Genomic DNA, 144179 nt, shown 5'->3' with positions numbered 1-144179 from the left:
CTTTCTCTGTCTTTTTCTTCCTTCCTTCTTTCTCCTCCCCTTTTCTCTCTTTCTCTCTCTCTCTCTTTTTTTTTTGTCAGTGGTGGGGCTTGAACTCAGGGCCTGGGCGCTGTCCCTGAGCTTGTTTGTTCAAGTCTAGTACTCTACTACTCTCAGCCTCGGCTCCACTTCCAGTTTTCTTGTGGTTAATTGGAGATAAGAGTCTGTTTACAGACTTTCCTGTCTGGCTTTGAACCAAGATCCTCAGATCTCTGCCTCCAGAGTAGATAGGATTACAGGTATGAGCCACCACCACCTGGCTTCTCTTTCTTTTTCTTCCTCTTCTCCTTCCTCTACCCAACCCCCATTCCCTATTTCTTCTTCTTCCTCCTCCTCCTCCTCCTCTTCCTGCTCCTGCTCCTCCTCCTCCTGCTCCTGCTCCTGCTCCTCCTCTTTTTCAGGATTCTGCAGTTTATTTTTAAACTGCAGCTAAGAGGTAAGCAGGCACCTTCACCCAGGTGGGAAGATAAAAGATTGTGAGTCTAGAGGAGAGATGATCATTTTGGGCAGAAGCAGAGCTGAGGGAAGAGGCTTCCTTACAGAGGATGTAAAGACAGACTGATAGAAGTCCTCATGGAAATTTCTCTCTCTTTTCAGTTATCCTTAAGTCCAATGCTATCCCTGCCCTACCTAAGGCTTGGTTAGTTGAGCCAATATATTTTCTCCTCTTTTTCTTTTCTTTTGTTTCCTTCCTTCTTTTCTTCCTTCCTTCCTTCCTTCCTTTTTTCTTCCTTTCTTCTTTCCTTCCCTTCCTCCTTCCCTCTCCTCTCCTTCCTTCCTTCCTTCCCTTCCTTTCTTTCTCTTCCTTCCTTTCTTTCTTTCTTTCTTTTTCTTTCTTTCTTTCTTTCTTTCTTTCTTTCTTTCTTTCTTTCTTTCTTTCTTTCTTTCTCTTTCTTTCTTTCCTTCCTTCCTTCCTTCCTTCCTTCCTTCCTTCCTTCCTTCCTTCCTTCCTTCTTTCCTCCCTCCCTCCCTCCTTCCTTCTTTCTTTTCTTTCTTCTTCCTGCCTGTTTGTCTGTCTCCCAAATGCTGGGACTATAGAGGTGTTCCACCATGCCTGGCCTGTGTTTCTTCAATTTACTTGACAATTGGACCATTTTTGTTTTTCAAACCCTAGTAAACATTATAGCCCTATCAGGGGAATGCCAAAAGTCCATATGTTCTGGACTTCATGCACTGAAGTGTGTCCTAGGTTCCATTGAACAGCCTCCACAATTTGCAGATGGAGCACCGTGGAGAGCTCGGTGATTAGCTTGAATTGAAGGGAATCTTGTAGAAGCAACTTGATCTATACAGTGATATGAGTTAGTAGAAAAGCAGGCAATCAAGGAATTGCGGCCTAAAAGCTGAGGAGCCAAAACCTGCCTGACAACAACAGCGGGGCAGAAGGAAGGAAGGACAAAGTAATGAGGAAATAAGGACAGAGCACTAAATCTTTGGCATCATGACCTTATAGCAAACAGAAGTCTCATCAGACTCCAATCAAGGACTCATCAAGGACTCCAATGCTCCCTATTTAACCCAAGGTCGGCTTCTGTAATAAGGGAGGCTGCAGGATGGCGGGGACGGGCTCCGTGCTGTCTTCCTGTTCAACGTCCCTGCCACGTGTTCCCTCTCGCTCTGTCCTATTTCTTTCTAATAAACCTTCCTATCACCTTTACTACATTTTCATTTTGCATGAATTCTCTTGCCAGATGCAAAGACCCTGGTCAACTTAGCTAAACTAAACTTCCTGTAGCATATTTGGTACTTTGGCTGGGGACGTTGGGATTATGTGTTTTTCTGACTTGGATTCACCAAAAGTCTGCAGTTACAATTGAATAACTGATAGAAATTGAGTTCTCCTTGTTAATGTCCTTTTGAGAACTGTTCATTCCTGATCACTGGGCATTTTTACAGGCCAATTGCCTTAAGGTGTTCTAGAAGACATCTCTGAGATGCTTCTTTGTCAAGTAAGTATTTGTGAGCATCTTTTCTGCACTGACATATCTGAAGTTAAAGGAGGATTTTTTTCTTGCATATGACCAACATATCCAAACTAAAAGACTAATGAATTCAGAGACTTTCTCTGACTGTCTAAGTGAGAAATTATTCTGGTGTTTAGTCATCCTCAGTATATAGAACTCTAGATTAAAAATCAACATTAATTTAAATACTGGATTCTAATTCCAGCTCTGTTCTCCAAACATCCCACTGGGTTTGTGTGTGTGTGTGTGTGTGTGTGTGTGTGTGTGTGTGTGTGTGTGTGTGTGTGTGTGTGTGTGTGTGTGTGTGTGTGTGTGTGTGTGTGTGTGTGTGTGTGTGTGTGTGTGTGTGTGTGTGTGTGCACTGCTACTGGGGTTTGAGCTCAGGGCTAGAGCACTGTCCCTTAAATTTTTCATTGAAGGTTAGCACTCTACCAATTGAACCATGCTCTACTTCCAGCTTTTTGGTGGTCAATTGGAAATCAGAGTCTCACAGACTTTCTTACCAGGGCTAGTTTTGAACTGTACTCTTCACATCTCAGCCTCCTGAGTAGCTAAAATTACAGGTGTGAGCAAGTCCCTAGCCCTGTTGGATCTTTAGGACCTTTTCTGAGTGCCAACGACCCTTATTAAAAGCAGGAGAGTTGGATTTAAGAATGTGATGATCTGGCTGGAAAGGTGGCTCAGTGGTAGAGTATTTGCCTTGCATGCATGAGGCCCTGGGTTCCTCAGTACTATATAAGCAGAAAAGTCGGAAGTGGCACTGTGGCTCAAGTGGTAGAGCACTACCCTTGAGCTGAAGAGCTGAGGGACAGCACCCAGGCCCAGAGTTCTAGGCCCCAAGTCCAGGCCCCACAACTGACTGAAAAAAAAAAGAATGTGATGATCTTTCTGGCTCAGATAGCTGTGGTGCTTACCTATGTCACAGTTAGTGTCTAAAAATGGCCTATGTTGTGAAATGAAGAGCTGATGAATACGTGCATTACTGTGGTTGGTAGTCTTAGAGACTGTTACAGGGAAGTGGATGCTAAAATACAAAGTTCAGATTTCATGAACTGAAATCATGATTGTTCTTTAGCTGAGCCATTGAGAAGACAGAATTGTCAAGGAACCTGGGTGTATTGAAGTTCTGGCTGAAAAGGAAAGTGAAATGTAATGTAAAATACACTGAAATGAATTTGCCACAGACCCCTGCTTATGTGCAGATCTGTAGCAGGACCCCTAAAATGGCTGTCTTTGTGCTATGACCTTACATCTTGAGTTTCTAGCACAGTTTTCCCTTCAGACACCTTTTCTCTGCACTGCTTATCTTGTAAAATTAACTACTGTGTAACAGATGTAGAGCCAAACCTAATTTTATAAGCAACTTGAGTGAGAGGAAATCAGTCTTTCAAGGTCCCCAGAATGCTGAGATCACAAAGAAATAGTTTCTGGCTTTATGTTTTTGATTTCCTTCTTAGTTTCAGTTATCTTTTTTTTTTTTTTCTGAATCTCTCTCTCTCTCTCGAACTTGCATGGCATATACTGATGCTCATAAACAAAACCAAGACAATACTAGGCTGTTTGAAAGGTCACAGCCAAGCTGAGGACAGCACAGGCAGGCTGCCTTGGCAGTGGAAATTTACAAATGATAATGGGCTCAGACAGCTTTAAGAGCTACTCCCATTTGGGGACCCGAAACTGTGTAGTCAACCACACAGCAAAAAGTGGGGACTCTTTGATTTACTGGAAGAAGCCCTATTTATCAAGTTCATTTAAGGTTATTATTAGTTCATTCTACACATTATTACACCTTACTTTGGGCAATCAAGACATTTAAGTATTTACAAGTAGAGCTAATAATTCTTGTTGAGTTACAAAACTGTGGGTAAGCCCAATCTTAACCCCAGTGCAAGTTTAAAATCCTAAGAATTGTTCTTAGTTCTTCTGGTTAAGAGATATTGTGTGTGTGTGTGTGTGTGTGTTGTGTTATGGAAAATGCAAATCTAATGACTGTTTTGAAAAGATCTAGGCAAAGGGTCATGACAACAATTGAGCTATTTAGCACAAGTCTGTAAACAAATCACCAGAGAAAGGCTTAAAGTGTGGTAATAATTCCAAATCATTGTCAGTGAATAAACACTAGGCAGCTACAGACATGTTTAATTAATTCCTGCACTGTCTTCAAATATAAATTAATACAAAGTCACACTTTGTGACTTGGAGGTAATTGCCCACATGGCTGGTGGGGAATCTCCAGGAGCTGTATAATTTAAGAATGGTTTATGTGTGGAACATAGGAAACTGAATAAACATTTTGAAAGGAACATTTATTTCACAGAAAAGGCAAATAATGTGGAGAGTAAATGCTGGCAAGGGAGGCAGACACAAGGAACAGCAATACAGGCCAACATGTGCTCTTAGAGGTCTAAACAAACCACCTTCCCAGCCCTAAGGAGAGACAAGGGCAGGGGAGGGAAGAAGAGCAGAGAGGGAAGGGGGCAATTTAATCCAGATGGGGGGAGGCTGCTTCCAGAAGCAACTAGGGGTCCTGGGAAGGGAGCTGTTTTGATTAATGGTGGAGGAAGAGGGGAAGCCTACTAGTTACAGAACAGCAGAGGGAAGGCAGCGGAGGTACTAGCTGGGGCTGGAACTGTGGGGAGCTGACCTGTAAGGTGTGTGTGATCCTTCAAAGAAAGACAATCACAATGATCTCTGTCATCATTTTTTCTACTCCAAAACACATGTAGAAGCAGGGCGCTGGGCACCCGTGGCTCACGCATGCAAAGATACAATTATAAACTTTTAAATACTATGAAAAGTAGTAAATTACAGTGAGAAGTAAAAAGTTAATTTTTTAAAATAATTTTACAGCCCCAGAAATAACTATTATTAGAGCAAACTCTTTTCCTTAATTCTTCATTTTTTTTTCTTAACTCCCATTACCTCCACCTCTTCTGTTTTCCTTTCTTTGTTTCTTTTTGTGCCAGTACTGGAGCTTGAACTCAGGGCCTGGGTCTGTTCCTTACCTTTTTTGTTTATGGCTGGTACTATACCACTTGAACCATGCCTCCATTTCTGGCTTTTTGCTGGTTAATTAGAGACACTATTCTCTTGATTTGTGTGTCATTGCTGGCTTTGAACCAAATCTTAATTCTCAAAGAGCAGCTTCCTGAGTACCTAGGATTATTAGGGGGGAGCCACCATGCTGGGCATGTTTTCTTTTCTATTGCCTGGAATGTAGCATATATGATTCCTTCTCTACCTTGCCCTTATTTTCCATTTAGTCCTTCCTACTCAGACTAACTAGATTTTCATCATGAAGACCTAAAATGCACAGTAAATTATTAGCTGTCTACTTTAGCTAGTTCACTGTTTTCTTAAGTGTGTTCTTTTTTTTTTTTTTGGGGGGGGGGAGGGGGGTCCGGTCGTGGGGCCTGAACTCTGGGCCTGGGCGCTGTCCCTAGTGCTCTACCACTTGAGCCACAACGCCACTTCCGGCATTTTTTTCTGCTTATGTGGTGCTGAGGAATCAAACCCAGGGCCTCATGCATGCAAGGCAAGTGCTCTACCACTGAGCCACCTCCCCAGCCCTCTTAAGTGTGTTCAATGGAACGGAAAAAAATACACACACACACACACACACACACACACATATAAATGTTGTATGTATGTTTGTATGCATATAATACATGTTATATAAAAAAGACTTGAGGTATCTGTAATCACAGACTTCAGAAACATTAAGGTAAATAATGGACTTATCTATGGCATAATTTCTTTTTCTTTTTTTCTTCTAGTTCTGGGGCTTGAACTCAGGGCCTGGACACTGCCCCTAAGCCTCTTTGTGTTCAAGGCTAGTGCTCTACTACTTGAGCCACAGCACCACTTCTGGCTTTTTCTGAGTAGTTTATTGGAAATAAGAGTGTCACAGACTTTTCTTCCTTGGCTGGCCTTGAATCACTTTCCTCAGATCTCAGCCTCTAGAGTAGCTAGGATTATAGGCATAAACTTTTCCATTGAATTCTAACATTGGTACAATAGGTACAATGAATTGTAGTGATGGGAAAATTCATACTTCATCAGGAACGGATCACTGAAGATAGGAGAGGTGAATAGCATGGTTGATGTGGGTTAATTCCTCTTTCCAAACAGAGGCGTTGAAATGCTGGTAAATCACCTGAATCACCCACACTCCTAAACAGGCTGAAGCCGGGCTGGCTTGCAACCTTCAGAAAGCAGGTTCTATGGCATTTACTGTGTGATCAGATACTGATTGTTTTGTTTTGTTTTGTTTTGTCGGTCGTGGGGCTTGGGCGCCGTCCCTGCGCTCTTCAGCTCAAGGTGAGCGCTCTACTGCTTGAGCTACAATGCCACTTCCGGTTTTCTGGTGGTTAATTGGAGATAAGAGTCTCGTGGACTTTTCTGCCGGGACTGGCCTTGAACCACTATCCTAAGATCTCAGCCTCCTGCGTAGCTAGGATTACAGTGTGAGCCACTGGCGCCCAGCATGTCTTTTTTTTTTTTTAGGTATTGGAGATTGAACCCAGCAAACACAACCACTGACCTAATATCCTGACCCCCTTTTTATTTTATTTTGAGATATGTTCTAAATTGCCTAGTTTGAACTTGAACTTTGATCATCTTGCCTCAGCCTCTTAACTCGATTGTATTCTAGGCCTTTACCACCACACCTAGCACATGTTGAATATTAACGCAAGGAAGATATCTAATGTTTCTGGGAAGAAATAGGATATCCAAAACAGTCTTAAATATTCTAAGTCCAAAACTTACCAGCAATAGGACCTTAAAGCCATCAACCTAATAGAAATTAGTATTCAATGATGTTGAGGGGCTGGGAAGGTGGCTCAGTGGTAGAGCCCTTGCCTTACATGCCTGAGGCCCTGGGTTCAATTCCTCAGCACCACATAAGCAAAAAGAAAAAAGTCAGAAGTGGTGCTGTGGCTCAAGTGGTAGAGCGCTAACCTTGAGCTGAAGAGCTGAGGGACAGCGCCCAGGCCCAGAGTTCAGGCCCCACGACCGGATCCCCCCCCCAAAAAAAAAAATCAATGATGTTGAATAGCTGAGAATGGGAAGACCATGTTTGAAGCCAGCCCTGGCAGAAAAAAATCTCCTTCTGGGAAGAGTGGCACATTTCTGTTATTCCATGCTACATGGAAGGCTAAAATTCAGAAAATGGTAGTGCCAGGCCAGCCTGAGCACAAAAGTCCGTAAGACTCCCTCTCCATAGAGGAAAGTTGGATGTGGGTTAAAAGTATATCTCAAAGTAATTAAAGCCTAACATGCACAAGAACTTGAATTCAAACTCTAATGCTGTCTCTCTCCCTCCAAAAACAATAATATTGAATAGAAGTAGTAAAATTGATTGTTGTCATGTTATTCCTGGTTGTAGAGAGAAAGCATTTAGTCTTTTACCATTAAGTAGTCTATTAGATGCCAGATAACTTTATCAGACTAAGGGTGTTCCCTTATATTCATATGTTTAGTGTTTTAATCATAAAACTTCATTAGATTCTATCAAATGATATTTCTGTTTATTGAGATGATAATGATAATGTGATTAAACATTTTTTTTTTATCCTATGGTTTAGCACATGTTTTTCAGATGCTGAGCCAATTTTGCATTCCTGGGATTAATCTAGTTTGGTCACCGCATACAATTCTTTTTATATGTTGCTCAGCTGTTCACTTCACTTGTGCTGATCCCCCCGGGCAGGGTAAGGTAGGAGGACCTCTGTATGCTTTCTGTGTGGACCACTAACGTGGCAGGGATGAGGCAAGTGCAGTATTTGGCTTCAGTCTGCAGGTACTATCCTGACTCTCCACAGTGGTAGCGGGGGAGAGTTGAGGTCCTTCACAGTCTGGCTAAGCTCCATATCTGCAACTGCTGATGTGGGTGGGTGGGACCAAAGCCTTCCTCTTTCCTGTTTGGCTGGTGTATGGAGGTTATTGTTTACAGATTTTCTGTCTTGCTAGGCTACTCTATTTTAGGTCTTTTAGCTAAAGAGAGTGGGTTCCAAGTGGTGGTGGTGGGGGGGGGGTGCTTTTCTTTATCTTTACAGTTGCTGGCTTCTTCAGCTCCAAGTCCAGAATTAACCAGACAGTGGAACCACTTCTGGTCCTTGGGCTCTGAATTGTTTAGCCAGCATGCTGTCTTTTCTCTACATTTCAAAATCTTCTTTATGCCATGACTTATGCCTGTAATCCTAGCTACTTGAGAGGTAGACATCAGTAGGATTATGATTTAAGAACAGCTAGCCAGAAAAGTTCAAGAGAGGGCTGGGAAGGTGGCTCAGTGGCAGAGCGCTTGCCTTGCATGCCTGAGGCCCTGGGTTCGATTCCTCAGCACCACATAAGCAAAAAGAAAAAAGCCGGAAAGTGGCACTGTGGCTCAAATGGAAGAGCGCTAGCCTTGGGCTGAAGAGCTGAGGGACAGCGCCCAGGCCCAGAATTCAGGCCCCACGACCGGACCCAAAAAGAAAAGAAAAAAGAAAGAAAGAAAGAAAAGTTCAAGAGACATCCCTAACCCTCATGTCAACCAATGATTGAGCTGGGCACATGCCAGTGATCTCAGCTATGCGGAAGGTTGAGGTCTAGAAGATCACAGTTGAAAGTAAGCAATGAGATCTTAAAAGAAAAAGCTGCTCATGATGGTATATGCCTGCCATCCTTGCCACTATGAGAAAGGTAAATAGGAAGATTACAGTTAAAGCCAGTCAGGCAAAAAAGGAGACCCTATCTCAAAAACAACCAAAACAGCCAGGTGCTGGTGACTCACTCACACTTGTAATCCTAGCTACTCAGGAGACTGAGATCTAAGGATCACAGTTTGAAGCCAGCCTTGGCAGGAAAGTCCATGAGATTCTGGTCTCCAATTAACCACCAAAAAACTGGAAGTGGAGCTGTGACTCAAGTGATAGAGCATTAGCACTGTTAAAAAGCTCAGAGATAGTGTCTAGGCCCTGAGATGGAGCCCTAGGACTGGCACAAAAAAGTATGGCTAGAAGGTATGGCTAAATTGGTAGAGTCCTTGCCTAGGAGTGTGAGGAACTGAGTTCAAACTTACTTCATGGAGAGAGAGAAAAAGACGGGGAGGAGAGATGGGGGGGTCAGGGGGGCGGGGGGAACGTTATTTCTATAAGGCCAAACTACATTATTGGTATGAATGAAAACAGAACAAAATCTGATGAAATCGTTTTAGGAAGGGGAAGGGGACAAAGGACAGTGATGGGCAGAGAAGGTTATATGGAATATATTGTATATGTATAAAAATGTCTCAAGAAATTCCCCCTGTCTAGCTAATGTATACCAATTTTTAATAAAGAATTACAAAATTTAAAAACTTCCTTTTTAGACCTTTAACTTTTTTCTCCCTCTTGTGCCAGTCCTGGGGCTTGAAATCAAGTCCTGGCACTGTTCCCGAGCTTTTTGGCACAAAAATAGTACTCTAGCCAGGTGCCAGTGGCTCATGCCTGTAACCCTTGCTACTCAGAAGGCTGAGCTTTGAGGACTGCGATTCAAAGCCAGCCTGGTCAGGAAAGTCCATGAGACTCTCATCTCCAACTAACCACCAGAAAACTGGAAGTGGCACTGTGGCTCAAGCCCCCTGGTTATGGGGCTTGAACTCTGGGCCTGGGCGCTGTCCCTCACCTCTTCAGCTCAAAGCAAGCACTCTACCACTTGAGCCACAGTGCCACTTCTGGCTTTTGTTGGTGGTGGGGGAGTGTTGACAGTTAGTTGGAGATAAATGTCTCACAAGACTTTCCTACCCAGACTGGAATTAAACTACGATCCTCAGATCTCAGTCTCCTGAGTAGCTAGGATTACAGGCCTGAGCCACCAGCAACTAGCTCAGACCATTTTCTTTCTTTCTCTTTCTCTTTCTTTCTTTCTTTTTTTCTTTCTAGCTCTTCTTGTCTATCTGTCTGTCTGTCTGTCTCTCTCTCTCTCTCTCTCTCTCTCTCCCTTCCTTTCTTTCTTTCTTTCTATTTTATTTTTTGGTCGGTCGTGGGGCTTGAACTCTAGGCCTGGGTACTGTCCCTGTGCTCTTCAGCTCAAGGTGAACGCTCTACCGCTTGAGCCACAGCACCACTTCCTCTTTCTTTCTTTCTTTTTTGAAATTTACTTTATTGTTATTACAAAACTGTTGTACAGAGAGGTTATCTTTCCTACCCCACCTCCTAGTCCGGGGGCTTGAACTCAGGGCCTGGGTGCTGTCCTTGAGCTCTTCAGCTCACTGCCAGCACTGTACCATTTGAGCCACAGTGCCACTTCCAGCTTTCTGGTGGTTAATTAGAGATAAGAGCCTCACAGACTTTCCTGTCCAGGCTGGCTTTGAACCACTACCTTCAGATCTCAGTCTCCTGAGAAGCTAGGATTACAGGTGTGAGCCACCAGCACCTGGCCTGAGCTTCTATTTTTGCTCAAGGCTAGCCCTCCACCACTTTGAGCCACAGTACCACTTCCGGGTTTTTCTGTTAACATGGTACTGAGGAATCAAACCTAGGGCTTCCTGCACGTTGGCAAGCACTCTACCACTTAGCCACATTCCCAGCCCTCAAGTTAATATTAATGGAAACTTTTTTGTCCAGAGCTTTAGATTTAGGGACAAATTTAACATCATATATTTTTTCTTGAGGATAAATTTCACTGTAAAGTAAACTTGGAATAATTTCTTCTTCATAAGTTTAAGTTAAAAAAAACTTTTCAGTTTCTTTTTCTTTTGAGGTAGGGGCTTCCTAAGTAGCCTAGCTGGCCTTGAAGTTGAGAGCCTTCTGATTCATCTCCCAAGTGCTGGGATTATAGATCTGAGCCACCATTCCATAGCTGGTGAAATAAAAAATTTTGAAATAAAAAGTTTGTGAGCATCTACTTTATGTAAAACATAGTGCCAGTATACTTTGTAAAACAGGCTAGTTTGCCAACTCAATGACATGAAGGTTTATTTTTAATTAAAGATCAATTTATTGCCTTGATGTTCCTTTTTTTACAGAACTTGATGCTTTGTTTAATAATTTTCTACCAGCATGCCTTTCTTGTTTTAAAACTTTCATTAATACAACTACCAGAGGAAGATGCTTATTTAATTACAAAATTTAAATAGTGATTAACAAAAACGTATTCTGGAAAAAAAGACAGACTCTTCAATTCTTGGTACTGGGAAAACTGGGCATCAATATGTAGAAGACTAAAATTGGATCCCTCTCTCATTTTGAACCAGTATCAACTCAAAATAGGTTAAAAGAAAAACCAACCTCAATATCAGTCCTGAAAGTTTGACATTACTACAAGACACTTCAGGTAGGAGAAACATTAAAAATTATTGACATAGGCAGGAACTTTTAGAACAGAGTCCCAGAGGCTTAGCAAATAGGAGAGAGATTTGACAAGTAGGATTGCATCAAAAAGTTTCTTAGATACATCTAAAAAGTTTCTGCACAGCAGAGTATATAGTTTCTAAACTAAAAAGGCTGCCAACAATCTAGGAGAAGATCTTTACCACTATATACCCACTAATATCCAAAAAATTCAAGGAGCTCAGAAACTCCCCCTTATCCCAAATTAATAGCCCAATCAATAAATGGATAAAGGAACTAAACAGAAACTTCTCAGAAGAAGTGAAAATGGCCAATAAGCTGGGTGCTGGTGTCTCATGCCTGTAATCCTAGCTATTTAGGAGGCTGAGATCTGAGGATCATGGCTTCAAAGCCAGCCCCAGCAGGAAAAGTCCATGAGACTCTTATCTCCAATAAACCACTCAGAAAACCAGAAGTGGTGCTGTGGCTCAAGTGGTAGAGCACTAGTCTTGCTTGAGAGCTCAGGGGCAGCGCTCAGGCCCAGAGTTCAAGCTCCACAATCAACCAACCAACCAATCAACAACAACAACAAAACACTAATAAACACATGAGGAAATGCTCAACTGCCAATAAAGGAAATGCAAATCAAAACAACCTTCAGATTCCATCTCATCCCAGTAAGTTTAGAACTTGAACAGTAACAAATGCTGACTGTGATGTGGGGAAAGGAGCCCTATTGCACTGTTGAGAGGAATGTAAACTAGTACAACCACACATTAGAAGGCGGTTTGGAGATTCCTCCAAAAACTAGCTGGGCACTGGTGGCTCACAGCTGCAATCCTAGCTATTCAGGAGGCTGAGATCTGAGGATCACAGTTTGAAGCCAGCCTGGGAGACTCTATCTCCAATTAACCACTTAAAAACTGGAGGTGGGGCTGTGGTTCAAAGTGGTAGAGCACTAGCCTAAAGCAAAAGAGCTTGGGGACAGTGCCCAGGCCCTGACTTCAAGCCCCATGACTAACAAACCAAAAAACTCTAACCCTCTGACTCAGCCATACCATTCCAAGCCAGGATACAGTAAAGATACTTGTACATCCATGTTCATTGCTGTACCATTTATAATAGCCAAGTTACAACCCAGATGTCCTACAACAGATGAGTGGATCAAGAAAATGAGTTATATAAACACAATGGAATTTTACTCATCTATCAGAAAAAATAATGTCATTTTCAGGGAAGTAGATGGACTTAGAACAAATGATATTGAATTATATAAACCAAGCTCAGAGAGACAAATGGTACATGTTTTTTTCTCATATGTGGAAGCTAGATCCAAATACAACTAAGCATGATAACATATACAGAGCTTAATGCATTTATATACAAACAAACTCACTAAAGGGGGCTATACTTATGGGAAGATTACAAAGATATAACTCCTCTGAACAACTAATGTGCTGTTATCAAAATGAATACCAGCAAGTGGAAACATGTTTTGGAGGGTGGGCCAGAAGGGGACATAGGAATGGGGAGAGGAAGGGCAAGCAGTATAGTCATTATATTCAATGGACATTATATATAAAAAAAATGAGCTATGTATCTTGAAAGTGAGGCTGGAGGGGGAAAATGAGGGAGAATGAAGGAAGGGGTGACATAGACCAAGAACCTAACACGGAATTATGACCCCTTTGTACAACTACATAATAATAGTAATAATAATAATAATAACAACAAGCAGTAGTAATAGTAGTAGTCGTTGTAGTAGTAGTGGTCAACTAGGTGAGTTTTCCAAGAGGATTTTCTAAATTGCTTTCATAGCTATGCTATGAAAAGCAGCATATGCTATGTTCCAACCCTAATTTTCTTTTCTTTTCTTGCTCATCTTGGGGCTTAACTTCAGGGCACAGGCACTTTCCCTAGCCTCTTTGTGCTCCAGGCTAGTGCCTGGAGCCACAGTGCTACTTCCAGTTTTCCAGTGGTTTATTGGAGGTAAGAGTCTCTCAGACTTTTCTGCCCAAGCTGGCTTCCAATCCAACCACAATTCTCAGATCTCAGCTTCCTGAGTAGCTAGGATTACAGGTGTGAGCCACCAATGCCCAGCCCAAACACTTTTTTCAATTCTAACTATGAGTAGATATGAAATATTATTTCATCTGTCACAATTCTATAGTATGAGTAATTAGCAATTCATTCTCCTAACTGCAAGTTAAGGTCTTGAAATGGATGAACGAAGTAGCATCTTTCAGTTGTTAGTGAAATGAGGTTAGTCCTCTCTCTTTTTCCTTCTTACAAAGGTGATGCTTGTACATTATAGAACACAATCTTTACAAGCAAAAAGGTCCTGAAAAACACTTAAAATTCTAACACTAGTGACTTCATCATGCGATATATAGCTTTCTAGACCTTTTCCTAGGACATATTCAAATACATATGTATGGGAATGATTTACTTGCTAAAAGCCTTCAGTTCTGCCACGGCTACAAGAATATTTGTAGAGCACAGTTCTTGGGCTCTTTGACTTTTTGCAAAGATGGAAAAGTATCATTAAACACAAAATCTAGGCTTGGGGCATGGCTCAATGGTAGGGCAAATGCCTAACAAATGTGAGACCCTGAGTTAAAACCTCAGAACCACAATAAATAAATGAATAATACAGTATTCATCATTTTCCTGGTTAGTAAAAAATGCTGGGCTGAAGATGTAGCATGGTGGTGGAACACTTTGTCTAGTATGCATGAGATCCTAGCTTCAATTCCTAGTACTGCAAATGACAAAACACAAATTTAGCAGGGTGCCGGTGGCTCACGCTGCCGGCTCATGCCTGTAATCCTAGCTACTCAGAAGGCTGAGATCTGAGGATTTGGTTCAAAGCCAGCTTGGGCTGGAAAGTCCCTGGGACTCTTTTCTCCATTTAACCACCAGAAAACCAGAAGTGGCACTGTGGCGCAAGTGGTAGAGCGCTTGCCTTGAGCTGAAGAGCTCAGGGACAGCTAGCTCCCAGGCCCTGAGTTCAAGCCCCATAACCGACAAAAAACAGACAAACCCAAAACAACAACAACAAAAACACAAAGCCCACAAATGTACATTAAATACATTTGTTTTCACTGAAGAGCTTAATGCACTTAGATGAATTCATATGCTTGCATTCAACAGGACTTTTAATTTAGAGCGATGGTGGCCTGAGTTCAATCCTAAACTGCTAAATGAATAGCCTTGTTACCTTGGCCAAGTTACCTTAATTTCTTCAACCCTTTTTCTTTCCTTCTTTCCTTCTTCCTTCTTTTCTTTCTTTCTTTCCTTCCTTCCTTCTTTCTTTCTTTTTCTTTCTTTCTTTCTTTCTTCCTGTCTTCCCTTCCTTCCATTCCTTCCCTCCCTCCCTTCCTTTCTTCTTCTTCTTCTTCTTCTTCTTCTTCTTCTTCTTCTTCTTCTTCTTCTTCTTCTTCTTCTTCTTCTTCTTCTTCTTCTTCTTCTTCTCCTTCTTCCTCTTTTTCTCTTTCTTTCTTTCTTTCCTTCCTTCCTTCTTTCTTTCTTCTTTCTTTTTTTCCTCTGTATAATGATGATAAAGGACACTTCCTGGTGTTGTGATGATTTAATAGATGGCATGTGTCCAGCATACAGCCTGTTTATAATTCACCTTTTATTACTGGGTAGAATAAAAATAAACGTCCTATTTCTAAATTTTTCACCAAGGCTTCTCAAATAGAAACCTATCAACTCTTCCCTTATTATATTTCTTCCACTACTTGTCTTATCAGAGGCTGAAGGAATAGGGAAGAAATACAATCATATACCTTATTTTTCAACAACTCAGAATTTTCACTACATGAGCAGCATGGGAAGCATACTCTTCAATCTAACCAACTACTGCTGAATTTTTTTTATTTTTAAATCATTTTTATTGAGATTAAGTGATTACATAAATTTCACAATATTGTGAGATAGTGACACTCAAAGTCACAAACACATTTTAAACTTCACAAGGCAAATTGTCATGATCATACTGAATAATTTTTAAAAGGCAGTTTCATTAGCCAATGGCTCTAGTTATGAAGTCTCACAATTACACATTTCCCTTAGGCAAAAATCACAGAAGCTGATGGATAGCTTCCTTAGATTCTAGAACAATGCTAAGCATTTGAAGCAAATAGATTCCCTCATGCCCCTTCCTTTTCAAGAACAGTGCTGGCAAAGCTCTCCAGCTCCAGAGAACATGGGCCAACAACTGTGTATGCTGTCATGTGGCTGCATTTGATCACAAGAGCTAACACCAGCCAATGAACACTTGCAGTAAATACAATCTGCTGTCAGACATGAAGAAATCCAGATAACAATGGCTTCATGTCATTTTTAATGAGAGAAATAATATTGAGGTATAATAATTGATATAATATTGAGATATAATAAAATAATAACAATATGATTGAGAATATCGGTTGGCCTTTTGCACTATTTTTCAGATACCTAAAGAGAACCCCGAAAACACCTCCTGCCGTTTTCCTGCATCAGCGACTCTCTGAATGTTGCTGGCTGAACTGCCTGCAGCTATTAGAACGTGTCTACTGTAACGAGCAGGCGTCCTGGAGACGGTTATTTTGAAACAGTTAGAAATCAGTGGCACTTAGATAGTGATGCACTCAGGAACCTTTAGTACTCTCACGTCCTGCTCCCCAGGGCACCCTTATCCCTTCCCCTGGGTCTGGCTGATGAGACAGGAGACAGAAACATCCAAACGGATCTTCGGGGTCTACCATCTCCACTGGTGTTTTGCAGAGAAAAGGAAGGCAACTCACTTCCCAGAGCGCTGCCTCCAGCCCAGCCCGCCCTCCACGCCCCCTGGGGGAGGAGGAAGGTGAGGAAGAGGCGGGGCCGCGCCGGCCGGGCGGGGGGCGTGGTCTTGGGTGGTTGAACTGGAGGGCAGGGCCTGGCGGGGAGGAGCCTTCCAGGGTGGAGCACAAGGGGTGGGGCCGTGGGGAGTGAAACTCCCTCCCCCCACGGGAGAGGCCCCCCTCCCCGCCCACAAGAAATCCTCCATCAAACAAAGCAAAACAAACAAAAAGTCATTAGCTAGCCACCCCCTGACCGGCCCGCTGGGCTCGTGTGCGCGGACGGCCCTGCGGAGGCCATCGCGATAGCTTCTGCTCCCACCTTCACCTTCCTACCTCGCTGCCGAGGGGGAGGGAGGCACCTGGCTGCGGAAGGCTGCGCCGCCACACACCGCCCTCCCCTTCCCTTCCCCCCCTCCCCTCCCCTCCCCTCCCCACGTCGGCTCCCCGTCTCTAGGCGCCCCGGGGGGTCTGAGAGCTTCACCCTCCACAGTGAAGCAGTCTAGGACAGAAGGCAGATACTTTGAGGTTATGATGAATAATTTGTTCTCTACTCTCCATCTCTCTCTGTCTCTCTCTCTATTTATATATATGTATATATTATAGTATTTTTCATTCTTCTGATCTCTATATATCAGAAGAATAATTGATGTACCTATAAATATAGAAAACTAGATACATCTGGAATGTGGCAGGCAGACAGGCTAGTGTGTAAGTAACAGGACATTGAACACTTGGGGAGACAAGATTCTGCCTTTCAAGTTATATGACATGACTCCGCACTCACCATCTCTTCACAAATGATTATGTTTTTCAGAGAGGCCATATGGTTTTTCTAGTTTTGTAGCATCTTAGTGGAATTTCTGCACTTTAGAGGTATGGGTTTTTTGTTTGCCTTCCTGTAGTTTGAACTTAGGGCCTCATACTTGCTAGGCAGGAGTTCTACCACTTGAGCCACATCCTGAGTATTCACCTAATCTTGATTATATGACATTCTACCCAAATATTAGAACAGAGCTAAAGGACCAAAAGAAAGTAAACTGTTTAAGGAAAGAAAAAACAACACAAACTCTATAATTGCCTATGCTAAATATACTCCAACTTCCATAATTGCAAAATATATTCAGATTAATCAACCAATTTATGTGTCAACCCTGTGAAACAAAGATAAATATTAGGGAAGGAGGAGAGTGGAAGAAGAGAATTAGGAGTGGTGGTGAATTTGGCTGAAGTACTTTATATACATATATGAAAATTGTTAAAATTGTTTTGAGGGGGGGATATAGGAGGAATGAGAAAGAGTAACAAGGGGATGGATTTGATTAAAATACACTGCATGCATATATGGAAATACCACAGTGAAACCTCTTTATATGATACATTCTAATAATTTTTTTCAAGAAAATATATGCCATAGACACTACAGGGAGGATGAATAGGAAAACAACTACAATTTGATATTGTAAGTTTAATAACAAAAGCAAATATTAGACATAAAGGCAGCACAAGTGAAGGTGTGAGGAACGGGAAATTAAGATTTCACTCAGTATAGCTGGAGGTGTGGTTCAAGTCACAGAGCACCTGCAGAGCAAGGGAGAGACCTTGAGTTCAAGCCCCAGTACTGCCAGAAAAAATAAAAGAAGAAACTATTCATACAGAACTGATAACCATCAGGATACTTGAAGAATAATAGGAAAGAAGGTAGAAAGAGACAGAGAGCCCCTGATATAGACATAATTAAATTTCCACAGAATGATTTATTAACAACACAGAAAAAAGTAAAATATAAAGAGATACAGAATTCCCTTAATTTTAAATTATAAGGAAAGAGCATCAAAAGATGAAGTGAAAAGAAAGGTATTTTCATTCAAATCACAAACATTATAGAAGAAAAAAGTGTCTTGTATAATTCCTATTCTAAGAAAGATTGGTGTTATACTGGTATATATTCTTCCAAGGTATATTTGTAACATTTTCTTTTCATTTGTGGGGGGAGCTGAAGATGAAATCCAAGGTCTTGAAAGTACTAAGTGCCCACTCTATATCAATCACCCAGCTACACCTCCAGTCCCACTGACAGTGATTTTCTGTAGAAATGGAATCTCCTCATATTGAAGGTGGTACAAGAAAGTGGTTAAGTGTGCTGGCTTTGGCCATCTGGTGTTTACTGGACTGGAATGAAGGATTTACCATCTTAGTTCTAAGTTCTGTCATTCTGGGGAGTTATTTTTCTTTTTCTGAATTTCCTCTGCAAAACAGAAGTATGCCTGATCAATTGTCAGCTAAGATTTTAAGTGTGAGAGGGCTTTTTTTATGCATGGGAAGGAATTCGTAAAACTGCTCCTATTTTAATTTATTATGACTGTAAATTTTAGGCCTAGTTGTTATTAAACTTTAATCACATTTCCCAAATTTATTTATAAATCTATCAATTGTGTGTCAAAGTAAAATACTTTCACTTGAGCTTTGATTAATGTTCATTGAGCTTATTAATTTGCCATAATATATTTTCACATTTAAACACTTTATGAATATAATATAATTTTCTAAAACCTTGCATATTAAAGTCACAAAAACATACATATTAAACAAATCAAAATTTTATAGTTAAAAACTGTACAGAAGCTTTATTTATTCAATTTCTTGAATGCATAAAAATTTTACATAGCTGTATCTGCTGGCCTCGGGCACTTCACACCCTAACAAGGCAGATTTCTACTCTGTTAATAAACCCTGTCCCAGACTTATCCCAGTTCTATGCACTTAGCATATCCTTGGAGGAGTCATCCAGAAAACCAAAAGGCTTTGGTTTGGAGTATGGATATGTTACTCTGCTTTCTGTTACTGGGACAAATATCTGGGGTAATCAGAAAGGAGGAAAGGCTCACTTTGAATCATGATTTCAGAGGTTTCAGTCCAGGGCTGCTTAGCCATCTTGCTTTGGGCCTGTGCTGGCACAGTATGTCATGGCAGGAGCATGTGGTGAGGGAACATACTCTCTTCATTGTGGCCAGGAAGCAAAGAGAGAGCAACAAAGCAGGTGAAGAGTACTCATCTTCAGAGTATTCCCCAGCAACTGGGTGCTGGTGGCTCATGCCTGTAATCCTAGCTACTCAAGAGGCTGAGATCTGAGGCTACCAGTTCAAAGCCAGCCAGGGCAGAAAGTCTGTGAGACTTGTATCTCCAATAAACCACCAGAAAACCGGAAATGGTGCTGTGGATCAAGTGTTAGAGTGCTTGCCTTGAGCTGAAGAGCTGAGGGACAGCACCCAGACCCAGAGAGTTCAAGCCCCACCACCACCACCACCAAAAAAAAAGAAAAGAGTATTTCCTGGGGCTGGGTAGGTAGCTCAGTGGTAGAGTGCTTGCTTTGCATGCATGAAGGCCTGGGTTTGATTCCTCAGTACCACATAAACAGAAAAAGCTGGAAGTGGTGCTGTGGCTCTAGTGGTAGAGTGTTAGCCTTGAGAAAAAAAAAAGAAGCAGCAGCTCAGGGACAGTGCTCAGGCCCTGGGTTCAAACCCAGGACTGGAAAAATAGAAGGCGGGGGAGTATGCATTCCAACACAGGAATAGAAGAAGGGTGAGCAAATGCAGTTGTGTATTCAATATACCCTATGCATGCAATGAATTAGGTAATTTGTGAATAGTGATGGGAAGGAGTAAATGAGGGAAAGCAAAAGAAGTGATGACATTGCCCAAGAAGCACTGTACTCAGAACTTGATTTAGGGAATTGTAACTCTTTATACAACCTCTTAATAATAGTAATAAAAAAAAAGAATAGAATATAGGGCTGGGAAGGTGGCTCAGTGGTAGAGTGCTTGCTTTGCATGCATGGGGCCCTGAATTCAATTCCTCAGCACCACATAAGCAGAAAAAGCTGATGGCACTGTGGCTCAAGTGGTAGAACGCTAGCCTTGAGCTGAAGAGCTGAGGGACAGCGCTCAGGCCCAGAGTTCAGGCCCCATGACAAAAAAATAAAAACAAAACAAAACAAAAAAAGAATATGCCCCTAGTGACCTTGTTTCTACTAAGCCCTGCCTTTTAAAGGTTGTAACAACTCCCCAAAGCACCAAGCTAAAGACTAAGTCTATACCATATGGGCCTTTGGAGAACATTCCAGACTCAAGCTATGGGTGGCAGTTTGCTACTAGCCAGACTGCTAAGATTTGAATTCTGCTCTGCCACTAATTGGCTGAGTGATTTTGAGTAACTCATGTGATGTTTGGTGCTTGTTTTTATCATCTGCAAATGGGGATAGCAATAGTAAACACCTTAAAGCCATTGTATAATTATAAAGCTGATGTAAGAAGGAAGGAAAGAAGGCACAAAGAAAAAAGAAAAAATGAGATATATGCACTGTTAATTGAAAAAGCAAGCTGCAAAATATTAACGTGCAGTTTTACAGAATGCTATGCCTAGAGCTCTTGTTAGTATATTTGTAGGAAAAAGCTGAAAGCCAGTGATTCTTGACAATGTTTACTGATGAATACTGTTATCTCTGAATAATATTTCTCATACTTTTCTCTAGGAATATTCACTTTCAACATTAACTCTTTCTTAATATTTGGAATGTTATAATTCCTATGTGTATTTTCATAATCTGAGAAGAATTTTAAAATAAAATCTACAGCTGGTGGCTCATGTCTGTAATCCTAGCTACATAGGAGGCTGAGATTTCCTCAAATCCCAGCTATTCAAAGCCAGCCCAGGCAGGAAAGTCTATGAGACTCTTATCTCCAGGAAACCAGAAGTGGCCCTGTGGTTCAAGTGGTGAAGTGCTTTCCTTGAGCTAAAGAGCTCAGGGACAGCTCCCAGGTTCAATTCCCATGACTGACCAAAATAAATAAATAAATAAATAAATAGTTCTTCAGGAACTGTTACCAGGAGGATGGTAACTGTGTCTAACTCCCATATCATCTGCTGATGTATGACCTGTAGCTGTAGATCGTATGATTTTACTAAGTCCCTGGCCCATGTTCAACTCAGATCACTATCCAATTTGTAGGTATGAACAGGGATAGATGATTTCCCCAAACCGAATGTATGTATACAGCCTGAGTCCTGAGACAGCCCCCTATGTCCTTGTGAGGAATTCTGTTCCCCACTCAGCACCTCTGTTACACTGTTGAGGGTAGGGTGCATTAGTAAATTGGCGGATTATTAGCAATCTTTGTCAAATGTTGTGATCTACCAAAGGCTTATCACAATCTCATGTCATCATTCTGTTCATTAGATAAATGAGAAAATAAAATATAAAGGCGGTGAAGAATTCAATTAACTTTAAATAAACAAAGAGATTAGTTGAACTCCCCAGGGGAAGATGCAGAATTCCATCCTCTCAAATCAAGTAAGAAAAAAATGCAAGTGACTATAACTATTAGGTAAAGCTAAAATTTGTAGGACTCCTATAGGACTGGCAATGTCTTCAGTTGTGAGTACAAATCCTAGCTGAACTATATAGGTTTTGAGCTCTTACTAACAATCCCAGGCAGATCCCAGCTGTTAAAAGGGCTCAGCTAATAAACTAGCGGTCAAAGAGCAATTCCCAGGATGTGGGCCACTTCCCTTTTTCCTTGCTACCCCCAATAGAAATCTTTGCCCATAACTCTAAATCCACAATGCTAATGCCAAGTCCTTGACTGGGAACCCTGAATGTGAGACACCAGATTAACAGACAGACCCAAAATAAATCTATTCCTTTTCATTGGAAAATGACTACAACCTCAAACAACAATGATAAGGAAATTAATATAATTTTAGTAAGACTTCAAGTTACTTGTATTTATCAAGATGTAATGATGTTTACCTGACTGTGTGGATGTATATTTGAAGTGGCACACTTCTTAGTTTGATATGTATGAAATGTGACTTCACATGTGTGTATTTTATAAATTCACATACACATATACACAGACACAGGATTGAAGTTTCATTTTCTTGCCCTTCCCACTGTCCAAAGGCCACCTGCTTTCTTTGGCTTATGGTCTTCTTCTGCAGTAATAGTTATCAAACTGACCCTACTTCAGTTGTCACATGACCTCTGACTCTTCTGCCTCCTCCTTTACTTACAAGAGCTGTTGTGATTACACTGACCGCATCTGGATGATCTAAGAGAATCTCCCCATTTCAAGTTCCTTAATTTAATCACTTGTACAAAGTTCCTTTTGCCATGTCTGGCACCATAGTCACAGATTTCAGAAAGTTAAGCATGGACATCTTTCTGCCCATCAATGATATAATTATTAAAATTTCTGACAATGAAACCAGATCTGGCATTATACATCAGCAAAGGAATGCAGAAAGGATCCATTATTTCACTGCCTTTTCTTTTTTGGTTGTGGAACTTGAACTCTGGGCCTGGGCACCATCCCTCAGCTTTTCAGCTCAAGGCAAGCACTCTACCACTTGAACCACAGCAGACACCTCCGGTTTTCTGGTGGTTTATTGGAAATAAGAGTTTCACGCTTGCCGGGCGCTGGTGGCTCACGCCTGTAATCCTAGCTACTCAGGAGGCTGAGATCTGAGGATCGCGGTACAAAGCCAGCCCGGGCAGGAGAGACCGTGAGACTCCTATCTCCAATAAACCACCAGAAAACCGGAAGTGGCGCTGTAGCTCAAGTGGTAGAGCACTTGCCTTGAGCTGAAGAGCTGAGGGACAGCGCCCAGGCCCAGAGTTCAAGCCCCACGACCGACAAAAAAAAAAAAAAAAAAAAAAATGAGTTTCACGCTTTACTGCCCGGGGCTGTCTTTGAACCGTGATCCTCAGATCTCAGCCTCCTGAGTAGCTAGGATTACAGGCGTAAGCCACCAGCGCCCAGCTTCACTGCTTTTTTTTGTTCATTTACTTGTTTTATTGTGGTGCTCCAACCCAAGGTTCAAGCATGCTGGGCAAGTTCTATCCACCATTGAGCTATGGCCCAGCTCCTCAGTGTCCTCTAAATAGACTTTGCCAGCCAAGCATGGTGTCACATACCTGTAATCCCAACATCTGGGAGGCAAAGGCAGAAGGATTACAAGTTCAAGGCCAGTTTAGAACTGTCTCATAAAAACAAACAAGCCTTTGGAGAAATATTAACAGCATTGGAAGACAAACCTTTTGGCTATTTGTTTTCTTAGATTACTTCTTTTGTTGGTGGTGGTGGTAGTTGTAGGACTTGAACTCAGGCCCTAAGCACTATCCCTGAGTTTTTTGCTCTACCACTTTGAGCCACAGCACCCTTTCCAGGCTACTTGTTTTTAAATATAAACAATTTTGAATATCTTCTAAGATTTCAATACATATATGATATATAGTGATCATCTCAATATAATCTCATCTATCCAGAACATCCAGAACAGTAGTATCCAGGTAAACTTCCAAAGCTTGGGAAGTTAGCGCTAACATATGTACACACACACACACACACACACACACACACACACACACACACACACACACACACACACACACCACACACACACACACACACACACAGAGAAGCTGTTTTGAGTAGCCAAAATAGCACCAGTGGCTCATGTCTGTAATTTGAGGATTTGAGGATCACAGTTCAAAGCCATCCTGGGTGGGAACCAGTGAGATTCTTATCTTCAATAAATTAGTCAGAAAAAGTTGAAAGTGGCACTGTGGTTCCAGGGCTAGAGTGCTAGCTTTGAGCAAAAGAAGCTTAGGGACAGAACTCAGGCCCAGAGTTCAAGCCCCAGGACCAGCAAAAATATAAATAAAGGATATTCAAACTCTTGTGTTTCACTCATAGGAAAACCTTAGATGCCCACTTCAGTCCTACCATTTGACATATAGTTCTAATAATGTTTGCCTTGACATGCAGTTCTAATAAGCTTGCTTATCTCATTTCCAGTCCTTGGCTGTCTTGAAGCAGAAAATTAGAAAGGCAAGAAGAAAAGCTCTAGGCAGGTAAATTGAAGGAATTAGAAAGACTTGGGGAAATGCAAGGTGCCTCATTTATATGCTACAAGCAAGTGAAATAAAGAAATTATACCAACTGTGCATTTATGTAAAAAAAAGAAGGGAAAAAAGAGGTGATTTAAGTAGAATCTTCAGTTCTCAACTCTGGCTGATCACTGCTTCTCTAGACATTCAGTTTTTCATATAAACACATGAGAATATTGACGTTCAGTGTTCTATGTACTCTGCAATTCTATGATTTTAGTGACAACCAAGAGCTTGCCACCAAGTAGACAATAAGAAGTGCTTTGTAGTTTGGTATGTTCTATTCATTATTGTTGTTGTTATATTCACTATTACCACAACTCTACAGAATCTAACTTTACCAGCACTTAAATACCTCAGATGTCTAGAACACTTAAAAATGACATAGTTGGGTCTAACAGCACAAGCTTGTTATCCCAGAACTTGGGAGGCTGAGAGAGGAGGATTAGGAGTTTGAGGCCAGCCATAGCAAGACCATCTCAAAATCAAGAACAGGAAGTAGACTAGACAATATCTTTGATGGAATCAGAGGCATCCCCCGTTCACAACCAGAATAATAAATAATAATATTTATGACAATCTAACAAGCAATTAATAAATATCTACTAGGAGCCAGACTGTGATAGGTACTAATTTTTCATGGGAAATTAATTTTGTTTTATATTTTTCAAGAGATGGGTAGGAAGGAATTTAGCAATAACTAAATTAAGACTTTTTTTGTTGTTTCTAAGACGTGAACTGAGTGCTTCATACTCTCTCACTGTTGGTATTATACTACTTGAGCCACCTTTCTAGCCTGGATTTTTGCCAGCTGTTTGGAGATGGAGTCTCTCAGACTTTTCTGCCTGGGCTGGCATCAAACCTCAAACCTCCAGGCATCAGCCTCCTGAGTAGCGAGGATTACAGGTGTAAACCATCAGCACATACCTAAAATTGCATAAAGAAGTCAATGTATTGGTATAGAATCTTTTTCTCAGAGTTAACAAAAACTTTTATGGAAGTGCCAAAAGGTATCTTTTGAAAATGCTTGCGTCTGCATTCTTTGCAATAGTAAAACATGGGGAACGATCCAAATGTCTGTCAATAGAACCAGAGGTACCTATGTGCTCCACCACAAGCACGAGATGAAAACAGAAAATTATGTCAAGCATTATTTTTGTTGATATGTCATAAGCATATACATATGCTATCTGAATTGTTAATAAAGGAGAGGCTATGAGTTTTTTCCTTTCATATATTTTTATAATGTTCAGTTAAAAATAACCACAGTAACCAGGTGCTGGTGGCTCATGCCTGTAATCCTAGCTACTTAGAAGGCTGAAATGTGAGGATTGCAGTTCAAAGTCAGCCTTGGGCAGGAAAGTCTGTGAGGCTCTTATCTCCAATAAACCACCAGAAAACCAGAAGTGGCACTGTGGCTCAAGTGGTAAAGTGCTAGCCTTGAGCTGAAGAGCTAATGGACAGCACCCAGGCCCAGAGTTCAAGCCCCATGACCCACCAAAAAAAGAAAGAAAAAACACTATAGAGGGAAAATAAAGGTAAAACAAAATATAATACAAGAGATGAAACAATGTTTTAGTGATTTTTCATGGGGTAGCATTGAAACTATCTAAAACCACACATTTTCCTGGAATTTGGAATAGATAAATTGTTCCACCTTTGTTTTTCTGACTAAGAACTCTCTGTCAGTTTCCTCCAAATTCTCCTGGTTGGACTTGAACTTTCAACAGAGCTTCTCACCTGACCCAGAATAAGAGAAAGTGTGTGTGTGTGTGTGTGTGTGTGTGTGTGTGTGTGTGTGTGTGTATGTGTGTGTGTGTGTGTGTGTGTGTGTGTGTGTGTGCTGATTTGTTTACCTCGAGTCTCAGAGAAAATCATGTGCATCTGTCTGTTTACTTTTCCATGGAATCTAGAAGGTCACCTCTAAAAATAGTCTTGCTTGGTGTCAGAGCTTCTGCGACACAGAGGTACATACCTCACATGCTCTCCACAGTTAGTGCCGTAATCCAGGCATATCCAGTTCCCCACAGTCCTCAGAGCAGAGAAGGAGGGGGCTGCAGCTGCCAGCTCAACTTGTCCACTTACTGATTTCATCTAATAATGCACAAAGAAAGCCCTTTAAAAAATACCTCACCGGGGGCTGGGAAGGTGGCTCAGTGGTAGAGCGCTTACCTTGCATGCCTGAGGCCCTGGGTTTGATTCCTCAGCCCCACATAAGAAGAAAGCCAGAAGTGGTGCTGTGGCTCAAGTGGTAGAGCACTAGCCTTGAGCTGAAGAGCTGAGGGACAGTGTTCAGGCCCCACAACCGGACCAAAAAAAAAAAAAAAATTGTGAAATTTTGCCGGGCGCCGGTGGCTCACGCCTGTAATCCTAGCTACTCAGGAGGCTGAGATCTGAGGATCGCGGTTCAAAGCCAGCCCGGGCAGGAGAGACCGTGAGACTCCTATCTCCAATAAACCACTAGAAAACCGGAAGTGATGCTGTGGCTCAAGTGGTAGCATGCTCTCCTTGAGCTGAAGAGCTGAGGGACAAGCGCCCAGGCCCAGAGTTCAAGCCCCACAACCACCAAAAAAAAAAAAACCTCACCGCTTTTCTCATGGCTGCCATTGGACACAAGTGATGTGATTTTTTTTTCTTTTGTGATGTTTTCCCCCCCAAACAAAATAGTAAGAGCTTTTCTGAGGCAGAGTGCAGGCTGTGGTCCCCTGACACATTTAAGGATCCTAAGTATCCTGGTCTCCTGTGGAAGGGCCCCGATGCTCTGTTGAATGGTGAGCCTGAGGAATTAACATTTGCTCTGAGGAAGACCTTCTTTTTTGCTCTTCCTTAACCAAACTTTTCATTATCTCACGCTATGCCAGATCATTATCTAATGCTCCTCATGTGAGAGGCCTTGGAAGCTAGACTGGGTTCTGAGCAAGGGAGTAAGATGATCACTGCTTTGCCTGGGGAAGATTAGCCTAACATCCGTGTGAGATAGACAGGTGGGAAAAGTGAGCCCGGGAGATCAGTTACAAGCCTATTATCCAAGTCAGAAGTAATGAAAACCCAAACTCACGTCAGGAACAGGAGGAAAAACAATAGCAGGATGGCATTTTGTAGCTGATTGGATTCAAGGTGGGAAGGAGGCTTTCTGTGGGTTCCAGAAGATTCCAGAATTTGTGCTAAGAAATTGGTGGTGCCATTAATGGGATGTCCTTCAGTGGGCTCAGAATTCATTATCTTCTGCCTCCACAGAAACTTCATGCCAACAGCTGTTTTGACCTTTATCTTCAACAATTCATGTTCATTGATTCTTTTCCATGGAAGTCTATTCATGAGTCTTCTGCATTATAAACCAAACAATGGCCAGGGGTGGTGGCACATGCTTGTAATCCCAGCTACTCCAGAGTGGAGGTAGGAGGATCTGTTCAAGACCAACCCACACTTTGTGACTGGTACGGTAACAGATAGCATATCTCAAAAACAAGCTAGATGTGATAGTCCACAACTCTAATCCCAGCTATTCAGCAGGCAGAGGAGGATTGTAGTATAAGGCTGGTCCCTTATCTGAAAGATAATAAACTAAAAGCAAAATGACTGAGGATGTGGCTCAAGAGGTAGACTACTTGCCTATAGAAAGCTCAAGTTTCTAAATTCAATTCCCAATACCATCAATCAAGTAACAACCAAAAATAAGACATCCCCCCTGGAGAAGTGGTAAGAAGAGAGACCTACTAATATCTTCATCTTGAGAACAGGGAATAAAGAGATACTCTCTCTGAATCTAGGCACTGATGGCCCATGCCTGTAATCCTAGTTACTTGAGAGGCTAAGAACAAAAGAATTAGCATTCAAGACATGCATCTAGGTAGGAAGTAAGACCCATCTCCAAAGTAACCATCCCCCCCCCCCCCCCCGTATGGCTGAGGTTTGACACAGCAGTAGAGTACCTACCTGGCAAGTGTGAGGCCCTGAGTTCAAATCTCAATACTGAAAAAATGAGGGGAGGGGTATTCTCTACTAAAAGAATGAAAACTAGGGTTTAAGTTGCTTGCAAAGGTGGACAGTGAAGAAGTGGAATAGTGAATATAAGTGCATTGGAAGAGAGGTAACTAAATTTTCAGCAGCTTGGGAAAATAGTAGATAATTAATATCTAAGGCTGATAAATCTAGACCTGGTCATATTAGAAGGTTAATTAGCCATATGGAGGTTAACTGTTCTGTGTTCCAACACAGAATAGTTCAAAGTAGTGCATTCCAGCTGAGAAAGGATGGCCTAAAGGACTGTTGCTTTCCTAAATCATTTGCATGCATTCCTTTGATGAAGTGTTGACATTTTCTTTCTTTCCTTCTTGGTTTTTAATATGATGGGAAAAGAAGCTTTAATATAGTCTAGGCAAAAAAGTTCACCAGACTTCTTTTGGTGGTGGTGGTTGTCAGGCTTGAACTCAGGGCTAAGCTCTTCAGCTCAAGGTTAACGCTCTACCACTTTGAGCCTCAGCTCCACTTCTGGTTTTCTGGTGGTTAGGTGAAGATATGAATCTCACAGACTTTCCTGCTCAGGCTGGCTTTGAACTGTTATCTTTAGATCCCAGCCTCCTGAGTAGCTAGGATGACAGGCATAAGCCACCAGTGCCTGGCTCATGAGACCACTTGTGTGTGCTTGTCATTCCAGCTACAGTGGGAAGTTTAAACAGGAGGAAATAGTTCAGCCCATGCAAAAAGTGAGACTATAGCTCAAAAGAAGAAGGGGTTGGAGGTGTGGTTCAGTGGTAGAGCACCTGCTGAGCAATCTCCAAGTCCTGAGTTAAAAAGAAAAATACCCTGTAGATTCACATTTATTTTCTTCCTTGAATGCGCTTCTTAGCATAATAATAATAGCTAACAGTTCCTGAATTATTGATATATGCTATGCATTTTGCTAAAATTGCTTTATATTCACCTCATTCAACCTTCACAGTGAACTTATTGCAACTAGACATCCTGAATGGACCGTCTACCTCACCAACCTTTCCATCCAGTCTCTGCTCAACTCACCGAAGACTGGCTTTTGCTGCCCCACACTCCACTTAGACTGTTCTTTGAATGGACATCAATAACCTCCCTCGTGTCCAGTAGACTACACTTGTTTTTTTTCTCCTACCTCTCTGGCTTCCTCTTCTCAGTAGCCTTACAGATTTTTTGTTTTTCTTCTTCTGTTTGCTGCTGTTGTCATCATTTTTTAAAATTTTATTTTGTTGGTCATGGGCTTGAACTCAGGGCCTGGGTACTGTCTGTGAGCTCTTTTGCTCAAGGACTAGTGCTCTACCTCTTGAGCCACAGATCCATTTTTGGTTTTCTGGTATTTAATTAGAGATAAGAGTATCATGGCTGGGCGCTGGTGGCTCACACCTGTAATCCTAGCTACTCAGGAGGCTGAGATCTGAGGATCACGGTTCAAAGCCAGCCTGGGCAGGAGAGACCGTGAGACTCCTATCTCCAATAAACCACCAGAAAACTGGAAGTGGTACTGTAGCTCAAGTGGTAGAGCGCTCGCCTTGAGCTGAAGAGCTGAGGGACAGCGCCCAGGCCCAGAGTTCAAGCCCCACGACCGACAAAAAAAAAAAAAAAAAAAAAAGAGTATCATGGACTTTCCTGCCCAGGCTGGCTTTGAACCTAGATCCTTAGATGTCAGCTTCCTGAATAGCTAGGATTACATGCATGCACTACCAGTGCCCCGCTATCCTTTTTTTAAATGGAACTGGGGTTTGAACTCAAGTTCTCACACTAGCTAAGTAGGTGCTCTTCTACTTGACCTACACCTCTTAACTCTTTCTTTGGCACTAGTTATTTTTATGTCAGGTCTCATTTTTGTCAAAGGCTACCCTCAGACCTTAATTCTTTCTTTCCTTCTTTTTTTCTTTTTGGTCTGTTGTGGGGCTTGAACTCAGGGCCTGGGCATCTTTGTGCTCAAGGCTAGCACTTGACCACTTGAGCCACAATATCACCTCCAGTTTTTGAGTGGTTAATTGGAGATAAGAGTCTCATGGGGACTTTTCTGTTTGGGTTGGCTTGGAACCATCAGATCTCAGCCTCCTGAATAGCTAGGATTACAGGCTTGAATCACTGGGACCTGGTTGGACCTTAATTCTTTTACCTACAGCCTTTTGGTAATTCAGGACACATTCAAATACCACCCTGTTCATCTTATTGAGATAGGGTCATGTTAACTTTTTGCTCAGTCTAGCCTTGAGCCTCAATTCTCACAATCTTTGCCTCCCCAGTAGCTGAGATTACAGGTATGAGCCACTGAACCCAGCCTTGCACACCTCTTAACTGTCAGACTTCCTCCGTTATTTCTTCTTTAGCTTGCTTTTTCTTCCCTAACTTAACACTTCTTTGGATTATTTATATTCCCCCATTGCTGAAGTTATCATTGATAACACTCAAATTTCAATTTCTATCCCAAGTATTTCTTTCTCCTTAGCTACAAATCCAGAAACTCTTGATCTAGCTTCCTGTAGTCACTCAACTCTACATGCTCCCAAGTGAAATGCACACCCATCCTCCATACCTGCCCTTCCTCCTAAGTCCCTCTCCGTATTTCTACCATCATGCATACTGCTGCCTAGCATCCAAATGTGAACATTAGCCTTGAGTCCTTCACTGCTCTCCACATCTACCATAGCCCAAGTCCTGTGCAATCTTTCCACTCTCTTCATCAGGGGGTCCCTAATTTAGCTTGCACCCTCATCATCTCTCACCTGGACTATGGCTGTGACTTGCTAATTGGTCTTTTTAATCCCAATTGAACACCCTGAGTCCATTTTCTCCACAGCCAAAGTGATTCTTCCTCATATGCAAATTGGAGCCTGCCCCTCCATTGCTTAAAATCATTTAGTGGTTTCGTGTAACCTCACTGTACATTCTCACTGGCCTCTGCTTACCTCTATCTCAGGTTATTCTGCTTTGGCTCCTACCACATGGATTGCTTGTAGCCTCCAGTTCTCAGGCACTGGGGCATTTGCACATGCTGTACACCTCTCCACTGCCTGGGGTTACCTTTCCTGCCTGTGTAATCCCAAGTCCTTCAGGGGCACTTTTCCTGTTCCCCAAACCTTATTATAACACTTTTCAAACTAATTTGTTACTATGTCTTCTCTGTGCTTTAATTGAGCTGCAATCCTTGAGAGGGCAAATGATACATAATCCACCATGCAGAGGAGTCTAGCGAACTGACTGAATTATTGGAAAACTATGGATTGGAAAGAGCATGGAGACTGGAATAGACAGATTGGACTTGGGGTTTCTTTTCCTTCTGAGTGTCCCGACCCACAGGACTTCAACGAGGGCAGTGAACCTAAGTGAGAACGAATGAAGGGACAAGAGACACAAAGAAGGACAGCAAGACAAGGATTCTGATCAAGCTGCCAAATTTTATTTTTCACACAGGGGTATTTATATGCTTGGAATAAGGAAGCTTTTTCATTGGCTGTAGCAGCTGCAGGATGTTTGCTTAGGGCAATGTGAAAAGGTGGTCAATAGCAGCTACCTGGTCTTTGTTTGGGGCAGGATGCGGAAGACCAGATTCTGTAAATAGCGAGATAGTCAAGCTTATCATGCAGAGAGACTCCCTGCAGGGCTCTCGACATCTCCCCCTTTCTTATTTAGAAAATTGACCATCAATTGTTGGCTGCTCTTTTTAAGGGGGTGACAGAGGCTCTGTTCCTCTAAGGGCCCAGGGTTTTTCTCTGCTCCGAGCGAGCGTCCTCACTCGGGGAGGGGAGTTTTACAGGCCTTGGCATGTTTTTTGAGGAGACGGCTTGTGGGTATGCATGCCAACCGTCATGCACCAGAGCTCGCCACTCAGGGGTCTTGAGTTTTGGGATCTCGCGGATCCACCCCCCTGCAGTCTTACCTGCACCCTTGATTTGAGCATTTTTTCTTCCTCCCATAGGTGCATCCTCCCCCAAGCGGAGGGGCCTATAGGAGGAGGGGCGAACCTATCCCTTATGGCAATAGGTCTTGCCCGTTGAATGGTCAGGAGTTATGAATAAGAGGAAGGATTTTCTAAATAAGAAAAAGAAGGCAGGCTCTTTCCCACTGGAACAAGCTCATGGCAAAAACACTAATTTCTAGATCTCAATGCTGCGGTCTGCCATATCAAGGCGATGGTGATGAACCTGTATGGGCTTAGAAACCAAGAGATTAATCTGTTATTTAATAAATTCAAACAAGGATGGCCCATGTCTGGAGTTCTAGCTGCATCTGCAAGAGAAAATGAATCATCCTCAGGGGGAAGGTTTCCCCTGGGTTGTGGTAAGCCATTAACCTGTTTTCAAGCATTCTGGCAGCCACCTTGGGGCTGCTTGTTCTTGATCTAAAAGACAAAGAGTGGCAGGGAGTGGTCTACCTGTAGCTTGAGAGGGCATTGCCCCTTGGCTTTGCTGGGGACTGAACCCTGAAATGCCTTGGTAAAGGCAGCACCTATGGCGAGTCCCATGGCGTGAGCGGTTCCTACTCCAGCACAAAGCCTGAGGAACTCAAGAGAGGTCACCCTTGATTTTATGTGGCTGGAGGACATCTTGACATGCCGGATTAGCATTTTCAAAGGCAAGTTGTTTAACAAAGGCACTTTCACTTTCACTAGGCCCAAGAAGCCTTTCTGCAGCCAAGTTAAGCCGCGAGCCAAAGTCACTGTAGGGTTCATCTGGACCCTGTCTAACCTTTGCCAGGGAAGTAGTAGCCGATCCCTTTTGAGGGAGATGCTTCCAAGCATGAAGGCCAGTGTTTTGAATTTGTGCCAAAAGTCCGGTAGGAAAGCGCGCCTGTTTAGCATTGGTATCAAAGGGTGCATTACCCAAAAGTTTAGTATAGGTCCAGGTTTTTGAAGATGTTTTAGCCAAAATTTTTTGCACGGTCTCTCTACATTGTTCCTTAAAGTCCGCATTTCATAAAACAAAATCATTCCCACTAAGGGTGGCGCGGGCCAGAAACTTCCAATCATTAGGGGTGAGCCAGCGTGCACTTTGGTTTTCTAACAGGCTAACGTATAAGGGGCAGTCGGGCCATATTGGGCACATGCATTTTTAAGCTTTTCAACAAACCAGAGGCTAAGCCTCTTATACTCTTGTTGGCCTTTTCCCTGGGTGGGTTGTTCCTCTTCATCCCCAGTATCCTGCTCTTCATCCTCCTTTTCCTCCTCTTCTGATTCATCCTCCTCACCCTCTGAGGCCCTACCTGTCTGGCTCCAAGTTACTAGAAAGGCGAGAACTGATTGATGGCCTGATCTAACCTTAATTTTATCAGGCATTTTTGGCGTATCGGCCAAGGCCAGTATGCGGAGTTCATAATCAAGGGACCGCAGTTCTTTTAAAAGTTGAAGGTGTTCTCGCCTATGTTGAAGAGTCTCGCGTAAAGGTGCCAGGTTAGGTAAAGGGGCGGGGGAGAAAAAAACATCTGGATCTGGAGGGGCAGTGGGCCCTTGAAGGGCCGGGCCACAAAAGGAAGGGATTTTCAGTAAATTGACCATCAGGCATATCTAATACAACCGATGGGCAAGCCGCGGGGGGCCGAGAGGCATGTTGGAGAACCTCCTCTCCCGTTTTTACAAGTTTTAAAATTCCATTATCAAATAGAGAACATTTTAAAATGTCATTAATCAAACTCCAATAGGAAAAGGCGGTAGCAGGAACCTTTTCCGGACCAAAGGTTTCATAATAATCTTTTAAACAGTCTCCTACTCTTTGCCATCTTTTTGCATCTACGATTCCTACAAGTCCTCTATGAATGAGAAAAATAATTCTAAATCCTTTTTCTTAACCCGCGTTCCCCGTGTCTTGAAGGCCTCCTTGAGGTCTGACAGAAATAAATCATGTGACGATATTGCTTGTCCCATAGTGGGTCACTCACCATGCGCCGTCCCCACTCTCCTCCTGGATCTGTCTCTCGGCGGGGTCTATCGAGGCGATCTCGCGATCTCGGACTGTACTTGGCCAAGTTTTCCTGGAGGACGGCGTTCCTTCCTTAGTCAGAGGCTCGTGCCCCACGTTGGGCACCAGTTGTCCCGACCCGCAGGACTTCAACGAGGGAAGTGAACCTAAGCGAGAAGGAATGAAGGGACAAGAGACACAAAGAAGGACAGCAAGACAAGGATTCTGATCAAACTGCCAAATTTTATTTTTCACACAGGGGTATTTATATGCTTGGAATAAGGAAGCTTTTTCATTGGCTGTAGCAGCTGCAGGATGTTTGCTTAGGGCAATGTGAAAAGGTGGTCAATAGCAGCTACCTGGTCTTTGTTTGGGGCAGGATGCAAAGACCAGATTCTGTAAATAGCCTCCAGAGATGTTCCAGCGAGATAGTCAAGCTTATCATGCAGAGAGACTCCCTGCAGGGCTCTCGACACTGAGTAACTCATTTTCCCTCTTCAAACTATTCATTGGGGGTTGCAAGCCCTTCTTCCTAAATTCATTGTGGAGGTTAAACGAGGTGCACTGGAACTTCAAGTTTTTTGTGTTTTTTTTTCCTTCCCCACTCACAAATAGCAGATAGGAGCTGGATGTTTCAAGGAGTACAAGGGTCATTTAGAGTTGGATCATGTAGGAAGAGAGCCCCATGAGGAGCCTGGACCTGGCCTAAAGCCAAACTGGGAGCTGGAGGCATTATTTAAAGGTACCACTATGAGGCCTAGAAAGTAAATACAATCTCTAGAGTTAGACTAGGCCTTGTGAACAACTCAGGCCTAGAAAGCAGTAGCAGATTTGTGCTTGAAAAAGCAGGCTATGCACATAGCCACCAAACTAGAAAGATAGCCAACTAATTGGGAAAAAAATATTTACCAGCAATATATCAGGCAATGGCTTAATATCCATTATATACAGGGAACTCAAGAAACTAATCCCTCCCAAACCTAACAAACCAATCATTAAATGGGCAAGGGAGCTAAAAAGAGACTTCTCAGGAGAAGAGATAAAAATGGCAAAGAAACACATGAGGAAATGTTCATCATCCCTGGCTGTAAAGGAAATGCAAGTAAAAACAACCCTAAGACGCCACCTTACCCCAGTCAGAATGGCCCACATCCTAAATTGAGCAATGACAAATGCCGGAGGGGTGCAGAGAAAGAGAAACCCTATTGCATTGCTGGTGGGAATGTACACTAATACAATCACTTTGGAAAGTAGTCTGGAGGTTCCTCAGAAAGCTAAATATAGACCTCCCCTACGACCCAGACACACCATTCCTAGACATCTACCCTGAGCAACAGGAACCAGGATACAAGGACACATGTACCAACATGTTCACTGCTGCACTGTTCACACTAGCCAAGACATGGAAACAATCTAGATGCCCCACTACAGATGAAAAGATGAAAGAATTGTGGTCTATATACAATGGAATATTATGCAGCAATTAGAAAGGACAAAACAATGGCACTTGCAGGGAAATGGATGGAACTAGAAAAAATAATTTTGAGAGAGGTAAACCAAGAGCAGAGAGACAAAGAGCACATGGTCTCCCTGATATGAGGATGTTAAATCCAAAATGCAAGGAGATATGACAATGTAAACAGGACTCGAGAAACAAAGGACCTCCACTCAATTTGTCGTATCAGTTCTAAATGACTCCATGTTCTTGACCACATATATGGTGTTATGGGAAAAAGAGTCCCCCGCTCAGAGACAGCCTCATGTAAAAAGATGAATTTACTGGGGAAGTGGATAGCTGACTGGCCAGGGACGCAGCAGACTTGGGAGCTGAAATTGCGACTCCAAATGGCCCACAAGCTAGGGTTTTTAAAGGCAAAATCCATGCGGTCAAGCCTGGCCACACGCAGATGGCCAATGGGTTTGCAACACATACAAAAGATTGCATAGTCATGTCAGGCCACACGCAGGTGGCCAATGGAGTTCAAGTCTGCCTTATAGTAGCTGTTTAAACTAACCTATCATTTTGGTTTCAAGTGGCGGGTCAATGTGGCGGGCAAAAGGAGGGGCTTTTCCCATAAGTTTGCCCATCTGCAAACCCCCAGAAATAAACAGGATTGCAGGGCAACTCAGATATTACAATGGCATACACACACACACACACACACGTGAACATCTGAGGGAAGCTAGAAAGAGGACACAGCATTTGAGGGAAATGGGAAAAGATACAACAGAGGGGCACTGCACATTGATGAAAATGAACTAAGCAACTCAAGGGCAGCGATGGGAGGGAGGGAATGAGAGGGAAAGAGGGAACAGCTTACACTAAGCAAAAAGAAAGAAATGTACCTATCACCCGATGTAGAAGAAATATTTGTATTGTCAAAGCTCATAGAATTCACAAACATTATAGACCATGTTAATGACAATTTGCCTTGTGACAGTTAAAATGTGTTTGTGACTTTAACTAAGGATCACTTTCTCACAATACTGTGAAATTTATGGAATTTATGTAATCAATCTCAAGAAAAAATTATTAAAAAGCAAAAGCAGGATATGCGGTCTGCCGCATATTGGAAGAGAGCCAGGATGAGAAGGGCAGAGCCACAGGGTCACACACTGCCAGGGTGGAGGAGGAAGTGGATGTAATGAGGTCACCAATGTCCTTGGAAAGAATGTGGTTAATCATTTGTTCTAAGTCAGAGAAGGAAGAAAAGGACATGTGGAACTTAAAGTTCCAGAGGCAAAACCATCTAAACTGATAAGCAGAGAAGGAAGGCTGAAAAAAGTTAGAGCATAAACCTTCCATAAGTCAACTAAGCGCACCAAACATGTGCAATGTAGGGAGTTATCTGTTTTGTTTATGGTTGATGCTTATTTAAAAAAGTGGCCCTCCCTGAGGAGTTGCAGGACACCTGCAGCTGCAAACCTGCTGTAATCATGCTACATCTAGAGCTGTCATCCGGTGATGAGACACCAAGGCTCTCCCAATGACACAGCCCCAAAGACTCCGCTATCTGGAAGTCCCAGTATGAGGACCTGGTGAAATACCTTAACTATTTCAGATTCGAAAATAAAGAGGCCTTAGATTCTTTGGGAGAAGGCAGGCTCAATTGTTGCTAGGAGAATTAAATGAATTCATATATGTGAAGTACCTAGGCTATTGTCTGGAATAGAATAAAATAAATCCCTAACTCAATCTATGTTAATGCAATATAAAGTAGGTATAGATTATTCCTAAATGTTTGTCCAAACATTTTTGGTCATACATAATAAACAGCTGTTACCAATTAGGATATTTTGGAGAAATTTATGAGACCATCTTACATGATAGAATGAAAGGCTGAAACAATCAGGAGAGATGCATACACTGTTCCCAGAATACCACAGGTACCCATGTCCCTGGTTTCTGTTTTGCTGTGTGTGTATGTATATGTGTGTGTATGTGTGTCTGTGTGTGTCTGTATGTATATGTGTGTGTGTGTGTGTGTGTGTGTGGTGTTTATTCTAACTCACTGAAGATACCCTACCTCACATAGTCAGAATCTACAACTCCTGAGTCTTAAAAATCAAATCTCAAAAAACAATATCCAAGCAAAAAGTAGCCTTGCTTGAGCTCTCCTCCTTAGATCAATCACCTTCTGCCATAGGAGCCTGCACATGTAAGAGCATGGTTGTGCCTATCAGAACTCTTAAGATTTGGGGTGGGGTTTGGATAGCAAAGTTCTTAAACATAAGGAAGAATGCTAGGAGACTTTTTCCATATGCAGTCATTAGCTGGAGACAGGTAGGAAAAAGTACATCTCAACTCAAATCAGTTGACTGCTCTCCTTGCAGCTGATCCTTAATTGTGTGTGTGTGTGTGTGTGTGTGTGTGTGTGTGTGTGTGTGTGTGTGTGACTAGGGTTTGAACCCAGGGCCTCATGCTTGCTAAGTAAGTGCACTTCCATTTGAGCTCCAGCCTTGGTCCTTATTCTTTTCAGTTTGTTTCTCAGATAGAGCTTTGAGCTAATTTTCTCCAGGCTGGCTTAAACTACAACCCTCCAACCTTCACCTTTCAAGTAGAGATTATAGGCATGCACCCTTACGCCTGTTTAAATTACTTCATTTTCTTCCTCCTTTTCTTTCCGTTCTTTCTTTCCTTCTTTCCTTCCTTCCTTCCTTCCTTCCTTCCTTCCTTCCTTCCTTCCTTCCTTTCTTCCTTCCTTCCTTCCTTCCTTCCTTCCTTCTTCTCTCCTTCCCTCCCTCTTTCTTTCTCTCTTTCTTTCTTACTTTCTTTCAGCAGAGTCTCACTTTGAATCCGAGGATTGCCTCAAATTTGCAATCCTTACCTCCTGAATGCTAGGATTACAGATGTGTGCCACCATGTCCAATTCAGCATACATTTTTTCATTTAATTTATTATTCATTAATTCCTTTCTTCTTTAGCCAACAAATAAATGTGGGACTCTTTTATGGTTTTGGACATGAAGTGTCCTCCTTCATATATTGAAGGCTTGGTCCCAGATACAACCAGTGTTCAAAGGTGGGACTTTGGGGAAGTGATTGGATCATGAGGGGATTTGATTTCATGAATAGATTAATCCATTGATGGTTCATAATTTGCTGGTAATATTACGAGGTGATGGAAATGCTAGGAGGTCTAATTGGAAGAAGTATTTCACTGGGAGTAAGACTTCAAAAGTTGTGTCTTGCTGGGTGCTGATGGCTCACACCTATAATCCTAGCTACTCAGGAGGCTGAGATCTGAGGATCATGATTCAAAGCCAGCCGGTGAGACTCTTATCTCCTATTAACCACCAGAAAACCGGAAGTGGTGCTGTGGCTCAAGTGGTAGAGCGCTTGCCTTGACCTGAAGAGCTGAGGAACAACACCCAGGCCCAGAGTTCAAGACCGATGACAGACTCAAAAAAAAAAAAAAAAGTTGTGTCTTATATTCTGCCCCTTCCTCTCTACCTGTCTGTCTCTGTTTCCTAGCCGCCATGAGATAAGCAGCCTCCTCCTCCACACGCTCCCGTCACCATGATGTTCTTAGTCACCTTAGACTCACAGAAATAGAGCCAACCTATCCCGGGTTAAACCTCTGGAACTGAGAGCCAAGATGAATCCTTACTCCCTTTATTTGTTTCTCTCAGGTATTTGTCACAGAAAAAGAGAAGAAAAAAATGAATGCAAACATGTTCATTGTAAACTCATTCTCTAATTCCACGTGTGTCTTATTCATGTCTTTAAGAAAATAAACTCCTCAAAATAAAGGACACTCTCTTAGAGTCCTTTTGAAAAGTTCCCATAAAAAGATCTGACACAAGTACTAACATAAGTCTTTTTTAGATCCTCAGTGTGAACCTTGACTGAAAGATTTCTTACTTGCTTTAAAACATAGATGAATTTATTTATTTTAGCTTCAGAGAGAAGATTTTGACTTGAAATAATTAATATTTTATTGTTACATTTTTAGATTTCTTATTAAGGCAATTTAGAGACCAAAGGCAGAGAACTGTACCTTTTAAGATTTTTTTTTTGGGGGGGGGGCCTGGTTGTGGGGCTTGAACTCTGGGCCTGGGCGCTGTCCCTCAGCTCTTCAGCTCAAGGCTAGCACTCTACCACTTGAGCCACAGTGCCACTTCCGGCTTTTTTCTTTTTGCTTATGTGGTGCTGAGGAATCGAACCCAGGGCCTCATACATGCAAGGCAAGCGCTCTACCACTGAGCCACCTTCCCAGCCCCACCTTTTAAGATTTTAAATATAGCATAAATACATAAACGTCCACAAATCAAAAGTGAGATTGATAAAAATGTAAAGGTGAACACACACATGAAATGTAGAATAAGAAACAGGCCATTATCCAAACCCCAGAAGACTTCCTTTGTCTCCTTCCAACCACTTGACACAATGACCATTTTCCCCAGATAGCTTCTAGCCAGTGATTGAATATAGTGTAAATATATGGACACATGGTTCCTCTGACGAAGACTTTCTCAGAACTACATACATCTTAGTCTGAGGCTCTTTTGACAATCCTTGCTCCTTTTCTCTTTCCTTTTACATGGATAACTTTCCTTTACAACTTGTGCACCATTTCCGTTTGTCAGTTAGCAGATATTACCTACATTAAAACTCTTGCATTTCTAACTTTGCCTTGATGTATGCCTCCTTCCCAAAGGAAGAATAAGAATAAGAAACAGGCCATTATGGTAACCTATTAGGTAACCTAGTTGGTACAGAGGGTAGTTAGTCTGTGACAAAACTGCATTTTAAAGACTGGGCCACAAAGTGATATCCCAAATGATATGTGGGTAGGGATAGTGCCGCATACAAGTGCTAGCTCAGTTGCTAAAAGTATCACCAAGAGTGACAAGAATGGAGAATATGCTAGCTAGTGAGATGATTCAAGCCTTTGAAAAAATTCCATTGTATGACTATACCATAATCTACTCAACAGGTGCTGTACTGATAGAAATTTATATTGTTTCCAAATATTAATTACTACAAACACTGCTATGAGCATGTTTGACTTAAGACTTTATACATTCTGTGGCTTAATACATTGTATTAAATTTTATTTTGGAAGGCTGGGAAGGTGGGTCAGTGGTAGAGCACTTGCCTTGCATGCATGAGGCCCTGGGTTTGATTCCTCAGCACCACATTAGCAGGAGAAAAAAGGCAGAAGTGGTGCTGTGGCTCAAGTGGTAGAGCACTAGCCTTGAGCTGAAAAGCTGAGGGCAGCACCCAGGCCTAAAGTTCAAGCTCCACGACCGACAAAAAAAATTATTAAAAAATTTTATTTTGGTCTCATGAGAAACCGACAAAAAATTATTTAAAAAATTATTTTGGTCTCATGAGAAACTAAAATCTGAAATGGAGATAACAAACACTCATGACTGTATGAGAATCAGAGGACCACTTGAGTAGCTTAAGGAGTGTAAGAGCTAGTCCAACCAAGAAACAGACTCAGAATTTGATACAGCTAAAGAGCCCTCCAAATAGTTAGATGCTCAGGCAAGGTAGGACTACTAGCACTTTGAGAAAAGTCTGAGACTCTGAAACAAGGAGTGAGAAAATCTGGGTGGCACTCTCAAAGATAATGTCTCTGTAGACTCTCTTGGGCCTCTAAATCCCAGCAGCCCCTCTCCATGCAGGAAGACCCTGCTTCCTCTCCAGACAATGAGTGCCCCTGGAGGAGATGTGCCCGCCTCCTCTCATGGCTGTAGAATTGGTAATAGGAGTTTAAATTCCAGGGTGCAGTTGCTGAATCATGACTGGAAATGGACAAGAAGAGCCGTCTTAGCTGCCCAGCGAGCTGTGTAGATTTGTGTGGCACAGGGTGGATGATGGAAAGAATTGATAAATGTACTGTTGGAATGTCTCTTTAAGAAAGAATTTAAGCCAAACATAGTAGCGCACTCCTATAATTCCAGCACTCAGGATGGCAAGTTCAAGGCCTGTCTGGAATACATAGTAAGACCCTGCCTCAAAAAAGAAAGTAGCTGGACACTGGTGGCTCATGCCTGTAATCCTAGCTACCCAGCTGAGATCTGAGATTCATGGTTCGAAGCCAGCATAGGCACAAAAGTCCATGCGGCTCTTATCGCTAATTAATGACCAGAAAACCAGAAGTGGTGCTGTGGCTCACACTGGTAGAGCATTAGCTTTGTGCACAAAAGCTCAGCACCCAGGTCCTGAGTTCAAGCTCCACAACTGACAAAAAGTAAGAAAGGAAGGAGGGAAAGAAGGAAAGAAGGCAACCTGAATGGGTACTAGGATTTATATGGGATGACTAAAAATGGAGTTCATAATCATGTTTCAGCCACCACCTATAAAGTCTCTCAGATCGTTACCTCTTAGATAGACAATAGTAAACTTGATATTGATACCTGGATAGTCTCAAGACATCTGCAATAAAGTATGGTTGAACTTAAACTCATTTTTCCCCACTTACTTGTTCCTCATTCTCCTTTGGCTAGTGCTACCCACTCCAGAATTTTAGAAGATATCTTAGGCTTCACTTTTCTGTCTTCACATTCAATTTGTTCTTAAATTTTGTTATTTCTATTTCCTTGATAGCTTTGGAATTTGATTTTTCCTCCTCTGTGGTTTCCTTCCCTCCAGCCATATTTCATTACTGCCTTATCATTGTTAAACTGATTTCCAAAAGGAAAATTTAATCATGTTTCTCTCTCTCTCAGATTGTCTCATAGCTCCTCTCTGCTGTAGGCAAAGCTCATGGACCTTTGCTAGACTGGTTTACAGTGTCTTGATCCTGCCTATACCTTGCCTCCTTCCTACAATGCAAGAAGCTTCTAGTAACAAGAAATGCAGTGCCTGCAAAAGTTCTGGGAACCCAAAAGAGTTTTTCTAAATGATGAAGAAGAGATAAAATGTGAAATGGGCTTAAAGCTTGTTCGGCTGAATGGATAAAATATAGACAGAAAAGCTGGACACTGATGGCTTATACCTATAATTCTAGCTGCTCAGAAGGCTGAGATCTGAGGATCATGGTTTGAAGCCAGCCTGGGTAATTCTGTGAGATTCTAATGGACAATTTACTACACACACACACACACACACACACACACACACACACACACACACACACACACACTGGAGGTTGAACTGTGGCTCAAGTGGTAGGGTGCTAGTCTTAAGCAAAAAAGCACAGGGCCAACACCCAGGGTTTAAGTTCAGGCCCAGAAATCAGTTTTTTTTTTAAAGAGACCAATAGATAGAAAGATCACTTATTCTGTTTTCTTAAAATAATTATTGGGATACTATGTTGAGCTTCTTGATGGAGATTATTTGCCAAGTGCTTGGCACACAGTAGGTATTCAATAATCATTGTATTAACCAATAAGTGGACTAATGGTATTGTCTTAGATTGTGCCAAGCAAACATTGGCTTAGTTAATTATAGAACAACTTATTTGGAGAGAGATGAAAACTCCATTCTTTGTGAAGGAGCCACTTTGCTGGTCAGATTCTTGGGCAAACAACCCGGGCTTCCAGGCAAATTCATAAAGCCTATTCTCATTGCCTACAGTGTAGGCCTGCTATGGAGTGGACACCTGTCTTCCTAAGGTCAGTGGCTCCAGCATTAGATTTATTAAGTGTAACCAGACCTGGCTACAGATGTTGCCAAGACAGGGCTATCCCTAGGCACAGTTACCACATGCTAATTTTGGATAAATACCTCATTGAGGCTTTCAGTCTTTCAAAATGAGGTCTGAATACTCTAATAAATCATGGATATTATTGAAGTTTCAATTTTCAGCAAATAAAGTCAGATTTTTGTGGTTGGCATAAGCAGAGGACACACCGGCAGTTTTGTACTTACACTGAGGTTCAGAATTCAATATTTGACAAGGTCCCAGGAACTTGCTTGCAAAGATATGTGTTATGAAAAACAACCCTGGTGCAATCTGATCCCTCCCTTCAAAGATCTTGCAAGTAAATCGAGTTGGTTAAGCCTCCTGCCAGCATGTTTCTAGCTCACAGAAGAAGGTTATCTTCAGTGGCTACTTGCTCTTATGTGTTGCATCTCCTATTGCCCAATTTGAAGAAACTCATTTGCTATAGGTTTGAGTCACTGGGTCATGGTACTCCTAAATTTGTCTTCCAACTTTTGGGTTCTCTAGAGCCTTCAAGGAAATTCAGTGACCATGATATAGGTTATGCTAGTTAGAATAGTTGTCCTCAGGATTTTGTAAAACTTTTTTTTTCTTGATATGAGGGGTATTAATTATATCAGTTAAATAAGGAAACTAAAACTTCACAATTTTCCATCACACTAAACTGGGACAGCTAAACACTTTCTATATTCTACTATCATACCAATATGAAATGATCTTTCTTGATTTCAGTGTGTGTGTGTGTGTGTGTGTGTGTGTGTGTGTGTGTGTGTGTCTGTGTGTCTGTGTGTCTGTGTGTCTGTGTGTGCCTGTTTGTCTGTGTGTGCACCGCACATGTACATGTGCATGCTGAAGATTGATCCCAAGGCTTTGGGCTTACTAAGCATGTGCTATATCACTGAGCTCTACCCCTAGCCTCTGCTACTTTTAGTTTAGCTGGAACCTTTAACAACTAAAGCTTCAATCTTAAAGTTTCATTTAACCCTCTGGAACAGAGGATGAAGAAATGAAAAGGAAGGAGGCCAACTTATTCATCCTGGTCAGTAAGAAGCTTAGAGCTTTAGGAAAATATTTCCCCAGAGATCATGTGTGTCATTTACACTTCTCTAAAAAATTTATAAGGCAATTTGATTTTTAATGCTTCTGCAGTTTTTGTGTAGTGGCTTTTTATAGCCCTAAGCTGGGTGTTTAAATCCATATCCCAGAAGGGAAGCGGGGGCTGTGTACATCACCCCTCCCTGATATTTCCCAAATGATGTATTTCTTAATTATTTTCAGACTTACACTTTCATTTGAGTACGATTTGAATTGCTCCTGACTGTTAGGTTTTTAAAAAGAGGTAGCTGAGTAAGTACTGCACCACACACGTGGTATTCAGGTAAGGGGTAGGTTTATTCAGTAGACCTGCTGGGACCAGGCAAGGTTGGCACTCCATGCGGCTGGAAAAGGCCTGGGAATGAGACAGAGCTGGGAAAGAGCTAGAAAAGAGTAGAGAGAGCTAGAAAAGAGCAGCGAGAGAGCACAGAGAGCAAGAAAAGAACAGAGAGAGAGCCTCTGGGCCTGGGCTAGCCCTCCCTTATCTAGGGCATGGGCAGAGAAAGGTGTGGCCACATCAAATTCAGATGTGACCTCAGCGGATGCAGATGTGACCTCTTCCAGGTGTCCCAGTTGCCTAGGTAACGCAGGTACTGGGTGGAGACTTTGCTGCGAGGAGGGTGGAGTCTGCTACCCATCCAGGAGCGGACCTTACACTGACTATTTGTGATCAAAGCTGATTACTTGGTACCTTTATTCAGGAACAAATGCAGCCTCCACATTGATGAGGGTGGGTATCTGGATCCTGGATCCACTCCTTGGTCATTAACTCTGAGACTTGTGCAAATGTATTAGATGCTCATCTGTGGGAAAGGAATATTACCTACAAGTGTAACTCATTGCCTATCACATGCTTGCTTAATCTTATTATCTGAAAAGGAAATTAACATCAACAAGAACAGAATATTATGCTACAATATTTTATCTGAGGCCTGAGGATACGACAATGTAGAAGATACTTGTTTTACCCCTCTCAAGCAGGTTGGAGAGAAAGGCTATACACTAAGCCAGCCTTTTTTGTACCCTGCCAGATGGTTTCCATTAGGCTGGGCTTGGTCCAGGACACCACACCTGTGCTGCAGGTGCTCTGTGGAGCAGTCTTCAGACAGGAAGTTCCTCTCCATTGTGGCTTGCCCCTGCTCATGTTCCAGGCTCTCCTTCAATTTTGCAATGCTGCCTACCATGATTGGGCTCCTGAAAGAGGCAGGAATGTAGTTGCATTCCAACCAGAATTCAATGGTGTCTGATGAGAAAACCTGCCATCTCCTCAGCGAAAAAGAAAAAAATAACTAACTGGTGTGTGTGTGTGTGTGTGTATGTGTGTGTGTGTGTGTGTGTGTGTGTGTGTGTGTGTGTGTGTGTGTACTGGGACTTGCACTTGGGCCTGGTACTGTTCCTTTTTTTTTTGCTCAAGGCTGGTATCCTTCCACTTGAGCCACCCTATTTCCAGCTTTTTGGTGGTTTATTAGAGATGAGTCTCCCAGACTTTCCTGCCAGAACTTGCTCTGAATTGTGAGCCTCAGATCTTAGGTTCCTGAGTAGCTAGGATTACAGGCATAAGTCTGTGTTTTTAATAGAATACTTTCAGTTTTGGTCTTTTGAAAACAAAAACTTGTTGGTTGAAAATATTTGTCTGGGTGGGAGATGTGTCTCAGCAATATAATACCTGCCTAGTAAACTTGAGGTTTACCACCAAAATCATTATTTTCCTTAACTAAATACCTTGTTAAATTCAGAATAGTCTCCTGTGATGGAACAAATTGTGATGAGATCCACGGATCACTTATGTACCTGAATGTGCCTAGCTATCTGAGGATAACCTACAGATATAGTCTTTGGCCTTAAAAGTTGATCAAAACTCTGAAGCAGTCAAGTTTATGGATAGCTTAATAAATCAGACTTAGGAAGTATGTGTTTAATTTAGTCCAGGGGAAATATGATGTAATTTCAGCTAGAATGATAGCAATGAAAATAAGTGTACAGATTCAAGATCTCTATAGAAAGTATGTAGACAGATATATTGTGAAGAGAATAAACTAGTAGGTAATATTTTCTTTGGTGCTCTATTATAACCAGAAATTATATAACAGTTAAAAAAAAAAGCTGGGCTGGGAAGGTGGCTCAGTGGTAGAGCGCTTGCCTTGCATGCCTGAGGCCCTGGGTTCGATTCCTCAGTACCACATAAGCAAACAGAAAAAAAGGCAGAAGTGGCACTGTGGCTCAAGTAGTAGAGCGCTAGCCTTGAGCTGAAGAGCTGAGGGACAGCACCCAGGCCCAGAATTCAGGCCCGGACCTCTCTCCCCTACCCCCCTCCCAAAAAAAAAAAAAGCGCTGCTGGGCAGGAGTGGCTCACATCTGTAACCCTAGCTTCTCAGGAAGCTGAGATCTGAGGATTATGGTTTGAATCCACCCTGGGCAGGAAAGTTTGTGAGACTCTTATCTCCAATAAATTACCAAAAAAGCTGGGAGTAGAACTGTGGCTCAAGTGGTAGAGTGCTAGCCTTGAGCAAAAGAAGCTCAGCGACAGTGCCCAGACCCTGAGTTCAAGCCCCAGGACCAGCAAAAACAAAAACAACAAATGAGCAACAACAAAACAACAATAAAATCCTAGGAAAAAAAAAAAACATGAATAACTATCATACTGGGGTAAAACAACTGGAACGTCTCCCTTAGTACTCGTATTTTTCAGGAACACACACACACATTCGATGCTAGTTTTAAATCCAGAGCCTTACACATGCTAAGAAAATGCTCAACCACTAAGTTATATCCCCAGCCCCAAGAAATAGCGTACATGTTATGTTGTGAAGAATATAGTAAATTTAGGAATACAATTGAGAGCAAGAATAGACTTGTGTCTCTCTTCATGGTGCCTATTCATTGACTAGAAAGGCAGCTTACCCACAAAGCTCTGACAACAAGAAATCAACTTGTTAACTACACTAAGAGATTAGACAGAAAAAGTAAAAGGAATTTCGCTCTTACCAGGGGGTTAAGGAAGTTTCCCTGGGGAAAGTTAGAAGGATTAGAATGGATGGAGAACCAAAGGATAGAAGAGAACATTCCAGACAAGAGGGAACAGAGAATAACAAAGGTTCTAGATACAAGATGGTTTGTGTGACTAGAAGAAGAAAAAGAACCCACAAAGAAACAGACATGCAGGACCAGAGAAGCCTTGGAAAAAGTGTTTCAAAAAGGAAAAGGTGAACAACAGAATCAAATGCCACTGAGATTAAGAAATGTGAGAACTGAAAATGTTCTCTGGATTTCATAACATGTAGGTCACTGGTGAGCACAGCAGAATGATAGACCAGAAGCCAAAATGGAATTGTTTGAGACTGAGGGGACAATGAGAAAATAGAGGGATCAAGAATATTAATTAAAAATTGCATTTGGACATATGTATTGGAATCTGATGACAGTGCCTTACCTACATGAGGATACTGTCTCACATCAAAATAATGGCAGTGCTGGTTACCGGTGGCTCATGCCTGTAATCCTAGCTACTCAGGAGGCTGAGATATGAGGATCATGGTTCAAAGCCAGCCCAGGCAAGAAAGTCTGTGAGACTCCTATCTCCAATGCACAAAAAGCCAGAAGTAGCACTGTCGTTCACATGGTAGAGTGCTAACCCTGAGCCAAAGAAGCTCAGGGACAGTGCCCAGGCCCAAAGTTCTAGCCCCAGGACTGGCCAAAAAAAAAAAAAAGAAGCAGAGGGAGGTCAGTGCAGTGGCTCTATAATATTATCAATGTCCTAGAACCCTCTGCCCTGTTACTTCAGGTTATGGTTTTTTCTTTCACTGAAAATGCAAGAGTTATTCTGTCTCCACTCAGTGTTTCAGATGGGAAGGAAGAAATGCCAAAGAAAAAGTTCTGGTACTTACATGAGGAAAGCAGAAATTTGTTTATCCTCAGTTGACTTCATTGTATCATCATTAGCAACTACTCCATCATATGGCTGCTCCAAGCTTCAAGACAGGCTAGGAAATGCAGCTCTTTATCTAGGCTCATTGTAGTATCAAACCTCAAGAAATTTGGTTTTTGTTAGAAAGAAGAGGAGATACACAGAAAATTCAAAAAGTATGTCCATAAAGGAGAAGGAGAGAGATGAAAGATAAAATGATACCTGAAGGGGGATGTGGGATTGAGTAGCTCTTAAAAATTGAGTATGACAGCTGGGCGCTGGTGGCTCACGCCTGTAATCCTAGCTACACAGGAGGCTGAGATCTGAGGATCGCGGTTCAAAGCCAGCCCAGGCAGGAAAGTCTGTGAGACTCTTATCTCCAATTAACCACCGAAAACTGGAAGTGGCTCAAGTGGTAGAGTCAGTACCCAATATTGCTTACTTGGCTTAAGTATAAAGAATATCAAAAGACAGAGTTTCACTTCTGGTGGGGAGGGAAACACTAAAATAAATTAAAAAACAAAATTTGAAGAAAGACTAAGGTATTTAAACTGATCTACAAAGACCTGCATGAATTGACTCTAATCATTGCATAAAACTCATTTTTTCTTGGGCGCAGGTGGCTCACCCTTGTAATCCTAGCTACTATGGAGGGTGAACTTTGAGGATTGCAGTTCAAAGCCAGCCCAGGCAAGAAAGTCCATGAGACTCTTATCTCCAATTAACCACCCAAAAACTGCAAGTGGCGCTGTGGCTCAAGTGGTAGAGTGCTCACCCTGAGCTGAAGAGCTTAGGGACAGTCCCCAGAGTTCAAGCCCCATGACCGACCAAAAAAAAAAAAAAAAAAAAGTTGAGGATGGCTTGAATGTTTTTTTGTTTTCTTGGTCCAGTCGTGGGGGCCTGAACTCTGGGCCTGGGTGCTGTCCCTCAGCTCTTCAGCTCAAGGCTAGCGCTCTACCACTTGAGCCACAGTGCCACTCCCAGCTTTTTTCTTTTTGCTGAGGAATTGAACCCAGGGCCTCATGCATGCAAGGCAAGCGCTCTACCACTGAGCTACCTTTCCAGCCCTGACTTGAATGTATTTAGAGCTAGATGAACAGGATCTAAGAAGAGAAAAGTTCTATAATCCCAGGCACTTAGAAAGTTGAGGCAGGAAGAGTTAAAGGTTATTGATATCAAGGTCCAGACTTTAAAAAAAAAAAAAGAGGACAAGAAAAAAAGGAAAGGTGAGGGAAAAAGGAGGAAAAGGAAGATAAGGTGAGAGACAGAGAGAATGAGAGAGACAGAGAGATTGTAGAAAATGTAAAGATGGGTTATTGATAGTGCAATGTTCCTTAGAAGGAGAGAGAGGAATGGAATCTCTATTAGGAAAGTAGGATTAATGTTAGGAAAAGAGAAATGTGATAAGCTCTCTATTGAAACCACAGGAAGGAAGAGATAGGACTTCTATGTTCACTTGGTCTATATTGTAGAAGTGAGGTTAGTTCTTGGCAGTGAGAAGACAGAAGAAAGTTAAATCTCAGGGCTGGGAAAGTGGCTCAGTGGTAGAGCGCTAGCTTGAGCTGAAGAGCTGAGGGACAGCGCCCAGGCCCAGAGTTCAGGCCCCACAACTGGACCCCCCCCCCAAAAAAAAGTTAAATCTCAGAGGGTAAAATGTGAGATAATTGTTGTAAAGAATGAATGAGTCATTTGATCTCAGACATTTAACAGGAGACATTTTGATAATGGTAATGATACGAGTTGTCATTTTCCCCAAGTAGATCAGTGGCAATTTTAAAAAGTGGCTGTCTTCAAAGTACCTAATCAATGGAATCAAACATATTGAATGAAATGAACTTTCCATGCTCTGTCCTGTAAAATGAAAGCATATTTCACCGATCAAGTTTAAAAAAAAACGTTCAGTGACTCTAAGTTGCTAAAGCAATATATTCATTGGGACTCAAATATTATGAAAAATGAAAAACTGGAAAAATCTAAGCATTAACTACATCATGTGCAGAATCTTTGCATTTCCTACTTCTGGGAAATGGGATAAATTTTGGGGTTTTTTTTGGGGGGGGGTCTGGTCGTGGGGCCTGAACTCTGGGCCTGGGTGCTGTTCCTCAGGTCTTTAGCTCAAGGCTAGCACGCTACCACGTGAGCCAAAGAACCACTTCCGGCTTTGTTCTTTTTGCTTATGTGGTGCTGAGGAATTGAACCCAGGGCCTCATGCATGCAAGGCAAGCGCTCTACCACTGAGCCACCTTCTCAGCCCCGAATTCTGAAGAAGTATTTGTTGATGAAAGGAACAAATAAAACAGAATGAGACAAAATCAGAAGGATCATAAATTCTCTTAAAGTTTATAATTCCATAATTATCTTTCAGCACGTTCCTTCTTCTGTCATTGTTTCTGTTTTGTTCCATAAGGAATAGATCTGAACCTGTAGGGTCTCAATTTGAGGTCAGTCTGAGCTACATAGTAAGACCTTGTATGTATGTATATTGATTACTTCATCTTCTTTCATTCTAACATATTCTAATTGAACCTGAGCTTGAAATGAAATGTTTGAAAGTGTTTCATAATTAAAGATCCAGGAATATTGTGACTGCCAGAATTGGTTTCAAGCTGCAGTCCTCAGGTCTCAGCCTACTGAGTAGCTAGGAAAATGGGTGTGCACCACCAGGGCTTTGCGGTGTGCTGCTTGAGTTGAGAAATGCAGTTGCCTGTTTTAAATGATTAGTAGGAACATAAAAATAGGTAAAGAAAAATGACAAAATCAGTAGTTTTCATTGACAAAATATAAGAATAGTGGATTTGTATTTTTTCAGAAGTAACAGGCAGTTTAATTATGCCACATTAATTAACATTGCATATATCTTATAGTTTTTTACACTTTTATTGTAAAAGTAATGTACATCTCTTGTATTTAAAAAAAGAAAAGCAAACATCAATATAATTAAGTTGCATTTGAGAATTCTCTTATTCATATGTATGTATGTATGTATGTATGTGCGTGTGTATGTGTATATGTATACTGGTACTAAGATTTGAACTCAGGACCTCATGCTTGCTTCTAGACAAGTGTTATCACTTGAACCATATCCCCAGACTTATGAAAAGAATATTTTGTACATTTTTACTGTAAAAATACTGTACAGAGGGGTTACAGTTACATGAGCAAGGTAATGAGTACATTTCCTATTGAGCATTCTTGCCTCCCCCTTTGTTTTCCCTCTCACCTCCAACACTCCTCTCTCTCTCCCCCCTGAAAAGAATTTTTAACTGCTGAGCACTAGTGTCTCATTACTGTAATCCTAGCTACTCAGGAGGCTGAGATCTGAGGAGTGCTGTTTGAAGCCAGCCCAGACAGAAAGTACACACACACACACACACACACACACACACACACACACACCACACACACACACACACACACACACACACACACACACACACACACACACACACACAAACACACACAGAAATTGTGTTTGGAGGTATGGCTCAGTTGATAGAATACTAGCCAGTAAGTGAAAGTATTAGGTACTGAGTTTGATTCCTGGTCATGGATATAAAAAATAGAAAAAAGTTTAAAAAAGGTGGAAGTAGAATTGTGGCTCAAGAGGTAGAGCACTAGTCTTGAGCAAAAAAATATTCAGTAGTGATCCAAAACTGCAACAAAGTAGCAGGGTATAAAATTAATCCTCAAAAATCAATGGCTTTTCTGTATGCCAATAATGAAAAGAGCATGGCTGAAATCAGAAAAGCAACTCCCTTTGTATAGCCCCTCGAATAATAAAATACCTAGGAATTAACTAAAGAAGTGAAAGACCTCTATGATGAAAATTTTAAAAACCTAAAAAATGAAATGAAAGCAGAACTAGGGAAGTGGAAAAACCTCCCATGTTCCTGGATTGGGAAGATTAATAGTGAAAATGGCAATACTGCCCAAGGCTATCTATAAATTCAATACAATACCCTTTAATATCCCAACTTCATTCTTCAATGAAATAGAAGAGGTAACCAAAACTTTATATGGAACAATAAAAGACCCTGAATAGCAAAAACAATCCTTAGCAAAAAGAACAGTGCTGGAAGACTATCCATACCAAACTTCAAACTCTACTACAAAGCCATAGTAATCAAAACAGCTTGGAATTGGCACAAGAACAGACCTGAGGATGAGCGGAATAGAACTGAAGACCCAGAAATGAACTTGCAAACCTGTAGCCACCTAGTCTTCCATAAGGGAGCCAAAAAAATAGAATGGAAGAGAGACAGCCTCTTCAGTAAATGGTGTTGGCAAAATTGGTTAAACACCTATAGAAAACTAAAGTTAGATCTTTATATATCACCCTGCACCAGAATCAATTCCAAATGAATCGAAGACCTCAAAGTAAAAGCAGATACCATGAAAACATTACAGGCTGGAATAGGAGACACTCTACGGCTCCTTGGCACAGGACAAAATTTTCTTAATAAAGACCCAGAAACACAACAAATCAAAGAAAGATTGGACAAATGGGATTGCATTAAACTGCAGAACTTCTGCAAGGCAAAGGACATAGCTAGCAAGAACAATAGAAAGCCCATGGATTAGGAGAAGATATTCACTAGCCATACAACAGATAAGGGCCTCATATCTAAAACATACTTAAAACTCAAAATTTTAAATCCCCCAAAAACAAATCCTCAAAGAAACAACCACCCCATCAACAAGTGAGCTGAAGACTTAAAGAGAGACTTCTCTGAAGAGGAAATGAGAATGGCCAATAAACACATGAAGAAATATTCAATTTCTCTGGCCATAAAAGAAATGCAAATCAAAACAACATTGAGATTCCACCTCACCCAGTTAGAATGGCTATAATCAAGAAATCTAAGCCAGGCACCAGTGGCTCACACCAGTAATCTGAGGACCACAGTTCAAAGCCAGCCTGGGCAATAAAGTCTGTGAGACTCTTATCTCCAACACACCACCTGAAAACCAGAAGTGGTGCGGTGGCTCAAGTGATACAGTGCTTGCCTTAAGCTGAAGAGCTTAGGGACAGCGCCAAGGCCCAGAGTTCAAGTCCCACACTGACAAAAAAAAGAAATCAAATAGCAACAGATACTGGAGGGGGTGTGGCCAAAAGGGAACCCTACCTCACTGTTGGTGGGAGTGTAAACTTGTTCAACCATTCTGGAAAGCAGTATGGAGGTTCCTCAAAAGACTACATATAGAGCTCCCCTATGACCCAGCAATCCCATTTCTGGGCATGTACCCAATGATCCCAAACAAGGCCATACTAAAACTACCAGCACTATGTTTATTGCAGCATTATTCAACATAGCTAAGATATGGAACCAACCCAGTTGCCCCTCAGTAGATGAATGGATCAAGAAAATATGGTATAAATACACAATGGAATTCTATCTTCCAGCAGAAAGAATGACACCACCCAATTTGTTAAGAAATGGAAAGACTAGGGCTGGGAAGGTGGCTCAGTGGTAGAGAGCTTGCCTTGCATGCATGAGGCCCTGGGTTCGATTCCTCAGTACCACATAAGCAAAAAGAAAAAAGCCGGAAGTGCCACTATGGCTCAAGTGGTAGAGCGCTAGCCTTGAGCTGAAGAGCTGAGGGACAGCGCCCAGGCCCAGAGTTCAGGTCCCACGCCCGGACCCCCCCCAAAAAAAAAGAAATGGAAAGACTTGGAAAAAAATCATATTAAGTGAAGTAAGCCAGACCCAAAGAAATATAGGTCCCATGCCTTATTTGCAATAACTAGTATACATCTAGGATAATCTTATCCGATGAGTAGAAAAGCTCAAAAGCTATGTACATATGACCATATAAGATGATGCTAGGCAAAATGAACCCTAAGATATGGGCACAAGAAGTTTTTCTTTGTTGTTGTTGTTTTTAATGTATTATGTGATATTTTTTGTTTCTTTTTAATGTTCTTTCCCCTATGGTATATCTCTTGTTGTCACTGTATTTGATTTTGGTGCCCTGCATCTTGTATATACATTTATCTAATTTGGGAGGGGAAGGGAGTAACAAAATGCTGAAACAAGGACACAGGATGACCCATTGCAACAATGATACTCACAAGACACTATATTGTAAACGATCTTTACAACTTTGATGGGGCAGGTTGGGGAGATAAGGGATAGCAGGAAAAAAATAAACAAAGGAGTGGGTAACAATCCTCGATAAGAAATGTACTCATTAGCTTACTCATGTAACTGTAACCCCTCTGTACAGCATCTTTACAATAAAATAAAATTTAAAAAAAATTCAGCAGTGCCAGGTCTTGAGTTCAAGTGCCAAGACTGGCACCAAAATAAGGGAAAATTCTAATTTGAAGGAGAAGCACAAAGAGGGAGTCAGGATTTTAAAAAATGGCAAAAGTTGGCAAAAGTTCACATTCATAGGACCCAGAGATATAACAAAATTTTGTGTCAATGAATTATGAGAGCTGTGGCTTTGCTTATTTCTCTTCTGCTCAGTGATCTTTTAACCATCCTATAGCAACTGGAGTGCTTTATATCATGTTGACCCTAATTTCCATAGATTTTCCTATTGTATGCCCCTATGTAAACCTTTTTGTGTGTTTGCATAGCTACAGGTTTTAGTGGTAGGGAAATAGTTCAGGATGAGTACATTCTGCCACTCATTCCTAACCTCCCTCAGTCTTCTGTTGGAGTTCTACTAGGGTTTGGGAATGGCTAGATGTTAGACATGCACATCAAGGAACATTAGCAAGCTCCAAAATGTATGTGTCTACATAGCCCTCAGCCCCATCTAAGGCCTATAGAGGTTATTAGGAGGAATTATGGAATATATTGTAATTGCATACTTACATACAAAATATTTATTTAGGCTATAACATTATATATAATAAATATATTTCAGTGTCCAATAATAAACACGTTTAGTGTTTTGAGAAGTGAGAGAAATGTCATTGCTACTAATGCTCTATTTATGGAAATGTGAAAAATCTCTGCTTTGGGGGAACGTTGCCAAAATAGAACCTGCAAAATGCAAACAACCACAGGATTCCATCAATTGTTCTTGGAGACAACTGTGAAAACAACTGCAGGCAGTTGAATGTATCCAAAAGCTCAACACATTTAAGCCTTCCATTCAGGAACAAAACTGGGAGTCAGACAATTTCAGAGTAAGAGTAATATTCAGAATAAGAGAAACTGTGTTTATTTTATGTTCTAATTATTAAACTGGAGTGTCCCTGAAACCAAGGTTCTTAAAAGGTATAGATATATTTCTGTTGTTCAGCTAGAACCATAAACTGGGTGCCAGTGGCTCACACCTATAATCCTAGCTACTCAGAAGGCTGAGATTGGAGGATCGCTGTTCAAAGCCAGCCAGGGCAGGAAAGTCTGTAAGACTCTAATCCCCAATAAACTGCTCAGAAAAAAACCAAAAGTGGTGCTATGCCTCAAGAAGAGTGCTAGCCTTGAGCACAAAGAGGCTTAGGAACAGAATTCAAGCCCTGAGTTCAAGCCTCAGGACTAGTAAAAAGAAAAAGAAAAAGAAAAAGACAGAATCATAGACAAGACCATGAGTAGTTCTGAACTATTCTTGACTTCATGCTAGGGAAAAGCCATGTTAAGGACTTTTGATGGTTTTGTCCAGTGCTATTTGAACAACAGTGTTGATGGGTGGGTGTCATTTGGGTCATCTTTCAATGCTACCTGGCTGTGGAAATATTCTGCCTAGTGATTACATTATCCTGACTATATGATGCCCGTCTAAGTCTGAAAGTGCCCTGAATATATATAGACAATCATGAGGCTTGCTAATAAGAAAAACAACGCTCTAAAAATTTAAATGTGCAAAACATTTGAAAAGATACTTCATAGAAAAGTTATAAAGATTCATTATCTTGCCCACGTAATTGTAACCCCTCTGTGTGGTATTTTCACAATAAAAAAAGAAAAGATATAAAGATGACAAATGAGCACATGAAAAGATAATCTATATCATTAGCCATTGGAGAAGTGTAAATTACAATCATGAGACTACTACAATTATTAGAATGTCTAAAATGAAAGACTGACCATAGTAAATACCAGCAAGGATATAAATCGTAGAACTTTTATAAATTTCTCAGAAGAATGTAAAATGATACAATTTTGGAAAACTAAGCAGTTTCTTTTTCTTTTTTTTTTGGTTGGTCATGGGGCTTGAACTCTGGGCTTGGGCGCTGTCCTTGTGTTCTTCAGTTCAAGGCAAGTGCTCTACCGCTTGAGCCACAGTGCCACTTCCAGTTTTCTAGTGGTTTATTGGAGATAGGAGTCTCACGGTCTCTCCTGCCCAGGCTGGCTTTGAACCACAATCCTCAGATATCAGCCTCCTGAGTAGCTAGGAGTATAGGCGTGAGCCACCGGCGCCCAGCTTAGGCAGTTTCTTAAAAGTGAAATATATTTGTCATTATAGTTCCACATATTTATTAAAGAATGGCTGGCAAATACATATACACATATACTTTAAAAAAAAATTTGTCCTGGTCCTGGGGCTTGAACCTGGGCACTGAACCTGAGCTTTTTCATTCAAGGTTAGCACTCTACAGTTGAGCCACAGATCCACTTCCAGCTTTATGGTGATTAACTGGAGACAAGAGTCATAGAATTTCCTTCCTGGGCTGGCTTTTAACTACAATCCTCAGATCTTATAGGCTCCTGAATAGCAAGGGTTATAGGTGTGAGCCACTGGCACCACTTTTTATTTGATTTTTTTTTTTAGACAAGATCTCACATGTAGTTCAGGCTAGCCTGAGCTCTCCCTCTTCCTCCTTCTGTCTCCTCAGTATTCAGTCTTCTGAGTACTCCTGGCCTACGTAGATATGTACCTACACACTATTGTTCATAGTAGCTTTGTCTGCAATAACGCCAATTTGGGAACAATCCAAATGTCGCTTAACAGCTGAGTGGATAAGCAAATTATGACATAACCAAATATTTAATAATAATAAGGAAGGAGCAAACTATGGATGTACAAAATATTAATAAAACTTAGAATTTTAAAAGTAAACAAGCCAGGGCTGGGAAGGTGGCTCAGTGGTAGAGTGCTTGCCTTGCATGCATGAGGCCCTGGATTCCATTCCTCAGCACCACACACACAGAAAAAGCCAGAAGCAGGCGCTGTGGTTCAAGTGGTAGAGCACTAGTCTTGAGCTGAAGAGCTCAGGGACAGCTCCCAGGCCCAGAGTTCAAGCTCCACTACCGACAAAAAAAAAAAAGTAAACAAGCCAAACAAAAAAGGTGTACATACTGTTATGATTCCATAGTTACAGACAATGTAAATAATCTGAACTGACAAAAATGACAAAAAGGTAGGGGACATTTGGAGGTGTTTAAGGAAGTATGAGGAAATTTTTGGATACACAACTCACCTTAATTTTGTGATGGTTTCTCAGACTATACATAAGTTAAAGTTCATCAAATTGAATACTATAAGAATGTCTTTACTATATGTCAATAATACCTGAATAAGTTCCTTAAAGTTATCTTATCTCCAACTTAACTTCCTCTTTAAAAATTTATTTTGTACTGAGGGCCAGCTGCTCACACCTGTAATCCTAGATACTCAGGAAGCTGAGATCTGAGGATCACTGTTCAAAGCCAGCCCAAGTAGGACATATGTAAGACTCTTATTTCCAAGTAACCACCAAAAAGCTGGAAGTGGAGCTGTGGCTCAAGTGACAGAGTGCTATCCTTGAACAACAACAAAAACAAAAAACAAAAAACAAGAAACAAAAAATCCCAAACAAACAAAAAATTCATATGACAATGCTCAGGCTCTGAGTTCAAGCCCCAGGATTGGCACAAAAAAACAAATAATTAAATAAAAATTTCTTGTGTGATCTAACATATTATATTCCCTTTCCTCCCAAATCCTATAAAAAGACCCATGGAGACTCCAGTACAACCATATACAGGAAGAGTGTGAAGGGCTGGAAGTGGCATTAGCCATAACCAATGGCAATTAAAATATTTACAAATTTTACAAACATATGTCCCTATTTAAATGTACCACAAGGGCTCCTCCCAAAACCTTGTAGGAGGGTCAGGGACTGAGGGAGTTAACATGAAATTCCTGAACATTCCTTGGACTTGGGCCAAATGGAGGTAGAATGTGCAGATCAGAAGAGGAATGGACTTCCCAGATCCAGGGACTCAGGGCTTTAGTTTGGATATGAAGCTGCATGGCCTTGTTCTGAGGTCACAAGCTGGTAAGGCCTGAGAACATATCAATTACACAAAGAATGCAAAAAGATTTGAAAGGTCAATGGCACCATCCCCTGGAGTTTATGCATGATCACCCTCCACCCATCTGCCTGATTGCTTAGTACATGGAATCTTGTGCTTAGACAGGGAGTGTAAGACAAGACACTTGGATTTTGTTACTGTGCCACCGCTGCTGCTACTATTTGCTGATTTGTGACTTAAGATGGATCATGTAATATCTGGGTGTTAGTTTCAGCACTAGTAAAATAAGAATAATAAGCATTACCTATTTGTTTGGAGTAATGAGATGTTCCATGGAAATTTTTTTATTAGCATACATTAGTTGTGGAGGGGTATTCACGGTGACATTTCTACACATGTACACAAAGTATTCCAATCAATCTCACCCTCCTTTCCCTCCCTCCTAAAACAAATTCAATAGATTTAATAGATTTCTTTGTTCTATTTTCATACATGCAAACAGACTACTTTTACTCATCCTATTTTTATTTTATTCATCCTACTTTCATTCATCCTATTCACTCTCCTTGTTAATCCAATCCCTTCCTGCTAGTACACACATCCCCCAACCCTCTATTGATCAACAGTTTTCATTGATAAGCCGTCATATATAGTCACAATGTTTCCAAATTATTTACCCTTTTTCTCTCTTTCCCCTTCTTTTTATCCTCTTAAGTAGTCCCATAGTTAGATTTACGTTTCCATGGAACTAAGTTTAATATTTGTTCTGAAACCTAGCTGATCTCTTCTATAAGCTAAAGCTCCTTTGTAACTGGAAAAAAGAAAATGACTAAGTTTGGTGGCTTGTACCTGTAATTGCAGATACTCAGAAGGTTGAGGCAGGAGGATGGCTCGGCTCAGGGGTTCAACAGGTAAGGAGTGTCAGATGGCAGTGACACCTCGGACACTGAGTTGGCATTTGAGAAATACCTGGTATGTGGGAAAACCTCTCTCCTCTGATGTCAGAAATGAAGCACTGTGTTGAGTTTGTGATTTAAAAAAAAGTAGGGGGGCTGGGAAGGTGGCTCAGTGGTAAGGCGCTTGCCTTGCATACATGAGGCCCTGGGTTCGATTCCTCAGCACCACATAAACAGAAAAAGCCGGAAGTAGTGCTGTGGCTCAAGCGGTAGAGTGCTAGCCTTGAGCTGAAGAGCTGAGGGACAGCGCCCAGGCCCAGAGTTCAGGTCCATGACTAGCAAAAAATTAAAAAATAAAAATAAAAAAGTGGGGTTTCCTATCTTTTACAGTGAGCCAACAAACTACACACATTTTAAGCGTACAGTGCATCAGGTTTTGACATTTGTATACATCCACATAAAACACCACCATAATCAAGATATTAAACATATATCAAACATATCCATTAGTTCCAAGTTTCCATAAACATACAAAAAACAGATCTTTAGGGGCTGGGAAGGTGGCTCAGTGGTAGAGAGCTTGCCTTACATGCCTGAGGCCTTGGGTTCAATTCCTCAGCACCACATAAGCAAAAAGAAAAAAGCCGGAAGTGGCACTGTGGCTCAAGTGGTAGAGCGCTAGCCTTGAGCTGAAGAGCTGAGGGACAGCGCCCAGGCCCAGAGTTCAGACCCCACCACCAGACCCCCCCCAAAAAAAAGAAAAAAAAAACAGATCTTTAGACTCAGATCTTTAGACTTTTAGCATGAAGAAAGCTTGTGGTTTTATACATCGTTTTTGCCTGTTGTAGTATGCTGTTGTATATTTGTGGGAAAATATAATTGAAGGTAAAACATCTGCAGAAGTCCAAAATGTATGTATGCTGTGACACGTGTATGGAGTCTGTCCATCAGGAGTGGGACCATGCTGCCTGTTTTCCCATGGCAATTCCTGGTCCTTCTAGAGACCTTTGAGATACACCTATGTTTCCTGTGTTTTATAGCCCCTACACTTTTTTTCCCCCCTCAGTCGTGTGGTTTGAACTCAGGGCCTGTAATTGTCCCTGAGCTCTTTCTTGCTCAAGGGTAGCACTCGATGGTTAATTGGAAATAAGAGTCTCACAGGGACTTTCCTGTCCCGGCTGGCTTTGAACTATGATCCTCAGACCTCTGCCTCCTGAGCAGCTAGGATTAATTACAGGTGTGAACCATCAGTGACCGGCCACCTTTTTTTTTTGAAACCTTGTCTCAAAAAGACAAATAAACAAAAATTCCAGGTGATGGTCTTCTAGTTCAGCCTTTCAAGTGGTAGGATTATAATCATGCAGCACCATACCAGGCTGATAATTTCCTTTGTGCTTGCTGCTTAACCAACTTTAAGCAGTACTCTTACACTTTGGGAAGTTTACTGTTTTGCATACAGCTCAGACTGATAGCAAATTTCTGGTAAATACTATAGATTACTGTTATCTTGCTTCATTTGGCAGCTGTAACAAAAATATTTTAGGTTGGCTAATTTATAGGCAATAGAAATGTAATGCTCCCAGCTCTAGAGGTTAAAAAACCCTTAATTAAGGTACTGTAAGATTCAGTGTCTAGTGAGAGCTTGCTTACTGCTAAAGATGGCATCTTCAGTGTCCCCAAGGACATTATCTTTCTATATATTCCAGGTTGCCTCAATTTTTCTCTTCTTTTCTTTTCTTTTCTTTTTTTTTTTCAGTCATGGGCTTGAACTCTGGGCCTGGATGCTGTCCCTCAGCTCTTCAGCTCAAGGCTAGCACTCTACCACTTGAGCCACAGCAACACTTCCAACTTTCTGATGGTTGATTGGAGATAAGAGTCTCACAGAGTTTTCTGGCCAGGCTGGCTTTGAACCGTGATCCTCAGATCTCAGCCTCCTGAGTAGTTAGGATTACAGACATGAACTAGTGGCACCCTGCTGCCCTCAATTTTTGATCGTCCTGCCTCATCCTCCTGCCTGTTGGGATTTTAGATATATAGTATGCACCATCTTGCTCAGCTTCAACTTCTTTGTATAAGGGCACTCATCCCATTCATGATGGAGGGTCCCTCATGAAGGCCCCACTTCTTAATCTACCAGACTAGATATCAAGTTCCAACATATGACTTTGGGAGAGATCCTAAGACTAGGACCATAACAACTACTTATTTCTTCATACTGCCTCTCTACTCAACCCACATGGAAGAATTACTAAAGTCTGTATCTGACAGGATCTCACCTTCCCTTCTCTCTAGGTTTTATGGCTGTGCTAGGGGTTTAAACTCAGGGCCTTGTGCATGCTGGGGAGATAGCTGTACCTTTCAGAAAGATTAGTCCATTAAAAAGGAGATTTTAGCCAATCATATGATAGTATAACTTGAAAAACCAATTAGTGCCAGAGCCAGTAGCTCACACCTATAATCTCAGCTACTCAGGAGGCTGAGATCCGAGGCTCATGATTCAAAGCCAGCCCAAACAGGAAAGTCCGTGAGACTTTTATCTCCAATTAACCACCAAAAAAACAGAAGCGGAGCTCAAAATAGTAGAGTATTAGCCTTGAGCAAAAGAGCTCAGGAACAATGCCCAGGCCCTGAGTACAAGCCCCAAAACTGTAAAAAAAAAAAAAAAAAAAGACTAAAAAATTACTAAAAATTGTTTTCATATCTATATTTCTTTCTGGAATCAAGAAACATGTTAATCTACAGTAAAGTCTTTTGTTTTATTTTGCTGTGATACAAAATAATTTCTTATTACTTGAAGCAGAAAATCAAAATCTGAAGCCGGGTGCTGGTGGCTCACGCCTGTAATCCTAACTACTCAGGAGGCTGAGATCTGAGGATCATGGTTCAAAGCCAGCCCTGGCAGAAAAGTCCGTGAGACTGTTATCTTCAATAAACCACTAGAAAACTGGAAGTGGCGCTGTGGTTTAAGCGGTAGAGTGCTCACCTTGAGCTGAAGAGCGCAGGGACAGCGCCCAAGCCCAGAGTTCAAGCCCCACCACTGACAAAAAAAAAAAAAAAAGAAAGAAAGAAAGAAAATCAAAATCTGACATGGTGGTGTGTGTTGTAGTCCAAAAATTAGCGTATATCCTTTTATGCCATGCTGAGTTACAAGAATCACTTGAGTGTAGGAGGCCAGTCTAAGCAACATTCAAGGCTTTATCTCTAAATAAGCAAACAACAAGCAAAAAATCTGATACTCAATATTCTTTAAACAGTTATCCATGAATACACTGTGTAAAAGTACATAAAGTTGGGTATCATTTAGCATAATCACTCTGCCTTATAGTACTTGATAAGGACATATTAACAATGCAGTCATATTACGTATTGCAAATTGTCCTTGAAAGAATAAACACCAAGAGTTCTTCATTGAATCCACATCGATCTTAGGATAAGGGTATTGCCTTTTCTCTTTGCTCTTCACTTCTCCTGGCAAAAAGTCTTCCAAAGATGATTCTTGCTAGGTAAACTGTGATCCCAGTATTTGGAAAGTTGAGGCAGAAGGGGCTCAAGTTGGAGGTCAGACTGGGCTGCAGAGTAAACTTTCGTCTCAATCCCTTGGCCAAAATTCCAAAGAGCTGTCTGTGCTTAATTTCCATGTTCTCTTCTATCTCTTCAATTTATTTTGAGTCTTCCTGCTGGTTCACTGAACTGCATTTATCAAAATCACCTAATGAACTCCTGTAGTCAAATCTAAGGAGAAATCTCAGTTCCTGTCTTCTTCTGCTTATCCATAGCATTTGTCTTTGGTTTTTTTGTTTTGTTTTGTTTTGTTTGTTTGTTGTTTTTGGTGCCAGTTAGTGCTTGAACTCAGGGCCTTGAACTCTTGCTTAGCTTTTGCATTCAAGGCTGTAACTCTACCATTTAAGCCATAGCTCCACTTGTGGCTTTGGTGGCTAACTAGAGATGAGTATCACAGACTTTTCTGTGTAGGCTGGCTTTGAACCATAAACCTAAAATCTCAGCATCCTGAGTAGCTAGGATTTCAGGTGTAAGCCACTGACACCTGGCTAGTCACTTCTTTTTGTTTGTTTTTTTACAAATGTTTCTTTCTAATGAACTGACCATTACATTTCCAAAGTTCTGAAATGGCCAACAGACCAAGAAAGACATTCTTTAGACTCCTGCTTGAAACCAACAGCTTCAGCAAACTGCTGGCCTTGATTCAGGGCCAATGGCTAGTCACTTCTTAAAGCATGTTCCTCTTGTGGTCTCCAAGACATTTCCTTTCTCCATTCTCTTCCAACCTCAAACCCTTCTCTGCATTTTCTCCTTGTAGAACATGCTCTTTCTCTCTCTTAACAGTCTCACTATATAATTTTAGTTTGCCTGGAACTCTCTATGTAGCCCAGGCTGGCCTCAAATTCATGATTCCTCTGCTTATACCTTCAGAGTAATAGAATTACAGGCATCTACCCTCACGCCTGCTGTTGAGTTCTCCTTTATCTTCCTAACATTTAAAGCTAGGTACCCGAGTCTCAGTCCATAGAACTCACTTCTCTAACTATACACACTCATTCCTTGGTGTTCTCAATCAAGTCATGACCTTGAATACAATCTATATGCTTTTGTGTCAAAAATTCATCTATCTATCTTATTCCATTTCTGCTGTTATTAAAAATGTTAGAGATTGAGGAATTTATCTGCATATTTATTTTTTGCCAATCCTGGGACTTGAACTCAGGGCCTGGACAATTTTCCTAAACCTCTTTGTGCTCAAGGCTAGCACTCTACCACTTGAGCCACAGCACTGCTTTCGGCTTTTTCTGAGTAGTTTATTGGAGATAAGAGTCTCATGGACTTTTCTGCCCAGGCTAGCTTCAAACCATGATCCTTATATCTCAGCCTCCTGAGTAGCTAGGATTACAGGCATGAGCCACCGGTGCCCAGTTTGTGGAATTTATAAGTAGTAGAAATTAGGAGTGGGGATGTAGCTCAGTTGGTAAATTGTTTGCCAATTGTAAGGCCCTTGGTTCAATTCCCAGCACCACAAAAAGAATTATTTCTCAAAGTCTGGAGGCTGTGTACTAGAAGACCAAATTGTCAGCAGGTCTAGTGTCTGGTAGTGGTCTAAGCTCAGTTGCTAAGTCACTGCCTTGTTCCTGTGTCCTCTAGAGGTACAAATGCTGTTTCACACAATGGCAGTGCAGATAGAAAAGGCGTAGTAGCTTTCTCAAACCTTTTTTTTTTTGTGCCTAGTCTGGGGCTTGAACTCATGGCCTGAGCACTGCTCCTGAGCTTATTTTACTCAAAGCTAGGGCTCTACCACTTGAACCACAGTGCCATAGCACCACTTCTGGCTTTTTCTGAGTAGTTTGTTGGGGATAAGGGTCTTACAGCCTTTCCTGTCTGGCTTCAAACCACCATCTTCAGATCTCAGCCTTCTAAATAGCTAGGATTACAGGCATGAGCCACTAGCACCCAGCTTCAAACACTAGATAGATAGATAGATAGATAGATAGATAGATAGATAGATAGATAGATAGATAGATAGATATCCATATATATATATATATCCATAGATATATATATACATATATATATATATATATCTGAGCATTAATCTCATTCATGAGTATGGAGCCCTCATGCCTAAAGATGAGGTGGGCATCTTAAAGATGCCCACCACTTAATACCATCACCTTAGGTCTTAAGTTCTAACGTGAACTTTAGCAAGACACAGCAACCATAGCACTAGTCCAACTCCTACCCAAAGTCCAGGCATGTGCATATATCCAAGAGGCAACTTGCAACACCATTTTAGATGTTTACAGGCATCTAAATGAGCCCCAAACTAAATTTTATTTTCTGACTCAGAGTCACCTGAGTGTTTGAGATTTTTATTTATTTATTTATTTCTGGGTCCGGTTGTGGGGCCTGAACTCTGGGCCTGGGCGCTGTCCCTTAGCTCTTCAGCTCAAGGCTAGTGCTCTACCACTTGAGCCATAGTGCCACTTGTTTGAGATTTTTAAAACACAGCTTTTTGTGCTCCACACAGAGTTTATTATGATGTGGTAGGTTTAGGACAAGGCCAAAAAATCTGTATTTCTGGCTAGTTTTCTGATGATAATGATGCTGCTGATCCATGAACTACACTTCAAAAATGACTGTTGTAGAGTATTCCTCAATTCCCCTCACCCCTTCACCTATCTGACTTTTCTTAACTTTCAACCGCCCTTACCCCAGAACACAGAGTTCCACAGTACACTGTACTTACCTATCACATCCTTTATTACAGGGTATTGTAATATTCTATTTATAAATGTTTCTCGCCCACTACACTGAATCTTCAGCACCTAGCATGAAGTCTGACACAGAATAAGCACTCAATTTTTATAATGACTGAATAAGTTCCTTAGTCTTGACACTTTAAAAGACTCAAATGAAACAATTTGTTCAGTCATAGGTTACTTAAAAGGAAGTACTTCTTTGTGCTAGAAATAAAGAATGGAAACATAAATGCAAGAGTTTTTTTATTGAGAAGTTTAAGACAAAATATAGGAAAGCCTTTTATGTTAAGACTTGTTTAGGAGGTTTTACTGTTTATTTTAAGTCTTTTAAACCAAAATACCACACAGAAATAATGACTAACTACAAAGGTCATGAATACAAGTTGATAAGAAACCTTACCCATTACGTTTTCAATAATTACTTTTGTCTGTATTTTGTCCCTCTAAAAGTGTGCTTTTTGCCTTCAGACTAAACATCCCAAACCACAAGACTATCTAACATTGCTAGGATTTTTAAAAAAATCTTTAGAATCCCAGAGCTAGTCAGATGTTGAAATCTGAACCCATTTACTTGCATGGATATTCAGACCATTATCTAAAGTTCTAAAATGCTCCAAATCTCTAGAAAACGACTTTTTCATAATCTTTTGGGAAACTCATTTGGCAACAAACTCTATCCTGAATAGATATGTGACTACTTTAGCCTTTATATTAGTTTTACATGAATACTAATATGTTTGATTTCAAAGTGGTGCTCCAGATCCTACCAGGTTTTATGGTATATGATATATGTGTTACATTCCTGCTCCAAATCCCAGCAATTCTGAGTTCTTAAATATATCTGGTAAAAACCAACTTGGAGCTAAGTGTGGTGATACATGCCCATAACTCAAGAATCTGGAGGCTAGAGCAAAAAGATCTATCCTGGGCTAAATGTAGAGACCCTGTCTCAAAAGAGAGGAGAGAAGAGAAAGGAGGGAGGAGAGAGGAGAGAGGAGAGGAGAGAGGAGAGGAGAGGAGAGGAGAGGAGGAAGAAGAGGAGCAAACAAGGAGAGGGATAAAAAAGAAAAAGGGAAGCCGGGCACCGGTGGCTCACGCCTGTAATCCTAGCTACTCAGGAGGCTGAGATCTGAGGATTATGATTCAAAGCCAGCCTGGGCAGGAAAGTCCATGAGACTCTTATCTCCAATAAACCACTAGAAAACCAGAAGTGGCACTGTGGCTCAAGCGGTAGAGCACTCGCCTTGAACTGAAGAGCGCAGGGACAGTGCCCAAGCCCAGAGTTCAAGCCCCACGACTGACCAAAAAAAGAAAAGAAAAAGGGAAAGATTTAAAAAAAAAAAAAAAAGATGATTAAAGAATTACATGCCTAGCTGGGCGCTGGCGGCTCACACCTGTAATCCTAGCTACTCAGAAGGCTGAGATATGAGGATCCTGGTTCAAAGCCATCCCTGGCAGGAACATCTGTAAGATTTTTATCTCCAATGAACCACCAGAAAACCAGAAGTGGCACTGTGGCTCAAGTGGTAGAGCACTAGCCTTGAGCTGAAGAGTTCAGGGACATTGTTTAGGCCAAGTTCAAGCCCCACATGACCGACCAAAAAAAAAAGAAAAAGAAAAATGTGCCTGTATTAAGAATAAGACATCTCTTTTTTTATGCCTACTATACTCAAAATATTCTTTGAACTATACCCTCTAATGTTTTATTGTCTTATAACAACAAATTAGTCCTATTGAATAAAAAAACAACCTTTCCTCAATCTGTTTTTTTTTTTTTTTTTGGGGGGGGGTGCAAGAGGGAATACTAGTTGTCTGTGCATCTCATTGGGTAACCCAGGCTGGTCTGGAACTTACTATGTAGCTCCAACTGTCCTTAAACTTGAGACAGTTTGGTGCTTACAGGCATGTACCACTGTGCCCAGCTCTGTTTTAGTATCAGCTAAATGTGTTAGAAACTAAATGTTCCTATTCATGTGAGAATTTCTTTTTAAATCAGTTATAGGAACCACTTCTTTGGGATCTTTGTGGCTCACTGAAATGAGATGAATCACTGTCATCCTCATATGAATCATCACCAGAACAAATAAAGTTATAAAAGTAAAAAATCTATCTGGTGGGAAACATTATTTTGGAATGAACTTCAAATACTGATGTTCCATTTACAAGCCACTGAGTTTTGGCAGTCTCAATTGATGAAAGAATTTTTGTGGCTTAAGATATAAGAGAAGAAGGATGATGATAAACAGATATAACCATTGTGAAGACTAAAATGTGTGTGTGTATGTGTGTGTGTGTACTGAACAAGAAATGTGTGGGATGTATGTGAAGAAAATGCTACTAGAAAACTGAAAGAAAACTTGGGTTAAGAGAAGACCTCATGTTTTCAAATGGCATATTTGGTTTCAAACCACAGGTCATTAAGAGAGGCTTAAATAGAAGGCAGGATTTATTTAAAAAATGAGGGATGATCTTCTGAAGATCCTCAAGAGCAAACATGGTAGTAGAATCTCAGTAGAGGTAAGTCAGAATCTGGAAAGTCCCAGAACTCAGGGAAGCTTTATCCCTATTATTATTCCAAGGAGGGGGGCAGTCACAGAATGTATTGATCCTGCTTTTCTCTGCATCTATTTCTGTTTTCAGGGGTGCTTTCTGTGGATAGCCTGCACATGGATCCAATAAGATTTAGATTTGTCCTTATGATAACTTCCTTCAAGAAACCATTTAAGACCAGTTACAGGCTTCTGGAATAGAGAATTTGATTGAACTACTATCGTTTTAATCAGCTTTCTACCACCCCTAGCCCAATCAGGTAATGTAAGGAGTTATACATCCGCTCATTAACAAAGAATAAGGACATAGATTGGAACATGAGAGAGTAGTGAAGGCCAATTAATTGGCATATCCATTATAAATGAGCAGATTCCTTATTGTGGACAGACAATATGATTAAGAGCACAAGCTCTTGGGCTAGGTATATGGCTCAGTGGTAGAGTGCTTGCCTAGAATGCATTAAGCCCTGGTCTGATTCCTCAGTACCACATAAACAAAAAAGCTAGAAGTGATGCTGTGGCTCAAGTGATAGAGTGCTAACCCTGAGCAAAAGAACCTCAGGGACAGTGCCCAAGCCCTGAGTTCAACCCTCGGGACTGACCAAAATAAATTCCTCAATCTCTAACATTTTTAATAACAGCAGAAATGGAATAAGATAGATAGATAGATTAATTTTTGAGACAATAGCATATAGATTGTATTCAAGGTCATGACCTGGTTGAGAACACCAAGGAATGAACGTGTATAGTTAGAGAAGAAGTGAGTTCTATGGACTGAGACTCGGGTACCTAGCTTTAAATGTTAGGAAGATAAAGGAGAGTTCAACAGCAGGCGTGAGGGTAGATGCCTGTAATTCTATTACTCTGAAGGTATAAGCAGAGGAATCATGAGTTTGAGGCCAGCCTGGGCTACATAGAGACTCCAAACCCCAGGAAAGAAAAAAACAAAAAGACAAAAGAGTACAAGCTCTGTGAGCTAACTGTTTGGATTTGGCTACTGACTTTACCCTTTATCTGATTAACGTGGGAAAAATTATTCAATTTCTTTCTTTTTTTTTGTCGGTCATGGGGCCTGAACTCTGGGCCTAGGCACTGTCCCTCAGCTCTTCAGCTCAAGGCTAGCGCTCTACCACTTGAGCTACAGTGCCACTTCCAGCTCTTTCTGCTTATGTAGTGCTGAGGAATTGAACCCAGGGCCTCATGCATGCAAGGCAAGCACTCTACCACAGAGCCATCTTCCCAGGCCCTCAATTTCTTTATAACTGAGTTTTCTCATCTGTAAAATGGGATAATAGAATTGCTGTGTGAACTAAATGAATTAACATAAAGTATTAAGAACTATATATTCAATACTTTCATGAAGATTTCCATTTCTGGGCTTGGGGTGTAGATCAATCATAGAGCGCTTGCCTACCACTTGCAAGATCCTGGTTTCCTTCCTCAGTATATATATATATATATATATATATATATATATATATATATACACACACACACACATACACATACATATACATATATACATGCATACACATGTAAAATTGTAAACACTGTCCATTTCCTCTCATATATAAAATTAATGCAATTCCACTAAAAATTACAACTTTGAACTTGAAGTTTGAAGTTACTATGGAATAAAATATCTTATTAGATGTCAGTGGCTCATGCCTATAATCTCAGCTATTCAGGAAGCTGAAATATGAGGACTGCAGTTTGAAGCAAGCTGGAGCAGGAAAGTCTGTGAGACTCTTATCTCCAATTAATCAGCAAAAAAGATGGAAATGGAGTTGTGGCTCCAAGTGTAGAGCAGCTAAAAAGCAGCTAAAAAGCTGTCTCTGAGCAAAAAAGCTCAGAGACAACACTCAAGCCTGAGTTCAGGCTCCAGCAGTGTCACTAACTAGAAAAATATTTTATATATAATAAATATATTAAATAAATGTCTGGAGAGGATGTGGAAGAACATACGAATGGATATAAGATACTGGTAATGTTCTAGGTCTTAGGTTGGGGTTGGCTTCATAATATGCTTTTAGACTTACACATATTACATAATTTTATACATATTGAGACCATTATGAATGATTATTAAGCAGGGATTTACCTCCATCTCATCAGAATTTTGAAAACAATTGAAAGGTACATTAAAACAGCATTACTTCGCAGTAACAGACAAAAATCAATGGGGCAGAGGGAAAAACTCATATGAAAATATAGACTTTTATGAAGTTACTATTTTAAATCAGTGGCGAAGATTGAGGTTTTCAATAAATGGAATAAAGTAACCAACAAGTAATTTAAGAAAAAGCTTCAATAAGTAAACTTCACAGACCATTTTAAGAGATGAATTTTTAAAGTAGGAAATTTGTAATTATCTCAGGAAAAAGTATTTCTAATATTAGAAAAGCATCTCTAATTTTAAGTGTATTTCAAATTTAAAATATGCAGAAGTTATAACCAGCAATTCATAAAACTAGAGCCAACAAAAACAAAAGATGTTCAGTTTAACAAAATTCAAATTTCAGTAAGTCTCCCCCCCCCCCCATAACCTGTGAAATCAGCAACAGAACAAAACTGATCATTAAAAATGGATCCAATATTCAAGGCAGAACCCTTCTGTAGAAAGAGACTTCAGGTGAAATGGCCAGTAGTCAGCCTAAGCCTTTCCTATCTTGCTAAAAAGCAAAAGAACATCTCTTCCTCACTCAAGTTTACCAAGCTGGCAGCTTTTCAGTTTACCACAAACTTTATGGAAGGCCACTAACAACCTTGAGGTTTATCATCAGCTGTACTGAGTTGCTGTATTAGTCAGAAGCTTATTTTTTAAAAAATCATTTGTCAGTGGCAGTGCCTAGGCCTAGAGATCAAGCCCCACAACTGACCTTCCCCCCAAAAAAATCATTTCTGTAAAACAGACTACCCCTACCTAATGTTATGTTTTGACTTTAGTAATCCAAGGATGTATTTTGACTTTTTGTAATCACGTATCAATAGTATCAATAGCATTGACAGTATCAGTCGTGCTGACCAAGTAAAAATTATGTTTTGCCTATGCATTTTGCGATTCAAGACTATGTTTTGCTTCAGTAACCTTGATTGCTTGCTTTGCAAACATCACCTACCTGTAACCCCTTCCTATAAAAATCCTCCGTGAAAAGCAGTGGGGGCCGTTCTTCCAAGCTCTGCAAGCTGCAGACAGTGGCCACATGGCTAATAGAAGGTTTCCAGCCAGATTGACTGAGTGCTGGTGACTCCTTTCATGGATCGTGGGTTCCAGTCCCACAGGCCTCGGGGAAGTTGGAATACTTCACACACAGAGAGATCTCTTTTTGTAGTGCTAGGGTTTGAACTCAGTAACTTCCTAGAAAACAAGCACTCTAATGCAAGCTGGCTGAGAGAGATCCTCTTCTTCTGCTCCTCCCCCCAACCCCAACTCTCAAGTAGCTGGGGTTACAGATGTATCAACACACCTATCTGGTTCAAATCAGAACCTTTAAAAAGATAAGAATGATAATACCCAAGATTTGCAAAGAAATGCAGGTACTGGCATTCTCACACAGCATTTTAATTTTTGGTGGGAAAATACATTTTATTTAAAGTAAAATACAATGTTTTTTTTTCTTTTTTTTGTGCGGATCCTGGGACCCTGTGCTTATTTGCTCAAGGCTAGCACTCTACCACTAGACCCATAGACCATTTCTGGCTTTTTTTTTTTTTTTGGTGGATCCTGGGGCTTGAACTCTGGGCCTGGGCGCTGTCCCTCTGCTCTGCAACGCAAGGCTAGCGCTCTACCACTTGCGCCACAGTGCCACTTCCAGTTTTCCGGTGGTAAATTAGAGATGAGTCTCACATACTCTCTTGCCCCGGCTGGCTTTGAACTGTGATCCTCAGATCTCAGCCTCCTCAGTAGCTAGGATTACAAGCGTGAGATCCGGGCAGCTGGCTCATTTCTGGCTTTTTGTTTTGGTAGTTAATTGGAGATGAGTGTCTTTCCTGCCAGGGTTGGGGCTGGCTTAACATCATGATTCTCAGTAGCCTCCTGAATAACTAGGATTTTAGGCATGAGCCACGGGAAAGGGGCAATCAATATATTCTGGGAAGAAGTTAACCCATTTAGAACCTTACCCCCATGTATTTTCTTTGACTCTGTAGTTCCATGAGTTTAGTGCAAAGAAAAAGTGGTATGCACACATTTGTGTATTAACATGTATCTACCATTACTTGTAGAAAAAAACAAAACACAAAACCTTAAAAGTGAAAAGGAGCTGGGAAGGTGGCTCAGTGGTAGAGTGCTTGCTTTGCATGCATGAGGCCCTGGGTTCGATTCCTCAGCACCACACAAGCAGAAAAAGCCGAAGGGGCGCTAGCCTTGGGCGGAAGAGCTAAGGGGTCCGCTCCCAGGCCCACAGTTCAGGCCCGCGAGCGACAAAAAAAAAAAAAAAAAAAAAAAACAAAGAAATAGAAAAAATCCCTGGGAAGATTCCAGATACAATCTCCGAACGCCTTCACGCGTGTATTTGAACACTAAATTTGCATAGCAATGTGGCAAGCATCTCCATGAGTGGAAACTACAGAGGCTCAGTTTCTCTTCTTGGGCTGGTTTTGTTTTGCACGCTTCCCCCAGGCAGGGTCCGCTAAATAGCCCTGGCTAGCCTCTACCTGCCCAGCCTCGAGCCGCAGCCTCCGCGAGCGAGGAGTGGACGCCCATGGCTCGCTTTTGTATGTCTCTACGAGCTACGGGTGTCGACGACACAAGACAGGAACGTGGACGAGTCAGTGTGCTGCCTACAATCAACGGGGCACCGCAGAGGGACAAGGGTACTGGGTGGAGCCTCGGGCCGGGCGGAGGCGCCAGGGCGCTCGGCCCCGGCCCCGGCCCCGGCCCCGGCCCCGGCTTCGCCCCGCGGCGCCCGCGCAGGCGACCGGAAACACGCCGCAACGGGCCCCGGGAATTGTGGGCCGCCAGTAGACACCCCAGGGTCACACGGAAAGGAAACGGTCCGTGTTTTAAAAGAAAGGAGAACCCCACGTCTTCGGCCCACCTGTCCGCACCCTGAGGCCGTTGCCCTCGAGGAGACGGGAAAAACGAAAAACAGCCGCTCCTCCCGGCCCCTCCCGCTCACGTGACCGGCCTGCAGGCCGTTTCTAGGGTGACGAATCCGGAAAGGAAGGCCGACCGGAAACGAAGTCGCGCGGCGTAGGAGCGAGACGTGGGGGGCAAGACCTGCTCCGATTGGCCCTTGGATCCTCAGGCTGCACGACGGCGGACGGGGCTTCGCGCTTGCGCAGAGGTAACCGCGCCGGGGTGTGTCCCTGCTGTGCCCTTCCGGAGACAACGGCGGCGCGAGTCCTTGAACTGAGTGGGTGGAGGACAGTGGAGGCCCGGGAGGCCCAGCTCCCACAGGCCCATACCCGCCACGTTCCTTAACAAACCAGAGAGACTTAGGTTAAGGTGGAGATTGATGATTAGTGCTTAAGGAATGATCGTTCGGGAAGTGGTCGCTAGCGCGGAGGTCTCCGTAGGGTACGTGGCTAGAAGAATTGGTCATCATTTACTCAGTGCTGCGCTTTCAGCTCTGGGCCTCGCACTGGCTAGACAGGTGCTCCACCACTCGGGCCACGCCTTTGCGGCCCTCTTCCTTTAGTCCCAAGCTCCCCTCCCAGTGGGTGTCTCCCTCCTCCCCACCCCTCCTGGCTTCAAACCTTGCTCCTGCCCCATTTCCCCTCTTATCTTGAGACAGGGCTTACTGTGTAGCTCATGCTCTCAGAAACTCATCTTCCTGCCTCCGTTAACCAAGTGCTGGGGTTACAGGCGTGCACCTCCATTCCTGATTTTCTAGCATATATTTTAAAATATAGAAACACTAAACGGTTTGTTTTTGTTTGTTTTGTCGGTCTTAGGGCTGGAACTCGGCTTGGGCACTGTCCCTGAGCTCTTCAGCTCAAGGCTAGCGCTCTACCACTTGAGTCACAGCGCCTCTTCAGGTTTCTGGTGGTTTATTGGAGATAAGAGTCTCACGGACTTTTTCTGTCCAGGCTGGCTTTGAACCAGGGTCCTCAGATCTTCAGCCTTCTGAGTAGCTAGGATTATAGGCCGGCGCCCGGCTTAGATGGTACATTTTAGAGGAGCAGAAACCAGCGTGTGGTTTTTATATGGAGATTAAGATTGTAGGGAACTTTCACTTTGTGAGATATTTCTGTGTTTTTGGATTATTATGAGACAAGCACACATTTTTCTAATTAATAAAATCAAAGATTTTGGACAGAAATATATCAAACGTTTTCATATTCAAATAATGTTATAGTGGCATTACTGATCTCAAAAGGATTCCCTATTTTGAAAACTAATAGTGCACAAAAACAGCTTTTGGTTTCATATGAAGATTTAAGCATTTCTTGTTTTCTTGTAAAAGCTTCCTAAAATGAGAAAATATGAAAAATGAGAGCAGAACAGAGACAGCTATGAATGAGAGATGTCAGCATGATTTTTCTGGAACTAAGATCAGAAATCTAAGCTGAGTGCAGAGGATCAGTATCTATTAGAGTAAAGCTATGGGTGTAGTGATACTGTAATTCCAAACTACTCTAGAGGCTGAAGCATGAGAATATAACTTCAAAGCTAGCCTGAGCAACTGAGTGAGACCCTGTATCAAAAAGAGATGTGGAACTCAATTGGTAGATTGCCTGTCTGATGTGCATGCGGCAGGCCCTGGTTCAATATCTGCAAAAAGAAAAGCAGCTTATGCTCCACAATCCCAGGAAAGCTAATAACTCCAGAAAGTACTACATCAATAGTAGGCTATAAAAGAGAAGACCAGGCCGGGCGCTGGTGGCTCACGCCTGTAATCCTAGCTACTCAGGAGGCTGAGATCTGAGGATCGCGGTTCAAAGACAGCCCGGGCAGGAGAGACCGTGAGACTCCTATCTCCAATAAACCACCAGAAAACCGGAAGTGGCGCTGTAGCTCAAGTGGTAGAGCGCTCGCCTTGAGCTGAAGAGCTGAGGGACAGCGCTCAGGCCCAGAGTTCAAGCCCCACGACCGACAAAAAAAAAAAAAAAAAAAAAAAAGAGAAGACCAGGAGGTTCGCTGAAAGTCTGCACAGATCAGGTAGACTTCCAGATTAACCAAGTAGTCAAGCTCCACAGTTCACCAAGTAGTCAGTGTGACCCTCAGTTTCTTTTAGATAGATGGTGAATTTGGTAGAGATTTAAGCAAGAGGGACTCTGCCCCAAATTCAGACACCAAATTAAGCAAAAACTTGATTAAATGAAGAGATTTGTATATTGATCCCATCCCCCACCCCCCATCTTGTTTGGTGTTGGAACAACCAGACCCAGTCTTCTGGAGGTACAAGCATTGGCCTCAAGTTAAAATCGGAGGCAGTAGTGCGGAAGGTATGTATAGGTATGGGCTTGTTTGACTGTTAGCTCAATGGTTGGACGCCTGAAAAGTGGTCTGTAGCTTTTGACTATTTTCTTGGTAGCTGTTATCAGATCAAATTTTCTTTTACTTAATAGCCTCATAGTACAAGAGTAGAGGTAACAATTTGAACATGCCAAAGAGTAGCCTCCTGAGTAAGTAGGATTACGGGCATTGAGCTACCAGTACCTGGCGTAAACATGGCATTTCCTGTCTGAGGGGCAGTTTGCCTTTTGTTACAAGATAGTTTGTCAGTGAATCCTCTTCTTCCAAGAGCCCAAGATGATTGTAAAGTTACTGTAGCAGAGAATGGCTCAAAGAGCATAGATGCAAAGGAATGTGAGGGCTGGATGTCCAGCTTTTAGTTAACTTAGGCCCAGCAAATACATCTTTAAATTGCTTTTTACACTCTCCTCCCTCCACCTTTTTCCCCATTTTACAATATCTTTTCCACAGTGAACTGCCCATATAACACAGATAATGTCTGCTGCCTCCATAGCTCTATGGGCCTCTACCTCAAAACCAGGAAGATGCATCTTGCACTTAAGCTAGGGAGGGTGCAAAGGCTTTGACGTGCAGTAAGTTGCCTTTGAGGTCATTCTTCCCTTTTCTGGTAAAGTGAAGCATGTTAGCTGAATATATTGGTTCCTTATTATCCACAGTTTCACCATATGTGGTTTTATTTACCTGTGTTTCACCTTAGTCAGAAGGTGGTAGATTGGAAATTCCATAAATAATATTTTAAATTGTACAGTGTTCTTAGCATCACAAGATCTTTCCTGCTCCATCCTGCCCTGAACACGAATCATTTATTTAGCAGAGCTGGGCTATATAACCTACCTGCCCTTAAGCCCTTTTTGCTCACTGAAGCAGCAGAGTTTTCCTAAAGAAAAATAATTTATTTGCATGTTGTCTGAGTGTGAAGAGTGTCAGACTTGGGATATTTATAGGATAAAGAAACAGAGTGATAAGAAAAGGGGAAAGATGGGCTGGGAAGGTGGCTCAGTGGTAGAGCACTTGCCTTGCATGCCTGAGGCCCTGGGTTCGATTCCTCAGCACCACATAAGCAAAAAGGAAAAAAGCCGGAAGTGGCGCTGTGGCTCAAGTGGTAGAGCGCTAGCCTTGAGCTGAAGAGCTGAGGGACAGCACCCAGGCCTAGAGTTCAGGCCCCACGACTGGACCCCCCCCCCAAAAAAAGGGAAAGGTGAAGTAATCAGTAGTCTGTGCATGTAATCGATCTTCCTAGCTCTTCATAGAATGTATGTTCACAAATGATAGAGCATGATCTGAGTGTGGAGATTTGGGGTTCTTGACATCAAAAGATCACCCATGAGTCACCTGTACAGGCCCGAGTGAAAAACAAAAGCAGCCTTCAACCCCCTGAAGAATCTAGGCAAATGGGCTTGGCCTGTTCCACGTGTCAGAAATGTTACCCTACAGCAATGGAAGTGGGAGACTACGAATAATATATTGCTCAGTTGTATGGCTTCTAAAATTAGTGATTTTTTTTGTCAGTCGTGGGACTTGAACTCAGGGCCTGAGTGCTGTCCCTGAGCTTTTTCTCTCAAGGCTACTGCTCTACTCCTTTGCGCCACAGCCCCACTTCCATTTTTTTGGAGGTTGAGATAAGAATCTCACAGGGACCTTTCTGCCCAGTCTGACTTCAAACTTAGATCCTCAGATCTCAGCCTTGTGAGTAAGAAGGATTATGGACATTGAGCTACCAGTACCTGGCCTAAAATCAGTGATGTTTTAAATAGGGTCTTCTAATCTATAAAATAAGATATAAGGCCCATAAGCAAGTGAAGACAATGACATACAATTGCATAGCTATTATATGGCTAAGATTGTGATTTAATAATAGTTAAAAGAATCTAATCAGCAGTTTCCTATCCCTACCTCTAGTCCCAGTAACCACAGATCTGCTTGTTATAAAAATGGTATCAAAAAAGATAAATAGGAGACCCTATTTATTTATTTATTGCCTTTGTTTCGCAATCCTCTAGACCAGCCTCTTGAGTGCTTGCTGGTAGTATAAGCAGGCACCACCACACCCAGCTGAAAATTATTGGTTTTAAAGTCAACTAAATACGAGAGAAACTAAAGGGTTTATTTAGGTTTTTCCTTCACATTAGCAGCTGTCTCAGTTTTCAGATCAACTGTCATCAGATCAAATTTTCTTTTACTTAATAGCCTCAAAGTACAAGAGTAGAGGTGACAATTTGAACATGCCAAAGAGTAGCCATAAAGTGCTTCCTTTAAGGGAAAATTTGTGACTTGCTAAAGAAAGAAAAAAAAAGTATATGCTGAGGTTGCTAAAATCTGCAAATTTTCTTTGAAACTGTGAAGAAGGAAAAAAATACTAGGAGCTGGGAATGTGGTTTAATGGTAGAGTGCTTGCCTAGCATGCATGAAGCCCTGAGTTCGATTCCTCAGTACCACTAACACAGAAAAAACTGGAAGTGGCTCAAGTGGTAGGGTACTAGCCTTGAGCAAAAGAAGCTCAGGGACAGTGACCAGGCTGAGTTCCAACTCCAGGACTGGAAAATAATAATAATAATAATAATAATAATAATAATAATAACGCTAGTTTTGCTGCCACACCATGAACTGCAAAGGTTAAGGCCACAGTGTGGAGAGATGTTTGATCATTCACCTCATTTCATGCCATCACACAGACATTGTATCAACCCACAGCACAAGAAGGGTGAGTACAATAAATTAAGATGCTTTGAGAGAGAGATTGCATTTATATAACTTTTATTATAGTACAGTGTTAATAATTCTATTTTTTGTTACTCTCTACTGTGAATCTATCACAGGTATGTATGTATAAGAAAGAATAGTATGGGGCTGGGAAGGTGGCTCAGTGGTAGAGCACTTGCCTTGCATGCCTGAGGCCCTGGGTTCGATTCCTCAGCACCACATAAGCAAAAAGAAAAAAGCCGGAAGTGGCACTGTGGCTCAAGTGGTAGAGCACTAGCCTTGAGCTGAAGAGCTGAGGAACAGCGCCCAGGCCCAGAGTTCAGGCCTCACAACCAGACCCCCCCCCCCAAAAAAGAAAGAATAGTATTTATAGGGTTTGGTATCTAGCCATTAACTGGGTAGTCTTGGAATGTATTCCACACAGAGGAAGGGAGATAACTGTGTTAGCAATAGATACTCATTCAGGCTCATGCAATGATGATTTATTACAGGCTGCATGAGGAAACAGTAGGTTAGGATCCAGAAAAAAATCCTAAAACAAGGACCAGAAGTCACCAGGTGCACCTCAGAAATTAGATTATTTTGGTAGTCAGCTGCAAAGTTTAGAGATTTTTTTTCTTTTTTTTTTTTCTTCAGTACTGAGCTTTGAACTCAGGACTTCAAGATTACTAGGCAGGTGTCATACCACTTGCCTTCATCCATTATTGCTTAAATTTGAGATCCTCCCACCTCAGCCTCCAAAGTGCTTGAATTATAGATATGTCATTGTTCCTAGTATCTCACTGCTCTTTTTTTTTTTTTTTTAACATTTTTTGTTTCTCTTTTGTCAGTCCTGGGACTTGAACTCAGGGCCTGAGAATTGTCTCTTAGCTTCTTTTTGCTCAGGGCTAGCACTTTACCACTTGGGCCACAATGCCACTTCTGGCTTTTTCTGTTTATGTGATGCTCAGGAATTGAACCCAGGGCTTCATGCATGCTAGGCAAGCACATTTCCAGTTCCGTGCATTACATTTTTATTAATACATATTAACTGTACAGTGAGAGGAGTTTCATCGAAGTATTTCTTCTGTGCATGCTTGATATACTTTCATCAAAATCAGCCCCTCTTGCCATGCACCGGTGGCTCACACCTGTAATACTAGCTGCTCAGGAGGCTGAGATCTGAGGATCATGGTTTGAAGCCAGCCTTGGCCAAAAAGTCCTTGTGAGACTCTTATCTCTAATAAATTACTAAAAAATGCTGGAAGAGGTGCTGTTGGTCAAATAGTAGAGCACTAGCCTTGCGCACAAAGAGATTCAGGGACAGCGTGCAGGCCCTGAATTTAAGCCTCAGGATGGGAGGGGGGTCACCCCTTCTATTCTTTTCTTATGCCTCTCCTTAATTCCCCCTTCCTCCAATTTAAAAAACCTTTCTCTCTGCTTTTTTTTTTTAACTCAAATTCTTGAGGACAGGATTGTATAAAACATCAATCAGGATTGACTAATGATTCTATAGTAATAAATGTTTCCCAAATACCTGGGGCCTACACCCACAGAGATTTTATTTCTCATTTGTGCTATATTAGAATAATTGGTGATCATGGCAGAAAAGAACACCATGAGACACTGGTTCTCAGAGCTGCCAGGAAGTTGACACATGGTCTATTCACTCACATATCACTAATTAAGCAAATTGTGAGTAATTTCAGCAGAATGAGGAAATATAATCCTCATGTAGGAGAGACACCACAGAGGATACCAATTTTGAGTCAGTAGTACACAATATACCATATAGATCACAGCCTTTAGTGAAGGGTAATGCTAGGCACTAATTTGCTTGGAATAATAAAAAAATTCCATTATCAAAGAAAAAAATCTATGAACACACTTTATTCTGGCAGTACTAAAGTTTGAACTTAGGGCCCTGCATTTGTGAGGAGCCATTTTACTACTTAAGGTATGCTCCTACCCCTGAACACACTTTTCTTTAGCTAGAATAGTTTTCCCCTCATAGAGTTTCTTTCTTTTCTCTTGGGGAGTGGCTGCTTGAGATTGAACCTGGGGTCTTATTACATATGCTAGGCGAGGCTGTACTACTGGACTAGAATTTCCTTTTTTTTAACTATTGAGTTACAAAGTTATCTAATTTCATTCGAGGCTTCAGCTTATAAATACTAAGTATTTGTGTTATATTAGGTGATTATTAGAGTCTCACTACATAGTCCAGATAGGCTTCCAATTTTAATGCTCCTACTGAGGCCTCTCTATGCTGAGATTACAGGTATTTACCTCCATGCTTGGCTCTGTATTAGTTGAATCTTGTAGTGGACATTATGGGCTTGTTTTTGTAGCTGTGCAGCAGCTATGTAATTATGATATTCAAAAGAATGAGTTGTACATATTTCCAGAGATTAGCTCTGATTTGCTTACCTCATCAGACATTTTCATCTCAATTATCACTGTAAGTGCCAGGTTTAAGCAAATCAATGCCAAATGTTCCTCTGACTAAAGGGCAGTATGCCCTACTTTGAGCCTGTGAGATATGGGAGATTAGGTAGGAAACTTTGAAAAAGGTCATGAGTCCTTTTGAAAGTGCTACCAGGTATATGACTACCCTCTGTCCGGTACTGAAGGGTTTCCCTGGACATAGAAGTTTCAGTGCCAAACGTTCTTCAACTCCAGAGCTGAGGGACAGTGCCCAGACCCAGAGTTCAGGCCCCACAGCCAAAAAAAAAGGTATCCTTATAATGAAATTAACAGCAGTAGGGCTAACAAAATGGAAAAAAATGGATTCATCTTAATGTCAACAAATCTCTTGAAACTAACTAAAACTACTCCTAGTTTTAGGCTTTCCAGTTAAATAAACCAATATGTCATATTTACTTATCTGTTCGTTTATATAATGCTGGAGAACCTAAGTCAGGACCTCATACATGCTAGGAAACTACATCTCACCCCTTCCTTTATTTTCTGTGTTTTGATATTTGCAAACAAGGAGTTCTTAAGGATACAGATAATACTAGTTAACTTTCAGTAATCATTGTTTCCCATTGAATGGTAACAAAATTCCTAATTTTTAGGTTTGATGTAACTGTCCAATATATAACAACATTTCCTAACTCTTATTGTGGCAGGATTTGGCAATGTGACTATATTCTGGCCAAAAAGATGTAAGCAAAGAAGTTATATGCAACTGTCAGGAAGTGTTCCTAAAAGAGAGGACCTTGTTCCTTCTCCTGTACCTTATTCCTGTGGTGGTGGAATATCTCATAATCATTTGGACTATAAGATAATCATAAAAAAAAATAAAGTCATGCATGGCAGAGTAATAAGAAAAAGAAATCCTAGGTTCCTTAACAACCTTAAACTTTTTCTTCCCTGCTTATATATTAGAAATATAAACTGCTGGAATTTAGGGTTTTCTTTTTTTGTCATTTGTACTGAATCCTAACCTTCCTTCTAAATCAGACCTCCACTCTGTCACTTACTAATTGCAAATGAATCCTGTGCCTCCACCCCCCCTTTTTTTCCCCCGTGGCTATTTTCGAGGTAGGGTCTCCTTTCTGGGCTACCCTGAGCTGCAAGCCTCCTACCTGTATGTCTTGTGTTGCTGGGAATGACAAGTGCTCCCCATTACACCTAGCCTTTGTGCTTCCCCTACAGCTAGAATGCAGGCATCCAGTGTCTGGCTCATGTGCATTACTCATAAAAATTGACAGCACCATTGAGTAAGTGTAAAACATTTTTCAACTTACAGATTCTGGACCTGTGCACACATTAGTTGAGCCGGTGTTGGTAGCTCATGCCTGTAATCCTAGCTACTCTGGATGCTGAGATCTGAGAATTGCAGTTCGAAGCCAGCCTGGGCAGGAAAGTCCGTGAGACACTTATCTCCAATAAATTACCCAGAAAAAGCTGGAAGTGGTACTGTGGATCAAGTGTTAGAGCACTAGCCTTGAGCACACATTGGCTCAGGGATAGTGCACAGGCCCTGTGTTCAAGCCCCAAGACCAGCAAAAAAATAATAATAATTCAAACATTTATATATATGTGTGTGTATGTGTGTATATATATATTTATTTATATATATATACATGCGTGTGTGTACATATGTATGTTTGAATGATATCCAGGACAAATTATTTTATCATTGCAATGCCACTCTTCCAATATTGAGCTTTTTCTGTATTAACACAGAGGTAAACCAGGCATTTTATCTGTTGAAATTATAGTCTTCTTCAAGAAATACTAAAAACTTTCTATTGATGTTATCTGCACATATTAACAAAATTTTAAATTAATAGGTATTGGCATTTTAAGGCATTAAATATTTTGTCTTTACTTAGGTGATTTTAAATTACAATTTCCCTGAACACTCAAATATTTAGCACAAATAGCTCCATGGAGATGACAAAATGCAGTTCAAACACAATTCCATTCTTTTCTTCTCCAGTGTGTATGATCTGTTTCCATGGAAATTTCATGTTGACTAGGAATTATAAAAATACTATATGCAAACATAGCTCAGAAGCAAACCTTTTGGTGAATAATTGTGATTTAATTTGAGTCATTCCATTAAAATTGTTCAAATAATAGAAAGGAAAACTGTATTCTTCTCTAGCAGAGAATTTCCCTTAGTTCAAGGTATTAATCTAATAGAGCCAGAGATTATGGAGACTTTAATTTGCCTTTTGATGACAGTAAAATTAAATTTTAATGTTTAGGTAAATTTATTCATTCAAAGAAGATTAAGTTCTTAGTCTAAGCAAGGTATTGTTAAGGTGCTGAAAAGAATACAAAGATGTGTACCAATACTATCATATTGAAAAGCAGGACAGCTAGAGTAAAACTGACCATTGACATGCTCTGGGAATTTCAGGAGAGAGGGAAAGTCAATCAAATCTTGGATGTGATGTGGATTTTGAAAGACAAGAAACATAATGTTTCTCACCTCTAGTCCTCAGCTCCACCCAGACCTGAGCCTCCCTCCCTGCCCTTTAGTTCGGACCCTACACCTGGCCACTCCCGCTCTCTGCCGGGACATGCACTTACCTCATTTCTACCCAGACCTATTTGTGGCTTTGAGAGGGTCAGCTGCCATTTGCTCCCTCTCCCGGGGAGATCCGGCCCCTCTAATAAACCTTACAATAATCTTTCTTCTGTGCTTGCCTGCCTCCGCGAAGTCCCCCTGGATGGTCGTGAAGGATTCCTACACTTGAGAAGAGAGTCTTTCTTTGTAAGAACAACCATCTGAGCAGAAGCACAGAATTGGGGTAGGATGAGTTTGGGGAGTGGTAAGAAGTCCAACTGGCAGAAGCCTAAAAGGAATTATGGAGGATGAGATGGAAAAGTAAGGTTTTGAATGTTGTATTCATTTGGATGTTACGCTCATAGTAGAGGGGATAATAAGCTGAACTCTCAATAGTTAAATATTGTATGATGAGAAAATAAGGGAAGAAAACATCACTATTTAGAAGAGTGGTCCTGAGAGGAGAAAGAAGGCTAAAATGTGGCTTGAAGTACCAGCAGCTTGAAAGAAGTGACAGTTTTAATATATGTCCATAATTTTTTTTTTTTTTGTCGGTCGTGGTACTTGAACTCTGGGCCTGGGTGCTGTCCCTCAGCTCTTCTGCTCACGGCTAGCACTCTACCACTTCAGCCATGGCCATCACTTCCGGTTTTCTCAAGGTTAATTGGAGATACGAGTCTCACAGGGACTTTCCTGCCCAGGCTGGCTTTGAACTGAGATCCTCAGATCTCAGCCTCCTGAGTAGCTAGGATTACAGGCATGAGCCACCAGAGCCCGGCTCCATAAAATTTTGAAATTTCTTTCTTTAAGCGGTACAGATTAGCTGGCTTCAGTAGCTCATGCCTATAATCTTAGCTACTAAGGGTCAGAGAATTCAAGTTAAGAGCCATCCCTGGCTGACAAAACCAAGAGATTCTTACCTCCAGCTAACCAGCAAAAAGCCAGGAGTAGAGGTATGATTCAAGTAGTAGAGCACCATCTGTGATTGGAAAACAAGCTTATTGTGATGGAAAGGCATAGAGTTTAAGCCCAAGTACCAAGCCAGCATGACTACCATCTTCTTGACCTCCAGAAACTGATAGAAGTATTTGTTGTTTTAATCTACTAAAATTTGGGGGAGTTTATTGTTCAGAATCAATGATCAATGCAGCAAGTTTGGAAGAGGAAATTCTAAAATATGTTTGTGGGTTAAGAAGGAATAAATGGGGGCTGGGAAGGTGGCTCAGTGGTAGAGTGCTTGCCTTGCATGCATGAGGCCCTGGGTTCGAGTCCTCAGCACCACATAAGCAAAAAGCAAAAAAAAAAAAAAAAAAAAGGAACAAATGGCCAGGCACCAGAAGCTCAAACTTGTAATCTTAGCTACTCAGAAGGCTGAGATCTGAGAATCCTTATTTGAAGCCAGCCAAATCAAAGAAACTTTTATCTCTAGTTCACCAGTCTAAAGCTAAAAAAATAAATAAAAAGCCAGCCGGGCTCCAGTGGCTCAGACCTGCAATCCTAGCTACTTAAGAGGCTGAGATCTGAGGATTGAAGTTCAAAGCCAGCAGGGCAGGAAAGTCCATAAGACTCTTATCTCAAATTAACCCTGAGAAAACCAGAAGTAGCGCTGTGGCTCAAGTGGCAGAGCGCTAGCCTTGAGCTGAAAAGCTGAGGGACAGCATCCAGGCCCAGAGTTCAAGCCCCATGACTGACTAAATAAATAAATAAATACATAGCCAATGGAGAAAGAGGGAGTGAAAATAAACCAAAGGGGAAATCATAGTTGTGTAGTGGAAGGTTGAAGGGGATAGGAACATCTGGAAAGAGCAGATAAGTTGAATATTGAATATTGATGTTATTTTTTTGGAATGTAAGAGTAAGGATTAGGAAATTTTTCAGATTGATAGTTTGAAAAATCAAGCCAGATGTTCTTGATTCCTTCAGCAGAGAAGGAAAGCAAATCATTTGCTAAGATCAAATGTTGGCTAAGAGTAGAAGAAACTGGAAGAGCAACTGTGAGATAATTACAGAGTCAGGAAAGCAAAGAACATGATGCATTCCAGAAAGCTTAGCATTCTAAGGGAGAAAGCTGAGAAATAGTGGTCCTTACCCCAGTGCACAGGTTAATAAGGTAAACATGAAAGTTCAAATGGGCAGAGGATTTTGAGATGTTGATGTTATGATAGAGGCTAGGTGTGGCAGCTAGAAAGGCAGTCAGTGAAATGAAAATGCAGATGTTATGAGTGAGCTACGTAAGATGGATAGACATGCTTGTGTCCTTCCACAAAAATGTTGGAATTTATTGAATGACAATAAATCTAACAAGTTATACCAATTCCTTTGGCTCAAATTTGCCAAGTACTACTGAGTTCACTTAATAGTCATTATTCTTGTTTTAGTTACTCTTATCTCAGATGACCATTGCATTTCACATAGAATGGCTAGAGCTGATAAAGACAAGAAAAAGTCTCTGTAAGGGGGGCCATATGAGAAGTTTTATTAACCACAGACTTAGAGCTGTTAGGTGTATAGTTGTCAAGTGTCGGTCTAGATGGCAGATCATTTCAAATGTCAATTTGAAGTAGGCTGTGTGGCAAAACAGGAGGAAGTATATTCAAGCTGGGGCCTAACCAATGTTGAGATTCTTCACTTTGACACTTTTCCTGAATGAGACTAATGATGGGTCAGTGTGGCTGGAGCATCTTAGTCTTGGATTGTTCCTTCTTTTATAGTCACAGGTTACATGTAACCTCTCTTGGGACTGTGTGATTGATGAGTTTATGTGTCTGGTGTTTCTAATATGATTTGATATATTTTCAGATTTTGTAATTGTTTATTGGCACAAATTATCAGTTTGCCTAGTGGTGTGCCCACAGCTGGTAGTTCTTTACTTGTATAAACAAGATGTAGAATCATTCTGTTTTGGCACTAGCACCCCAAATTAAGGAAGGTCAAAACTTTTGATTTACAAAATGGAGTAAGTCAAGGCTAGGTACAGCCTGAAAGCCTCTTTTGTATATAACATAACCTCAGAGCAGGTCCAGCCGTTCTCTTCAGTAGGATTTGAATAGCAACTAGTCCATATAACATATTTATATTTTTCATAAGTCTATGAGGTGTATGCCTAGCTTTCATGTTGATATCATAAACTCATGGCATTAACCACAATTTATACATTTTGTGCATTGCTTCATAAGTATTCATATATTTGTTGAATCAATGTATAAAATCCTTCTAGCATTTTTTTGTGTATTCTTCTACTGTTTTTTTTTCTCCTTCACAATAAGCATCTGACTGAAGCCAACAATCTGCTCCTTTTAGATAGTGAAATGTGTTCTACCCTTCTCTCTAGCAGCCAGATCTCTGGATACATTTAAGAAGTGTTATACAATAATCAAAATAGGGATGATACCTGATTGGCTAGAAATTAGAAGCTTAATTTTGCCTATGTGAGTCAACCTGAAATAAACATTGGATGATTTTTCCAGTCTAAAAAAATTGGCATAGAAATGGAAAAATTTAGGGGAGAGAAAAACACAAACACAGAAAGACACAGAGAGAAAGAGAGAGAGAGAGAGAGGAAAGGAGGGAAGGGAAGATAGGGGGAGGAAGGGAGGGAGAAAAGGAGATGCATGTGTCTTCCGGAACTTGAGGGAAAGTGGATTCCTGCACCTAGAGGAAGGAGTGTGGAAGCTTAGATCCAGAGTGAAGGTTTAGAAGTCATCTGTTCTCGGAGGATTACTGGTCCAATTTGCTCCACATCTGAATGGACATTTATGAAGCCTTTTCCTACTGTACTCCCCTTCTACTTTTCCCTGGAAAAGATAGACCTTCTAAAGACTGATAAAAATATTAAGAAAAAAATGAAACAAAGCATTGAGTAGACTCATTGGTTGTAGTGGGGGGGGGGGGGTCCTTCAAATTTTGACTTCTTGTGTATATGCAGTCACATTTCAACCTATCTTTCATTCGGTTATGGGTTTTTTTTTTTGTTTTTTGTTTTTTAGCCAAGTTAATAGTTTTCACTATGGTGCAGTGATATAGCCAAGAATTTCAGTTCAGTTTTTGGCAGTCACTATTTTTTGTTAATGAGTGTTTTTCAATGTGATGATTTGGATACTTTATTGTATTTTGCCCTGTTTTATTAAAATGAAGGTAAACAAAAATGAAAGTATGGCTATCAGTGATAGCAAGTTTAGGTTCATATTCTTAGTATAATTAAGACATAGATACAAGGAACAGAATTCAGCCAGAATTCAGAAGGAATTCAGAGTAATAGAATTCAACAGAATTTAGAAGCCCATTTTAAAACAAGAAATCAGTGAAGGGACATATAAAGTGCTGAGACTAAATTACTGGAATCGAGATATAATTAGAAATCTGATAAGTTTGTGGCTTTGTATCTTGTTAGTCTCACCATCAGTCAAATGTATTTCACTACATATTACATTAGAAAGAAAGGAACTGCTTATATTGAATGGACTTCAGGATGACACACTGGAGATGTCACCTGGGTAAACAAGGGCCACAAGAACCAAGCTGATGGCCTCTTACCCCTGTACCAGTTTCCACTACAAAAAGCCTCATTTTCTGCTTTATTTTCTGGATTCTGAAGAGGTGTTTGTTGTTGTTGTTTTTTCAAGAAAGGATATTCAATGGGGGAGGAGTGAAAAAGGTAGGGGAGGGAAGGGATAGTGGAGAACAAGGGAAGCATTTTAACAATACTCGACAAGAAGTGTGCTCATTGCCTTACTCATGTAACTACTCCCTCTGTACGGCATCTTTACAAGAAAATAAAATTTAAAAAATATGACGTCTGAAAAGTACTGCCTAATCTTGATATAGCATTTAGACAGAAAACAAAATGATTAACTGTTCTGAGGGACTATTTGGCAATATCTACTAAGGTCTAAACACACATATGATCTGACTTACCTGTTGTACCTCTACTAATTGAAATAATCATTCAAGGGCACAAAGACGGATTTTTTTTTTTTTTTTTTTGTCAGTCGTAGGGCTTGAACTCTGGGCCTAGGCACTGTCTCTGAGCTCTTTAGCTCAAGGCTAGTGCTCTATCACTTGAGCCACACCACCACTTCCGGTTTTCTGGTGGTTAATTGAAGATAAGAATCTCACAGACTTCCCTGACTAAGCTGGCTTTGAACAAGGGTCATCAGCTCTCAGCCTCTGAATAGCTAGGATTATAGGCTTGAGCCACCAGAGCCCAGCCAGATGTACAAAATTTTTAATGCAGTATTGTTTAGAAAAGAAAAGATTGAAAACAATGAATATTCATAAATATGGAATTTGTTGCTATACTGATATTCATGTCTTTTGATACTACACAGTCTTTAAAAAAGAATGGATGGGGACTGGGAAGGTGGTTCAGTGGTAGAGCGCTTGCCTTGCATGCATGAGGCGTTGGGTTCAATTCCTCAGCACCACATAAGCAGAAAAAGCCAGAAGTAGCTCTGAGGCTCAAGTTGTAGAGCGCTAGCCTTGAGCTGAAGAGCTGAGGGACAGTGCCCAGAGTTCAGGCCTTACAACTGACAAAAAAAAAAAGAATGGATGGAGGTTGGATGAAGTAGTAAACACCTGTAGTCCCAGTAATTGAGAGTATGAGGAACAAGGCTTATAAGTTCAAGGCCAGCCAGGGCTATACAGACCCTGTCTGAAACAAACAAAAAACAAGCAAAAAAGTAAAAATATCTAGAATAGATTATTCAATGGAAGAAGAATGTTACCAAACAAAATAACTCCATATGTAAGTAAAAAAAAACAAATTAAATATATGTGAATAGCTATTATTTTATTAAAGTCATTACTAAAATTCATGATTATTCATATTATTTCATAAAATTCATAACATAATCTTCTTGGGTTTTTTTTGTTTGTTTCATTTTGTTTTGCTTTTGTTGGTCATGGGGCTTGAACTCTGGGCCTGGGTGCTATCCCTCTGCTTTTCAGCTCAAGGATAGTGCTCTACCACTTGAGCCACAGTGCTACTTCTAGCTTTTTCTGTTTATGTAGTGCTGAGGAAATGAACCCAGGGCCTCATGCATGCAAGACAAGCACTCTACCACAGAGCCACCTTCCCAGTCCATAATCTTCTTAAAGTATTGTCACATTTATCTTTTTTAAAATGCAGATTTTCAGAACTGCTTTAGAGTTTTCTTGTAATATTCTATCTGAAAATCTGATTTCCTATTTCAAAAAAGTAGTTATACCTAGAGTCTGGGATTGTGGCTTAATGGTAAAGTGCTTGCTAGCATGCATGAAGCCCTGGATTGAATTCCTCAGTACCACATACACAGAAAAAGCCGGGAATGGCACTGTGGCTCAAGTGGTAGAGTGCTAGCCTCAAGGAAAAGAAACTCAAGCACAGGACCCAGTCCCTGAGTTCAAGCCCCAGGACTGGGGAAAAAAAAGTCAAATGGGTTTTTAAAAGTTTAAAAAAAACAAGGCTTTATGTACTTTTACATGCTAGGAAGATTATCGTGACAATTATGGAATTTAATCGTGTGTGTGTCTAAAAGTAAGTTGCATGTTCAGAGAAACTCACACATACCATGTCTTAACCACATTCACCAGAATAGTATGCAGCACAGTCTTTCATGTGAGAGGCACTGGTGTATATATAAAGTCACTGGTATTGTTTGATTTTTTTTTTTTTTTTGTTGGTTCTTCTTTAGGTCATCCGTGATAAGTGCTAACCACCTGTCCTCAAGCCATCTTCTCTACTTTCTATATCTTTTCTTGTTCAGTTACCAAAATAGCTGTAAACCCATCTCATACTAGGTGTATGGACATGGTGCTAGGGTTGTTTTGTGTTATTTTTATGAATTAAGATACAAAGCTAAGCCAGGCACTGGTGGCTCACATCTGTAATTCTAGCTGCTTAGAAGGTTGGGGATTGCAGTTTGAAGTCAGCAGGGGCAGGTAAGGCTACATGATTCTTATTTCTGATAAATAACCAAAAATGCCGGAGGTGGAGCTGTGGCTCAAGTGGTAGAACTCTAGTCTTGAGCAAAAGAAGCTCAAGGACAGTGCCCAGGCCCCAAGTTCAAGCCCCAGGACCTGCAATATATATATATATATATATATATATATATATATATATATATATAGCTAATAAGATTGTATCATTTCTTTTAATTTTTTTAATTTTAATTTTCTTTTTGAATCACTCGGGAATCAAACCTTGCCCATGCTAAGCAAGTGTACTACCACTGAGCTGCAGCCCAGCTGTTTATTGAACAGCATATTCACTGAGTATTTTCATTGAAACAGGAAGTGGAGGATGTACCAGTTTTGCATGTTAGTGTAACAGGGATTTTTCATACTTTAATCTGTTCTCCCTTAATTTTTTCTTTATAAGTGGGGTAGGCTAAAGATAATAGATTTTATTTATTACCAGGAATTGTGAAGTGAAGACACTTTGCTGTTCTTGTATGAGTGATAGGGTCTTTACTCATTTACCTTAGGGAAGAATATAAATGTATGCCACAATGGGGAATGTCTTTTCTTCAGCACCTCCAGCAGGCCCAAAGCAATAGCATGACTGGCACTGGTGGCTCAAGCCTGTAATCCTAGCTACTTAGAAGGCTGTGATCTGAGGATCACAGTTTGAAGCCAGTCCAGTTAGAAAAGTTTCCATGAGACTCTTGATCTCAAAAACTGGAAGTGGAACTTCAAAGTGGTAGAGCACTAGCCTCAAGCAAAAGAGCTCAGGGACAGCGCCTAGGCCCTGAGTTCAAGCCACATGGCAGAAAGAAAAGAAAAGAAAACTAGGGGCATTTGGCAAACCTAGATGTTTCCCTTGACGTGTGGGGAAGAAAGTTCCAGAGACAATTTAACCTCACAATTTACACATTAACTAAACTGATGGTGTTGTAGATAACAATAGAGGATGCTGAGGAGGATTGCTTGAGCCTAGAAATCAGACCAACTTGGACAGCAGAGTGAGACCCCTGGCAAAACACAAGCAACAAAATCCCAGAGAAGTGAAAAGTATCGCTTTCCTAGGTTTCATACCAACCACTTTTCCAGGGGAAAACTTGGGGGTTTTTTGCCTTCTTACAATGAAAGGTTTACTGTCTTATTCTATATAGTTTTGATCCCCAGAGAGAGTATAATAGTGAGACTATGGAAGGCAGAAGACATATTCATTATCTGGAAGGAACTCAAAGCCTGTCTTTGTTGTGCAGTGAGGCTCAGGCAAATTCACAGCATCAGAGATAAAAGATAGACTTTATTGGGAAACTTAAAAGCCAAAAGGCTGCATGAAAAGGCACAAGGGACTTGATAGCCCTGTTGGACATATTCTTAAGTGAGCCTTCTAGCAAAGGGACATCTCCTCCCCTTTTGTTAGAGAACAAAAGGCCCAGGACCAAAGCTCCACCATCCTTGTCCACGGGGTCCACACACAGGACTCAGTGTCATGTGGTCTGGCTTATGTACCAGCTGTCTGGAGTTATTTGAGAAAGACAGCTGCCTGAATCTGGACTCATTTCATGTCCTGCCGAGAGGAAGAAAGCCACCTGTGCTATGGGAAGCTGAATTTGGGAGATATAGGAAGGCACTTGGTTACAGCTGGCTCATTGTCTTGGCAGCCCAGAGTTACCTCCTGAGATTCTCTATAGACTATCCTATCTTTAACTACTAATAATATAAAAATAGCCACTTTGGAATCCTATTTTTATTGGAAAATTATGGTGTTTACTTCTGTCACACTTGTTTTTCATTCATCTTCTGCCAGTTTAAACAAAACTTAAATATATCAAATGATGGCATTTAATTAAAAATGTTAAATATTTGTACCATTCTGGCCTTGGCTGGAAACATGGCTCTCTGGAGTTTTTTTTTGCACTTATTCAGTGCCACCTGCTGGAGAAGAAGAAAAGTGCAGCCGAGCACTTATCAAACCCATTCTGCCTTCACAGTGGTGGAAATCAGATCATCCTATCCAAAGTGGGGGGCGATGTGTTACTCCCCAGCTTAAGGCGGAAGAATGCTTTGAGGCATGGATTTGGGGGGATTTCCCCTGACCTTGTCATGTGGTGTGTTGTGCAATCTGCATCCATCCTTGAACTCAGAGGATGAGAGCGCGGGGCGGGAACATGAGCTGGAGTCACACACCTCTAGGTGAGATCTCTAGCCAAGGACCCTTGGTGGCCTTCATACTACTAGGTATTGGGATCAGCAACTTTGGTGGTTTCCATAGTGTGGACAGATTAGAGTTACTTATTTAAAATAGTGCAATAAGACTTTAGGAATAAAAATTAAAAAGAGCTGTTTTCAAGTATGTTGCTGGAAGCGTAAAATTAGGCACTCATTAGGTCTAAGGCACTAAAATTTGTCATGGCTCCAGGAAGTACTTGACTGTGTTCCTTATTTCAAGAATATTATGGGGGGAAAAAAAAGAATATTATGGGGCTGGGAAGGTGGCTCAGTGGTAGAGTGCTTGCCTTGCATGCATGAGGCCCTGGGTTCGATTCCTCAGCACCACAGAAGCAGAAAAAGCCAGAAGTGGTGCTGTAGCTCAAGTGGTGGAGCTCTAGCCTAGCCTTGAGCACAAAGAGGCTCAGAGACAGTGTGCAGGCCCTGAGTTCAAGCCCTGGGACCAGCAAAAACAAAAAGAGAATATTACTGGGCAAAATTATTTTTGAATTCTGTTAACTCCTTCTCTGTTCTTTGAGATCTAGTTCAGATAAATAATATTCTTCCTAGATCCTTCTCCATCCTGACCAATCTCTGCTTCCAGTCCAGCTAACTTCCCGTCTATTCTCTTGCCACATTTGGAATAATCATTATAAAATGCAGATCTGAGCATGTCACTGTCCTGTTTGAAAATCTTTCAGTGATCTTTTGAAGTCCATACTCTTTCATAAGCTTATGAACTATGTAGCAGTTGGTCCAGTATCTGCTTTTAAGTCTTCCTTGTTATTTTCATTGCTAAGTGGCCTCTATTTTTCTCACTTCTGGGCCTTCATATATATACATCCTATGGTCTCTTCTGAAGTAGCACGTCTGGACCCCAATCCTCCTATTCAACAATTCTGTGATAGCAGGTGTACTTTACCACACCCAGCCTCTTCCATTGAGATAGGGTTAAGGAGAGTGTCCTTTTCTGTCTAAGGTGGCCTGGAACCTTGACCCTTCAGATCTCAGCCTCCTAAGTAGCAAGGATTATAGGTATGGGCCACTACATTCAGTTTCTTCAGGCCTTTGCTTCCTTTTGGGAGAGGTTCCTGGCCTCTCTAAAGCTGATGAAGCTCTGCTCTACCTTCATAATCCTCTGCCATCAACTCCTGCTACTCTGTGAGAATGTCTTCATTTCTTCTTTACACTGCTCTCCAAAGGCAGGGCTTGGGTCTTATTTGCTTTTATATCCTCAGTTCCTAGGATGTCTGTGGTATAGAATAGGTTATCAAAGATCTGAACACAGTGGAGCACACCTGTAATCTCAGCACTTAGGAGGCTGAGGTTGGAGGATTGCCAAGTTTGAGGTCTGCCTGGGCTACATATTTATTAGCAAATGAAATACCAAAGCATTTTTATTATTTACTTTTGTGTGTGTGCTAATACTGAAGCTTAAACTCGGGGTCTCTTGTTCTTTCTTATTAGCTTCTTCAAGCTCAAGGCTGGCATTCTACCACTTGAGTCAAACCTCCACTTCTACCTTATTGCTAGTGAATTGGATATAAGAATCTCTTGGGGCTGGAAATGTGGCTTAGTGGTAGAGTGCTTTCCTACCATACATGAAGCCCTAGGTTTGATTCCTCAGTACCACATAAACAGAAAAGCCCAGAAGTGGTGATGTGACTCAAGTGGTAGAGTGCCTTGAACAAAAGAAGCTCAAGGACAGGGCTCAGGCCCCAAGTTCAAGCCCCATGACTAGCAAAGAAAAAGAAAAAAGAAAAAAAAAGAATCTTTCAGATTTGTCTGCCTGACTGGCTTCAAACTGTGATAATCAAACTTCAAGTCACTAAGTAGTTAGGATTACACTGAGTAGTTAGGATTACAAGTGTGAGCCACCTGCACTCAGCCTTGAGGCTTTTTTTTTTTTTTTTTTTTTTGGTTAGCTATAGGACTTGAACTCTGGGCCTGGATGCTGTCCCTGAGCTCTTCAGCTCAAGGCCAGTATTCTACCACTTGAGCCACAGTGCCACTTCCAGTTTTCTGGTAGTTAATTGGAGGTAAGAGCCTTACGGACTTTCTGCCCAGGCTGGCTTTTTTTTTTTTTTTTTTTTTTTTTGCCAGTTGTGGGGCCTGAACTCTGGGCCTGGGCGCTGTCCCTCAGCTCTTCAGCTCAAGGCTAGCGCTCTACCACTTGAGCCACAGCGCCACTTCTGGCTTTTTTTCTTTTTGCTTATGTGCTGAGGAATCGAACCCAGGGTCTCATGCATGCAAGGCAAGCACTCTACCACTGATCCACCTTCCTGCTCTCCCCCACCTCCCCACCCCCCAGCTGGCTTTGAACCCTGAGCCTCAGATTTCAGCCTCCTGAGTAGCTCAGCCTGATTTGGGTATGTTGTGACTCTTAAGTGGTGAATGCTAATAATTTTCCATTCTTTCTGCAAACCATAATGAACTCTAATGGTACAAACATAAAACAGATCATTCTCAAGTATTGCTTTGCCACCTCTACTGCTCATTAACTTAATTTTGTAGGAGTTTCTGATGGAAGACGATCAAAGGTTTCTGTGAATGAGTCATAAGTTCTTACACCTATTTTTTGCAAAATATCTTATTATCTAAGAAAACAGTCATTGCCCACAATAGACTGGATCACTTCTTCCTGAGAGTCACAGATTGAAATCCTACCACCCAAGATGATGCCAGGAATAGGAGATGGGGATTTGGAAGGTCATTAGGGTATGAGATAGAGCCCTCAGTGGTGGGATTTGTGCCCTTATAAAATGGCTTCAGAGAACTTTTCTATTCTATTCTGGACCTAAAGAAAGTGACTGCTGAGCAGGAAAGTGACTATATATGAACGAGGAAGCAGCTCCTCGATCTTATATTTGAATTTTGAGGGATAAATTTGTTGTTTAAGTTAACCACCCATGAGATACATTTTTAAATTTTAATTTATTTATTGTTGATTGTGGGGGCTTCAATTCAGGGCCTAGGTACTGTCCCTGAGCTTTTCTGCTTAAGGCTTTCACTCTACCACTTTGAGCCACAGCACTACTTCTGGTTCTCTGGTGATTAATTTAAAAAAAAGAATCTCACAGACTGGCTTTGAACTGTAATCCTTAGATGTCAGCCTCCTGACTGGCTAGGATTACAGGTATGAGCCACCAGTGCCCAGTCAGCCATGATATTTTTATCATAAAAATGTGAACACATTCAGACATAATTTGTCCTAGGCAGAAATAATCATGTTTTCTGAGGATGAGAAAGAGAAAACCAGGAAGCAAAAGATAGCTCCTCGTGTTTTCCTGATAAGAACTTTCCTCCAGTTACAAGGACATTTGTAAGATGAGTGATGATTCCCAGAGATAATTAGCTCTTAAGCTCTAGGATCTGTAAATTTTACCATATTTTTAAGAGCCTTTTAAGATATGATTTTTTTTAATTTTTAGATTTCAGGTGCAGAAATTTTCCTAGATCATCCAGCTGGGCTCTAAATACCATCACACACATCCAAACAAGAGAGTGGTAGAGGGAAATTTGACACATGAACGAAAAGGGCATGTGAAGATGGAGGCAGAAAGGAAGACTCTTCAGAGGGAGCAAAAGTCCTGCTAACACTTAATTTCAGGCTTATGGCCTCTGATAGGTGAGAAAAAATTTTCTGTTACTTTGAGTCACCCAGTTTGATTTGTTACACATTCAATTGTAGTGCCATTAACATTCACTACAGTGAGCTTATAGGGTAAAATGTTTTAGTGGATTTTGATTATTCAGTTGAGAAATCTACAAATATTTACACAGTAGACACAAGATTTACTATTTACACAGTAGATACAAGATCACTGTGTATCATTATAATATAAGGTCTGACAGAGTATTTCTGTTTTATTTACTTCCGTATAGTTTGTTCACCTCTATAAACCCAATATCTAGAATAGTACCTGACACATAACAAATACTCAGTAATAATTTTTGAACAGAATGTTCTAGCCATTGTTCTCAGTCCTATAGCAGTGAACAAAATAGAAGTCTCTGCACATACAGAGCTTAAATTGTAGTGGAGGAGAGACAATAAATTGCAAACAAATGAACTACAGAATTCTTAGCAATGCTTAAATGCTTAGAGATGGTAGTGCCAGGTGGTGCCATTTGAGGCATGAGAATTAGAAAAGGCTTTTCTGAGGCAGTGGCATTTGAACAGAGACTTGAATGAAGTAGAGAGTAAGTCTGGTGAATATATGGGAAAAGAATATTCCAAGAAGAGGAAAAGGCATGCGCAGAGACCCTGAAGTAGGAAAGTGCTTAATGTGTCTGATGAGCAAAAGCAACAGCTAAAAGGCCAGTATGACTCTGGGGTCAAATATGTAGCTACTACCACATAAAGGGACTGTGGGGAAGTGGAATCAGAGAGGCAGCAGGCAGTCCTAACTCATAAGGGACTATTTTGGTTAGTACTTAGCCAAGATGGAGGAGAAGAGTTATAGGTAGCTTTTTTTTGCAAAGAATTTATAAGTGATTGTACCCATGACTGACCAAAAATAAATAAATGAATAAATAACTGCTAAGGAATGGGGCTAGGAAGGTGGCTTGGTGGTAGAGTGCTTGCCTTGCGTGCATGAGGCCCTGGATTCAATTCCTCAGTTCCACATAAACAGAAAAAGCCAGAAGTGGCACTGTGGCCCAAATGGTAGAGTGCTAGCCTTGAACGGAAGAGCTGAGGGACAGTGCCAGCGTTCAAACCCCACTACCGACAAAAAAAAAAAAAAAGAAAGATCGCAAATTTCTGAGCTCTACTAAAAGGAAAAGGGCAATTTCTCTTATATCTTCTCATTCTTTTCTTCTGTACTCTTAATATTTTAGTATGTTATTCAGTTCTGTGATGTCTGGTGGCTTTAGGTTTCTTTTTGTGTGGGTGGAGATAGGATTTACGACTCCTGTTAGTAGCATTTAGATTAATAATGACGTTGATACATTGAAGGTGTATGAAAGAGCTTGCTCCCATTCCAGTGTACCTGATTGGCCCAGCTTGTCAAGTAGATGGGAACTACACTGTATTTACTCTGTCTGTGGGATTTGTTTCTAGAATCTACTGGTAAATATTTACAAAAGCACAAAAATGATCAATAGATCAATATGTGCAAGATTTATCTTTGTAACTAAGCCAGTCATAGCATTATATTGGTTTTATTACTCCTTGTGGGTTTTTTAAAAATTACTCCATGTGTTTTTCCAAAGTTCCTTATTGATGATTCTTTCATCTAGATAAGCTATTAATAGCAGTCCTGGGAATGCTTATTATTTGTTTCTACGAATTAGAAATTTCTGCCTCAGTGTATGTATATATTCATTTGGTTAACCAAATTTGGGACAGGGACGTGGTTCAATGGTAGAGCATTTGCCTGGCAACTACAAGGCCTTGGGTTCAGTATCAGTCACACACACACACACACACACACACACACACACACACACACACACACACACACACACACACACACACACACACACACACACACACACACACACACACACACACACACACACACACACACACACACACACACACACACACACACAGTTGAATTTCCCAAAACAAATAACTACGAGAGAAATAGGTCTATATTGGTCAAATTCTATGTAAGGTTGTAAACAAAACACTAACACAAAACAATAATGATCCTCATAAAAATATTAACACTTTAAATCTGAATTCATCTGTTCCTACCTTCATAGTCAGTTTTGGCAGCATTACAGCCTACAGCCTACAGCTTATACTACTTCTGATGTGTGAAAGAATTGGTGTCATCTTTATTAAGATTTTTTTTTTTTTTTTTTTTTTTGGTCGGTCGTGGGGCTTGAACTCTGGGCCTGGGCGCTGTCCCTCAGCTCTTCAGCTCAAGGCGAGCGCTCTACCACTTGAGCTACAGCGCCACTTCCGGTTTTCTGGTGGTTTATTGGAGATAGGAGTCTCACGGTCTCTCCTGCCCGGGCTGGCTTTGAACCGCGATCCTCAGATCTCAGCCTCCTGAGTAGCTAGGATTACAGGCGTGAGCCACCAGCGCCCGGCTAGAATTTTTTTTTTTTTTTTGAGTTGGTCATGGGGCTTGAACTCCGGGCCTGGGTGCTGTCCCTGAACACTCAGCTCAAGGCCAGAGCTCTATCACTGGAGCCACAGTGCCACTTCTGGTTTTCTGGTAGTTAATTGGAGATAAGAGTTCTCATGGACTTCCCTGCCTAGGCTGGCTTTGAACTGCGATTCTCAGATCTCAGCCCCCTGAGTAGCTAGGATTACAGGTGTGAGCCACCAGTGCCTGGCTGTATTTTTGTTTTTGTTTTGTGAGTCCTGGGACTTGAACTCAGGGCCTGGGCTGTTCCTGGGCTTCTTTTGCTGGCTTTTTCTGTTTATGTTGTACTGAGGAAACAAACCCAGGGCGTAATGCCTGCTAGGCAAGCACTCTACCACTAACCCAGTGCCAGCCCTTGATGAAGAAACTAAATGAATCCATAAGGCTATATTTTTTTAATCTAGGATATCCCATAAAGGACCATGAGTTAAAAAGACCTGATCCTCAGCTCCATGGAGCTCATGGGAGACAGTTGAGCTTTTTTTTTTTTTTTTCCTGGTCGTAGGGCCTGAACTCTTGGCCTGGACACTGTCCCTCAGCTCTTCAGCTCAAGGCTAGCACTCTACACTTGAACGACAGCACCACTTCCGGCTTTTTCTGCTTATGTGGTACTGAGGAATCGAACCCAGGGCCTCAGGCATGCAAGGCAAGCACTCTACCACGGAGCCATCTTCCCATTCCAGTAGTGGAACCTTTAAGAGGTAAGGCCTAGCTATGGCTCAAGTGGTAGAGCATGAGCCTTGAGCTGAATTGTTCAGGGACAGCTCCCAGGCCTAGAGCTCAAGCCCGAGGACTGAAAAAAAAAAGAGAGAGAGAGAGAGATCTTTCATGCGATTGTTTCTAACATATTTATAAGATTTTGTCTTTGTTGCCTTGTATGTCCCTCCCCCATGGTATAACCCCTGCTTTCACTATATATGATGTTGGTATATGTGGAGGGTAAGGGAAAAAACAAATTGTTAAAACAGGGATACAAGAGGACCCATTGCAACAATGAGATGTACAAGTCATTATGTCGAAAAACGAACTTTACAACTTTGGGGGGGGTCGGGGGTGGAGGGGGTGGGGGAAGGATACGAAGGGATGGGAAGGGGAAACAAGCAGCAGGCTACAATGCTTGATAAGAAATGTGCTCATTATCTTACCCATGTAATTGTAACCCCTCTATACAGTATTTTCACAATAAAAATATATATTATAAAAAAGAGGTAAGGCCTAGAAGGAGTCATTAGAGGGAATAGTGGGACTCCAGTCCACTTTATGCTCTACTAGATTCCCTTCATGTTATATTACCTCCTCACAGACCCACAAGCAATAGGGCCATGTAACTATGGCCTGAAACAGAACCAAAATAAACATTCTCTTTTTATAAATTGATTATCTCAGGTATTTGTTATAGTAATAGAAAACCACCAAAAAGCCAAACGTAGATTTGTGGCTCAAGTAGTATAATACTAGCCTTGAGCACAAAAGCTCAGAAACAATACTCAGGCCCTGAGTTCAAGCCCCAAGACTAGCACATGTATATACACACACACAAACATATATGTATACACAACCAGTTGGAATACATTCAGCAGAATCTCTTGAATAATGTTAAGAAGGGATTTTGATCTAATCTTAGCTATGAAGGAAGAATAAGTGGGAGAATCATGGTACGAGCATGGCCTTGGTAAAAATATGAGAATCAATCTGCAAAATAAAGCAAAAAGGGCTGAAGTATAATTCAAGTGTTAGCACACTCATCTAGCAAGCACAAGGTTAGAGTTAAAATCCTTGGATTGTCAAAATTTAACTAACTAAATAAATATTAGTAAAGGGCCAGGTACTGGTGGTTGTTCACAGTAGCTGTAATACTACTCAGGAGGCTGAGTACTTTCAAGGATTGAAGCCAGATGGATAGACAAATCCAGGAGACTCATCTTGTGTTAATCAGCAAAAGCTGTAAGTGAAGATGTAGCTCAAGTGATAGAGTGCTAGCCTTGAACAGAAAAATCCAAGCCAGAGCAGGAGACCTAACCTCAGTACTGCACACACACACACACACACACACACACACACACACACACACACACACACACACATGGACTTTGAATACTCTGAATAAAGCACACACACACACACACACACACACACACACACACACACACACACACGGACTTTGAATACTCTGAATAAAGCCGCCGAAAAAAATTAGGAATAAAACACAACTTTAAATTTAAAAAACAAAGGGTAGGTCCTAGTGGCTAACACTTGTAATCCTAGCTACTCAGGCGATTGCGAGCTGAGGATCACAGTTCCAAACCCAGCCCAGGCAGGAAAATCCATGAGACTCTTATCTCCAGTAACTACCAAAAAAATCCAGAACTGGAGTTTTGGCTCAAGTGGCAAAGCACTAGCCTTGAGCAAAAGAAGCTTAGGGACAGCGCCCAAGCACTGTATTCAAGCCCAGGACAGGCACCAAAACAAACAATAAAAACAGGACAGGGAATGTGGCTTAGTGGTAAAGTGTTGACTAGCATGCATGAAGCCCTGGGTTCAATTCCACGAACCACATACACAGAAAAATCTGTAAGTAGCACTGTGGCTCAAGTGGGAGAGTGCTAGTTTTGAGCAAAAGAAACTCAGGGACAGTGCCCAGGCCCCAGGACAGCACAAAATAACAAAAGAAAAAACAAAAACCACCCAGCCACTCAGCCAGGTGCCAGTGGCTCATGCCTGTAATGCTGGTTATTCAGGAGGCTGAGATCTGAGGATCATGGTTCAAAGCCAGTCCAAGCAGGATAGTCCATGAGACTCTTTTTTTTTTTTTGGTCTGGTCATGGGGCCTGAACTCTGGGTCTGGGCGCTGTTCCTCAGCTCTTCAGCTCAAGGCTAGTGCTCTACCACTTGAGTCACAGCGCCACTTCTGGCTTTTTTTTTCTGCTTATGTGGTACTGAGGGATCGAACCCAGGGCCTCATGCATTCAAGGCAAGCGCTCTACCACTGAGCCACGTTCCCAGCCCGTGTCCATGTGACTCTTATCTCCAATAAACCACTAGAAAACTGGAAGTGGCGCTGTGGCTCAATTGCAGGAACACTGAAGAGCCTTGACTGAAGAGCACAGGGACACTACCCAAGCCCAGAGTTCAAGCCCACGATGGAAAAAAAAAAAGCAAACAACAACAACAACAAAACACCCAAACTAGTAAATTTTGCATTCTCCTACAACTCTTTATTTCTGAAATAAAACAAATCAAAACACATATCCACAAATGAAATTCAACTTTCAACCAGAATAAAACTGCTGATCTAGGTAAAAATGTAGTAATCTCTGAAAACTTCATTTAAAATGGACTTTTACAGGGTGTTCCCTTGAAATCAAAGCATTGCTTTTGATTTCTGGAGGGCTAACTTTGAGTATAGTTCTTCCAGTTATTACTTTGTGATTGTAGGAGACACAGTATCTACACAGAGTTTATTCATATCTTCCTCTTTCCCAATAGCTCCCCAGCCTTGCTCAGGTACCCTCCTGCCCCAAACGGCTTCTGTGCATTCAGAAATGACTTCAGCCCTAGAGGCCTGAGTAAACCCTCAACCTTTTCCAGACTTGACTAGGGATGAGCGCTAGCCAATGTAAGTGAGGAGCATAGCCAATGTTAAAATTTTTACTTGCTGTCCTACGTCCTAATGTTTGCATCTACAAAGTGGGGGGTGATATTCTCTTGTATATCCAAGATAATCATTGTAAAAGAGCTTTTCTAAGTTGCAAATGGAATATATTTAGAAGATGGTATTATGTTGAAAGAAACATTAAGTTGAATAGCTTGGACATTTATAAACTTCAAAATTATTGGAATATTTGCAAGTTATGGAAACTTTTTCTTTTTTTTTTTTTGTCGGTCGTGGGGCTTGAACTCTGGGCCTGGGCGCTGTCCCTCAGCTCTTCAGCTCAAGGCGAGCGCTCTACCACTTGAGCTACAGCGCCACTTCCGGTTTTCTGGTGATTTATTGGAGATAGGAGTCTCACAGTCTCTCCTGCCTGGGCTGGCTTTGAACCGTGATCCTCAGATCTCAGCCTCCTGAGTAGCTAGGATTACAGGTGTGAGCCACCAGCGCCTGGCTTTTTTTTTTTTTTTTTTTTTTTTTGGTCAGTCCTGGGCTTGAACTTAGGATCTGGGTGTTATCCATTAGCATTTGTGCGCAATGCTAACACTCCTCTTCTGGCTTCTTGGGTGTTAATTGGAGATAAGAGTCTCACAGACTTTCTTGCCCAGGCTGGCTTTGAATTGGGATGCTCAGATCTCAGTCTCCCAAATAGTTAGGATTACAGGCGTGAGCCAGTAGTGTCTGGCTTGGAAACTGTTTTCTTTTAATAACTGTTTCAAATATATGCATTCAAATGAGTAGCAGGCACTCTGAACTCAGGTTATGAATTTACTCAGTCAGTCACCGTTGACTCGGAATGTGCTGTGCTCCAAGCACTTCAGCAGGTGCTTGGGGAAAGTGATGACACGCGAGGTCCCAGCCCTCACGAAGGTGAGGCTGCCAGTGCTGCTGCTGCTGTCCCCAGAACACTGGAGCACTTCTGAACTCCTCTCAGCGGAAGTTCTGAGCAATACATCAACTCCAGTCTTAGTTTACCACTAGGCTCATTTTCAAATCAATGCCACCAGTTTGATAAGTATCTTATTTTTTATAATCTTTTATTTTTTTAATTTTTTTATTGTAAAGATACTATACAGAGGGTTACAGTTACATGAGTGAGGTAATGAGTATACTTCCTCTTGAACATTGTTACCCCCTCCATTGTTTTCCCCCTACCATCCCCTCCCTCCCTCCCTTCCCCGAATAGTATAATCTTTTAAAAAGAAGAGGTCAAGGTCTAACAAAATCAACACCAAGAAATGGGTACATCCAAGAGGGATGGCAAGGAGAGAGGGGAAAAAGAGTGAGGAGGGGAGGAAGTGAATGCAGTCAAGAATTTATTGTATATACCACAAAACTAAGAAAAGTAAGGGAAGTGGTGGATCAAAGGGGGAGGAGAATGCTGAAAAGGTGACACTGATAATTCATAAACTGTGTTGTTATATAGCACGATAAGTATCTTATTTGCTAGTCCTTATCAGATTACTTTTCTTGGTTTTATAAAACTCATCTATACTCACAGAAGTATTTGGCACTATTCAGATGCTCAAGGGAACATACCAGGCTCACAAATGAGAAGAATGATGCTGAATCCTTCTCCAGTGGTTCAGAGTATTTGGAGTCATTCTCTGGAAGAAGCCATCAATATAGTGATCAATGTGTAGTGAAGGTGTTTAAAAACTTTCATTATTTTCAGTCTCAGCATAATAGTCTAATATTACCCTACAATGAACAGCCTTCAGATGTGACAACGACTGCAGTTACCCCATAACAGTCGCTGTCATTGTAAAACGTTCTTTTCAAGGGAAGGAGAAAATTAGCAGAGCTTGAAAAATCAGATCAAGAATTACTGGTCCTGACATTTTAATACTAATTCATAGTTTTGAGTTTTCAGGCCGATTAAACTTTCTTATTTAAAAGTAAATTTAGGGGAAAGAGTATTTTATGAGTAATTGATACTAAAAAGTTCAAATCATATGTGCACAGTCATTTTTCACAGGAAAGCAATTTTTACTTTCCACGTCTCTTTATTTGAAAGAACTGAATCCCACATTTGTCAGATGAAATTACTGACTAAATTGCCTAAAATGATTTTCACATCCTTTTGTTGAAATCAAATTGTGTAAGGTTGTAGAATTAATTTAGATGTGACAACAATGTCTTCTTTCTTCCAGGAGAGCTTGCTGATTGAAATGGAAGTATTAAACCTGAAAGTATTCAAGCTAATAAGATAACAAAAGCCCAGAGGACAGAAATTAAGCAAGTCAGTTCTTGAAAGAAACTCTTGAAATCTCGTTGAAAAAGTAAGGCAAAGAATAAAATGAGAAATAGGAAAAATCACCACATGAAAGGTACTTACAAAAGGGAGGTTTTAAACAAATATATGCAATATTTTCAACTATATGATATCTATCATGCTTTGTTTTTTTTTGTTTTTGTTTTTGTTTTTGTTTTTGGTCTGGTTGTGGGGCCTGAACTCTGGGTCTGGGCACTGTCCCTCAGCTCTTCAGCTCGAGGCTAGCACTCTACCACTTGAGCCACAGCGCCACTTCTGGCTTTTTTCTTTTTGCTTATGTGGTGCTGAGGAATCGAACCCAGGGTCTCAGGCATGCAAGGCAAGCGCTCTACCACTGAGCCACCTTCCCAGCTCTTTGTTTTGTTTTTATTTGTGCCAGTCTTGTGGCTTGAACTCAGAGCCTGAACATTGTCCCTGGACTTTTTTTTGCCCAAAGCTAGTGCTATACTACTGGAGCTACACTTCACTTTTGGCTCTTTGATGGATAATGGGATTTAAGAGTCTCATAGACTTTCTTACTCAGGCTGGCTTTGAACCATGACCCTCAAATCTCAGCCTCCTGAGTAGCTAGGATTGCAAACATAAGCCACTGGCATCCATTCACAACCATGTTTTTGGATTTTAATTTTTTATTTTTTTATCTGCAGCATGTTTTGAGGTTGCAAAATATTCCTTTTTCTTGTGTCTTTCTTGTCTTGCTATTAAACTGTAAGAAAGAAATGAGGGGCTGAGAAGGTGGCTCAGTGGTAAAGCTCTCGCCTTGTATGCATGAGGCCCTGGGTTCGATTCCTCAGCACCACATAAGCAAAAAGAAAAAAGCTGGAAGTGGCGCTGTGGCTCAAGTGGTAGAGCGCTAGCCTTGATCTGAAGAGCTGAGGGACAGCTATCAGGCCCAGAGTTCAAGCCCCGTGACTGACCAAAAAAAAAAAAAAAAAAGACTTGCCCTTATCTGTGCCTAACATATGCAGATTGGAACGAATATGAATATGAATATGCCTATGCTATACAAGGTGTGGGGGTACAGGGAGGAGGAAGGGCTTGTGGTCTTGAAAGGCCAATGACTGAGACTCTAGTCACTTTTGCCCTGCAAAGTATGGGTCAGGGTTGGCAGGCATTTAAGTATTCAGAAGAACTTGTCTTGGTTTAGACTTTACCAAAAGCCAAACCTGAAATAGGCGTTGGGTGCACCTATGCACTGGGGAGATGATCTGAAGCCCAGGGCTCCATCTTGTGTATGTGTGTGTGTCCCAGGCTCTGTCCCTGAACTTTTTTGTCCAAGAGTAGTGCTGTACCACTTGAGCCATACCTCTGCCTCCAGCTTTTTTATTTAATTGGAGATGAGTCTCAAGGACTTTCCTACCTGGGCTGGCTTCAAACCTTGGTCCTCAAATCTCAGCCTCCTGAGTAGCTAGGATTAAAGACATGAGGCTTAGGACTCCATCTTTTTTTTTTTTTTATTAGCTTGCATTCATCTTACATGGGTCAGGGGATTGTATTGTTTCCTTTCCACACATGTTTACAATGTAGGACTCCATCTTTTGATCTCTTCTTTCACAATAACCTTTTCTGATATGCTCTTATCCAGACTTGTGACTTGAACCAACATTTCAATTGTTGAGTTTTTCTACCCTGACCCCCATTCAGAATTCTAGACTCATCTATTTAATGACTAATTCAAAATCTTCATTTGAAGCTGTATACCAGTGGCTCACTCCTGGAATCCTTGCTACTCAGGAGGCTGAGATCTGAGGATTGCAGTTTGATGCCAGCTCCAGCAGGAAAGTACAGGAGACTCTTATCTCGAATTAACCACCAGAAAACCAGAAGTGGTGTTGTGGCTCAAAGTGGTAAAGTGCTCTAGCCTTGAGCGCAAAAGCTCAGTGACAGTGCCCAGGCCCTGAGTTCAAGCCCTATGAAGGACGAAAAAGAAAAAAGAAAAATCTTCATTTAGAATTCTCCAATAAGCATGCCAAACTTACCATGTCCATACTAGTTTCTATTACCTCCCCTCCCCCCTCCCACTCTGGTTTAAGAACGGTGACATGGAGGGGATGAAAAGATAGTTTTCAGAGGAGGCTTAAACTCTTCCCTTCCTGTAGACCTGCTCTTTGTGATGATTTTGACCTCCCTCCCATCAAGAAGTAGGATTTAGCTAGTCATCATTTGAGTCCCATCTGGTGCCTATAAATTGCTTTAGCTGAAAGAATGCAGAAGTGGCAATGTGGGACTCCTGACTCCAGGCCTCATGAAGCATTCATTGTAGCTTCCATGTTTGCCTCTTCCTGGAGACAGAAGTGCGAAGAATCCCAGTGGAGATTAGTAGAAGAGGAAGAGGACATGGGGAGCAGATTTACCATCTGGAACCACCAACTTGCTGACAGCATCTACTGTTTGTCACTAGCAAGCACCTTGAATCACTCAGTCCCCAATCAAGCAGCCAGACTTTTGCAGCTACTGAGTGACCTCAGACAAAACCACCACCACCAACAAAAACCACACAACTGAGTCCAGCCAAATTGCTCACCTGCTAAATCATGATCACCAATATAATAGCTGTTTAAAGCCACTAAATTTTAAGGTGGTTTGCTATGGAGCAAAAGCTACCTTCCATGGCAGCTTATCCTGGCAAGAATAAGGGAGAGAATAGGGAAATAAGAGCTAATCAAAGATAGTTTAGGGGTAAGCTGAAGCTAAATCCTGCTGAATATCTTCCAAGGAATCTTGTAAAAGTATTTCAGAACTGTCCCACAAGCCAGCCAGCCAGGTTACTTATCTAGTGATTCCTTATCCCCTCCTTCACTGAGAGGACTTCCTGTGGGACTTTTGTTCCTAGCACATCTGAGCTGCTCTGCAGCCAACATGAATGAGTCTCTAGGCAATGGACAACTCAGCAGGCAGGGAGTAGAGGGTGTTGTGAGGTATTCCACCAGAGAGGACCACATGGACATGGAGTATAGCCAAAATAACGTCTTTATTAGCTGACTGGGTCAGTGGGTCCCCCAAGTGCAGTGCTGAGCCATTTCTCAGGACTCCTTCTATGCAGAAAATTTAAATCCTTGTTTGCTCAGGGGTGTAAAGTTTCTTAGGGTTCTTTCCTGCAGGTGCAAGCCAAGTGGGAAGTTACAGAAGCTAAACAATGCTTTAAGCAAGCATGATCTCTTTCTATGACCTATTTCTATAACCCATTTCTAGGGTACACTGAGCACATTTTTCTTGTAAATGCGAAGCCTCAAAGAACTGGTCCCAGAAATGGGGGTGGAGTCCTATCTTCAAAATGGGGTCACATTTGTCATAGGGTGCCCTAAAACAAGTGAGATTGAAGCAAACTTCTGGTATAGCCTAGAAGACATCAGTGAGTATGGGAACTGTCTACTCTGACAGTTGACTGCAACTCACCTGAGTAGGCCAAAGGACACAGGGTGGGAAATCAGTAAGTTCTGTTTTTATCTTCCCAAACCCACTTCTCAAGTCATCCTCAACTGGAGAAGTGGAAACTCCATCTTCCAGTTGCCCACACCAGAAAGTTTGTCCTTGGACACCTCAACATCCCTCACACCCCACACTCAGATACTTATGTGCTGCCAAAGGAAAGTGGGACAAATAGGACTGATAGGTTGAGAGCCGGATCATCCCAGTGAACTACCCCCAAACTGCCAGAAACCCCCCTTTGGTTGTTGTCACCCATTCTTGTGGTTACCTGCATCTTGCCAATAGAGGAAGGGAGTCGGGATGACTGGTTCTAACCAGTTCCCTAAACATGCACAATCTTGCCTAACCATAACTTATATATAATTATATAATTGTAAAATTATATTTATTTAATAAATATATTTATTAAATATATTATATTAACTATATTATATATTTATTAAATAAATATATATATATATAATTTTACATTGTCCAAGGTAATGTTTATCTATTTATTTATTTTTGTCAGTTGTGGAACCTGAACTCTGGGCCTGGGCACTGTCCCTCAGCTCTTCAGCTCAAGGCAAGTGCTCTACCACTTGAGCTGCAGCGCCACATCTGGTTTTCTGGTGGTTTATTGGAGATAGGGTCTCACAGACTTTCCTGCCTGGGCTGGCTTTGAACTGTGATCCTCAGATCTCAGCCTCCTGAGTAGCTAGGATTACAGGCATGAGTTTTCAGCACCTGGCAAAATAATGTATTTCTAATACTTATAATGTAAAGTTATAATAAAATACAAGTTGCATAAAATAAGCATACAATCGTACATGCTCAAATTTATTTTTTTCTCATGGAGCCCATTCATAATGTCTAGCTTCTGCTTAAGAAGCAGAAAAAGGGATAATGACTTGTACTTCAGAGGCAGTGGAAACAGAAAGAGACTTTATAGAGGAGGCATTTAAAAAGGACTAGTTGATGACTTAGATATAGAGGAAGAAAAGAAAGAAGTTCGAACCAAGGATGATAACTTCCAGGCAATATGGAAACAGACAGTACTAAATGAGGAAGCAAAAACAAAACAAAACAAAAAACCTGGGCATGTTTCTTGCACTTGAGATATATTTGTCCTTAAAAGATGAAGCTTTTGAGCCAGGTGCCAGTTACTCCCACTTGTAATCCTAACTACTCAGAAGACTGAAATCTGGAGGATTACAGCTGAAAGCCAGCCAAGCCAGAAAACATTGCTAGACTCTATCTCCAATTAACCAGCAAAAAGCCAGACATAACTGGAGTGGCTCAAGTGGTGGAGCACCAGCTATGAGCAAAAAAGCCAAGTAAGAGCTAGGCCCTGAGTTCAAACGCCAGTATTAGCATTGGAAGTGGGTGGGGAGAAGTGTAGAGAAAGAGGGAGAGAGGGAGAAAGGAGGGAGGGAGGGAAGAGAGAGAGAGGTAAAGCTCTGAGATTAAGATACACAGCTGAAGGCTGGGAAATGTGGCTTAGTGGTAGAGTGGTGCCTAGCATGTGGTTCCTCAGAAACACATGAACAGAAAAAGCTGGAAGGGGCACTATGGCTCAAGTGATAGAACATTAGCCTTGAGCACAGAGAAGCAAGCTCAGGGACAGTGCTCAGGCTCTGAGTTCAAGCCCTAGGACTGGCAAAAAACAAAAAAAAAACCACAGTTGAGTGTTCAACTATAGATGCTCTTGGAGGACAAAGAGTAGAAGTCTACTGGCAAAGAAGACCAGGAAAATATCCAAAAAAAAGGAAGATTTCTCTGAGCATACAAGTCTTCCTGAAATGACTACAATGGCAGTAAAGCAATAAAGGTAGAGCCACAAGGACACAGAAAACAAGGAGAAAAAATGAAGTGGATGAGTCTGGAGTTTCATGTTTGGGAAGATATAAATAGGAAAAAAATAGTACCACCAATTAAGGTCGAAACTGGTAACAGTTGTAGTCAGAATGTGAGTTTTTCAATGAGTGGCTTTGGAGTATCTAGCTAGGAGGAAAGGGTACCTGGGAGTGAGAAAGTCAAAGGTACAAAGTCTAAGAGCTCTAAGGAAGGACAGATTGTCCACACAGAGGTAACACCTCTGAGAATGATGTAGATAGAAACTGGCAGTAATGAAATCTAAAGTGCCAAAGTGCCATTCATAGGATATAGACCTATACATTATATAGAGAGATTTTGTGTTTTAGTGTACACTATTACATTTTAATATATGTACTGCATATTATATATGGAATTGTTTGAGATAGGGTGTGGATATGGTATCCAAGATGGCCTCAAACTCAAGACCTTCCTGACTCAACTATGTGTATTTCCAGCAGGAAACACAAGTATATGCCCCCACATATTGTGTGTGTGTGTGTGTATACATACATATATGTATGTATTTTGTATGTGTGGTGGGGTCAAACTAAAGGCTTTGCATATACTAGTCTTTGCAACTGTGCTACATCCTCGGGCCTCATATATCACATTTCTGAAAGAATACATACAAACTATTTTTAAAAATTAGTTATTTCTGGGCTGGGAATGTGGTTTAGTGGTAGAGTGTTTGCCTAGCATGCATGAAGCCCTGGGTTTGCTTCCCCAGTACCACAAAAACAGAAAAAGCCAGAAGTGGCACTGTGGTTCATGTTGCAGAGTGGTAGCCTTGAGCAAAAAGGAGCTCAGGGACAGTGCCCCAGGCCCTGATTTCAAGCCCGGTGACTAGCCAAAAAAAAATTTAAAAATTCTATGTTATCAAGTTGTTACCGTGAACATAGAAGATACTTTCAATGAGAACTATGTTTTACATTTTTTAGTTATATACTACATCTAAGGTATTTCTTTTTTTTTTTTGGGGGGGGGGTCCGGTCGTGGGGCCTGAACTCTGGGCCTGGGCGCTGTCCCTCAGCTCTTCAGCTCAAGGCTAGCGCTCTACCACTTGAGTCACAGCGCCACTTCTGGCTTTTTTCTTTTTGCTTATGTGGTGCTGAGGAATCGAACCTAGGGCCTCAGGCATGCAAGGCAAGCGCTCTACCACTGAGCCACCTTCCCAGCCCCTAAGGTATTTCTTAAATGTCTAAATTTTGAATACAAACTAGTGAAATCTAGTCTGACCAAACAAAACAAAAATAATGCTTTACTTGAACTTCATATATTAGGTAGGGTTTGCTGGCAATAGTAGCATTGGAGAGCTAGGGACAGTGATGTACACCTGTAATCCCAGCTATTGAGGAGACTAGACAGGAAGATTGCTTGAGCAGTGTGTAAATAATGCAAAGACAACTTGTCAGGTTTTTTTTTTTTTTTTTTTGCTTTAAAGATTTTTTTTTATTCTGAAAATACTGTACAGAGGGGTTACAATTACATGGGCAAGATAGTGAGTACATTTCTTATCAAGCATTGTAATCTCCTCCTTTGTTTACCCTTCCCATCCCTTCTCAGCCTCTCCCCCACCCCCCCAACTTGTCAGGTTTTGTGCTGGCCAAAATTAGGATAATTTAAGCATAATTTTTGAAAATTTATTGATGGTAATATATTGAATAAATGAATTCATGAGTTATACTAATTCACTATTTTTACAGAAATGGTCAACTAATATAGAATGAATAATGCAACAAGAAAATGTCCATCTTGTAACCCCCAATGTAAGAAATTCAGGTAAGTATAAAGAAATACTAAAAGTATTGGAGGAAAAAACTTCTTAGGTGACAGGATATCCATGAAGTGTCAGAGCATAACCCTCCCCTATACCTGGTTACATCACCATAAAGAGAAACAGGTGCTTTAACAATGTAAATAGGTGGGTACCACCTTAAGTGACCAAATTACAATGACCCTAATGATATAAACTGGCATTCTGTTTCATGTAACACCATTACAAAGCATTAGTTATTATTCATGTCCAAGCTGGCCACATCTTTCTCTTCTGAAGGGCTTTCTTGGAAATCTCTTTCCAAGAGAGTTTTTATTTTTATTTATTTTGTGCTGCTGATACTGGGGCTTGAACTCAAGGCCTAGTACTTTTCGTTTTTGCTCAAGGCTGGTGCTCTACTACTTGAGCCATTCAATTTCCCAAGATAGTCTTAATATGATAACAGCCTGGTGCCATTTATAGAAAAATATAGAAAAAAAAAAGGGAAAATAGTCACTGATCAATCATTGGTCACACATTCTTCCCTTCCTTCCTTCCTTCCTTCCTTCCTTCCTTCCTTCCTTCCTTCCTTCCTTTCTCTCTTTCTTTTTTTGTCAGTCATGGGGCTGGGCACCGTCCCTCAGCTCTTCAGCTCAAGGCTAGCACTCTACCACTTGAGCCACAGTGCCACTTCCAGCTTTTTCTACTTATGTGTGGCTGAGAAATAGAACCCTGGGCCTCATACATGGAAGGAAAGCACTCTACCACTGAGAAACCTTCTCAGCTCCATCCTGTTTTTCTTAAAGAAAATTAGCCAGGAGCTGGTGGCTCACGCCTGTAATCCTAGCTACTCAGGAGGCTGAGCTCTCAGGAACCTGTCCAAAGCCAACCCAAGCAGGAATGTCTGTGAGACTCTTACCTTCAATAAACCACTCAGAAAACCTGAAGTGGCATTGTGGCTCAAGTGGTATAGCTCTCACCTTGAGCTTAAGAGCTGAGGTACAGTGCCTAGGCCCAGAGTTCAAGCCCTATAACCAACAAAAATAAACAAATAAAAATAATACTGTTTTGTAGAATGGGAACTTCTTTGTACAACTACTTAAAGATAATAAAAAAAATGTTGAAAAGAAAATTATAGCCTTCTGAGTAGCTAGGGTTACAGGCATGAACCACCAGCACCCAGCTCCAGTGGTTATTTTCTAATTATAAGAACAAAGAAGTGAGCCAGCTGCTGGTGGCTTACTCCTGTAATTCTAGCTACACAGGAGGCTTAGATCTGAGCATTGTGGTTCAAAGCCATTTTGGGCAGGAAAGCCTGTGAGACTCCTATCTCTAATTAGCTACCAGAAAACCAGAAGTGAAACTGTGGCTGAAAGTAGTAGAGCACTACTAGCCTTGAGCAAAAAAAGTTCAGGGAGGGGCTGGGAATGTGGGTTAGTGGTAGACTGCTTGCCTAGTATGCATGAAGCCCTGGGTTCAATTCCTCAGTACCACAAACACAGAAAAAGCTGGAAGTGGTGCTGTGGCTCAAGTGGGAGAGTGCTAACTTTGAGCAAAAAAAAAGCAGCCCAGGAACAGTGCCCACATCCTGAGTTCAAGCCCCGGGACCGGCAAAAAAAGAAAAAAAAAAAGCTCAGGGACAGCACCTGGTCCCCAAGTTCAAGCCTCATGACCACCACCACCAACAACAACAAAAGAACAAAGAAGTCAATGGGGATGCAGCTTAGTGAAGTACATGCTTAACATGTGTGATGCTGGCCACTGGTCACATCCATAATCCTGGCTACTCAGGACCTGAGAGCTGAGAGGATCACAGTTTGAAGCCTGCCCAGGCAGGAAGTCCATGAGATTGATCTCCAGTTAACCACTAGAAAACAGGCAGTTTTCCAGGTGCTGGTGGCTCACACCTGTAATCCTAGCAACTAAGGAGGCTGAGATCTGAGGATCATGACTCAAAGCCAGCCTGGGCTTTGAGGGACAGCACCGAGGCTGAGTTCAAGCCCTATGACCAAAAAAAGGAAAGAAAAAAATAGAAAATAGAAAGCGGAGCTGTGGCTCAAAGCGGTAGAGTGAGCAGGTTACCTGTGGCTCACGCCTGTAATCCTAGATACTCAGGAGGCTGAGATCCAAGGATCACAGTTCAAAGCCAACCGAGGCAAGAAAGTCCATGAGACTCTAAATCTCCTTTTAACTACCAGAAAACAGGAAGCAGAGCTGTGGCTCCAAGTAGAAGAATGCTAGAAAGTTCAAGGACATCACTCAAGCCCCGAGTTCAAAGCTCCACAACCTACCAAAATAAAAAACAAAAAATGGTAGAGTGCTAATCTTAAGCACAAAAGCTCAGGGATAGTGCCAGGCTCCATATTCAAGCTTCATGGCTGACACATAAAAAGAAAGAAAAAGTGAAGCCCTGGCTTTGATCACCAACATGCCAAGAAAAAAACTTTCCCTCTCAGCAAGTCTGTCCTCTAACAGTATCATTTGACTATTTTCTTTTTTCTTTTTTTTTGTTCGGTCGTGGGGCTTGAACTCTGGGCTTGCGCGCTGTCCCTGTGCTCTTCAGCTCAAGGTTAGCGCTCTACTGCTTAAGCTACAGCGCCACTTCTGGTTTCCTGGTGGTTTATTGAAGAGTCTCTCTGACTTTCCTGTTCGGGCTGGCTTTGAACCGTGATCCTCAGATCTCAGCCTCCTGAGTAGCTAGGATTACAGGTGTGAGCCACCAGCGCCCGGCTTCATTTGACTACTTTCTAAACAGTTTTCCATACATAACTTCAGTCCTCCCTCCAGCCATCTAAGGTAGGTACCATACCATTTTTTTTTCTTTTTGTTGGTCATGGGGCTTGAACTCTGGGCCCGTGCTGCCCCTCAACTCTTTAGCTTAAAGCGAATGCTCTATCACTTGAGCCATAGCGCCACATCTCCATTTTTTTGGGGGGGGGAGGTCCGGTCATGTGGCCTGAACTCTGGGCCTGGGCGCTGTCCCTTAGCTCTTCAGCTCAAAGCTAGCACTCTACCACTTGAGCCACAGCGCCACTTCCGGCCTTTTTCTTTTTGCTTATGTGGTGCTGAGGAATCGAACCCAGGGCCTCATGCATGCAAGGCAAGCGCTCTACCACTGAGCCACCTTCCCAGCTCCACCGGTGGTTTGCGCCTGTAAGTTTAGCTATTCAGGAGCTGATATCTGAGGATCCCAGATCAAAGTCAGCTCAGGCAAAAAAGTCCCTGAGACTTTTATCTCCAATTAATCAGCAGAAAGCTAAAGTTGAAGAGTGGCATAAGGCCTGATTTCAAGCCCCATCAAAAAAAGAAAAAGAAAAGTTGGAAGGGAAATGTCTGACATCCATTTGAACTCATTTTGAAGCAATTATAATTAAAACAATATTTCCACTAACTCATTCAAATCTTTATTAAGTATACCATCTGCACAATTCTGTCAAGATTAGGGAAACAAATAGGTGAATTTTTAAGATGGTGCTGTCTCAAGGATTTTACAATCTAATGATAGTGACAAGCAGTTTAACATAAATTGTAGAAAAGGAATTACAACTAAGTATTTGCTCCTGAGTAAGAAAAATTACCTTTTACACTGTAAATTGACAGAAAACACTGTTATTATATAATATAGCTGTTAATCTTTTTTAAAGGATGCTGATTGTTTTCAGAAAAGTAAATGTGTTATCCTGTAACATCATATGACTGGTTTCATTTTATTTTTAAAATTTGCTTTAAAAATTGGAATGACCTAAAAACATCAAATTAACATCATGGAAAGTGAATTTGCAATAATGTGTAGAAAGGTGAGTACAAATGAGTCTAGCATTAAAAAGTTAAATTGGAATTACTTTGAAGATTTGCCTTTAGCAACTTATTATGGACACATGAGCATACATAAAATTGATTTTTTTTTTTTGTCAGCTATGGCACCTGAACTCTGGGCCTGAGTTCTGTCCCTCAGTTCTTCAGCTCAAGGCTAGCACTCTACCACTTGAGCCACGCACCACTTCCAGCCTTTTCTGTTTATATGGTGCTGAGGAATCTAACCCAGAGCCTCATGCATGCAAGGCAAGCACTCTACCACTGAGCTACCTTCCCAGCCCCATGATATGTATTTCTTAATACTGTAATTCACACATGCCATAATGATTTCTATCTGTAATAATACACTTGGTTAAGAAATTAGTAATTAGGGGCTGGGAAGGTGGCTCAGTGGTAGAGTGCTTGCCTCGCATGCATGAGGCCCTGGGTTCGATTCCTCAGTACCACATAAACAGAAAAAGCTGGAAGTGGTGTTGTGGCTCAAGTGGTAGAGTGCTAGCCTTGAGCTGAAGAGCTGAGGGACAATGCCTAAGCCCAGAATTCAAGCCCCATGACCAACAAAAAAAAAAATTAGTAATTTATAATACTTTATCAAAAAATAATTCAGGTGAGGAGTTAAGGGAGTAGTTTACTGGTAGAGTGAGTGGTTAGTATATATAAAGTCCTGAGTTCAACACACACACACACACACAAAGCAGCCGCAGTAGCTGGGGTAAGGTGGGCATGTTGGTTTCTGCTTATAATCTCAGCTAGGAGGCTGATATCAAGAATCAAGGTTTAGAGCCAGCCAAGGCAGACAAATCTGAAAAAAGCTAGAAATTGGGGCATGGCTCAAGTGGTAGAGTATGAGCCTTATTTTAAAAGAAGGTAAGCAAAGCACTAAGTTCATGCTCCAGTACCAGGGGGAAAAAAAGACTAAAACTAGACCACCAAGTGTTGGTGGCTCATATCTATCTATACTCCTAGCTACTCAGGAGGCTGAGATCTTTGGATTGTGGTTTGAAGCCAGCCTAGGCAAGAAAGTCCATGAGACACTTATCTCCAATTATCCATAAAAAGCCAGAAGTAGAACTCTGACTCAAGTGGTAGAGCACTAGCCTTGAGCAAAAATAAGGTCAGGGACAGTGCCCAGGCTCTTAAGTTCAAGCCCTAGGACTAAAACCCCCAGACATCCCAAAAGAGGATGATAGTATGTATAATTAAACAGTAAATTTCTAGTGCAGAAATGAATGTAAATTTGTAAGCATCTACGTTTTTTCATATTACTTTTCACAAAATGGCTCAAATAAGAAACTTAATATAAACAAAATAGTTTATATTGCAAATCAAAAGAATGGATATATAGTATTAGTAGAAATCTTTATTAATTGATGCTTTCTAGAAACAGTTAAATCAAGGGCCAATACTGCTCTCTACTCTCAACACTCAGCCCATTTCCCCACAAAACAATTATATTTTCATAACTAGTAAGTTTGTGACAACTGTGATTCTTAAACCTTTTTCTCAAGCCCTTTTAAAAATACCAATCAGATTATAGTTGGAAACAGATCACACACAGTAATTTTTAAAACAGAACAGGCACAGTTTTGCTCTGACCGAATCATCTGGATTCAGTCCCTTTAGGCTCTGATGTCTTCGTTGATCCCCATGCTTATCAGAGATGCCCCTCAAGATGCTCTTAGCTGCTGCTGACATCCTGGTGCTGTACAGCAAGGGGCAGCGAGGAGAGCTTGTAATAAGTTTTAGTCTTCAGTATTTTCTTCTCTACTTCCTTCACCATCTTCATCTTTTCCCTGGTAAGAATCCTGGATGGTGGTTTCAACAAAATAATTTTCTTCCTCGCTCTCTCTTTCTTCTATTTTTTCTTCTTCATTAAAGCTAGAGGAAGAAATTTATCAATCTTTCAAAGGAAAAATGACTGGGTTTAAAGGCACATAAACCCTTTGCAGTGTATACCATTGCCTTGCCAGTCTTCCTCACGTGAATTAGCTTCAATTTATTACCAAGAAAACTCTATGAAAGTGTCAATGGAAAATTACATATTCCTCTGAGAAATAATTTATTTCAGAACCTGAGTGACTTCATTACAATTGATTTGAAAGCATGCTGTTATTTTTGTTACTTATGCCAGTCAGAAAGCTAATTTATTTTGCTTTAGAAACAACTTCATCACCATGAAATATTTTGATTGTGTCAAACACCATAACAGTATATGTTATAACAGATCGCATCATTCCCTTAGATAAAAGGTTTAACAAATAAGAGACCAGAAGTGAAAGCTTTCTTGAATTATAAGTAAGAATTTTTTTCAAAGGTAAGTTGTTCAGACATGTTATATATGTTACCTTTCCTTATCTTCAAGGCAACTCTTCATGTCTTGGTTGCTGAGGTACTCAAGTAATTTTCCACTTTGGCCTTTCTTTGAAACAAACTCATCAGATAATCCTAGTGCTTTTAGGGTATTAGAATAATGCTTTTCTGCTGCCATTCTTGCATTTTTCTATAGGAAAGACAAACCTTTTTAGATGAGAACAAGATTATAAATCTCCGCTAAAAGGGTATGGGTTAAAAACAACAGAAAAAGAAAGCAATGAAAATGAATGAGCTGTAGTTATCTGCCACAACACAAACAGATCTCACAAATACAATATGGAGCAAAGCACAAGTGTGCATTTAATATAATTCATTAACTAGACAAAACTATACCCCTTGGGGATAGACATAGGAGTGCAGTTGTGCAGAAAAACAAAGCAATGTTAAGCCTGGCACTTGTGGCTCACACTTGTAATCCTAGCTACTTAGGAGGCTGAGATCTGAGGATCACAGTTCAAAGCCAGAGAACAAAATGGTAGAGTGCTAGCTTTTAGCAAAAATGCTGAGGGACAGCACCTAGGGTCTGAGTTCAAGCAAGCCTCATTACCAATGAAAAACAAGATGATGTTTATCATGGATGTGATCATGACAGTTATCTTAGGGCAGAGGGTTGGGGTCTCGGAAGGGCACACAAACTTCTAGAGTGCTGGCATGCTCTGTTACTAACCCCAGATGATAGCACATGAAGAGTAATCTGTAATTATTCTTTATACTGTACCTAGGTTTTACCTACTGTTGTGACTCTATATGTGAAAATCAGTAAGAAAATGAGATCACATCAGTTCTACAATAGTTGTACAATGGGTCTGACAATGGAGTAGAAAGCAAGATCATGTAATAGGTATAAATAGGAGGCTCTTGAAGTGCTTTTAAGTATTTTACTTTTTTTTCTGGATGTAGTGGAGTTTGAACTCAGAACACTGGCTTCCTAGGCAGGTGCTCTACTGCTTGAGCTATGCCTCCAGCCCCTTGTTTTTGTTGTTTATTTTGTTGTTGTTGTTTTGAGATAAGAGTCTTGCTTTGCCCAGTCTTAAGCTGCTATCCTCCCAATCTCATCCTTCCACATAGCATGATACACATATATGCCACTGCGCCCAGCTACTTTTTTTTTTTGTCAGTTGTGGGGCTTAAACTCTGGACCTGGTACTGTCCCTGAGCTCTTAAGCTCAAGGCTAATGTTCTACCACTTGAAGCCACAGCACCACTTTGGGTTTTCTGGTGGTTAACTGGAGATAAGTCTCACAGACTTTCCTGCCTGGGCTGGCTTTGAACTGCAATCCTCAGATCTCAGCTTCCTGAGTGGCTAGGATTACAGACATGAGCCACCGGCACCCACTACTTCTTGAGATGCAGTTTCACAAACTTTTTGCTGGAGCTGGCCTTGAACCATGATCCTTCCAATCTATGCTTTCCAGCATCTAGAATTACAGACATGAACTACTGGGACTGAGCAATTTTTACTCTTTAGAAAGCATGGCTATCCCCAACGATAATAGAAGAATCAGTAATAATTACTGGCTTTACTTTGTGAAGGAAGCAAAGGGACATGGACTATCACTTCCTTGCTTGGAGATCCAGTGAAGCTGTGATGATCCTTTCAGAGGTGCAGCAGGTGAGGCTTCAGGGCACAGCTCAGTAGTAGAGCACTTGCCTAGCAAGTGTAAGGCCCTGAGTTCAATCCCCAACACCACAAAACAAAACATACTTGCAGCAAATTGAAAATCATTACAGGGGCTAGGAAGGTAGCTCAGTGGTAGAATGCTTGCCTAGCATGCATGAGGCACTGGGTTTGATTCCTCAGTACCACATAAACAGAAAAAGCCAAAGTGGCACTGTGGCTCAAGTGGTAGAGCCCTAGCCTTGAGCAAAAGTAGATTAGGGACAGTGCCCAGACCCTGAGTTCAAGCCCCAGGCTTGGCAAAAAAAAAAAAAAAAGGAAGTCATTACAGTTGTGAGACCATAGGCTTCATGGAGCTACAAGATGATGGTACTCACACTAGTAACTCAGTTTTAATGAACTTTCAGCTCCTATCAGTGGAAGTAAATTAGTTTAGGGCCAATATTGGCCTTCAGGTATCCATCTAAAGCAAAGTGAATAAAAATAGCTCAGTTCCAATGGACCAATGGAATCCCATACTGCCAAGATGTGAGTCAGCACCCAGTTTAACCCCCATATTAAAAAATACAGTGATAGCCTGGTGCTGGTAACGTGTAATCCTAGCTACTCAGGAGGCTGAGATCTGAGGATCACAGTTCAAAGGCTCTTATCTCCAGTTAACCACCAGAAAATTGGAAGTGGAGCTGTGGCTTAAAGTGGTAGAGTGCTAGCCTTAAGCAAAAAGAGCTGAGCGACAGCACCCTAGACCTGAGTTCAAGCCCCAAGCCCAAGAAAAAAACAAACAAAAAACCAAAACAGATTTGTAAAAAAATAGTTTTATTGTTAAAGGTCATAGAGATCATAAGCAATGTAGATGAAGATAATGATAACTATCATGAAGATTAAAAGGTGTTCGTGACTTTAAAAAAAGAAAGGGGCTGGAAATGTGACTTAATGGTATAGTACTTACTTGCCTAGCATGCATGAAGCCCTGGGTTCAATTTCTCAATACCACATAAACAGAAAAAGCCACAGCCAGAAACTGTGGCTCAAGTGGTAGAGTGATAACATGCAGCAAAAGCAGCTCAGGGACAGTCCTCAGACCCTGAGTTCAGCCTCAGGATTGGCAAAAAATTAATTAATTAAAAAAATCGAAACAGTGATAAGCTAGGATAAGACAGTGGCTCATGCCTGTAATCCCAGCTACCCAAGAGGCTGACATGTGTGTGTGTGTTGAGCAAAAGATGTCAGGGACAGCAGCCCAGGCCCTGAGTTCAAGTCCCATGGCTGACAAAAAAAAGAAATATCTACTCAGTTTATAAACCTGTGGTTTCCAAAAAAGAGAAATAATATAGTTTGTTTTGTAATCGGACATATTCTGCTAGGTAATAAGTCAGCAGAGGAAGATGACAAATAACCTATAAATTGACAATGAAAAGAGCTGCAAGTGACTTTGTTATATAAGTAACAGCTGTTAATTTGCAGCAGTCGTCATAGCAAAATACAGTACAAGGAAAATGTACTAACACATGTTAACCAAAACAACAGTGGTGCACTGCCATAGACAATCTATACACAGAACTAATTACATTTTGCCAAGTGCCAGTGGCTCACCCCTGTAACCCAAGCTACTCAGGAGGCTGAGATCAAAGGATCACTGTTCAAAAACAGCTCTGGCAGGAAGGTCTATGACACTCTTATTTCCTGAAATTAATCATCTGAAAAAAATGGAAGTAGAGTTGTGGCTCAAAGTGTAAAGTGCTAGTCTTGAGCACAAAAGCTCAAGGATGGTGCCCAGGCCCCGAGTTCAAGCCCCAGGATGGGCATACACACACAAAAGAACTAATTATACTTTAATACAAGAAAATTATACTTTTATACAAGAAAATATATAATTATTCCTAATTTAAACAAGTATTTCTCCTCTGTACTTTATCATGAAAAGATCTGTAAATCCTATGAAATAACAGGAACAGTTAAAACAATTGTATTATTACTTTCTTTACTATAAAAGACCTTGCTAAAAAGTATTACCTTTGTTTCTTCCAGAAGCTAAAATAATGATGGACTTTAATGCTCTAATTAAAGCTCCAGTTCAAAGGGGGGAAATATATATGTATATTTTTTATTTTTATTTTGTTGGTCATGGGGCTTGAACCCAGGGCTTGGGCGCTATCCCTGTGCTCTTCAGCTCAAGGCGAGCACTCTACCACTTGAGCCATAGCACTACTTCTGGTTTTCTAGTGGTTTACTGGAGATAAGAGTCTCACAGACTTTCCTTGCCTGGGCTGGCTTTGAACCGTGATCCTCAGATCTCAGCCTCCTGAGTAGCTAGGATTACAGGCGTGAGCCACCGGCGCCCAGCTTATATATATTTATCACCAGTAGTTAGTAGAAATTTTTTTATTTGCTTAACAATTATTGAATGATTATAGCAAGCCCTCACAAGAGCATGGGAAGAGAAAAATGTTTTCAGCATATAAACTGGAGAAAAAATAGCGGTTATAAAAATAACCTGCTTTCAACATATACATCATTTATTTTGCCATGCTTTCTGATGCTTTAGAATGGTGGGAATGTACAGAATAACAAAATATTAATACTGAAACTCATCACAAATTTATCAAAGTAATGTTCCTAGTCTAGACTCACCCCAGAAAAAATAAAAGGTAAATGTCTGACCAATGTGATTATAATTGTTCAAGTTGGTTCAATAGACACTTGCTAACATGTCCACTGTGTCAGGCTAGCCCTAGGCACCAGGTGCTGGGATTACAAAGACTTGGCCACCACTCTTAAAGTGAATTAGCAAAACGGCAAGAGTCTTACACAGACAAACAATTTCAACAAGCTATGACAGATGTATGCACAGGCTAGTTAAAGAACAGAGGGAAGGGTAACCTGGGGAACAATGCAAGATAGTGACTGCGCATTAAGATGTGGATGAGCTAAAAGTAGTAAAGACAGCCGGGTGCCAGTGGCTCACACCTGTAATCCTAGCCACTCAGGAGGCTGAGATCTGAGGATCGCAGTTGAAAGTCACCTCAGGCCCGTAAGACTCTTATCTCCAATTAACCATCAGAAAACTGGAAGCAGTGCTGTGGTTCAAGTGGTAGAGCACTTGCCTTGAGCTGAAGAGCTCAGGGATAGAGCCCAGGCCCAGAGTTCAAGCTCCACAACTGACAAAAAAAAAAAAAAAAAAAAAAAAAGTAAAGACAAAGACTCTGAGGTGTCTAGAAAGTAGCATGAACAGTCAAGTTTGAAGGTAGCAGAAAGTAAAGGGTGTGTGTATGTCGGGGAACAAGATACGGGCAAAATGAGTGCAGTAGGAGACAGACTAGAGAGGTTAACAGAGCTCACAGGAGTCTGAATACTGGACTAAGACTAGTGCATTTTCTTTTAGGAGGAAGCAGGATAGCTAAGGGTTAAGTACTTGGAAGCCTATCAACATGGGTTCTAACCTAGCCCTGTCATTTACTAACAATAATCCTCATGGGTTACTTACCTCCTTTGAACTTGAGTTTGTTCATCTACAACAATGACCTTGACTTATAGCACCAATTGGGGAAGTTAGTAATAGACCCCTTTATACCATTCATTGGAAATGAGACTAGGACGTGAGAATGGATAGTGGACTGTTATCCAGGGTTATCAACTGTTGCCCAGCATTAATTTTGACAGAGGAATGGAAGTAATGACATGAAGATATACATGGCTTTGCAAAGGAAAGGGCCAAGAACCAATCAAAAAAATTATGTTGCCCAGACTACTCTTGAATTCCTGGACTCAAGCCATCCTCTGCTTTAGCTTCCCAAACAGCTTATTTATAGGCAAATGTCACCTTATCCAGTTCATTCAAATTATAATTTTTGGAACTAGTAGATAGAAAATAGAAGTTTCATGAGGCATTTCACCAGCAGGAGAGATTACTTAGGAAAAGAAGGTGGCAGGTTTCTCAGTGACCAACTCCTTTGGGAGAAGTAGTAGTTCTTAGCCATCTAAAGTAAACCCCAACCAAAGTAGAAAACCAAGAGGAGCTCACATGTCAGGCAAGTGCTTCAACTGTCTACTACTTGTTTGTGGCCTGAAATTCACAATGCAGCTCCTGTCACCTCCAGTGGTTCTTATCTATTGTCAAGAAGTGTCACCAAAGTGAACTCAAAGTTCAAAGTACTCAAAATTGATAAATGTCCCTTACAAGAGATTATAGCCAGGTGCTGTGCCTCATGCCTATATCCTATCTACTCAGGAGGCTGAGATCTGAGGATCATGGTTTGTTCAAAGCCAGCCCACACAGGAATGTCCCTGAGATTTTTTTTGTTGCTGCTGTTGCTGGTTGTGGGGCTTGAACTCTGGGCCTGGGTGCTGTCCCTCAGCTCTTCAGCTCAATGCGAGTGCTCTGCCACTTGAGCCACAGCACTACTTTTGGTTTTCTGGTGGTTAACTGAGATAACAGTCTCACAGACTTTCCTCCCCAGGCTGGCTTTGAACCTCGATCCTCAGATTGCTCGGCCTCCTGAGTAGCTGGGATTACAGTCCTGAGACTCTTTTTCTTTCTTTCTTTTTTTTTTTTGGTCAGTCATGGGGCTTGAACTCTGGGTCTGGGCACTATCCCTCAGCTCTTCAGCTCACTGCAAGCACTGTACCACTTGAGCAACAGCACCACTTCCAGTTTTTTGGTGGTTTATTGGAGATAAGAGTCTCATGGACTTTCCTGTCCGGGCTGGCTTTGAACAGCGATCCTCAGATTTCAGCTTCCTGAGAAGCTAGGATTACAGGCGTGAGCCACCAGTGCCTGAATCCTGAGATTCTTATCTCCAATCAACTACCAAAAAACCAGAAGTGGTAAGTGGCACTGTAGCTCAAGTGGTAGAATGCTAGCTCAAGGACAGTGTCCAGGCCCTGAGTTCAAGTCCCATAACAACAAAAAAAATTAAATCAATAAGACCGTGGTTTCAAAAACAGATGCATTTTGGGGGTTGGGAATGTGGCTTAGTGGTAGAGTGCTTGCTTCACATGCATGAAGACCTGGATTCAATTCCTCAGCACTACATAACAGAAAAAGCCAGAAGTGGTGCTGTGGCTTAAGTCGTAGAGTGCTAGCCTTGAACACAGAGAGGCTCAAGAAGAATGCCCAGGCCTTGAGTTCATGCTCCAGGACCAGCAAAGCAAAAAAAGCAAACAACTACCACCAGAAGTGGTGCTATGGCTTTAAGAGGTAGAGCACTAGCCTTGAGCAGGAGAGTTTAGGATTAGTGCTCAGGTCCTGAGTTCAAGCCCCTGATCATCATCAACAACAACAAAAACATCATAAAACTGAGTGAAAACAGAAAAAGTAGTATCCACTGTCCCTAAGTTTGGTTTTCCTATAAAAAAATGCTTTCAGTGATTACAGATAAGACTGAAATACAGATTCAGTTTTTTAAAAATGACCAGATACACTACACTCAGAAAGTATAGACTAGGAGGACTGCAGTTCAAGTCCAGCTTGATCAGAAAGTTATCAAGATCTAGTTCAATAAATGAGCTGGACACAGTGGTGCACACCTGTATAGGAAGCTTAAGTAGGAAGAACATGGTCTGAGGCTGGCCCTAGGCAAAAAGATGCACAAGATTGTATTTGAAATGTAACTAAAACAAAAAAGGGTTGGAGATATAGTTTAAATGGTAGAGCACCTGCCTGGCAAGTGCAGTGCCCTGAATTCAAACCTTAGTATCACTAAAAAAAAAAAAAAATTACTGGCAGAAATAAATCTGATTCAATTAGCCATTTTGTTTCATTTTTTAATTCTGCAAAGATCTTCAAATCATTCATGAAGCCTCACCTTAATATATGACCAAGTTGGTTCTTCAAAATAACCAGACTTTAAAAAGTTTGTGCAACTAGTATTTTAAGACAATTGGATTGGCAGTATATTCTTTATCAAGCGATTGCCTGCCTCATCAGTAAGATACTCTCCTTGAGCTATCACAGAAACATTGTCTCAATAATTATGTAACACATACATAGGGAAGATGGGCTTTAAGTCTGGGAGCTAAAGATTTTTTTTAAAGGCTGACAATAGCTCTTATATTCCAACAAACACAACCTGAGCAACTCTTTCAAACAATAATGGCCTCTGTTTTAATTCTTCTTCTCTTTCTTCTAGCTCTTGTCGGTATTCTTTCATCCTTTCCTTTTCACTCTTTCTAAAATCAAATAAAAGGAATAGAATTTTAAAAGGCCATCTAAGAAAAAAAAACTTACATATATAATGTTTAGCTTAAATGACAAATCAGAAATTGTGAATTTAGCTCAGTTCCTTTTCTGATAAATTCTTTATTTTTGTTGTTGTTGTTGGTCATGGGGCTTGAACTCTGGACCTGGGCGCTGTCCCTCAGCTCTTCAGCTCAAGGTGAGCGCTCTACCGCTTGAGCTACAGCACCACTTCCATTTTCTGGTGGTTTATTGGAGACAAGAGTCTCACGGTCTTTCCCGCCCGGGCTGGCTTTGAACCATGATACTCAGATCTCAGCCTCCTGAGTAGCTAGGATTACAGGCGTGAGCCACCAGCGCCCGGCTAGACTGATAAATTCTCATGGAATAAAGTTTTAAGGTTCTGAAAGCACACATTCTGTGGCCCTGGAAAAGTCTAGACATTTTGACTTTCAAAATCATCAAGGCATAATGTGCAAAGGGACTTAAACTAGAAGAATGACTTCCTTCTTGTCTCATTTGTAAGTATATATACCAGGAAGATTTGATCCAAATTATAGTTCTCTTTAAAGAATTTATTCTGAAAATAAGACCTTGTTCTTCTTTTCCCCTGAGATCTCTTAAAGGTTAGTGGCAAAGTTAATTAAATGGGAGCAGGTCAAGGAGAAATAGGGAGCATGATAATTAGCATATAGCATACATAGAAGAATAGCAATCAAAATACATAAATTTACCATATGTGTACTTTTTTGGGCTAGACCCTGTAATGAATTAAATAACACTTTTTCTCTACATAAGATACAGTAAAGCAATCAGGATAAAAAGGCAGATAATAAGGAAATAGTTATAAAGTAATAAGTATCTTTAATTATCTGCAAATTAGTGTTATGAAAAACTAGGTTTTTTTCCCTACTGGTAAATACTTTTTTTTTGTTGTTGGTCATGGGGCTTGAACTCTGGGCTTGGGCGCTGTCCCTCAGCTCTTCAGGTCAAGGCTAGCGCTCTACCACTTGAGCCACAGCGCCACTTCCAGTTTTCTGGAAGTAAGAGTTTCATGGACTTTTGTTGCCTGAGCTGGCTTTTTTTTTTTTTTTTTTTTTTTTTGTCGGTTGTGGGGCTCGAACTCTGGGCTTGGGTGCTGTCCCTCAGCTCATCAGCTCAAGGCTAGCACTGTTTGAGCCACAGCGCCACTTCTGGTTTTCTAGTGGTTTATTGGAGATAAAAGAGTCTCATGGACTTTCCTGCCAGGGCTGGCTTTGAACCAAGATCCTCAGATCTCAGCCTCTTGAGTAGCTAGGATTACAGGCATGAGCCACTGGCACCCAGCAAATACTATATTTCTAAGAAATTTTTGGCGCAAGTTCATCAAATTAAGTTCCCTCTATCAGTGGATTATACTGCATTATAAAGGAATGCTCATCATTAAAAGCTAACAGACATATGATATACATATATAATACATATATATAATAACATATATAATTTGAGTTATAAGAACCAAACATATATGTCATTTAATATAATAAATTAATAAATTATATTACTTACCCAGCTTTGGGGAGGTATTTTCTGACTTTAACATGAACACCTTTAAGTATAACATCTAGACACTGGTTTTCAAACTTCAATATTCTGAAGGGGTTCTATAGATTCTGTGCATGTTTTAATTATTTTATATTGAAACTATAATGAAATGCAACATGTACCACTAAACCCCACATAGGACTAGAGAGGCTGAGCTAGGAGGATTCTGAATTTGAGGCCAGCCTGGGCTCTCTAATGAGATCTTGCCTCAAAAAGAGAGATAAAAGAAAAGGGGGAAGGTTAAGGGGGGGAAGGGGAAGGGGAAAGAAAGAGGAAAAGGAGAAAGAGAGAAAGGGGTGGGGAGGATATATTCTTGGTTGGGGCTGGGTTGTAATTTAATGGTACAAAATAAGTAGCATGGTCAAGGCCCTGGTCCAATCCCTAGCACCAAAATAAGAAAGAAAAAAAAGGGGGCGGGGGGGGGGCTGGGAATGTGGCTTAGTGGTAGTGTGCTTGCCTATCATACATGAAGCCCTGGGTTTGATTCCTCAGCACCACATAAATGGAAAAGGCTGGAAGTGGCACTGTGGCTCAAGTGGTAGAGTGTTAGCCTTGAGCAAAAAGACGTTCAAGGGGGGCTGGGAAGGTGGCTCAGTGGTAGAGCGCATGCCTTGCATGCCAGAGGCCCTGGGTTCGATTCCTCAGCACCACATAAGCAAAAAGAAAAAAGCCGGAAGTGGCGCTGTGGCTCAAGTGGTAGAGCGCTAGCCTTGAGCTGAAGAGCTGAGGGACAGCGTTCAGGCCCAGAGTTCAGGCCCCATGACCGGACCCAAAAAAAAAAAAAAAAAAAAAAGACGTTCAAGGACAGTGCTCCGACTCTGAGTTCAAGCCCCAGAACTGGCAAAAAAAAAAAATCCGAGACTCTATAGAAAGCTACTAAATTTTATTTTGATCTGTGTGAGTTAAGATTTTTCTCAATACTATATTATGCAATCAAAAATAATACAAAGAGGCTAGGAATACAGCTCAGTGGGAGAACATGTGTTAAGCACACACAAGGTCCTGGGTTCAATTCCAAGTACCATAAAATTGTGTGTGTGTGTGGTGTGTGTGTAGTTGGGCATTGGTAGCTCATGCCTGTAATCCTAGCTACACAGGAGGCTGAGATATGCTGATCGCAGTTCAAAGCCAGCCTGGGCAGGAAAGTCAGTGAGATTTATCTCCAAAAATAAAGGGCTGGGAAGTTGGCTCGGTGGTAGAGTGCTTGCCTCGCATGCATGAGGCCCTGGGTTCGATTCCTCAGCACCACATAAGCAGAAAAAACCGGAAGTGGTGCTGTGGCTCAAGTGGTAAAGTGCTAGCCTTGAGCTGAAGAGCTGAGGGACAGCGCCCAGGCCCAGAGTTCAGCCCCCACGACCGGATCCAAAAAAAAAAAAAAAAAAAAAAGCCAAAAGTAGAACTGTAGCTCCAAGTGGAGGAGTGCTAGCCTTGAGCAGAAAAGTTCAGGGACAGTGCCTACACCTTGAGTTCAAGTCCCACAGTTGACGCCAAAAAAAAAAAAAAAAAAAAAAAGGAACAAAAATTAAAAGGCTAGATGCTGATGAAACATTAAACATTATAGGCGTTAAGTATGGCCTTGATGGAAAATGTTTCTAAACTGGGCACTAGTGCCTCACTCCTGTAAATCCTAGCTACTCAGAAGGCTGAGATCCGAGGATCGTGGTTGGAAGCCAGCTTAGGCAGAAGAGACTCTTATTGCCAATTAACCACTGGAAAAACAGAAGTAGCGCTGTGGCTCAAGTGGTAGAGTACTAGCCTTGAACACGAAGAGGCTCAGGAACAGCACCCAGGCTCTGAGTTCAAGCCCCACAACCAACAACAACAAAAAGTTTCTGTTCATCAACATGGCTTCATGATTCTCCCCAAGAGGTGTGCGTATGTGTGCATGTATGAGTTTACACAGGCATTATGCATGTGTGTACATAATGAGTATAAGTGACCAATTGTAATTTTAATCCATAAACTAAACTAAACTACTAATACTATTCTCCACTTGTTCTTTTCTTGGAATCAACTGATTTTTTTTTTTAAGAGTTTGGAAATAAATGCTCTGAAGATTCAGGATTCTTTCATAATACCTGAGGTGTTTTAGTTTGGATTTAGACATCTGAGCTAAACTTTGGTGCAAGTCATAAGCCTTAACCCGGATTGTCAGGAGTTTCTGCAATTCTTTCATTCTTTGCTTCTGTTTAGTTAGGATCCGATTTCTCTCTTCTTCCGACATTTTCTTTTCCTCAAGTGATCTCCTGAGGGCAACAAACTATGGCTTAATTCACTTTAAGCCAAGCAAAATGTTGTTTATCAAAGATTTACTGTGGGATAATTCAAAGGTTAAAAAAAATGGACAACCTTCTTACAGAAATCTGACTTGTGAATCTGGAAATCCAATCAAAGCTAAAGGTCACCTTGCCTGTCCCCCAAAATTCAAAAACTATATAAAGTACATTTGCTTCTTAGAACACCCTAAGCAAAATGTTTTACATTGTGCAGTAAAATATACTATAGATATAGTAATAATTTCTTAATATTTTCAAATTCACCAACATAAAATTAATTAACAGAGCTGCATACAGGAATTTAGCAATCTCAAGTTAGTGGGTACTAGTCATTACCTTGTGGCCTGCTCCCGTCCTCTTGAAGATACTGTGTGCTTTGTCGGGCTGACAGTTTTATAAAGTGGGGGCTTTGGATTCGCATTTTTCACTGATGAGTTACACCTTGGAGACAGATAAGGCCAACGTGTTTCTCTCAAGTTTTCTTCATCTGCTCTAATGTCTGCCCTAACTTTGTCTCTTTTGGCAGAGTCACTTGAGGATGTCTGAAGGTCAAATTGTTTATAAACTGTTGAGCGCGTTGGAAACCTGAGTTCTGAGAATTCTTTATATTTCAGAGGGGGGTCATGAGTATCAGGAACCTGGCCTCTACCCCTGGCTTTACTCCTTAACTTTCCAGATCGCTCAGGATTCCTGGGGTTCCTGCATGTTGTCCCAGAAGGCAGGGCGGAGAAAGCCTCTAAAAATTCTTGGGCTTTCAGCTGTGCCCTAAGGCTTCTATAGAGTTCTTCTTCTTTTAATTTATCACTAATAGGCGAAGAGAAACCATAAGTAGATCGAGGTATGGGTCTGGCTTTAAACCGGCTTGTTTTCTTTTTAGACTTAAGTAAGTCTCTCAGCTGCTTTTCCCGGGCTGCTCGCTTCTGTTCCTCCCTTGCAATAAACTTAAATGGCTTTTGTAAAGCCAAAAGAGCTTCTTTGTTTTTCTCCTTCATCATCCTCCTCCTTTCCTCATTTTGCTTGACCATATCTTGATAACGGGGAAAGAAGATATATGAAGGAAGAGGATTAGCTCGGAATTTCTTCCTACGCTCAGAATCAGCTTGTGTCTTGATCAGTTTACGCATCATTTCAATATCCGACATAGCCTTCTTGGCCTCTTCTTTTTTCTTCTGTTCTCTAATTGTCATTTGAAAAGGCACAGGCACAGTAACCTTGGGCACCCATTCTTTCGGTTTCTTCTTTGTTTTTTCAACTGCTGGGAAGTCAGAATCATCACACTTTATGTAATCTTCAACACAGAAGTCTCTCCACATGTTGTTGATGAGCTCCTTGGCATACGTCATCATTTTGTGTTTCTTGGAAAGCTCTTTTTTTAGCTGCGGTAGATCCTCTTCAGAGGAAGACGTATGCAAGGAGGAAGACCGGGTCAAATCAGGCTCCGAAAGTGATGTCACTAACAACACAGGGTGATAGGAATTCTTTCCCGTTGCACAACTAAGTGAGAAGAATTAAGATACACTTTCAATTCTTCTTGATCAAACATAAAACTTAACATAGGCCTACATCTATTTTCAGGGTATAATAATCAGCTAGAGAGAGGAACTGGAATGAACTTATGAAAATTATCATTTTTATTTAAAACAGTTTAAAGATGTTTACAAATGATCTGGTTTGATTCTTTATCTTAGAGTCAAAGAACCTGAGATTAGAGGGCTGTTGTATCTTACTTTTATTTATTTATATATTTTTGTGGGTCGTGGGGCCTGAACTCTGGGCTTGGGCACTGTCCCTGTGCTCTTCAGCTCAAGGGAAGTGCTCTACCACTTGAACCACAGCACCATTTCCAGTCTTCTAGTGGTTTATTGGGGATAAGAGTCTCATAGACTTTCCTGCCCGGGCTGGCTTTGAACCATGATCCTCCAGATCTCAGCCTCCTGAGTAGCTAGGATTACAGGCTGAACCACCAGCGCTCAGCTCTGTTGTATCTTATCTACTAAGTCCTCCAAATTTTCCAGTCACAATCCTAAAACATTTATCTCATCAGGTCACTCCATTGCTTTGAACTTTTCAATGATTCCTCTTTGTTACAAAGTCTAACGTATAAAGCCCTTCAGGAAAGATCTCTGCTTCCCTTTCCAGTCTTAACCTCTCAGCCCTCTCTACTCCCAGTCACGATTCTTCAGTCAATATGTAGTATGTGAACTTCCTCACCTGTGCCACCATGCCTTAGAACATCTGATCTTTGCTGCCTACAAGACTGCTTCTTATGTGCAGCATCGTCGCTCTCCTTCCAGTCTGAGCTCACATAAGACACTTACTGGAAAATTCTTTCCACCAACACCCTGGCATGACCAACTGTTTCTTCCTCTACTTCTTCTTCTTTTTTTTTTTTTTTAAACCAGTCCTGGGCTTGAGCTCAGGGCCTGGGTGCTTTCTCTGAGCTCTATTGTTCATGGCTAGTGCTCTACCAATTGAGCCACAGGTTCACTTCTGGCTTTTTGGTAGTAAACTGGAGATAAGAGTCTCATGGACTTTCCTGCTGGGACAGGCTTTGAACTGTAGTACTTAGATCTCAGCCTTCTGAGTAGCTAGAATTATAGGTATGAGCTACCAGCAACCAGCTTTCTTTCTTTTGGATACAGGAACTATGTAGCGCTAACTGCCCTTGAACCCCTGATCTTCCTGCCTTAGCTTCCAAAGTGCTTGGATGATAGGTATGCATATCTGGCTACATCAACTATTTTGAATATAATCTCCCCTTTATATAGCACTAGGAGTGCACAGAGAAGCAGCAGCAGTGCTCATACCTTTACTCCAAGCTGTATCAAGAGGATGATGGTCTGAGGCTAGACCTAGGCAAAAAGTCTGTGAAACCCCATCAATCAATAAAAGCTAGGTGTGGTGGCACACTCCTATTATCCCAGCTATGTGGGAAGCATAAATAGGATTTTGGTTCAAGCTAGCCTGGGCAAAATGCAAGACCTTATTTGAAAAATAAGTTATGAAAAAAGGACTAAGGGTGTAGCTCAACCATTATAGCACTTACTATCAAGTACAAAACCCGAGTTCAAACTCTAATACCACCATAAAAAAAGGTGTAACAATACTTAAGAGAAAATATTCTGAAACAATTTTATTTCACTTTTAAGTAGACATAAATTACAATGAATATAAACTCACCTGGAAGAGATACTAGGAGAATCTTCCTTGATGATTACTGGCTGAACTTCCTTTAAATTTAGCTTTTCTTGGTACATTCTTCTTAATATTTTCATAGTTTTTATGTGGGCTGCCTTCAGTTCTTTTAGTCTCCTGAAATACTCTTCATTAGAATGGGAGATATCAGAAAAGTTAACAGTGTCTTCATACGTTATTCGATCATTCATTGGAGAAGAGTTGATGTTATAATCAGCCTGGCAGGAGGGAAAAAAACTGTTCAATATCATTTGGAATAAAGAAACTGACACAAATTCAAATGTTAGAGGTTTATTTTTGTTTGTTTTTTTGGTCAGCCCTGGGGCTTGAACTCAGGGCTTGGGCACTGTCCCTAATCTTTTTTTTTTCTCAAGGCTAGCACTCTACCACTTGAGCCACAAGGCCACTTCCAGCTTTTCCTGTTTATTTGGTACTGAGAAATTGAACCCAGGGCTTCATGCATGCATGCTAGGCAGCACTCTACCACTAAGCCACATTCCCAGCCCCAAATGAGAGTCTTGAAAGACCCATCTAGTTAGGTTCTTAAGTTACTTGGAGTCTATGTACATTTTCCCCTAAGGATATTTTAAGGACATGAGGAGCAAACTCCCAGAAAATCCAAATCTGCTTTATGAATTATAGATATCCTCTTGCTCAGATTGTACACAAAGCCATGCCTGAAGGGTCCACTGGAATTTTATCTCACTCCTTTTATATATCTTTCATTTCTTTAAACTGTACTACTAAGGAGATTAAAAACTCCCTTCTATGTAAAATCAAAAGTTTAAATATTTTATTAGTTGAAAAACATATGAAATTGTTTCTGATACTATGCATGAAAGACTGCCAACCATAGTTTTAAATTTAGCCTACTACCTGGAACAGACTCAATGGAAAAAGAGTATTCGTTAAATTATAGATTTAATAGATGACACTACAACAGAAAAAGTCATTATAAATAATAGGACTTTTTTTTTTCTGGTCAGTCATAGGGCTTGAACTTAGGGCCTGGGTGCTGTGCCTGAATTTTTTTTTTTTTTGGGGGGGGGGTCTGGTCATGGAGCCTGAACTCTGGGCCTAGGCGCTATCCCTCAGCTCTTCAGCTCAAGGCTAGTGCTCTACCAATTTGAGCCACAGTGCCACTTCGGCTTTTTCTGCTTATGTGGTGCTGAGGAATTGAACCTAGGGCCTCATGCATACAAGGCATGCACTCTACCACTGAGTCACTTTCCCAGCCCTGTCCCTGAATTTTTATTTTATTTTATTTTATTTTTTGTCAGTTGTGGGGCCAGAACTCTGGGCCTGGGCACTGTCCCTCAGCTCTTCAGCTCAAGGTGAGCACTCTATACCAATTGTGCCACTTACGGCTTTTTCTGCTTATGTGGTGCTGAGGAATCAAACCACTGAGTCACTTTCCCAGCCCTGTCCCTGAATTTATTTATTTATTTTTGTCAGTTGTGGGGCCAGAACTCTGGGCCTGGGCACTGTCCCTCAGCTCTTCAGCTCAAGGTGAGTGCTCTATACCACTTGTGCCACTTACGGCTTTTTCTGCTTATGTTGTGCTGAGGAATCAATCCCAGGGCCTCATGCATGTAAGGCAAGCGCTCCACCACTGAGCCACCTTCCCAGCCCCCATCCCTGAATTTTTTTTTTGCTCAAAGTTAGCACCATACTACTTTGTGCCACAGTACCACTTGTTTTTTTGGTGGTTTATTGGAGATAAGAGTCACTTGCCCTGGATTTTCTGGACTTCCCGGACTTTCCTGCCCTGGCTGGATCTCAGCCTCCTGAGTAGCTAGGATTACAGGCATGAGCCACAGGTGCCCACTCACTAATTTGCATCCCTATGGAAAATAAGCTTTACAAAAGCTAGCATTTGTCTGTCTTATTCACTTTTGTGTTGCCAGTGTCTGGGAAATACCTGGTCAACAGCAGATGTTCAGTAAACACTTGTTAATTGAATGAATGTACAGTTTTAAAAAATGCAAGTGCTGGGAGCCAGTGGCTCATGCCTGTAATCCTAGCTACTCAGGAGGCTGAGATCTGAGAATTAGCATTCAAAGTCAACTGGACAGGAAAGTCCGTGAGACTCTTATCTCCAATAAAACCACTAGAAAAAGGGAAGTGATGCCGTGGCTCAAGCAGTAGAGGTCTGGCCTTGAGCTGAAGAGCTGAGGGACAGCGCCCAAGCCCAGAATGACCTACCAAAAAAAAAAAAAAAAAAGCATGTGTTAGCCTGGCACTGGTGGCTCATGTCTATAATCTGACAGTGCCCAGACCTTGAGTTCAAGCCATAGTACCAGCACCAAAAAAAAAAGACAAAAACAGCAAGTTTTGGGCTGGGAAGGTGGCTCAGTGGTAGAGTGCTTGCCTTGCATGCATGAGGCCCTGGGTTCGATTCCTCAGCACCACATAAGTAGAAAAAAAAAACAAAAACCAGCAAGTTTCCACCAAAGGAAGCGCAGTTATTTCCTTACAAAACGATTGAATCATGTAAAGAAATAAATACTGTTCTACAAATCATGTTGAGCAAAATAAGCCAAGATCAGAGAGACAAATGGCACAGTCTCCCTAATATGCGAATGTTTTACATTCAAAATGCAACAAGAGGGCTGGGAAGGTGGCTCAGTGGTAGAGCGCTTGCCTTGCATGCCTGAGGCCCTGGGTTCAGTTCCTCAGCACCACATAAGCAAAAAGAAAAAATGACGAAAGTGGCGCTGTGGTTCAAGTGGTAGAGCGCTAGCCTTGAGCTGAAGAGCTGAGGGACAGCGCCCAAGCCGAGTTCAGGCCCCACGACCAGACCCCCCAAAAAAATAAATCCAAATAATATTATGGGCTGGGAAGGTGGCTCAGTGGTAGAGCGCTTGCCTTGCATGCCTGAGGCCCTGGATTGGATTCCTCAGCACCACATAAAGCAAAAAGAAAAAAAAAAGCCAGAAGTGGCACTGTGGCTCAAGTGGTAGAGCACTAGCCTTGAGCTGAAGAGCTGAGGGACAGCGCCCAGGCCCAGAGTTCAGGCCCCACAACTGGACCAAAATGCAACAAGATATGACAAAGTAAACAGGATATCAAGAAACAAAGGACCTCTTCTTAATTTGTCGTATCGTTTTTTAGATGACCCTACTTATGGTATATATGTGTGCACATATGAGGGAAGGAATAAGGAGGGCATGGAATCAGAGGAAAACAGATGAAAAAATGCAGCAGAGGGGCCTAGCAGCTGCACTGGACATTGATGAAACTGAACTAAGCAACTCAAGGGCAGTGATGGGAGGAAGGGAATGAGAGAAAGAGGGAACGCCTTATACTAAGCAAAAGGAAAGAAATGTACATATCATTCTATTTGGAAGAAATAGTTGTACTGTTGGGCTGGGAAGTTGGACAGCGCCCAGGCCCAGAGTTCAGGCCCCACCCCCCCCCCAAAAAAAAAAGAAAAAAAGAAATAGTTGTACTGTCAAAGTTTGTAGAGTTCACAAGCTTTATAGACCATGATAATGACAATTCACTTTGTGAAAGTTAAAAATGTGTTTGTGCCAATTACTAAATGGGCAAGGGAACTAAAGAGGGACTTCTCAAATGAAGAAATAAAAATGGCAAAGAAACACATGAGGAAATGTTCATCATCCCTGGTGGTGAAGGAAATGCAAATAAAGACAACCCTGAGATACCACCTTACCCCAGTCAGAATGTCCCACATCCACAAGTCAGCCAACGACAAATGCTGGAGGGGATGTAGAGAAAGAGGAACCCTATTACACTGCTGGTGGGAATGTACACTTATACAACCACTTTGGAAAGCAGTCTGGAGGGTCCTTAGAAAGCTAAAGATTGACCTCCCTTACAACCCAGTCATACCACTTCTAGGCATCTACCCTGAACAACAGGAACCAATATACAAGGACACGTGCACCTCCATGTTTATTGCAGCACTGTTCACAATAGCTAGGATATGGAAACAACCCAGATGCCCCACCACAGATGAATGGATCCAAAAATTGTGGTATCTATACACAATGGAATATTATACAGCCATTAGAAATGACAAAATAATGGCATTTGCAGGGAAATGGATGGAGCTAGAAGGAATCATGTTGAGCGAGGTAAGCCAAGAGCAAAGAGACAAACGGTACATGGTCTCCCTAATAAGTGGATGCTAAATCCAAAATGTTAGGTGATACTACAAAATTAACAGGACTTAAACAAAGAACTCCCACTCATCTGGTCGAACCACTACTAAATATCCTCATGCTGCTGATCACATGTATGGTGTATATGTGTACACCGTTATATGTTATAGACTGTGACAGACATTTTGCTCCAGGAAAATTAGAATGAACTTGTGATTTAAAATGAGCATCATCATGAGGCTCTGGGTTCGATTCCTCAGCACCACATAAACAGAAAAAGCCGGAAGTGGTGCTGTGGCTCAAGTGGTAGAGTGCTAGCCTTGAGCTGAAGAGCTGAGGGGAAGCACCCAGGCCCAGAGTTCAAGCCCCACAGCCAACAATAAATAAATAAATAAATAACAAATAGTAAGAGTGAGGGAAGGGGTGACCCTGTCGAAAAAGAAATGTATTTTGGCCAGGCGCTGGTGGCTCATGCCTGTAATCCTAGCTACTCAGGAGGCTGAGATCTGAGGATCGGGGTTCAAAGCCAGCCCGGGCAGGAGAGACCGTGAGACTCCTATCTCCAATAAACCACCAGAAAACCGGAAGTGGCTCTGTAGCTCAAGTGGTAGAGCACTCACCTTGAGCTGAAGAGCTGAGGGACAGCGCCCAGGCCCAGAGTTCAAGCCCCACGGCCGACCAAAAACAATAAAAAATAAAATAAAATAAAATGAGCATCATTATTCCACAATACTGTGAAATTTGGGAAATTATGTAATCACTTAATCACAATAAAAAAAAAAAAGCACCAGAAAACTAGAAGTGGTGCTATGGCTCAAGTGGTAGAGCATGAGCCTTGAGCTGAATTGTTCAGGGACAGCTCCCAGGCCTGGAGCTCAAGCCCCACGGCTGACCAAAAAAAAAAAAAAAGAGATCTTTCATGCGATTGTTTCTAACATATTTATAAGATTATGTCTTTGTTGCCTTGTATGTCCCTCCCCCATGGTACAACCCCTGTTTTCACTATATATGATGTTGGTATATGTGGAGGGGAAGGGAAAAAAAATTGTTAAAACAGGGATACAGGAGGACCCATTGCAACAATAAGATGTACAAGTTGTTATGTCCAAAAACGAACTTTACAACTTTGGTGGGGGGGATGGGGGGAGGATACGAAGGGATGGGAAGGGGAAACAAAGCAAGAGGCTACAATGCTTGATAAGAAATGTGCTCATTATCTTACCCATGTAATTGTAACCCCTCTATACAGTATTTTCACAATAAAAATATATAAAAATAAATAAATGCCAGTGCTTGGCTCCCCCCCCAAAAAAAATGTGTTTGTGACTTTAGCTACTGTGGGATAGTTCCCACAATATTGTAAAATTTATGCAATCACTTAATCTCAATAAAGAAAATTTTTAGAAAATATTGTTCTAAAGGCTTGGATTTGGGTAGATGCCTAGCTTAGTGGCAGAGCACCTGCCTAGCAAGTTGAAACCCAAATTTAAAACCCTAGTACCACCAAAAAATCCCAAAACTTAAAAAAAGGCTTGTATTCATTTTATTAAATTTTTTTTTTGGGTCCGTTCGTGGGGCCTGAACTCTGGGTGTGGGCACTGTCCCTCAGTTCTTCAGCTCAAGGCTAGCGCTCTACCACTTGAGCCACAGCACCACTTCCGGCTTTTTTCTTTTTGCTTATGTGGTGTTGAGGAATTGAACCCAGGGCCTCAGGCATGCAAGGCAAGCGCTCTACCACTGAGCCACATTCCCAGCCCTCATTTTATTAAATATTAAGATGTAGGTTAAAATGAATGGATGCCAAAAGCATTCATGTATTCTCATTGATTCTTTCAGAATATCTCTTATAAGGTCTTAATCAAAAGGATCAAATGATTTAGGCCTACAAGGAGAGAGTGGCAGGACTGATAATCCTCATTTAGGCATTGATGCTTGCACAGCATCATCCCACTTTTAGCTTACTACTTTAATACAACTCAGATTAATTTATCTTATAAGATTTTGCCTAAAACACATCAAAGACTTAAAAAAAAAGATTTCCAATTCTAATTTCGTCTTTATTGGCACCACCCCAACAACATTTAGTGCATCAGTTAACACAGGCTGTGTATTTGTTTAGCTTTCTGTGTTACATTGTAAATGTGCCATTGGATAAGAGGATGATCTTTCTAACATTAGTTTGACCCACTTAGGTAATGAATCCTTCCAGCACCTGTTGCTTTCTAGAATCAGTTCCTATAAAGAATTGTGTTGTCATCTATAAAGGCTCACCTGCAATTCTAGAATTTTTATTAAAGTTGCCCTTTTTATTGGAAAAGATTTGTTAGGAATGAGTCAGATCTACATTTGTAAACCCCAATGGAAAGAGAAAAAGGAAAATACGGAAAAATATAAAACTATCCTTATAACATGCTATCATATATTAATATATTACATATGTAGGAAATTAAAAAAAGACTAGACTATATAACTTCAAAGCAGTGGTTAGCCAGGTGCAGGTGGTTTGCCAGGTGCAGATGGCTGTCTGTAATCCTAGATACTCAGGAGACTAGATTCTCATGAATATTTAGTATATAGTATCCAGCCAGGGCAGTAAAGTCCATGAGATTCTTCTCCAATTAATCACTTAAAAAGCTGGAAGTGGAGTTGTGACTCAAGTGGTAGAGTGTAAGCGTTGAGTAAAAAAACTCAGAGAGCCAAGCACCAGTGGCTCATTCCTATAATCCTAGCTACTCAAGAGGCTGAGATCTGAGGATTATTGTTTGAAGCCAGACCAGGAAGAAAAGTCCATATGACTCTTATTTCCAATAAACTACTCAGAAAAAGCTGGAAGAGGTGCTGTGGCTCAAGTAGAAGAGTCAGTACCAGGGCTTCAACTCAGGTATTCCCATTCTTACTAGGCTTTCTTGCTCACACCGGCACTCTTGATCCACACCTTCAGCCTGGCATTATGTTAACTGGAGATGGGAGTCTCTTGTACTTTTAGCCCAGGCTGGCTTGAAACCTCAATTCTCCAGGTCTGACTCCTGGAGAATAGCTAGGATTAGAAATATGAACCACTGGTGCCCAGCTATGAGTTTACTATTGAAGCAAATTAACCTTTAAAAAATTAAGATGGAAGGCTGGGAAGTTGACTCAGTGGTAGAGTGCTTGACTCCCATGCATGAGGCCCTGGGTTCGATTCCTCAGCACCACATAAACAGAAAAGGCCACAAGTGGTTCTGTGGGTCAAGTGGTATAGGGCTAGCCTTGAGCTGAAGAGCTCAGGGACAGTGCCCAGGCCCTAACAAGCCCCAGGACTGGCAAAAAAGGAAAAAAAAAATCAAGATGGATTAGGATGGAGGTATAGTTCAGGTAGTAAAACCTGCCTTATATGCATCAGGCTCTGAGTTCAAACCCTAATACTAAAAGATAAAGAAAATCAAAACATCCACAAGATCCATCAAGATCTATCACTGGATCACAATCTAGTCTATGCAGCTCTGCACTCTTTTCTGTCTTTCTGTGTCCCCCAGTCCTGGTTATCAGGCCTACTGTGGTAGTTTACCCAGTTTACTTTTAGATCTTTCCTGTATGGTAGTCTTAGAACAATGTCAAAGTTTTAAGAGTTAGCTCTTGCTGCTGCTTTTTCTTTTTCTTTTTAGGATCCTGTCTTATTGAAACTAGCTCATTATATAAATTGATCTGTCCTAAGGTAATCACATTTTACAAAATAAGTCTGCAGTTTAACAGGGCATTGTGGAATATAATTCCAACTATACAAATGACCAGCTCCTCTACCACTGCAAGACAAAGTAGAATATAATCTTCAAATGAGCTACTCAAATGACAGCCCCATTGGTTTAAAACTTGCTTTTTTTTTTTTGTACCCCCCTCAGTTGTGGGGCTTGAACTCTGGGCCTAGGCGCTGTCCCTCAGCTCTTCAGCTCAAGGCTAGCGCTCTACCACTGGAGCCACAGCGCCACTTCCGGCTTTTTTCTTTTTGCTTATGTGGTGCTGGGAATCGAACCCAGGGCCTCAGGCATGCAAGACAAACGCTCTACCACTGAGCCACCTTCCCAGCCCCCCCCCCCCCCCACTCAACTCTTAAAACCTTTTTTTTTTTTTAAGTCCACATCTAGCCCTGATGTCTTTAGCTAAGATCCACTAATAACCAAGACCTTACTGATGGAGGATAGAACTGATTCACCTGACTGTACGAGTTATCCACTACGGGGTACACCAGTTTTCCTCAAATTACAAAAAAAAACCAAAGATTTCTGTTGCTGGAGAGTAGGTCAGGTCCTGCCACTTTACCAGAAAATCGTGACATTGCTCTCCAGAGCGGGCCCCGGAAGCTCAGGCCGGCGATCCTGACGAGGCAGGAGGGGTCTGAGACCCGAGGACCGCGGTTCGAAGCCAGCCCGGGCTGCAAAGGCCAGGAGACTCTCATCTCCCAGGAAGCGTTCTCGGCAGGCCGCGAGGCCGCCTCTCAAGTAGTAGAGCGCCAGCCTTGAGCGAAAGCAGCCCCGGCGCGGCGCCCCGGCCCCGGGCCCGCGCGCGCGCTCTCCCACCCGGCGGGGCGGGAGGGCCCTGCACCGGGCGCCGAGCCCCGGCCTCGCCGGGGGGCCGGCCCGCCCTCCGCTCGCGCCCGGCCCCGGCCCACCGCCGCTCCCACGTTACCGACGCCCGCGCAGGCTGCACCGCGCTCTCCTCCTCCTCCTCCTCCTCCTTGCCCAAGGCGGCGGCCGCCGCCGCCAGAACCTGTCTGGGGTCTTGGCGTTGGTACAGGGCGGCCCACGCTCCGGTGGTATTTCCCGGGCTGTGACGCGCTGCGGGGTGCGAGGCGGCCATCACCCCCGCTCCGAGGCCTGAGCGCCCGCGCTGGCCCGGGGCGAGTGAAGCTGGCGCCGCCTCTAGCGACCCACCGTCCCAGCGGGCGGCCGGCGGTTTCTAGGGGCGCGATTCCTAAGGACGCTACAGGAACCGCGAGGGGCCAAAAGCAAGCAAAGGCTCAGCGCGTTGCCGGGAATCCAAGCCCGCCAGTCCATTGGTCTTCCCTCAGGAAGTAACGGTTCTTAATACTAATCTGCAGCTCAACAAAACACTCTGGAAGTAGAACTGCAAGGATACGCATGACCAGCCCATAAGCCAAAGTAACCTTCAGGCTGCTCAGATGGCCACGCTCCTTGTCACAGTACCGGTTTATCTAAAGTGCTATTCAGCTCACGGGCCAGTGGGCCAGTAGGCTTTTTGCTGGCGTAGACGTTTAGTGAGCGACTGACCGCCTAAACCCACTTTTCACGTTATACGACTAAAGCAACTCGCTCTGGGAAGAATGGGCTCATTTCTATCCAGTGAAGTGACAGGAGAGGAGGAGAGCAGGGGGTGTGGTGTGCAACCCGGCCACTTACTACCTAACCTACGGAATGCAACTTCCTAGGGTCCGAGAAGGCGGGAGCGGGTGGGGGAGGGGTCTTCTTTGATTGGCTTGAGACGTGGCCCAAACCGGCCAATCAGTAGGAGGCTACTAGTGAAGTCCCGCCCATAAGGTAATCGCCCAGACTTGGGCGGTGCCTAGTGTTCTCCCCAGGTGGTGACAATGCAGGTAGTGAGAGCCCTGTGCTTATCTTGGGGGTCACCTCTGACGGCTGGAGTAGAGGGCTTAGAGGGCCCGTCAGTGACCACATACTCACCCACTGCCACCAGCCTCCCACTCCACTCAGGAGGTGGAAGACAGCCACGCCTCAAAATAGCGGCGCGGTAGGACCACTGACTACTTCTAAACCCGGCTTAACTGTAATGCAGTATTTTCCGCTTCGTGAGACTCGTCCGTCTGCAACCCGTCTCTGAGGGGAGGCCTTCTCCCCAAAGCTGCTGTTCACCTGTCTGGAGTGTGGCTCTCCACTTCCTTTAGACAGCTCTTTTAGTAGAGCAATGCCTTTCATCCTAGAACAGCTGCGGCTGGTTCAGAGCTGGGAGCTTAAGAGTTAGCGATGTTCAGCCGGGCGCCAGGGGCTCACACCTGTAATCCTAGCTACTCAGGAGGCTGAGATCTGAGGATCGCGGTTCAAAGCCAGCCCTGGCAGGAACATCCGTGAGACTCTCATCTCCAGTAAACCACTAGAAAACCGGAAGTGGCGCTGTGGCTCCAGTGGGAGAGCACTCGCTTTGAGCTGAAGAACTGAGGGACAGCACCCAGGCCCAGAGTTCAAGCCCCATGACTAACCACCACAACAAAAAAGTATGTAAAGCATAAATGGGCAGATCTACACAAAGAAAATGTTTGACATCATCATAGAACTGTTCTTTGGGAGTGTGGCTTAGTGGTAGAGTACTTGTCTAGCATTCATGAAGCTCTGGGTTCCTCAGTACCACATGAACAGAAAAAGCTGGAAGTGGGGCTGTGGCTCAAGTGGGAGAGTGCTAGTCTCGGGCAAAAGAAGCTCAGGGACAGTACCCAGGCTGAGTGCAAGCCACAGGACTTGGAAAAACAAAAACCAAACAAACAAAAACCTGTATTACTCTTACAATAAAATGTAACTATGCTAAGATAGTGCAGTGAATAGTATATATAGCTAGATGAATTCTGACAAATGTGAATACCCAAACCAGATACAGTGGCTTGCACCTGTAATCCCAGCTAAATGGGAAGCAGATATTGGGAAGATTATTGTCAAGACTAGTTCAGGCAACAGCTGGTAACACCCCCATCTCAACAAGCAAGGGAAGTTATAGTAGGAGCATGACAGGCTTAAGCTCAGACACAAGCATAAACATGAGACCTTTTTTTTTAAGAAAAAAAAAAGCAAAAAATGGCTAGGGTGCCTGCCTAGCAAGCATAAGGCCAGGAAAAATATGTACCCTCATGAAATTATATTCATTTAAGATTTAGAGGGGATGGGGATGTGGCCTAGTGGTAGAGTGCTTGCCTAGCATGCATGAAGCCCTGGGTTTGATTCCTCAGAACTACACAAATAGAAAAGGCTGGAAGTGGCACTGTGGCTCAAGTGGTAGAGTGCTGGCCTTGAGCAAATGAAGCTCAGGACAGTGCCCAAGCCCTGAGTTCCAGCCCTAGGACTGGCAAAACAAAAAACAAAGATATAGAATATTCCCTTCCCTGAAAGACCATCTAGTCTAGTCTATAACTTCATATAAATAGAATCATACAGTATGCATTCATTTTGCACTCAATACATAGTGTGTGTGTATGTGTGTGATTCCAGGGATTAAGTCAATTGGAGCCTCACACATATTAAGCAAATGCTTTCCCACTAACCATATCCCAGCCAAGCCTCCAGGTTTGAACTCAGAGCTTCAATGGCACCCATGCCCCAGCTAACCAGCCTAGTTACAGCAAACTGCTGTCTCTGTCTGTCTGTGTCTCTCTCTCTCACACACACATACCACAGAGCTGTAAGTCCTCTGTACATCACCTTTAAAATAATAATGAATTTATTTTGTCAGTTATAGGACTTGAACTCAGGACCTGGGTGCTGTCCCTGAGCCTCTTTGTGCTCAAGAATAGAGCTCTACCACTTGAGCCACAGCACCACTTCCAGTTTTTGAGTGGTTAATTGGAGATGAGTCCCATGGGGACTTTTTTTGCCCAAGCTGGCTTCAAACCGTAATCCTCAAATTTCTGCCTCCTGAGTAGCTAGAATTACAGGCATAAACCAGCAGCATCCAGCAAATATACTTTTT

At 41.6% G+C, this 144179-nt stretch overlaps 1 protein-coding gene, 2 long non-coding RNA genes and 1 other non-coding gene across 10 annotated transcripts; 2 read left to right on the top strand and 2 right to left on the bottom strand.

The window, feature by feature from the left end:
* The first annotated feature begins 55131 nt into the window (after positions 1-55131).
* LOC138835927 (uncharacterized) lies at positions 55132-67525 on the top strand. The gene is made up of 3 exons (XR_011374803.1): positions 55132-55227; positions 59141-59190; positions 67441-67525. It is a non-coding gene; the product is annotated as an uncharacterized lncRNA (long non-coding RNA).
* On the bottom strand, positions 63255-63389 carry LOC138835956 (small nucleolar RNA SNORA2/SNORA34 family). The gene has a single exon (XR_011374816.1). It is a non-coding gene; the product is annotated as a small nucleolar RNA SNORA2/SNORA34 family (small nucleolar RNA).
* A 5557-nt stretch (positions 67526-73082) lies between the features above and the next one.
* Positions 73083-104355, top strand: LOC138835928 (uncharacterized). Of its 2 annotated transcripts, XR_011374805.1 has the most exons (4): positions 73083-73281; positions 95694-95890; positions 98875-99070; positions 104172-104355. It is a non-coding gene; the product is annotated as an uncharacterized lncRNA (long non-coding RNA). The 2 variants fall into 2 exon arrangements; XR_011374804.1 differs by lacking the exon at positions 98875-99070.
* An 11241-nt stretch (positions 104356-115596) lies between these two features.
* Positions 115597-141424, bottom strand: LOC138835942 (protein FAM161A-like). 6 transcript variants are annotated; one of them, XM_070034508.1, is made up of 7 exons: positions 141159-141424; positions 132355-132587; positions 129511-130668; positions 128977-129144; positions 125208-125307; positions 117494-117648; positions 115597-117026 (listed from the first exon to the last, which is right to left on the bottom strand). In XM_070034508.1, the coding sequence occupies exons 1-7, from the start codon at positions 141327-141329 to the stop codon at positions 116891-116893; spliced, it is 2121 nt and encodes a 706-aa protein (XP_069890609.1). In that variant the 5' UTR covers positions 141330-141424; the 3' UTR covers positions 115597-116890. The 6 variants fall into 6 exon arrangements, with proteins under 6 accessions (XP_069890609.1, XP_069890613.1, XP_069890610.1 ...); XM_070034509.1 differs by lacking the exon at positions 128977-129144 and having other exon boundaries at positions 115598-117026; XM_070034511.1 differs by lacking the exons at positions 115597-117026; positions 125208-125307 and having other exon boundaries at positions 117510-117648.
* Positions 141425-144179: the final 2755 nt, after the last annotated feature.

Source organism: Dipodomys merriami, unplaced genomic scaffold, assembly GCF_024711535.1.
Source record: "Dipodomys merriami isolate MVZ:Mamm:240054 unplaced genomic scaffold, mDipMer1.0.p SCAF_242, whole genome shotgun sequence".
In the NCBI taxonomy this organism is placed as follows: Eukaryota; Metazoa; Chordata; class Mammalia; order Rodentia; family Heteromyidae; genus Dipodomys; species Dipodomys merriami.
This window is presented reverse-complemented; position numbering and strand designations above follow the sequence as displayed.

What these genes read in the sequence shown, in the direction of transcription:
- LOC138835942 (XM_070034508.1), bottom strand. Translation starts at nt 141,329, where the DNA reads ATGGCCGCCTCGCACCCCGCAGCGCGTCACAGCCCGGGAAATACCACC. An exon ending in TGCAGCCTGCGCGGGCGTCG is followed by an intron (nt 132,588 to 141,158) that starts GTAACGTGGGAG and finishes CCCTCCTGCCAG; the next exon opens with GCTGATTATAACATCAACTC. An exon ending in GGACGGGAGCAGGCCACAAG is followed by an intron (nt 129,145 to 129,510) that starts GTAATGACTAGT and finishes TGTTGCCCTCAG; the next exon opens with GAGATCACTTGAGGAAAAGA.